This window comes from Cinclus cinclus, chromosome 3 (genome assembly GCF_963662255.1).
Source record: "Cinclus cinclus chromosome 3, bCinCin1.1, whole genome shotgun sequence".
Lineage (NCBI taxonomy): Eukaryota > Metazoa > Chordata > Aves > Passeriformes > Cinclidae > Cinclus > Cinclus cinclus.
Genome location: NC_085048.1, coordinates 38,759,007 through 38,903,185, shown reverse-complemented (window position 1 = coordinate 38,903,185; position 144,179 = coordinate 38,759,007). Strand labels below are relative to the sequence as shown.

Sequence of the window (144,179 nt, the reverse complement as noted above, 5' to 3'; positions counted from 1 at the left end):
ATAATTTTGGAGAAGTTGGAAGGGTAGGAAGAAGGGTTGAGGCACATGGTTAAGAATCATATGCATTCTCATGGAAGAAGGCCTTTAAGTAGGGAGGAAGAAAAAAGAGAAAAATTTATATATGGTGGCAACAGAAGGGAATCTCTTTATTTTATTGGCTGAATTTGTCAGTCACTTTCATGAAGGATGATAGGAAAGAAAGAACATTGCCTGCAGGTTAGGTAAGTGTAAATCCAAACCAGTATCTGAGCATGCAGATTCTGTGTGCACTGCACACACTTCATACTGAGAGTGATAAACAGAGCACAGAGAAGGGTGCTGCTGGAAACCATCAGGAAGCAAGGAGCACTGGAGCAACACGGGATCTAAAGCCTGCAGTCCTCTTCCTAGGTTAGATGCACAAAAGGGGATGTAGCTATTTGCATAGAGAGCTGGGATGGTGGGAGAACATATGTGAGATAATTTTTCTTTCATTTTTTGGGTTTATTAGGAACAAGCTATAGATTGAGTCCTTTGTCCTTTGCTATATACTGGGTGCTACTGCTTGAGAAACTGTGCAGGGTAGCACAGTCTTTTCAACTGAGTTAAGGATGCAGAACACTTTTACTCCTTCTCCCCTTGTCTGGTTCCTTCTGTTAAGGAAAATTTGGAATATAGCAGTAATTTCTGAAGCTTTAATTATTTACTGTGATAATTAGCACTTGTTTCTCTGGTTTTTGATTTTTTTTTTCCTCTTTAAAGCTTTTATGATGCACATTGTCATCTAAGCCTCTGCTGAACTTCATACATCAGAGTGTGAGGTTGTGTGGTATAAAGGATGTAAACTTCACCTGAGTGAGCAAATTGTTATATATATATTTAGGGCTAGTCAAGTAACTGCATGTATGTGCTCAGATGTCTATATTCAAATCAAAAGGCCATGTATCCTTTGCAGTCAGAAGAGAGAGATGAATGATTCACCTCTTCCTAGATGGACATCTGTATAATGATATGAAATATGTCCCAAACACTGTCTGAATTCAGAGAAGCTCTGACATCCACAACATCCTGTGGCAAGTGTTTTCATAATTAATTGGGAAATAATAATTTCCAAATGTGGGCTCCTCAGTTTGTAGAAGACATGGACATACTGAAGAGAGTAGAGTGAAGGGTTACAAAGATGATGAAGAGACTGGAGCATCCCTTCTGTGAGGAAAGGCTGAGAGAGGCAGGACTGTTCAGCCTGAAGCAGAGAAGGCTCAGGGGGATCTTAGCAATGTATATAAATACTTGAAGAGAGGATACAAAGAGGGCAGAGCCAGGATCTTTTCAGTGGTACCAGGTGATAGAGGCAGTGGGTAGAAACTGAAACAGGAGATTCCCCATGAGCATCAGAAGAAAATTTTTCCCTACTGTCGGCCTCTACTAGGCAGCCCTGCTTGAGCAGAGAGATTGGAGAGGTTGTAGAACATGATCTCCAGAGGCATTTTGTGATTTCTTTGACTTTTTCTATTCTTATGAGTGACAGCAATCATTCACTTTCCCTGTGTCACTAAAAACTTGGTAGACCTCTATGATATCTTTGTTCAGTTGCTTTTTAATAGAGATCAAGTGGTGCTCAGTGTTCAAGAACTGAACATAGTACTGAAGAGATGCCATAGATATGTATTGCAGCAGGTGGTGTATCTAAATATACAGTGTATATAGCTGCCTCCTGGTTTTCTGCTCTGTTCTTTTGCTAACAATTCTGAACACATGGCTGATGTTTTCCTAGAGCATACTATGAAAATTTGAAGATCTGTTTTTCTTCTGGGTGGTAAATATTGGTTTAGCATCTGTTACTGTGCAGATAACTTTTTTCAATACAGGCATATCTTTATCTCTAGTGCTGAATTTTATGGGGCGGACGGTTAGCTTTCCACTAACTCTCGAGAGAGCCCTCTGTACCTTTTTATAGTTGACCTTTGTTTTTATTAAATTGACCTGAAAAACAGTTCATGTTCATCATCAGCAAATGTATGGTTTTGTATTTCCCTCTTCTCCTCTATAGATTAAAGAGCTTAAACCCCAGTAAAATTTTATTTGTAGGATCATTCTGGTGACCTCTTTTCTCCATAAAACTAAATGCTCCTTTTTTTGTTTCCTGTGTGAAACAGATTATTGTCTCTAGGAGGGTTTTACATTTATCTGATGGCAGATTAGTTTCTTTTAGAGCCTTGGTGGAAATACCTATACAAAGTCAATCAGAAATGCAGAAGTTACCTTTGCTGACTTACTGCTTACACAGCTCTAAAAGATACTACCCTGGGGATCTAATTTTCTTGCTCCAAGATTTTAAGTCCAAAATTATTTGTTGAATTTATGTTCTTTTGCAGTCCCTGCAGAATGCTACAGCTTCCTTTCCTTCATGGTGTTCTCAGCTTGTTGAATCATAAACCTCAGTGGAACTTTGGGTGAGATTTTCTTGTTCATTGCTAAAATATTTCTTATTTATTCTGGAAAGTTCTGTTAACCTTTTTCCTGTTGGTTACATATTTTATTCAAAAAAATGTTAAGGTCTAGTAAAGGAAAAGTTTATATAGGTAAAAGAAAGAAGAGCTTTAGCTTGTAATTGATATTGAGGTCTTTCTCTAAAGGAGTTAGTGTAAAAATAAATTTTTAAGAGAAGGAATGGAGGGAAAGAAAAATCTATAATAAAGTTAATGGAATTGGTCATTTTTGCAAAATAATGATGTAGATGGCTTTATATGCTTTTGCTGAGCTGTGCAATCTTTGAAATATAATAGGACAAAATAGAAAATTATAACTTTCATTCAAGCAGTAAGACCTCTAGAAAGTGGAATTTTTATGACACTCTTGGGTTTGTGTGACAAGGTTTTGGCTACAGGGGTGGCTTTTTGTGAGAAGCTGCCAGAAGCTTCCTCTGACCAGTAGAGCCAATGTAAGTGGAAGGGAACCACACATGAGTGTTCAAGAAAAACTGCAGCCTGTGGGAGAGACTTCTGTTGGAGAAGTTCACAGAAGACTCCCGTGGGAGGAATTCACGCTGGAGAAGAGGAAGAGTTTGAGCCTTTCCCTTAATGAGGAAGGAGCAGCAGAAAAAATGTGTGGTGAACTGACTGCAACCCCTGTTCCCCATCCCTCTGCATTGCTGGTGGGGAGGAGATAGAGATAATTAGGCAGAACCTTAAACTAAGGAAGAAGAGAGGGGTGGGGTTGGAGGTGTTTTTAATATTGAGCTCTGTTTTCTCATTCCCCACTGTGATTTAATTGGTAATAATTTAGTCTAATTTCCCCAAGATGAGTTTTTGCCTGTCATAGTAACAGGTGAACGGTCTCTCCCTGTTCTTACTTCAACATACAAGCCTTTCGTAATACTCCTTCTCCCCTGGTCAGTTGAGGAGGGGTGTGAAAAGAGTGGCTCTTGTGGGCACATGGATCAGCCCACCATAAGAGTCAATTAAATTGGGATGTTTGTAATATATTTTTGTGATATTAAAGAACACAGGTTAATAATTTATCTGAAATAAAAATGCTGATGGTAGTCTGGCCCTGGAAATCATCTAGTGGTAGAGCTTTCAAATAGTCAGGGAATTAAAGGAGCAGGTCATAGGGCCTATGTTATTTGATGCATTCTTGACAGCAGCCTGAGCAGGCTTGCTTTCAGATTGCTACAAGTCCAGACTGGGGGCATAGATTAGGCTTTCTTGTCTTACAGTTAATTTCTTTGTTGGTGAAGTATTATCCAGCAAAGGGTGAACTTTTTGTCTTACACAAAGCCTGTGGTCCTTGTGTTCATAAAAAACATTTCTTCCCTCCTTTATTTTTGCCTGACATTGATACTAAACAGAACCTGCATTAATGCTGTGGGCAGGGATTGTTCTACCATAAGTTGTTTGTGTTAGTAGCACAAGCTTGTCATCATGTGCAGAGATGGAGGGGAGAGGTTGCCCTCTGAAGATGCCTTTATCCCTTTTCGAATGATGAGCATGAAAACAGCCAGAAGGGATTATTGCAGTCATCCAGAATGAATGAGGTGAAGCCCACTTTGTTTCTGGCTGTAGTGATTGTTTTTTGAAAAGGGCATAGAATCCTTCTGGTTTCCAGCTTGATCATATGCCAGTGTTCTCTGAGAGTGTTTAATTTAATAGCCCAAGATATAGCTCCTCCAAGGGAAGGAGCTAGCACTGAAGAGAGAGCTCTCAACTCTTTTGCATTTTATTTGTTAAGAATATATGCATACAAATATACGTAATGATACAATACTAGTAGTAATAGTGCAACAAGACAGTGTTTGTAAACTCTAAAAGGAAATGTTGCATTGTGTCAGTACCTATAGGGGGGCCTGCAGGAGGGCTGGAGAGGGACTTTCTACAAACTCAGGGCAGTGGTCTTAAGCTGAAGGATGAGACATACACACTAGATATTAGGAAGAAATTCTTTACTGTGAGACTTCTGATGCACTGGTACAGGTTTCCCACAGATGTTGTGGGTGTCCTATCCCTGGAAGTTTTCAAGGCTACATTGGATGGAGCTCTGAGCAGCTTGGTCTAGTGGAAAGTGTCACTGCTAGAGCAGGGGGGTTGGAACTAGAAGATCTTTACAGTCCCTTCCAGCCCAAACCATTCTATTACTATAACAAGGGAGAGAGTTCAGAAGGATGTCTAAGGATTAGATTTACAAGGAAAAAGAGAGTGCACGTGGTTAAATTATATGGGATACCAAGACAAATTCACAAAAACGTGCCCACATCAGTGGAAGCAGGAAAGCTTACTGCCCAGAAAAGAGTTATAGGGACCAAAGAAATGGTGGTTTCCTGCACCTTAGTCAGCCCTAATGAAACAAATCAAGAAATCATTTTATCTTGTGAATGAGTTATTTCATAGTAACAGGTTAGGATATTTAGAAATATTAAAGTTTTCACCTGAAGGCAATTTCAAAACAGAGTAATTAAATTAGTACAAAAATTACAAGATTTAAATAAAAAAATACTAGTTTGATTTATTCACTCTTAATCAGTAGAGTTTGTTTTCAAACGCAAGAGTTCTCAGCCTTGGTAAGGGTAGGTAAAAATGGCATGGTGAGTTGAGAGTATTGTACAGTATCAGAAGGACTATGGGAATATGACATATGAGAGAAAGGCCAAATATTACGAGACTCCCACATCTGGTGCTAAAGTAAATTGTGTCAACCTGAAGTGTAAACCTATATTAAGGATACTATTCTCATTAAGGAAAGCTGAGCAATCATTAGGTTCCCACTGGTTTCAGAGAGTTTTACTTCATGTATTTACATTTCTTTCTTCTTTTTCAGATGGAAATATTGACATGAACTTAAGAACTTTGATGCTTTCAAACCTTGAATTTTGATTGTTAAATGACCAGTTCAAAATACTGCCTGAACAAGATGAAATGCCTTGAAGACCTTTGGTTCTGCTTTCATTTTTCCTGAAGCAATGGTTTTCTCAGCAATGTTGACGCTGGCCCACTCTGGGACCTCAAATGCTACTTTCATTGTTTATGAAAATGCCTATACGAATTTTACCACCCCCCAGTTCTTGCTTCATAGTGGCACAACACAGCCATTGAGGTATAGTTCAGGTGCTGTGCTCACCACTCAGAGAAGTACTTTCCTGGTAAACACCACAGCTATCCTGCCATCACAAGAAGTTTTCAGGAGCTTGAGTTTGCCGCTCCAGATCATTCTTTCTGCTGCTATGATATTTATCCTGTTGGTTTCTTTCCTTGGAAACTTTGTTGTCTGCCTGATGGTCTACCAGAAGGCAGCTATGCGATCTGCAATTAATATCCTCTTAGCAAGCCTGGCTTTTGCAGACCTGCTGCTGGCAGTGCTGAACATGCCATTTGCTCTGGTAACAATCATTACCACTCAGTGGATTTTTGGGGATATATTTTGCAGAGTTTCTGCCATGTTCTTCTGGCTTTTTGTCATAGAGGGGGTAGCCATTCTTCTTATTATTAGTATCGACCGATTTCTTATCATAGTTCAGAGGCAAGATAAACTGAACCCCTACCGTGCAAAGATTCTTATTGTGATTTCCTGGGCAGCATCCTTTGTTGTTGCTTTTCCGTTATCAGTAGGGAATCCTAATCTGCAGATACCCTCGAGAGCACCTCAGTGTGTTTTTGGCTACTCTACAAGCCCAGGTTACCGAGCCTACGTGATAATTATCTTGCTAATTTCTTTTTTTATTCCATTCCTGGTAATGCTGTATTCTTTTATGGGCATACTCAACACCGTTCGCCACAACGCAGTTCGTATCCATAGCCACCCTGATAGCATATGTCTCAGCCAGGCCAGCAAACTTGGTCTCATGAGCTTACAGAGACCTTTTCAGATGAATATTGATATGAGCTTTAAAACTCGTGCCTTCACAACCATCTTGATTTTGTTCCTTGTCTTCATAGTCTGTTGGGCGCCATTCACCACTTACAGCCTTATTGCCACGTTCAACAGCCACTTCTACTACAAGCACAACTTTTTTGAGATAAGCACTTGGCTCCTTTGGCTCTGCTACCTCAAGTCTGCACTGAACCCACTGATTTACTACTGGAGGATTAAGAAGTTCCATGATGCATGCTTAGACTTGATGCCCAGATTCTTCAAGTTCTTGCCACAGCTCCCTGGCCATACAAGGCGGCGCATCCGGCCCAGTGCCATCTACGTGTGTGGGGAGCATCGGTCGGTAGTTTGAAACTGCAGTTCTTTGACAATGATAGTTGTTTGCTGGGGTCATTTGTCTTTAGGCTTTAGGTCGAATTTTGTTTTGTTTCATATGGCTTTTTCAGTGTGGCCATATCTTCTAACTTGATTAAATTTTCAGTACTCTGTGCAATTTTGGGAGGATTAGAGGGGGGGGAACATGATTGGCTATAGTTGGGTTTACTACCAGAATACAATGTAAACAGAACAACAAATGTTACCTCTAGGATTCCATGGAAATCCATTCTTTTAATGAAAACTATATTTAGGATCTTGTCAGGTTTATGCTTACTAGGCCTGCAGTTTTATCTAATGGTAGGGACTTTTTTTATGCTGCTAAGATATGGTGTATTTCATTAGTGTAATTTTTTTTAAAACTGTTGCTGCTGTCTCCCAATATATTAGAGCCAAAAAGTCCCATTAGATTATTTCTGTCTAATTTAACGATATTTCAGAAGTTTTCATGGTAACATTAAAAACCTTGTTTTTAATATTTTCATTAATATTTTTGTGCACTTTACAAAATTCATGATGTAGTTTGTTCATTTGAATATTTTGTTCTCTATTGAAGATATATTATTATTTCTTCTATTATCATTTGTTATATTGGTGAATTTCAGTGAAAGACCCATGTAAGCTCTAGGAAGGTGATTTATAATGGTATAGCTACATGTACAGTCATAGATTTTCTGGTTTTCTAACAATTGACCAAAATTACCTGCTCAGTTATCAGGAGAGTTAGAAGGAGAAAACAGAAGGAGAAAACAGAAAAGAAAAAGCAACAAAAATACCATGACCTGAGATTTAGGCTAACATGGTTTAGAAGAATAGTGTTCATGTTAAAATTGTTACAGAGTAAGGGTGACTGTAGTTGTTACTTGAGACTGTTACAAGTTATCCAAACCTGATTATATGCCTGAAAACCTATCTGAAATAGTGATTTTTGGGCCTGCAGTTTATACTGTGTTGGTGTAATGTTGTTTCTGCTTGGAGCTTATATAAGGCTAAGTGTGCTCTACACTGCTGACATAATGCTGTCAGGCCTTATATTAGGATAGGATTAGAAATTGTAGGGAAACCAGCGCACAGATAGTAAATGAACCACAGTTGAGGTTAGGATTTTGTCTACATAATAATTACAGCGAGAAAAAGTATCCTGGACTTGTTTTACAATGTAAGTATTGGATTAAAACCATAAACAGTCACAGAATCATAAAATGGCTTGGTTTGGAAGGAACCATAAATGCCATCATGCTTCAATCCCCCTGCCATCAGTAGAGACACCTTCCACTAGGCTACTCAGAGCCCCATTCAGCTTGGCCTTGAACTCTTCCAGGGATGGAACATCCACAGCTTCTTTGGGAAACCTGTTCCAGTGCTTCACCACCCTCACATGGAAGAATTTCTTCCTACATCTTTTATAATTTTACTCACTTTCAGCCATTACCCCTTACAGCAGTCAGCCAGCAGAGTTTGCTGGGGATGTAAGTTAAATTCCCCTTTTCCCTCTGATACTACTTCACATTGATTTTTTTCATCACCTCTTTGTCTCTGTAGTGGCTGCTGCCTCAAGGGTTTACTTGCTGTTCTTATCTATTAGACATCAGCTTCTCTCCCTAAAATGCCAAACTACCTTTTTGATTAATGTCAGACTGTGTTGGTATCCTCCTGGAAAGCAGAAAAAGATTTTTCCTTGATGATAGCAAACCAAGTTCAGGGGTTTTTTTGTTGCTGTTTTTTTTTTTTTTTTTTTGGTTGGTTGGTTGGGGTTTTTTTTGTTTGTTTGTTGTTTTTTTTTCTCATTCAGCAAAATATTTATTGTGAGGCAGATAGAATTAAGACTTAGGTTGGGGCTTTGGAGCCATGTCCCCAGTTCTCTGAGGCTGGGAAGAATGCCTGCAGAATCAGCTCTTTGGGGCTGTGACTGAGAACAGAGGGATTGATTTACAACAAAAAACAACCAGAGCTGGGGTTTTGGCTTCTCTTGTTTCCATCTGTTTTTCAGTTCCCCAAAGCATGGGAACCTCTCCGTTGCTCTTGTATCAGAGGAGCAAAAATAATAGCAATTTTATCTACTTCTGTGTATCCACACAATACACATGTGTATGAAGGAAATACCTTGTCCTATGTGGGTGTCCAGGGACTGCTTGCTTCCTGAGGGCGACAAAATGTTCACACCCCAGGTTTCTTTAAAAGATATTCAATAAAGAACTAATTTATCTCTGTTCTCATTGACAGCTATTGGTAAAATTGTTGTCAGTTTTTAAATTTTAGGAGTATAAAAGGAAAGACTTTGAATTCAGTAATTTAATTAAAAGAAAAACTACCAGCTGAGACTGGGTTGCTTGTAAAGGCACCTGGCAGTGGTGATGTTACTGATGTCCATGCTTTCCCTTCCTTGTCACTTTTACTGATGATGGTATAGATTTTACTGATCTAAAGGAGTTCCACTATAAAGCAGAGTGTTTTAGTGTGTCTTTGTAGTAAAGCTTTTATTTTTCACTTACAGTGACAGCACAAGTTTATGACCTGATTAGTATGGATTTTGTGTTCAAAGCTGTCATACCTGTTTATCTCTGAAAACAGCAAAATTGTGCTTAGAGTTAATGTAACAGAGTGTACATTGTCTAAATGGCAGGAACAGGTATTTTTGCTGTCTTCCAGCTCTATGATGCAAGAAATTTGAATGTTGTAAAACACAGTAATTCAAGAAGGAAAGAAGATGAGCAACACAAGAAAATTAGTGAAATTACATTTCTGAAGGAGGAGGGAAAAACATTCTGTGGGATTATCATGATCTCTGATGTGTAGTGGCTGTGAAGTATAAATTGCAAACATCGAAGACAGTTAATTTGTCTTGATAATTTAACATTTGTTTATAGTGACTGTAACAAGGTTTCTGGTCAAAGCTACATATACTGATCCTTGGAGAAAAGAAGCCCGTATTGTGTGGCCCAAATTCAGAGGTGATTTCTATAGTGATACAGTATTCATACTTACCAGGTTTTTTTGAGGTGATCAAAGCATATAGTGAACAAAAGGGATTCAAAAAAAGAAACAAGGTGGTGTAAAGGGTAATTATGTGTTTACAGAATCATTTGAGCTCTTGTGTCTATGTACTGTCTTGAGCAGTGCCTTGATAATTACAGCTGAAATCCTAGAACCAAGCTGAAGACCTCTGAACTGCTCAGTCTTGCTGTCTGTGATCCTGCCAAGAATCCTGCACAACCTCGCTGAGATTTGTAATGTTAAAACACATACATATTGGCTGAAGTGGGTCTCCTGAGGCAATTTAATGGTCTTGACCAAGACCAAGGATTTTAAAAACTCAGACTGATCCTTCTTGACTTTGCTGGGGAATTATAATTTTATTCCTCTTCAGAGATGATAGTCATTACTAATCTGTATTCCCTCATGTTCTATTTTCAAACATCTTTAGTATGGAGGATTTAAATGAATGTATTTTGAAGTATGTTGCAGTTTAATTCATTCAGTCAAAGCATGCTGCTTACCCAGTTCTCAATTGTACAAATCTAATGCTGAAATTATTTTGTACTCAAAATTGTGTATTTTTGACATTTCTTGTTACTTATGTAAAATTATTTCTGTATATAGGGAAGAAAATTGTTTTGCCTCTTATTGCTTTGTCACTATTTTTTTTCACTAGTATTATTAATGCTTTCATATTTTATTTTAAGCATATGCATAAATAACTAAGATTTCAGTGTTCTTTCTGAAGCCATTTGAGATTTTTAATTCTTAAATCATTCAACAACACCCTCCTTGAAAGAGATTTTAATTTATTTCAGTGTGAAAACTAAAAATTCAGAGCACAAGTTTGTTGTGGTAGGAATGGTGAGGAATATCTTAAGTCCTGTTTTCCAAGAGCCACTATTTTGCCACCACTCTGAACTGGTTTGATTTTTTTTTTTCTTTTTCTTTTTTTTTTTTTTTTTTCTTTTGCAGACTAGTAATTTTCTGATGTGGATAAATCTTGAATTACTGTTTTAAAACAAGCTGTTAAGTGGAATGGCATTGTCTTTTCTGTACATAATACACTCATGAAAATACCTGAAATAACAACAAAGAAAAAAAAAAAGAAAAAATAAACATTAACATTCTGCAGAAATGTAGCAAAATTCTTTAGAATTGACTCTCTTCTTTGCATGTGTGCTTGTTTCTTGTATTTAATGCCCACCTCCTTAGTTTCAAACACTTTTTTTATCTGTCTGTAAAATAACCAGGATTGCTTGATTTAGGTGGTTATGTTTAGGCCAAAATGTTTCTTGTATAAAGCATTTGCAGAATGCTCTTTTCTGAGACACTGGAGTAGAGACATGTCAAGATACCTAGAACAACTGGAATAGTATCCAGCAAGCAGAGAGAGAGCCTAGTAAGAAGGTAACTTTCCTAAACTGCTACCTGAACTGGGTGTCCTACCTTTTAGCTTGCACTAAATAATTAAGATCATCTTGCTGTGCAATAAATAAAGTTGGCAGTGGTATCACAGGGCATGATTCATATCAACACAAGCCAGTGACCTTTATGATTCAAGTGCTGCATGTTTCTATGTGATGGATTATTCCCCATAGAAGTAGAGTGAAAAAAGTGCAGCATCTCAGCTGTTTTGGGGAAAACTTTCAGCTTGGAAATGATTTAGCAGAAATGCTGCTAGAGTAATTTCTCTAAGTGATAAAGACATGTCCCCGAAGAGTGCCTGAGAGGGGATAGATATTTCTGGTTGCTTGAAAATGGCTGTGCTCAGCTGCTGCAGTGCCTCATTCTGAGACTCCATACTTGTGCAACAGACAGTTTTTCTTCCCTTATCCTCTCCTGGTGCCTGCCCAAAGCAGCTCATTCTGCACCATTTTGTTGCAGCAGGTACAGTGGTGGCAGGAGGAGGTGGAGGTCCCTGGGAAAACTGGAAGCTGCAAACCTCTCACCTTGTGCCACTCTTTCCTGTCTTGAGTTCAGGTTGGACCATCAATGACAGGCTGAGGACGTGTTTTACCACCTCTGGTTTTAACATTAGTGCCATCATAGAGGTGTTACAGAAGCACGTGTTTGCCTCTACTGCTAGTGCAGGATCCTTGTTTTTCCCCAGTAGTGTTATAAATTTTATTCTACCTCATCTTTCAGTGACTGAGCTTCATCCATCTTCAGCCAATTCATGACTAAGAATCCCTGAGCTGACCTTTGTCTCTAGGAGTGTTCTGGGCACACAACCTGCCAATGAGCTTCCAGCATAACAAAAGTTCCTACAGCTTGCTCTCAAAACAAAGTGGCATACATGGAGACACCCACAACTCTGCTCAAGATGTCAGTGGTAAAACAGCCATAAGTCAGTGGCTGCACTGTGTGGTGGAGGAAAATGTGAGTTATGATGGGACTTCTTAAGTGCCCCTTTATAGAGGCAGTGTTTTAAAAATTGATGTATGGTTATTTATGCACAGACTGTTGGGTTGTGTTGTTCTGCCTTATTGATAGTGAATGCAGCTTGATACCAAATCATTATAGTACTGCTGATAAGTAACACAATGTTCATAAATACCAAATTAGAACTTCTTCCTGGCTGATATTATTATCCTGTCTACATAACGTGCTTTGCCAGGGTGCGGGCACAGAACGTGGCAATAATGAGATATACTCCTTGTTTAATCAGAGCTCTGCCTTCAATATGTTAGTGCAGTCCAAACCTCTGTGGTTGACCTGAAATAAAATTAGGCCTTTTTGCTCTCATGAGTAGAAATTCCACTAACATTTCCCTGTCTTTTGAAAGAGAAGGTCTAGTGAAATGAATGACAGTTCCTCCACCTCCTAGAGTCAGTTAATCTGATCTCCAGAGAGGATGTAATCACAGCTGTAATACATTTAACAGTATATTCCTTTGATTTACTGGGCTTAGGCTCTGTGTCAAAGACAGAGGGAAGTTTTTGGTGGCTGAGGGTCTTGACTGAACACCCAGGATGGCAAGAGGGAGCCTCTGTAGCCTATATGAAAATCTCAGTGCTATAGTTTGAGCCCCACTGTTCTTTCAGGTGACAGTGCTGCCTTTTTCTGTAAAAGTAATTCCTTTCAAAGGAAGAGAGATGAAATGCCATCTCTTCCATCATCACTTGCTTTATTGACATTTTAACTGTGAGAATATTAATTCTGAATTTGTGTGCTGGTTTGAAAAGCAAAACCAGTGAGACTTCAAGTCAGCAATACAATTTTTAATAGGAAAGAGAAAAAAAGGAGGAAAACAAAATACATGCAATAATAAAAATAAAACCACTGACAGAGTCAGAATACAACCTGATACCCTGTCAGTCAGGGTGCTGGTGCAGTTTTCCTCTAAAGGGTCCAGCGATGATGTGGAAAAAAGCCTGGTTCTTCCTCTGGAATCCAGTGGGAAAAGGCTGCTTTCGGCGTTCTAAACCTCAGTTTTTATCTAGGTAGGAAAGGCTTGGCTCTTCCTCCTGGCTGGAGCATCTCCCAGTGGGATGATGTAATCTTATCAGTTTTACAGTAGGACTGAATGGCCTATTAACAGAAGATACTTCCCACAGAGATAGGGATGATCACCCTTATCAGATTGTAATAGAATATGTATCTTGTATTGTAAACCAGGACAATTTAGTTCCCTGGAACTGGGTTTCATTCCCTTCCTCACTGAAGGGGAATTGAAGCTGTCATTTATCAGCCTGTGTTCTGCATCTGATCTAGAGGAGATGAGCGGTACCATCAGCCCCTCCTGTGAACTCTTTCACACTTAACACTCCTTGGGCTGGAGAGAAAGGGTGAGTGTGGGAAGAAAGTGAGAGCATGTGCTCCTGCCACTGTTTGATGATGACATAGAGTTTCACGATTTGGCTGTCAGGAAACAGCAGTGGAAGCCAGTTTCTTTCCATCAGTTCAGTAACTACCCCAACCCAGGTGTCTCCCTTCTGCTGAGCATTTAATTAGTCTTTAAAAATGAAACAGCTATAACAGAGGCAAGGGAGGGTGCCCTTTCTGTTCCTAATTGAGATTAGGTAATAATCCACTGATTCAAGAGGTGAGGAGAGACTGTTGAAAGTTCCCTGGGATCGAGAACAACAAACCACATCTCCTTGCTAATATTTTCACTACTGAATTACTGGGTTAAGGGAGTGGTCTACCAAAACTTTCATTTATGGGCTTTCTGGTTTTTTTGCAGCCTAAGATGTTGCTTGAGCTCTGAAAACACCTATGGCTGAATCTTCTCTGTAGCATAGATAATGTAGATCCTGTTTTCTAAATTCTAGTTTGGGATGGACATGGCTTACTGCCATCAATGCTGCAGCACTTCTGGACATAAGCAGAAGTATATGATGAGATACATCTCTGATACTTTAGCTATCTATAGCATAGACAGCTCCACCAATCACTTGAGGCTCTTTTGCAGACAGTGGAGATAAGTGGATGCTTTCAATTTTTTTAGGAGCTACTCTGGAATGTTGCCTTCCAAAAGAAGTGAGAGAAACAGCATGAAAAAGCCCTAAACAATTTATTATTATTATTATTATTATTATTTCTGGTGATGACTCCACTGGCAAAAAGATTGGGCATTGTAGAACTTGATTCACTTCCTCTAGTGCTTCTTTGTAGATGTGATGCAAATTCATGCACTTCTAACCATAATGTGGATTTTCTCCTGAAAAATTAAATTTGGCTCAGTTTGGTCCAATTTTTCAGAAGGAATCAGAGCCCTTTGCTTCTATGTGAGAACACCTGCAATGATAGTTGCTGTTGTTAAACTAGAATGCATTGCCCTTCTGACTTTAATTACTTGGTCTTTGATTTCTCATGTTCCAGTGTAGACAAGATTTATAAAGTTACTTCTAAAATTACCCATGAGTTTTTTTTTTCACTTCTAGCATGAGTTTTTTAATTTCTGTTAATTATTCCATTTCTGTTGTGTCAAATTTAGAAATCCAGAAGGCATCACTGCATAGGCTGAGCTGCTTTCATATCTATTTTGTTATACTAGATAGAGGGAGCAATGGAAGATTTGTAAGACTAAATTTAACTAAGAACGAAGCCAAGAGATTCTCTTGAGAGGACCTGACTTGGCAGCCTATTAATTTGGACAAGTCAGAATCCTTGAAGACAGCCCTAACTGCCTGTTGGATTTCAGATTTTCTTCAGGTATTTGCAGGATTGCTCTTGCGTTTCCTGATGTGAAATGCAGGAGCAATCCTGTAAATGTTGGTGGGAGCTGAAGCTTTACATGTCCTGATCTCCAAGCACCAGCATCTCATGGACTCCTGTTCCCCTCGTTCTGTCCTCACAAAGTTTTGAGGCCTCTTGCACTGTGGTGTGCCTCCCAGGTAAGTGGGGAGAGGCACTCACATCTCACTTAGCCTCTGCAGCAGCACGTTCTGAACCATGCTGCTCGGGGATAAGTTCTTTTCCATGCATCTGTGTTTTAAAAGAGATGAGTTCTTTATCATTAGATCCCTGCCTTCCTTCACATGAACTGGAAATGTAGGATTTCAGGTAGGTGCTGTGGGAGATGGAAAGGAGGTGTGGAGGACTTCAGCAGGAAGGTGTCAGTCCTGTCAAGGATTTCTACTGAACAACTGCTTTTCTGTCACCTGGACGACCTGAGACAGCCTGCAGAGGTGGCTGACTTCTTCACTCTCAGGGCAGCAGGTTTATGTCCCTACCTCTGTTCCTCTCAATAGGAGTCCGCAGCAATTCTGGTACCCTTCTGGTCCTTAATACCTCATCTTTATTGCACAACGGGAGATTTTTTAAAACTAAATCAGCTTTGAGAAAAAAAAATTCTAAAAGTATTTTATAATGAGATAGTTTGAGAAGTGCTTTTGTAGCACAATAATTAATTAATGTAACATCTATTATACAGGAGGCCAGAGTACATGACTGTAGTAACTTTTTCTGGCTGTATTCTGTATAAGATCCTGATTCCACTTACATGAAACTTAGTTTTATTAGTGCCATTGTCAAGGTAAGCCTGACTATTGATAGAAAATATCTCAAACATAATTTAAAGAGGACAAAGAAGTGGCACTTTCAAGAGGATAATTCATCCTAGGTCAACATTGGTGGCACTTGATTCTGTAAAGTTTGCTTTTCTAATCAACTTTCTCAGAGGAATTCATTAACTGAAAACCTGTGACTAATGAAAGATGTTTTGTTCTTTTGAAGTCCAAGCTAATTTCCATGAAGGTTACTATTACTAAGCAACATATTCTGCAGAATGTCTCGTAGGGGGCTGAAACTGTAATATGTACAAAGATGTAAAGCAAAACATAGTGCAAAAAATGATGAAATACTATCCCCAGACACAGTGGCTGCAAATAGTACCATGACTAGGGCCCGTTTTGGAGTTTCCTTCCTTGAAAGCTGTTTTGTCACCAATGGGAAATTCCTGCAGGAGCAAGAGATCAGCATGAACCACATCACCGTCTGTAGTGAATGTAATGCAAGGTTCAGCCTCTACTCAAATGCAGAGATAAATCAGAACATGACCATGGGGGGAAAAAAGGGAAGTCTTAGTCCCAAATATATTTCAGCTTTCAGCATCCATAATTCTTCAGAGAAAAGCAATCACCTGTAATATACTTCAATGATATTAAAAGAAGAATGGTTATTCCAGCTGTGAGAGAAGATGGAAATTAAATACCAGGAGTGCTTTCTTGAGTCAAAAAAGATGGTGTCATCTTCTCTGCAGCTTTGTGTCAGAGTAGAAATACGTATTTGCACCTTGCTTAAGTAAAAAAGCACACCTGGATACTCAGTTTTTTGAGGAGAGTGATTTCATTCTGTCCTCTCAATTAGTCTTTATCCACCGGCTTAGCTAAATGCAAGGTAGAAATGATAAAGGGGGGAAAACTCCAAACCCCTCAGTTACTCCCAGTAATCTTTCAGATGTTTGGGTGGGCTCCTTTGGTCTTGTTCTTTTCTTTCTTGTGTTCAGTTTAGGTGATTCTGTAAGTGGTGGTGTTTTCTAGCATAGAATTTGTGTGAGGTGAATTTCAATACTTGTTCAATAGAATTCATAAGCTTTGCAGTATCATGCAACTTAACCCATGAATCATTGTGCATGTAGGATATGTACAATCTGGAAATAAGTAAAATACTGTCATTACTTGAGTTAAAAATATCTCCCCAAAAGTAAGAATGGAATATACAAAGCAGTTATTAGCAGAGAAATCCAAATATTTTCTCACTCTTCTGATCATTATATTCACAGTTTCTTTTGAAAATATATCTTCTGACATAATGAAAGAAATATTTGTTATTATCCAAAGTTTTATGAAGTGACCAGTGAGGCACAACAGACACTAATTTTTAGAGAAATGAAGTAAACATAACCTCTAGTTAGATGCTTCCTTGTCTCTGGAAGCACTGAGGGTCAGCAGGTATCTACACTTCCAAGCTATGTGAAGTAGGTTCTTTGGATATGTCTAGGAGCAGCTGTGTCCTCATCTGACTGTGATGGGAGTTGCTTAAGTCACACGAAAGCCCTGCAAGTGTCCAAGAATTTAATGCAACTCTTGCTTCTACAGAGTTATCTTATGCCCACTCTTTTCCTCAAGAACCCAGGACTTTAATAAAACACGTGTATTCATTGCACAAGAACTTAAATTCAGGTCTCTCTTCTTCCACAGGAAGCCCTTGCAGCCATCACACCTTGTAGCAATAACTGGTTTTGGGCTTAATGAGTATCTCAACACAGTTTAGTATTGTCCCAGGAAGACTTTGCAGCTCATGTTTGGCTGGGTGTTCTGAGAGATGCCTTACCTTATGAGAATGATGATACCACCATGAAGCACTATCTCAATAATAAAACAGGCAAATAAATTGAAAATAGAGTTGGACTGACCTGAAGCTGCAGATACGGGTTTATGTTCAACTTCAGGTCTATTCTCATTTCAGACCTGAAATGGCTCACACGTTTTCTAGAGCGTTCTATATCTTGTACATAACTTTTGCCTGATGGATTTTTTTCCAGATGACTGATTCTGAGTGTTAAGCCTTACCCAATGCAAAGGGATTGAGATTTTAGAAAGGGCAATCTGTTTCCCCATAACTTCTGTGAGAGTATATGAAAGATAATCAGGGACAAAATGCCTGGGAATCTCAACTCGTATCTCTCCCACCCTGATCTATGTAGAAATTTTGCAGCTCAGTTAAAGATCACCACTGTCTCTGCTTCTATTATGTGTGTCAAGTGACTGGATAGCTTTTAAAAATGAATGTTCAATTAGAAATAGGTTCTCTTCTTTAACTGTATCTTCATTTTATATTGGTGGCTGCAAATCATTTAATCAGGGGTTTGGAATAAATAAGTTGTGGGAAGTCTGATTAATTGGTAAGTATAGCTTTCAGTCTTACAGCAGTAAAGATTTTGCAGCATTACCACAGGTCAATTGCGTATCTGGAACAATACTTATATTTTATAAAAATGTTGAGAAAATTAATGGTTTTCAAAATTTTTCTACTAGCACTTCCAAAATTTCTATACTAGTGACATAGAACAGCTATTGTTTGTACTGGCTTCCGTACATTGTGTTATATCTAAAACTATAAGGAACAAAGAGAAATAGGTAGTTAACGTAGGGGAAAGTGCATAAGTGTACGTAATCTATAAACTGCCAAATCAGAATTCCTTTGTTTTGCTGCTGGTAATTATTCTCAAGAATAATTGGGCATGGAAAATTTTGGGTTATGTTTCTGCAGTAGGTCCTAGTTCTCTGAATTTAAGCAGATGCCAGTATAAAAGGTATGACCCTCTCCTGGACTAAGTAATTTTTTTGTACGAGTGTACTTAGAGCATGGTGCTAATAACACCAAGATTGTGGGCTCAATCCTCGTGTCAAATCAGCCATTCACTTAAGAGTTGGACTTGATGATCCTTGTGGATGCCTTTCAAATCAGAATATTCTGTTATCTATGACTGTGTGTATGTATACTACATACTGTTGTCCTCAATTTCATCACTGTCATTTATGTTTACTGACTTATCCACACTAAGCTCCACAAAATGAATCCTATAATTTAGAACTGGTCCTCAAAGATTGATATGGCTGCAGTGGAAAAGGGAAGGCTCTACTGCTACATATTTCTTACTGCATTTTGAATATGTAAAAATAATGAGATTACTATTGTCCTTTGTACTGGCCTTCTTCCCAATTGGAGTGGAAAATAACAAAGCTGTCATTCATGGTGAGGTAAAATGCATGTCTTGCCCAGCAGAGGTGGTACCATTTTCAAATGATTTGGTTTGCAAAACTTAAGTTATTTTGTGGTGGAAGGTAAAGAGCCTGAATCATAATATCATATCAATCACTATCACATAATATAATGATAGAGGCAGGGCACTTTGACCCTCTAGAGCCAATTTTCTGATTGAGGCCTGCCCTAGACAGAAGGACTAAATGCAAGCATGCTGAAAATATAAACCTGAGTAAATATTTCTGACATGGACATATAATGCTCTTGTAGAGAAAAAAACCCTGGTATTTGTAATGCATTGATGACCTATATTTCACTTTTCTTATCCAAACTTCATAAAAAATTCTTAGTGAACAAGTCTCAAGAAATCAAATTTTAACTTTTTTATCCAATGAACTTGTCTAGCCAGTGATATTTTAATTTAACTCATTTCCAGTTAGGGGTATTCAATCATAGGTTTCTATATGAAGTGCCTCAAGCAATAAGATGCCCTAGAGCTCAGAGTGCAATAGAAAACTTTGGCTTACAAGTGTGAAAAATAGTAAAATATGCATAGTAAAATCTGTGCTTTTATTGCTTCTCTGACCCTTTCATTCAATACTAATAATGCAACCATTCCTGACAAATGCAGGGGAAGTGCAATTATGGCTTAGGTAGTAATGTGTTTGAACTTCTGGAAAAATAAACTTTTTTCTAAATATGCCTATCAGAACATGCTGCTGCCCAGTTTTCTGCTGTTCCCTGATATTCCCCTGCATCAGAGGAATTAATTTTAACATGTTTGCCAGAAATTTGGATTATTGTCGTTCAAGGGAATATTAAAAATAACAAATACATGGCTTTTTAATGTCTCTGGTCTTTTGTTGCCACCAGGACTAGTATAACACAAGGACTGTGGTGGTCTCTCCATGCCAGTTCACCCCTGTCCCACAAAAAGAGCTGCATGTAGAATTAAACTTCTTCCTGCTGAAGAAATAATTCAAGACATACATTGCTATGAAATATCCTCATGTGAAACTAATACAGAGGATGTTTTGAGAATAAGGGCCTACTACTTCCAGTTTCTGCATATTACAGACTGAGATATTTTATTTAACAAAGCTCTAGCTCCAGTAGGGATTAGGAGCTGGGAAGCATCCACTATTGTTAAACCTGCAGGGAGTACTTTGAAACATTCATTTGACAAGGCAGTAATTGAACTTGGATTTTTTTTTTTCTTCAGTCAATGTAGGCTGGTAGGTTTTACAGACAGGCTGGGTGTTTCTTGAAGTTCTAGGTGCTGGTGTCTTGGACCAGCATGATTTTGTGCTGGTTTTTATGTCTTACAGTGAAATCCACATTGCTTTAAGAGGTCTGTATTTGAAAGTTAACAATAGGACTCATTATGGTTTCCTGAACTGTGTGTCTCCTTTCCATAATAGCTATGTGAGAAATAAAAGAGGCAGTAAAATGTTACTTTGTTACTGTATTTACCTGCTTGGTACATGTCTTTTAACGGCATTTGCTTTGAATTTTGTCAAGAATAAACTGTAATTATTTGCCATCTCTGAAAGGCAATGTAAGTCTAGGAGAGTGAGGCAAATTAGTGCTCTTTTTATTATTATTTTTTTTAATTTCTGGATTCTGGGAAATATCAGGTAGTTACTGTATTACAGATTCACTTTACCTAACTTTCAGCACTAAAAGATTAGGCTTCTAGTCTAAACTACTCCCATATGCTCTCTAGGCATCTTCAGGTGGTGAATCATCCCTTCTATCCAAGAAACTTATTTTAGGAGAATGAGTCATTATTCAGAAATGCCCACCTGCTTCCAGTGACTCTTAAGGAGGGTAAGCTTAAACTGGGGGGTTACCTTTACAACTCCAAAGTGTGATAAATGAAGTTAACAGCTTGCTTCTCTTCATCTGTGACTTACATGTTCATGTTTGCTTCAAAAAGAGAGAAGCACAGAATTACACTGTGATTATCCCATGGTACTTATTTAATGGTTTTATTTAATCAAGTCCTATGTGAGCAGGCAGGTGAGGTACCTGGTATGGCATTCCCTCTGTCTTTTGAATGTATACAATAGTCCCCTTTACTCAGAGGTATAAAGAGGCACTAGATTGCTTTCAAATTTTGACTGGCCGGTGTTGTCTCATTGTTTTTTCCTGCTTCTTTGTCAGCAGCAGAAGTAATGAGCACCTTGTTTTTCTCCTGTATGACGTTACTTAAAGGTTGCAAATGACCCCTCAAATTTTTAGGTCAGAGTTCTCAGACTCTTCAGTATGAGTCTTATGACAGGCCTTGCACTCACCTTCACATTTTTCAGGACTCAACATATTTTACTTTCTTACAGTAACTCAATCCAGTAACTCAGTGCAGTAACTAATTTTACCTGTAGCTAACTTACTGTATCTTTGCATCATTGCCTTAAGATTTTGACTTAAGAAAAAAAAAAAAAAGTCAAAGTTTCTGTTATGGCAGATATTTCAGCATTGTAATAATAATAAAGATGTTGCTACTGTCATATTCTGTATCTAATAACTGTATTGTTAGTGACATTTAGTTAGGTTGTTTTATACCACTCCCTGTTATGGTACAGTTATATGATATTGTTTTAAATATTAAAAAAGAAAATATCAAATACAGCACAGAGGAAAACTTGTCTAAAAGTTTTTCTCTTAGCGCCAAGCTGTGTCCAGCAACATTTCGCATCCATCCTCTCCAATGGTATTTTTGATATCTTCAGTAAATCAGTCTTTCAATTCCACCTGCAGAGAATTGTCCTCACAATGCAGGACCTAAATATAGCTACAACACAGCTTGTGATGTACTGTGGTACAAGAGTACTGTAATAGGTACTGTAATGTTCTCTGGGACTGTGGTGCACAGTCCAGGTTGCTTTAACCTAGTGCTGTCTTAAATAGGAATAAGAAAGACAGTCCAGTGTCATAGCAGACAATGTTATTCCCAGTAAGCATGTGGGGTAAGCAAGATGAGTTTCCAAGAACTCTTTCTAAACTTTAACAAGCTATCAACATGTTTGCAGACGCGTCAGAAGGGTTTCCTGCAAGGTCTGTTCAGGGCACTGAATAGTTCATCATCTGTTGATTAGAGATCAAAATGGAGTCTGTAACTAGGCAGGAACTTCTTCCTTGCTAGAGATGCTAAAGGCCTAACTGGTTTAAGCCCTTACAAGAACTGGTACATTTCTTTGAAAAGTGTGGGGGCAGCAAAAAGTCAATTTTTTGGAAACCTACTTGTGCACAATGAGGCAGTTTCTGATATGTCAACGTAGCTTTACTGTCTGAGCAAAGGTAAATGTGAAAATGGACAGAAGTATAGGTTATATTGTGGTTACCCTGATATATGGGAGAATCATAATCAAATAGAATAATCAGTGTTTCTGTGGACACAATCCTACTAATGAACACCAGCCATGGGAATGTGTAGACAAACCCATTTGCCAGGTATTACTGCATGACTCCCTCTAAAGCCAACCAAGTCATACAGCTGAATTCATACCTCCACTGCAGGAATGCAGTGAGATAAGTTTCTAAATTCCAGATGCTGCCATTTTAGCATCACTTATTACACTGTGTCATGGCATATATTTCCATTGGTCATAGTCTCATCAGGAAATGGTGACTATGCTTCTAATACTCAGGCTGAAGAGAGTTTAATAAATTTTTAATGAATTGGATTGGATATGTTTCATGATTTCAAAGCACATTTCTGAAGCTATCAAATAACTGGTTGTCCTTCCAAACATAACATCAATTAATTTTAATACTCATTTCATATACAGATTCTATAGCCAAGTAGAAAGTACAGCAGTGAACTTGAGATGCACTCATTTACTACAAACCAATAATTTTATTTTTTAACATTTAGAAATGCCAATGCCTTTGAGAGAGCTTGAAAGTAGCAGAGGTGAAACAAAACTCTAATTAGGATTATGGATTTGAACCCATATGAATAATTTAGATTGGAGGCATCAAAGACCAAGATTAGGAGGGCTTTTAGCAACCACTAGTTTTCTCAGAAACTGATAGTGAGTTCCAACTCATCTTATCAGAAAAATCCTAAAATGGAGTTTTCATAGGGTTTTTCCCAGAATTTGACATGGGCAACAGAATGAACTCATCTTGTTTCCACCATTTAATATGTTTCTACTAAGAAATATACTTACCATAGGTTTTGCTGGAGAGGCAGAATGATCACAGATTCTTTAGCTGCACTCTAAGGTCTCTCAACTTTATGTCACTCGTGATCTCCATTGAGAATGAGAGTGCAGAGTCTGATGTGAGATTTCGTATGGATGTAAAGCCATTCGAGACACCGTGGATTGATTTGAAGGCTATTGTAACCTTAACCTTCTGTAGCTTTGCTCCATGCAGGCTGAAACTGGATGTTTGAAGAACATTCAAAACTTCCTGTAATATCCCACAGATATCTTATTTTCTAATTAGAGAACCTGATATTGAAGAAAGAATGTTGTTCAGAGGTTTTTTCCCACTTACTCAATATCCTGTGGCATTATATGATGCTTTTCTGAAATATGATGCCTTAAAGCAGATTGCCCAGCTGTTAAACAATGGTCAGAGTGTTTACACTGATATGCTAAACAATGACTTATATACTATCATAGATAAGCATTATTTTTTCCAGAAGTATTAGGTAGGTCTCTAGGAAAATTTTTTTCAAAAGAAATATTAGGTAGGGCTCAAAGGAGATTTTCTAGTCTTTAGAGACATGCCAAACAGGAAAAAAAATGTATTCTATATTAAACCTGAATATATTACTGTCAAAGTGGTTATTACTGGTTTACCTCAGTGTACTTCTGAGTAGAAATTGGCACTATAGATTCTGTCTGGGTGGGTGCTAAAGATGAACAGATGGATGCTTTTGGGCACATTTTTTCTTAAGCAGTGAATGAAATGGTAATGACGTATTTAAGTATGTCAATTTCTGTAACAGAAAGTCTTAGAAGCAAAAAAAAAATTTGTTAAATCAGTGCATATTTCTTCCTAATTTATAGGATATTCTGGTCTGCCTCAGGATGACTGAACTTTTCTGCTTTACATGCTAGTCTGAATTTACTTTTTTTTAATATCCTCACCTAGGTTAGACTTGGAAAACAATAATTGTTCCTCTGCTTGAAAGCACAGGCAGTGCTTGGCATTATGCTGGAGTGATATATCTCCCTTAGATTGAACTGAATATTTTGGGTGAACACTGGATTGTCCAAACAAAATAAACAATCACATTGTTATGAAATTTGGTGGGGGAATTGTGTTGTTTTTGTTTGTTTAGTTGGTTGGTTGACTTTTCATATTTGTTGGGTTTTTTTAAACAGCAAGTGAGAGTGTAGGATTTCCCAATGCAGGAATAAGAAATGCAATTTTAATTTTAGATTTAATTTTAATGCAAAATTAATTTTGGAGTTGTATTTTAATAAAGCAAGTTAATGATAAAACTACAAATTTACAGTGTATACCTTTTCCTTAAAATTGAATTAATTATCAAGTATGGTTGCCATCAGTTTCTCAAGATGTCTTTTGATGTATTTTTACAGTAATATTCATGGAATAACCTTTAATGGTTGATGTCCTGGATTGCCAGTAAAAGCTCTGTGTGTAACTGTCAAAGTGTCAGATACATGATACAGATGATGCAAATTGTGCAAAAAATGGTGAGGTTACTAAACTGACTAACCTTTGCTTTTAATATTTTTATCTCCCATGTGTTTCAGTTCTTAAAGAGATTATTAGTTTTGTTGGAATTGGCAATGACAGAGGGTGACACCATCACCAAAATAGCACTGGTGAAAAATATCTCCTTATTTTAGATATCTGACTGTGTGTGGGTTTTTTCTTGAGGTCCATCTGCTAACACTGGCTCAGAAATCTTATTTAGATGCATCACAATGCCCTTCCATTCCATAAACTGCATAAATGCATTACTGAATCACAGTCTTAAATCTAAGTGGGTGGAAAGCGCATTTCATTACACTACAGCTTGAATTCTTCAATTTCCTTTCTCTGTCTTCTGGGAAGTCTGAGTGCTTTGCTATTCTAGCAGTGGAATTAGACATAAACCTTAAAAAACCTGCTTTCCTTGAAGGGAGCACTACAGGTTGCCTGGCTTTTGCTCTGTCTCCACTTGGTGTAGACACAGCCATTTATCTCCAGGTTGCTTCAGTTGCATGCAAAGCTTGGCAGAAGTAAATCCCATCTCGCTGTTTCATGGACTTGTCATGTCTCCCCAGCGCTGGTTTCTCTACCCACACTTCTCCCTCAGCTTGTCTGCATCACCTCTCCAATGTTACTTGTATCAGCTCTGCCTGCTCTTAATGGAAAGGGATCAAGGGTTGCAAAATTTGCTCTTCTCTGACTCACTGCTCAAGGGGCGGGCACCCATCTGCAATGGAAAAAAGCTATGCCTAAACCTGGGACATCTGTTCAAACTTTGAGCAGCCTGCCCTCATTATCTGGAGCTCTGTGTCTATCCCCTCAGGGCAAGGGAAAGAGCTGATCAGGGTTTCTGTAGAGGACCAAGAGTCACAAACCAGTTTCCTCTGGTGGATGGATGCCTCAGTTAAGCTAGCAGAAACATCAGGATCAGCTTGATTATGAGCACTAATATCCCTTGGCCAAACAAGATTCCCATCTTTGCAGATTCAGTGCCAGACCCATGACCTCTTCCTTCTAGTGGAGTAACACCAAAAAAGCCAGGCTATCAGTTTGTGATGTGGCAAGTGACACATACTACTCTGTCCTTTTTCCCTGGTTTCCTGTTGTAACAATAGGGACTCTCCATATTCTCTGTCTGGATAGAACGTTCATTTGGACACTTACCTGACATTTGATGGATTTTCCTAAGTGTTCTGGATTCCTGGATGGCCTGAATGTTACATTGACCACCACAGAACCAGCACGTATGGAGCCACCATCCCATGAGTGTCCATTGTCTGTATCAGCCAAGGGCAAAGTGAAGGCAAGCATCTTGTCCTTGCCTCCAGAATCAATAACGACTGTTATCACTGCCAGTGTTATCCTGGGGCAGAGCCAGCCTCTTCACTTCTTTGCTCCCTGGCTGCCACATATAGCCACAGAAATGTCCTTTCAGGACCTGCATAGTTTGGGCCACAGCAGAAGTCTGTCTGAGGAGAAGGTTGGTGGAAACAAGCACCTAAATATCTCTTGCTGTGGCCTTTATCAGTTTCAGGTCTGGTTAGGGGAGGGAGATTTGGTGGTGTCCAGAAGGGCTACAGTGACCAAAACTTGGCTCTATAGTTAAAATTTTACAGGGATCTTTAAAAAAACCCTTGACATAAGGGGTTATGACACACAATACATTGTGAGCTTGCAAGCCAGAAGGTCAACTGAATCCTGGGCTGCATCCACAGAAGCGTGGCCAGCAGCATGAGGGAGAAGATTCTCCCCCTCCCCTCTGCTCTCATGAGATCCCACCTGGAATACTGCGTACGGTTCTGGTGTCCTCAGTACAAGAAGGACATGGAACAGTTTGAGCAAGTCCAGAGGGGTCCACAAAGTTGCTAAGAGGACTGGAGCGCCTTCCCTACAAAGACAGGAGGAGAAAGTTGGAATTGTTCAGCCTGGAGGCGGTTGTTTGGAGACCTCATGGTAACCTTCCAGTATCTGAAGGGAAGCTTGAGAGGGCTTCTTCACAAGAAACTGAAGGAATAGGATAAGGAGTAATAGATACAAACTGAAAGAGAGGAAATTCAGGTTAGGTATTAGGAATAAAATTTTGAGGGTGGAACAGGTTGCCTGAGGAGGTTGTGGATGTTCCATACCTGGCAGTGTTCAAGGCCAGGTTGGATAAGACCTTGAACAACCTGTTCTAATGGGGGTTTGAACAAGGTGACCTTTAATGTCCCTTACAATCCTTAACATTTCATGATCTTGTAACTTAGAAAAGAAGATTTCCTGTGAGACTTCTCAAGTGGTTTCACTGGGACAGTAAGATACAGTGTCAAAACTCAGAATGGGAAATGTAATCCAGCCCTTTGAGATGGGAGCTATTGTTTTTTATACTAGTTAAATCTCCTTTGTCACTCTGTCCTAGTGTGCCCTACTTAAATTTATCCAAGATGTAACTTCATACTCCTTTCCACACACTTTGCGAGTACAAAAAAAAAAGTGTTCTTGATGGGTTTCTTCTTGGCAACTGGTATAGTACTGGAGAAGAAATGGCTCTTCCCAAGTAGCAGGGAGCTTAAACCAAGCATGTGGATAACTATGAAGCTTGCTGGAGCCAGGTCAAGCTCTTTGGGTGTTGAGGCCTCCCCTTAGGATCAAAATGACAGCCAGAACAGACCTTGAGTAACCTAGAGCTGTGCATGTGCTGTTTGGGCAGGTGGCTACTACCAGCCCATATGACACACCACATCTGACCTCTCCTCATTCTCTTTTCAGTGATGTCTTTTTTTTTTCTTTTTTCTGCATTTCTCTCTAGCATATCTCATTGCTTTGCAACATTTCTAAGTCTAATTTGAGTGCTTCTTCCTAAAAAAACCTCAAACAGTGAATATAATCTGACAGATCATGCAGGAGAGTTTCTGAAATAAAATGCTGTTGCTGACTAAGGCAGCCTAATACTTCCCAGTGCAAGTATTATTAACAATGTTTACCCCCCAAAAAAGAGTGCTTTTCCAGCTGCTCTTTCAGTCCATGCAGTTAACTTGTTTCATTAGAAACCAAAAGATCCCAGATCTTCCCAAAACCATTTAGAAACACTGAACCTTCATGACTGAAAATAAAAACTAACATTTCTTCTTCATGGAAGAAGTCAGATAGATAGATAGATACAGAGATGACCTGTCTAAAGTGTTAGGCAATTAAAGTTTGAAAGAAATTGGGAAAATCTCTTAAATATGTGCCTCAGTTCATCCAGCTTTCTCAGAGAAGCAGAAGACTGGTTGTGACAAAGGGCCACTGAAGTAGTTATATGAATTTCCCCATGGTGCTCCTGAAAGTCAGAGATGTGTGCCCGTGGCCTCCTTCAACTTATCTTCAGCCCTTTTTTTTCTGCTCCTTGTCTTCCGGCAAAATGAGAACAGGTGAAATTACTGTACAGGAAATCCAAAGATAAAATGAGAATTGCCTTCTGTTCTAAGTCTAATTCTGGCTGCTTCATCTTGATCCAATCAACAAATGATTGCCCCCTTTCTTGTTGTTCTTTTTTTTAAACTATTTTCCATCCAAAATTGCCTGGTAGAGTGGAGCCAGAGGTACATTTTTTCTGGGAAAGTTTCAACATAATTAGACAATGTCTTATTTTGCAGAGAAGGGCCTATAAAAAATGTAGGTGTTTAATTTTTTGAAATGCCTTGTGATTTATTCTATAAAAATCTTATCTCAAAACCAGCTTGACCGAGAAATGACAGCATATTGGAGACCCTTTGCAGTGTGGATTTTGGCAGTCCGGAGTGTCTCAGCAGGCTATAACAACATTGCCAAAAGTCCTGCAGAGAAAATTATTCTCTAGCAGAGCTGAGTTGCTTCCAAAAGTAAGCCAGGGGCTTAGTTGATTTGCCATTGTGAAGCGACTTCAATATGAATAATCTGCCTTGCTCCTCTCTCATGCCTTTCTGACTGTGCACTTGAATCAAAACTATTTCCTTTGTCTGGAAACCCGTGGCACCATCACCTCCCTTGTATGGCTGAGCAAGTGTCAAGAGGTAAGACTGCGATGATTTTTGGTAAAAGCAGGACAAATGTCACTAGAGAAAGGTTACAAAATTGGGCAGACAGTTTTTGTAATTCTGTTGCTTTGCTACATCAAAAGTGAAAAGAAGAAATCAAGATCCCATTTGACATCGCTGGGCTTCCAGAAGGAGGTTGAGCAAGTCAGTAGTAAAAAAATGGAGAATGTGACAAGACAACAGGTGGCTGTATGAGCAAGAATATACATTACTTTCTGTGCTCCTCCAAGTTTCTGTTTCACAGAAAGATCTAATCATTTTGGGTAAATAGAGCTGTAAGCTATAGATAGACAAAAAGGCTTAAGAAGGAAATAATTCAGCAGGCAGAGAAAACAAGCCTTCTCTTTTCAGTTTTTCTCCATCTGATGGTGTCCATTAAGAAACTAAAAAGGCAGCTGCTGGGGAGTCCTGATTTTCTGGCAATCCAAAGTGATTATTTGATTTGCTTTCTCACAGTTGCAGTGCTGAATCTGTGTTCCAGGAGGAGCTAGGTTTATTACTTCAAGGCTTTTTTCGCCTTCACAGCCATTGGTTTTATCCTTAGGCTTTAAGTTCCAAAATATGCTTTAATCGAATATAATCTAAATTTAAAAATTATCCAAATTTCAATAACTTTAAACTCTGATGGTGGAGGAGAATGATATAGCTTTTTTCAGTTTGTGCTATGTTTTGTACCTTTTAGTTGCAGAAATAATAACAGTGTTTGAAGGAGTCAGCAAGTGGCTTTATTAAGAAGAATGCCTTTCCTGGCAACGAACACGCTATGTACAGTTGTGTGTGATTCATTCGAACTCATCATGTGCCACATTTTTTTTTCTTATTATGTTCATTACAGGTTGCAACTGTTCTTTCTGTCAGAGAAATCCACGTATTTACTTTCCTGAGGCACTCATTTCTGTCGACCTGTAATGCTAAATTGAAATAGATCAAGCAGGTCTGACTGATGTTTATTTTCTCCGCTCATTTAATGAACTTTCTCTTCTCATTTCTTACTGTGTAATAGTTACAGCACAACCCCATCCCACACACCAAAGATACTTTTAAAGAGAACCACTTGGAAGAAAAATGTTGCCTTTCTCTCTAAACAACATCTTATCTCCTGTGTTCATACTTTTTAAAAGAGGATAAGCATACAGTGGCCTCATTTTTACTTACAATATGAGCAGACTTTGGCCTCTTTAGGGATCTGCTTGGTAGACTACAGGACAAAATCCTGGAAGAAGAAGGACCCAAGAAAGCTGGTAAAGTATAAGGGTCACCTCCTCCAAGTTCAGGATTGATGCATCCCAAAGATGCATCCCAAAGACAAGAACAAGGAGCTGGACAAACTCAAACGCTAAAAAGAAGCCCACAGAGGATGGAAGCAAGGAAAGGCATCTTGGGAGGAATATAGAGGAATTATCTGAGCAGACAGGGATCAGGTCAGGAAAGCTAAAACTGTAATAGAATTTATTCTGGCCAGAGACATCAAGGGCAACAAGAAAATCTTCTATAGGTATGTCAATGATAAAAGGAAGACTAGGGGAAATTTGAGCCCTCTCTGTAAGGAAAGAGGAGAACTGGTTACCTGGGACATAGAGAAGGCTGAGGTACTCAATATTTTTGTCTCAGTCTTCACCAACAAGTGCTTCAGCCACACCACCTGACTCACAGAAGGCAAAGTCAGGGACTGGGGGAATGAACTGCCTGTTGTAGGGGAAGATGAGATTTGAGATCATATAAGGAACCTGGAGGTGCCAAAGTCCATGGGACTGATGAGATGCACCTATCAGATCCTGAGGGAACTAGCAGATGAAGGGGATAATATGCCTTTATTGGGTGTGGGGGAAAATATAGTATCAAAGGATAATGAAGATACTGAGGTACTTAATGTTTTCTTTGCCTCAGTCTTTAACAGCAAGACCAGTTGTTCTCTGGGTATCCAGCCCCTCTGAGCTGGGAGACTGCAGCTTGAATCCTCTGTTCAGTTTTGGGCCACTCACTACAAGAAAGACATTGATGTGCTGGAGCATATCCAGAGAAATGCAACAAAGTTGGTAAAGTGTCTGGAAGCAAAAGTCTTTTGAGGAGCAGCTGAGGGGGAAAAGGAGGCTTAGGAGAGATGTTCTTGTTCAGGTAACAAGAGGAAACAGTCTCAGGTTGCTTCAGGGGAGGTGTAGATTTGATATTAGGTAAAATGTCTTCACAAAAGGGGGTTGTCAAGTACTGGAACAGGCTGCTCAGAGAAATGGTTGAGTCACCATCCCTGGAGATATGAAAAAGATGTGGCACTTAGGGATGTTTAGTGGTAGATGGCAGTGCTGGGTTAATGTTATATTCAATAATCTAACAGAGTTTTTCAAACCTAAAAAATTAGGTGATTCTATCAATGGATGGTTGAGAATCAAGGGATCAAGTATGTTTTTGTTTTCATGTTTGAAACAGGAAAATATTTAATATTCCACATCCCTGAGTTATAAAGTTCTGTGATATTTGACAATCATTTAAGAAATTCAGGATGAAAATACATGACATCTTTCAGTTATGAAAAATAAAACTGAGAAAAAATGATGGATGGCTCTTACGGCAAGATCTGGGATAAACGGAGAGACCAGGAGTAGAGACTAGCTCCTGGCAGTACTGACAGTAGCATCATTTTGACTCGCAATGCCTGAACAGGAGCCTTGGCATTGCATGGTGGGTTTTGTACATGTTCGCTCTTCACATGTGCAGTCTTCATCAGCTGAACTCAAATTGTGTGTTGAGATACTGATCTGGGACTTATAAAATCACAGGCAGCTGGCTTGAGATATCCATGTGAAGTGGCCAAAGTCTTCTCATGGGGGTCAGCCATTGCTGAATTTTGCTGTTCCCATGGCCAAGGACTTAATAAATTGTCACTGTCTGTGCAGTGAAGAATTTTTGCAGGAAGGAAAGTGCTTTTCTTAATGATGCCAGATATGCAGGTGATATGGCCAGGACCCTTGAGAACAGCCTGTACCTAAACCCAGCATTGAGAAGACCAAATTAGAAGCTTAATCACACAGCCTGCCAATTTAATCAGTGTAGAGAGACAGACGCCTCCAGAGAATGGTATAAATCTTAGTGCAAGCACATCCTAAAAATAGTTGTGAAGAATCACACCTGAGCCTGCTGTATGTAACAGTGGCTTTTCTGAACTGGACAAAAGGAAATGTAGCGAAGACTTTAAAACCATAAGAAATTAAAATGACAAAAAGTTACTGCATATGCTGGGAACAAAGTAATAGTATATTCATAACATCCTCCCCCCCCCATCTCTTAAATAAATCCACACATGCATACAATTTGGGGAATTTAAATTAGAAATGTAAATGGTAGGTGCAGAATCATATAATACATTCACATAGAATAAATTCAAACAAATAAATATGCAGACTAGAACAAAGGAATAATAATTTACTTTATTTTGAATTTAAGAAGTAATGAAGTATGACAGCTGTACTAAAAATGGGTGAACACCAGAGAATAACTACGATACCGATGGTAAATTTCTGTGTGAGGATTTATGTGTGTGTACAAATGTCCAATCCTTCCTTACTTCCTCAGAAGATAACAAAGCAATGAGGTAACTTTGAATACCAAACATACCTAGAGGAAGGTAGAATATAACTGTACATGTGGCTGCAGAACCTTCTAATCTTACAGGCATACTTCAGATACCTTATCCAGGTGAAGTGATTCTTTGTGAGTCATAGGCTTTTGAGTTTCAAGAGAAAGTTTGGATGGATTTTTCTTACATAAAGCCTTCAGAATTTAGCACGTTTTTCTTCTATTAAGTATACAAGAATATTTTTATGTGCAAGTAGTGGTGGTTGCAGACAAGTTAAGGCACTTAAAAGGGAATGACAACAAGGTGCAATAAGCCTCAGGAAATCAGTGGTTTCATGCACACAATTTTTGTGTTCTTGCAACCTTTCTGTTTCATTTCTAGTCCTGGATTTCTTTTGTGTTACACCAGTTAATAAGCTGTTCTCGATCCATTACCTCTATGCAGCCTTGAAAAGTAATGTTTTAAATTAGGATAGGGAAGGAGGGAAGGTATAAATGTCATCTGGTAGCACAAATCTGCTAATAAAGAGAACCTTTTCAACTGAAAGAAGAAAACTGCTTTGATATTTTAATTCTGAGTGAGGTGTCAAATCTCTGGCTGACAATAATACAGGAAGTTTCTTAGGGTTTATGTGGGCTTCACAGTATTCAGTGAGTTAAGACAGAGGAAGAAAAAGTGCCATGTCATTAATGATGCATCTGACACTTGTTTATGCATTCCTATGCATTTTGCATGCAGCAGAGCTCAATATTCATTAAATAGCTCTTCATCTTACAGTCACTATTTCATCAGAGGCAATTTGAATGACATATACATACACATATATTTTTATTGTACATAAGGAAATTATATAAACATGTAACTGACTTCTCTGACATGTTTTATAAATTCTTGAAAATTTGACACTTGAAGGAATTGAATAAAGCTGGCTGAAGCTGTTCTATTTATCCTGTGTGTTTGTGTTTTGCTCCTGAACTTCAGCAGGGTTGCAAATCTCTTGAAGTCCCAAGATAAGCAAGGAAACTTTAGGGAGTTAGAAAGAAAAGTACCACCATGTTTTCCTCCAAAATTAAGATTTTACATATTTTTCTTGTAATACTGGTCTTCAAAATTGAAAATTATAATAACTAGGAGCCAATGAATTGTACCTAGACTTTACTTCTACGTCAGGAAGATGAGGATGAGGCAGAACAAATACCATTGCCCTGGAAAAACACTTTCAGGGCTTATAAAATGAGCACAATCTAAAGTATTTAGTATGGGGAGAGCATAGTGGAGGAAATCCAGCTATAGTTTGGGGTTGTGGTGGGTCTGGCCAAGTCCAAGTAAAGCCTTGCCCATTGGTACACAGCCTGGAACCTTGCTTTGATTCAATATCCCTCCTGTTAAAGGTTCATCCTGTTGTCAAAGGCATTGGCTGTTGTAAGAACCTCATAAGAAGAGCCCACACAGTGGATTCCTTGGCCAGGCACCTGTGACCCCCAAGGACACAGGAAGGCTTTCCTCCAACACAAAAACGGAACAAGAAAAGGAGGGAGCAAAGGCGAGGCCAAGCTTTCATGATCCTGAATGTTGTTTCCTTTTCCTATTGGCAGTGTGTTGGGTGGAGTCATTTGTATCTTCTCTCAGTTGTGTCCTTTCAAGCAAATTCTCCTAATTTAGTCAGTATTTCCTTGTCAGGAATCTATTCCAAAGCTCTTAGGAAACTATTTCCTATCTTCATCATTTTCATCATCCTCTCCTCTGCCCCTGCCTGTTATCCTCAAGATGAAGTGACAAAAACTATATGCAGTGTTTAGGAGGAATTTAAGAGATTTTCTTCATTTTCTTCTCAATTATTTCTACAATAATTCCTCATCTTCTATTTCCAGAACGTTGCTTTGTTTGAGGAACATATCTCCAATGACTGATTTATTTCCCTAATTAGCAATAGTAACTTATTTAAGTTCATTATGGTATGTTTATAATTACAGCTACAGAGAAACCACTTCAGTCTGAATTTTTGTCAGCTCCTCTAACATTCTTGGGCATCACTACCAGACATGGTCTTCTTTACTGTTTAAACCAATCTTCTTTATATGGTTTAAGACATGGATTTAAATAGCTGATGTACATTATCTTTGGACAGATACATTTATTCTGTAGTAAGGTTATAAGACAGGATCAATAGAATACCAATACTCTCTTGGTACCCTGAGGTAATTTCACAGAAAAAGGAAAATTAATTTCCCAGTCCTCTTAAAAACAGTCTAGAGTATATTAATACACAGAACCAATGTCTAACCTGTCAGACTCTCATTTGCTAATGCAGAAAAAAAGGGACATAGTTGTAAGACAGGATCTTGCAATAAACCTCCATGTGAGCCAAGCTTAGATTTGTGTGCCAAATACAGATCCTGCAATTTAACAGCTCAACACATTAAAGGATATTTTAAGCTGCCTTGCTAACTGCCTAGATGTCTAGATGTAATTCACTGAATGTCTGGTGTCTATCTTTTATTTAGAGGGTTTCAGTCTGGATAAACATATCTCCGTGATCTATATAGACCTTACCTGGGATTTACATTGGCATTATACAGAGCTCTTATTTGTGTAGTGGTATCACCTTTAAAACAAGAACTGAGCATTGCTTTGAACATGGGCTTGTGTCTTGCCTTAGATTTTATGGTGATGTCCAAAATTTTTAAAGGGAAGTGAGGTCCAGGCTATGGAATCAAATGATGAAATTTTTACAGTGATGTCATGAGAAATGCTTGGAGGATTTCCTTGATGCAACCTCCTGTGGAATATTGGATTGTCATTATTGCAGGTGCATCAGTAAGCAGATACTAACGCTGCACTTCTGTTCCCCTCCAGATGGGAAGAAGAGCAGGGCATCAGTCTGGCACCTCAGGACAAATTTTACAGTCATTTATGTCGCAATAGGTGCAGACAGCCATCTGCCATGATGCTGAGGAGAAGTCAGGCACTTAACACCTTGACTTGAATATACAGACTTAGGCATATCTGGAAAGATCAGTAGGTGCCTATCTTCAAACCTTTAAAATCCAAGTTGGTTGTTTCACTCATATCTGTGCAACGTGAGAGTAACACTTCCCCACCTCAGAAGAGGGGCTTGAGAAACCTTTCTAGTCTTTAAACTGGATAGACAGTGGAGCATGGCATTGCAGTACAAGATCAGCTCTCAAATGTGTCTGACTAAAGCAAGTTTTTATCAATATCAATATTTTTTCCTTTACTAAGATCTGGGAGCAATCATTGATGCTTAAAGTGAAATTATGGATTTCATGAAGGTTTTTGCATAAAATATAACATTATCCTTTGTATTTTATGCAAATGTATCCACATCTCTTCTGGCAGCTAAGCACAATTCCCCTTATGAAAATCTTTTAACATAAAAATTGCACTATTCTTCTTCTCACTAGATGGAGGTCCAGTGCCATTTAAACCATAGCTCTGTTGATTATTCCTGCTCTTGGTGAGATTGAAATAATTGCCACTGTGATCTAGACAAAGTCTTACAGTGTAACTGTATTCTCAATAGAGCACACACATAAAGCACTGCATATTTATAAATACCTTATAGCACAGAATATCCTCTGGTAATAAAAAATTTAGAAAAAAAAAATGTAAAAAAATGCCATAAAGTTGTGAAGATCTAGATGCAGATGTTTAGATGCAACGAAGATTTTATAAAATCCCATTGTACTGAATTATTTCCTTTCGGCAAAAGCAGAACTATTTAATAGATCACATCTGCCTGGCTACTATATTAATCATGACAGTAAATTGCTGTAACTAAACTCTTTTAATTAGGGAAAGTAAGGGCTGCCATTTATTTTACTTTTCAATTATTTTACCAATCATTCTGTAGTGCCAGTGCATTTAACACTCATCAGTCCTGGTACTAGAACTAAAGGAAGCAAGATCTTTCTTGAGTGGTACTTACCAATTGCACAAATGACTCCCGTTTAACCTCCTCCAATCTTCTTTTCAAGCTTTGTCTTTCACTTCCCAGAAAGACTGTACAGACTTTCCAGAAAGTCTGTATGCCTTTTTTTAATCTTTAAACCTCTTTAATATAATGTTAGACTTATCTGAGAATAATTTCCAAGACAGAAAAGAAAAAATTAAAATAAAGAATCAAACAAGTAGGGATTGGGTTGGTGTTGTTATGACGTTGTTTCTCAGGCTTGCGTGCTGTAAGGTTGGATGGGTCAGCACTTTAGGTGATGGGAGAGAAAGCTCCAATTTCTTCCTTTCCTCCAGATGTTCTTTATGACAAGTCAAATTGTTTTGGCTCAAGTATACAGATCTTCCTTAGTTTTTCAGTGATAAAGCAAAGTCTTATAGAATTATTCATGTCTAGAGCCCTCAGTGTGGGCTTCCTGGTGAATGCTGAGTGAAACATGCCTACTTCATGCCCAAAACCTAAAAAAATTCACAAATCTGGAGTCCTTCAATACTTTTTCTAATGTTCCTGCCTATTCTGGACTTAATTTTTTTTCAAAGATGTCTTAATTTCATCTATGCAGAGATTTCTGGTTCTTGTGAATTCACCCATCTATGGTGGGAAAGAGATACTATAAATGTAGGCGCCAAGTGTCTGTGGAGATGGCATTGGTTACAAAGATGTCAATGTGGAGCAGACAGATACAGCACAGTAGGTTTGGAGGTGTGTATCTTCCTGGAGAGGCATCTGGAGTCAAGGTGGGGTACCCTAACACATTTAAATGCACACTGTCTGTTATGGACACCTTAATTGCTCAGCTTTGCAGAACAAAGAAATCAAGGACCTGATGAGGAATCATGTCTCTTCAGGCACCTGGCATCTGGAAATTTACTGCAACAGTGCTAAAAGATTTTTCAGCCATCCCCCTTGGTGGAGGTTACTTTAACAAGTATCTTACGTGTAAACTAGGACCCTCTGTGCTTCACAGAGATGAAAATAAAGAACTTGCAGTTTATGAGGTGCTGAGCTACCAAAGAAATATTGACTGAGCAAATATTGTCAGTAAAACAACCTAGGTAGGCAGCTCCACATTTCTATCCAAGACATTTCAACTCCACTGAGTCCTGTGGGGCTTGCAACAGACTCAGCACTCGCTGCAAGTCAGGGTTCAAGTTACGAGCTGTGAAAAACTTGTTCACTTTAGAAATTAATCAACAGCTCTTTTCTGCATTTGGGATGGGTAAAATACCAGTAATAATAAAACAGAGCATGAATGCTTCAACATATAACCCTTTTAGACCTGAATTCTTAAAAAAAACCCCATAAAATAATGACTTTTATATAATTTTCACATTGAACCCTTTGCCAAGTCCCTTTCCCCCATTATTTTGATGTTGTATAGTTTTAACCGGCTTTGAAAAATGCTGGAGTACTCAAAAATGTTTTCCTACTAGTCTAATGGAAACAAATATCAGGATAAAGGAGAAAATTATTACTCCTCTGAGGAAGGCACAGCTCAGTCATTGTATTCCTCTTTCATAGCAACCTCCTGGCTAATAAGGCATGCACGTAACAGGTTGGCCTATCCACATGGACCTTGCTCCAGATGAGTCATATTAACTGATATCTGTTTCCCAGAGCATGTGGATGAGCTGGGGTGAGAAGCAGAACAGGGGGAAGAGACACAATACAAATTGATATTTCCAGGCCTCTTGTGTATTTCTGTTCATGTAGCATCTTCTTTTGTTATTGCTTCAGCAATTACTCTCATAAATTTTCTCTCTCGCTGATTATATTGTACTTACTTATAAACAGTGAATGTTTTCAATGACACAAAATGTAAATTTGCTCTCAAAAATGCAGATGATTAAGAAACTACTTGATTATGAAGGCAGGCTCATAGTTTTTCTAAGTAATACCACAGTTATCCTTAATGCTGTATGAATTAGTTTTACCTGACATATACCACACGCGAGCCTTTAAAATAGAAAAAATTCTGAAGTCTTTTACAAATAGTCAAGATGTATTAGTTTTTATGACCCATTTCCAGTTATGAAGATTTTTTTCAAAATTTTGCTGAAGCCATTATGGTTTTTTCTAGATTTATACTGTACAAATTAATATGCATTATAGCATTATTTTTATTAAATAGTCATATCTTGCCAGCCATTAATTAAAAGTAATCAAAATTTATGCAAATCAAATCCTTTATTTTGTTTGATTCAGCTTAACAAATCAGTTACTCAAATATAAGAACTAGCAGATGGGGTAGGACATTATTAGGATTAATATTAAAAGGACCACATTAAACAAAAGTGAAAAAAAATCTGTGCAGTGGAGCAAATGCTGATTACTTCAAATATGAGAGTACAAGATAATTTATTTTAAAGATAACTTTTCAAAATCTCTTTAGAATATGCACCTAATCTGAAGTGTCTGAAAATTATTAAACCAATCCCAAAACTCAGATAAAATGCATGATAAAAAAGGGAGTTATTTCATCAAAGACCATCTGAGATACATGAAACATTCTCCATATATAGAGTTATTAGTAACAACCTTAAAAGGGTTTTTTTTGCATAAGAAGTTATTGCAGGGCACACATGTAGAACTTACATCACCATCTTCTACTGAGATCTGAAGGCCAACAGAAAAAGCTAAAGGATGTAACTTGTATTTCTGGAAAGCGAATTTATTTTCTTTCAGGCTTTTTTTTATGGCAAAGTTCAGCAGAGTGTTATGAAGCTAGAGGGAATTGCCAGAACAGTGAGTGGAATCCAGTCCTGAAACCCACACAGTAATAATGGAGAAGAGGGAGATGTTTTTCTTCAGATAGATAGTGCTGTATTTTTTTGTGTCATAATCTTTGTCACATGAAGGGGAAATATAGAGTCTGGTCCCTAGTCTCAGACACTTTTGGAATCCAGGTACTGGAGTACCCTTTAGCACACTCTTTGACCGACTATATTCTCTTCATTGAACAATGTACATTTAAATGGATAAAAAAATGAAAGAAGAAAAAAATATTGGGGCTTTAACATACAAAAATGGTCATGGTGTCAAGTAAAACTTCATATCCTGTGCTCCTTCAAACACCTACCAGCGAAATACTAAAGCTGGTAAACCAGAAAAAATTGGCATTCAGATCTCCCTCATGCCTCTTACAATGTGATGAGCATTACAGTAAGAAACTATGAAACACTTAATTAAAAAAAAAAAGAAGCTATATGAGTTTCATTGAAAGAATGTTTTCATTATACACTCTGTCATGCTGCTTCCTACTCTTCTTCAGTTCACTTTGGGCCAGAAAGGTTTAATTTTCTCTGTTGACACAGAAAGGGAGCTAGCCTGTCAATGAATGTGCAGGGTGAATCTCCAGGGAAGCAAATGCAATTATGCTGAGTAACACTGGTTTGCTTTATTTGTAATAAAAAGGAAGGTTTTTAATGCCAAAGGACTGTGTTACAGACTGTGTAAAGATTGAGCATGAATGATAAAAGAAGTAGAAAATACAGCTGAGTTATATTCTGAGCCTCTGTTTTTCCCCAGTTGCTATAGTAATGTTTAGCACCTTAGTTAGTTATTCCAGCACGCTATGTCCCTGGGAGATTTTTCAGTTCAGGAAGACTGAGAATGATGAGTCTGCCTTGGATCTGGAGATAGACTGCATTAGTTTTGAGGATTGGACACGCAACACCCAATGCTGGCACAGGTATTTGGCACACAAACATGGAGAGGAATCCCAGGATGCTTTTAATGAGACCTCCCAGCCTGGATATTGGATTGCTCTCAGCACTCCAAAGAGTGGTGGTTGTAAGGCTGATGGGTGACTCTGCTGAAGCTGCCACCCTAATAATAGCTGTTCATTTGTAAGCCCAGACAAACCAGCTCAAAGCCTCCTACAGCTCCAGGGAGGTTGCCTTGATACTTAGAGGACAACAAAAAACATAAGTACCAAAAGGTTGCATTTTGGTACCAAATCCAGTCTTTGGGACAGTTTGGTTCTGACGAGTGTAACTTCCAGAGGAATTAAAAGGGAGCAGCTCTTTGCAGCTGTTTGTCCTCTCCTTTTGTCTTTTCACAGTCAACTAAACCATCAGTGCTTCCATGCCTTTCTGGGAAGGATGGGAGAAATTGCATCAGTACTGTCACAATCCTCCATTTTCCTACCTGGTTTGTGGTGTGTATTTCTTTTTCCTTATTAACCATTTTTTGTTGTTGTTGTTGTTGATTCAGTGAGAACATCAGATATTTTACAAAAGATAAGACACATTTCAATTTCTCTATGCTATAGACAAGTGTCCTCCCAACTGGAATCAAACTACTGGAGACTTTGAAAGCTGACCACTAACAAAAGCTACAGTAGTAAACAAAAAGATTTAATTCTTCTTGTCGTTTTTTTACTGTTTTTAATCTCATAACTGAGATCTTACAATTTTGGACTCTCTGACATTGACCATACTTCATAGATTTATCTTTTTTAAAGTTCCTTGGCAAATTGACAGGCAGATCAGTGAGGAAAAAGGCATTTTGAAACCTCTGCTGTCACAGCTGGCTTCAGTTCACTCCTTTCCCCAAAAACTTTCATCTGCTTTTAAAATTACTTGTGGGTACACAAATCTGCCTGGAGTCTTTCTTGAAAGAAGCTGAAGTGTGGGGAAGTGGAACTCCATATTCAGACACAATTATTAAGCACTCAGTCAGTCCCAACATTGACCTTGAAGACAGATGCACCCTTATAAACCCGCTTCTGATCTCTTGTTGCACAGCCTGTTCAAAAGAGAAACCCATTCGACAACTGAATGCTTCACATATGTTGGATTCAGCTAACTCTGAAGATTCTTAACACCTCTTTGGAAGCTGGGTTCTACATGGCTTGGAGAGCATTGCACATAGACGCAGGAGGAACAAAAGGGATGGTTAGATATTAAAAGGTATAGAAAGCTTAAAAAGAGCTGGGAGCAATTCAGTTGAGGCTGGAGGAAGATGAAGGAGGAGGGACAGAGGACTTTGGTGGATAATCAGAGCTGTCAAGGCTTTAGGATACAAGTATACAGTGTAGTCTGCTGCATTTGGTATAATTCAGCTATATTGCTCTTCAATTTGTCTGAATGTTTTAGGAAGTCCATGCATTCAGTTCAACATTTGTTCAGGAGAACTGAATAAGATACAGAATATCTCATTTGACTGAAATGAGGTTTTATGTGCTATTTAGATGTCTCCTTAGAAAAGTGGTGACAGCAAAAGCCTCATTTTTTTGTCCCAAACTAATAGCATTCAGAAATTAGTTGTAATGATACTGTCCCCACTCCAGAATTAGAATCCAGTTAAGAAACTAGGAAACACTTAATCACAGGAACAAATGTTCTCATATAGAGAAGAACATGAATTATTTTTCATTTTACTTCAGGCATATTTCAAATATCTTTTTATTATGGCATTTTGTTGCATCTTTTATTAGGAACTTTATAATATAACTCCTTTATTAAATTAGGAGAAATGTCATTGTAGGTTAAAAGGTAAAATTCTTTGATTAAGTGGCTTTAAAATGGTCTTCATTAATTTTAGTATGAACGGAACATCAATTGCCTCTGTGAGTCTTGCCTGGAGCTTGGTTATTCTAGTCTTACACCTTTTTCTCCTTGATTGTATTAAACTTACTTCACAATTTTCAGAGAGTAGTCAACATATTTCAGTCATGATTATTTTCTTATTGTTACATTTTTCGGGTATTTTGGGGATTTGTTTAGTTGTTTCTCTGCATGCTGGAAAAAAATTACATGAGACTTCAAAGGGGGAAAACACAGACCTCAGATTTTAAGAGAAATATACTGTTTAAACAGGTTTTTTTCTCTAGTTAATCTTTCTTCTTGATGAGAATGCCAGATTTCTAGATACCAAATTGTGGGATGATTGTATTGGCTCTAGAAAAGGCCTTTTCCTCTGTATTAGCAATAAACTGTCAACTTTTAGCTAGAGCATGTTCTCTTGCCTACTCTAGAGCTTTTCTGATTTTTTTTTTCAAAATATCTCAGCTATTGGTTTAATGAGAGAGACACTGGACTTAACTGTCCTAATAAACACAGGATTAACCACAGGATACTTATTTTGGTGATGATATCATTGCCTTCCCTCTAGTGAGTTCTCAGGTCCAATGAGAACCCATTTTTCTTATCTACTTTTCCAGTATATTGTGGTTTTTTTGGCTAAGTATAGGTACTTCTTAGTGTTAGTTCCGTCATCCACCAGGCCTCAGATGTTTATTTCCCTGCAGTTTTACATGGGATACAGCAGTGGCTCCAGGCTGTGGTTTAAGCAGCAGGATCCAGCCAGATAATGGGAATTTTCTTTTGCTATAGCAAATACATGGGTTTGTTTACTCAATACCACATAAACTGCAACCAAGCAAAACTTAATTAGATGTTCTGCCAGGAAAAAACTATGAGAAGAGAGGAATGGAGAACAGATGTTTTTGTCATCTGCTTCAGTCCTCAGACCTACAAAGGTAAGAGAAGTGTGACTGGCTTATTTCTACCAAGAGAGTAAGTAGGTGAGCAAGCATGAGTCTCACTCATGTTATCTTATCTAGTAAAACAGGAAGGAAGACAAGCCTGCTTGCTGGTAAGCCAAACTGAAGCTCATGTGCTGGATCTAAATCCCTTGCAATGTTATTGTATCAACAGATTTCTTGCCAAGTATTTCTCCTATGTCTAGGGCATTTATTTTTAAAATAAAATGTCTTAACACAAATATATTTACTGAACAGGTTTTTATTATTTGGGTGTTGATATTGTTGTTGTTGCTGTTCATAGATGCCTAAGATGCATTGTATTTTGGGGTTCTCATTTTTTGCTACTTCTATTTTACATATTTTTACTATATTTAGATCTTGATGACTGTTTAAAAGAGCTGTTTATGTTTCAAACTTCCCTTTCCTCTTCTTCCCCAAAACTTACAATGGCAGCTGCTACTGTGACTTGTTTTTTTTTCCGTGGGTACCCGTTTTTACTGCCACCCTTCTCATTGTTACTGCCATGGACAGCTGTCATTTGGTTCTTAGTATGTTGTGCTGATCAGGTTTGTGATGTTGTGTGAGCCAGAGGACCACCAGCTGAGAGCCAGCTGGGCTTTGTCTCAAAGGCAATTTGTCACCTGTGAAATACTACAGCTTTCTGTCCCATCCTAATTTACCATTACCTAACACACAAGTATTCTTTGTCACCTAAAGGAAGAGGTTGTATGCTGAACTTGCTCCAGCCAGTTCCTTCACCACAATCAAAAGTGGATAGCTAAACTGGGGAGAAGAGCAGCTGAGGTCACTTGGTCTGTTCAGCCTGGAGAAGAGGAGACTGAGGGGAGACCTCACTGCAGTTTGCAAAATCCTCCTGTAGGAAAGAGGAGGGGCAGGCACTGATCTCTTCTCTGTGGTTACGAGTGACAGGACCTGAAGGAATGGCCTGAAGCTGTGTCAGGGGAGGCTTAGGTTGGATACAAAGAAAATCTTCACTCAGACAGGGTGGTTGGGCACTGGACCAGGCTCCCCAGGCAAGTGGTCACAGTACCAGCCTGTGAGAATTCAAGAATTCAATTTGGACAATGCTCTTGGGCACCTGCTCTGGTTCTCGTGTCCCTCCTGTGCAGGGCCAAGAGTTGGACTTCGATAATACCTGTGAGTTCCTTCTAACTCAGGATATTCTGTGATTCTATGATTCTATGATCTGCTTTTTTTTCCTTTTTGAATTTTTTCTGGCACTCTGAATTTTTTAAAAAATAATTTGTATTAATTTTTTATTACCAGAATTAGCATTAGTAAGTGCTGTTCAGCAATGAGAAAACGAGTGGTTAAAACTCCATAATTTCTGGTGCAGTAGTGTCGGTGCAGTACTGACATTCTGGGCTGGTGCAGATGATCAGCCTCTGAGGCTGGCATAGTTGCAAAGCAAATGTCTCATATTGACAGAGGCTACTACAGCTGAGATTATCTGGAGGATGGCAGCTGAGAACATTCAGTGTTACCGTGCTATAGTGGTCCAAAATTATTTACTTTATGGCTTGCCCCATTCTTCAGTCAATCCTATTGTACTTCTGTCCCATTTTGGTTGTCACAAGCAGCCTCTTGACTGAAGTTTAAGCCTTTGGTAATAAATTGATTTCTCCCATGTGTTTGTACAACTGACTCACTCTACAGTGAGGTTTTACATTATTCTGCAATGTGACAAATATGTTAATGTATACAGAACAATGTTTCTAATTCTGGCAGACATTTGCTGTGCTCACGTCAATGAAGACAATTTTTTTCATGCTGTGAAGTACTCTGATATGACTACAATGCTACAGCTCACTGAAATAGCTTTAAATTGACTTTTAGCCTACCGATCAGATTATCAAAACCCAAAGAGCTGCTCCCTTGGCTTTCCCTGTAGCAGTAATTTAAGAAGGCAAAATACCATTAAGTTCAATAAGACATGATTAACACTCAAACACACAGAAGTGAAAAGTCCATAAAAATGTGATCTTGCACTTAGTTATTATGTCTCACAGGTATTTAGGTAGTTTGGAGAAAATTATTTGTGAGGCAGAAACTGGTCATCTTTCAGCTTTCTGAAAAAATCTCTAGCTGATATTCTATTTTGCAGCCAAATACTGTATTCACATATAGTGGCGGTATAACTGTTGCTAAGATTTTCTGTTTATGGCTATATATGCTTATCATGCCAAGAATAATTTATACCCTTGTATCTTGCATATTTAACACAAAATCAAGTTGACAAAACTAACTAAAAAACCTCAAATCAAATTGTGTATCTATGTTGGTAGAATAGCCCTCAAGGAGACAGAATGTTCCCAGAAGATGCTAAAACAAACATGCAAACAGAACTCTAAAATAGGACCAAGGCAAGAGTTCAAGTGCTTTATTTTCTTTCTGAGACAGGCAGCTTAACTGTTTGCTCCAAAGATACAGATCAAATAAATCCAGAAAGTTACATTGCCTTGCTGAATCACTGTCTGGAAGGTTATTTTAAAGATGTTGGAACACAAGTTTGAGGTCCCATTCAGGGTAAGGTTTCCACTGTATGGATGAATGGCAAGGATAAGGATAAGGATAATCAGTAGAAATTAACTAGAAAATTTTAATAATGGGAGAAAGGAACATCCATGTTCATGAGCACCAAATGGCATTGCTTCAGCTTTATCAATCAATGGCGTTAAGGAAATTTTTATTGTAAAAGGATACAAATATGGTGTTAGATAATGTGGACTGGTTTAGCTTTGTAGCAGCAGCTCTTGAAAACATGGAACTCTACATTGTGCATTTTGAAGTATTTTGTAATGAGAGACTGTAGATTGTGTTCAGCACAGCAGCAGATTTCGTGGTTCTGTTTAGAAGTCAGAGATTTACAAGGAATTTTAACCTGTGAATTTCAACATATGTCTGTACTGAATGGCACCGGACAAGCTTCACCAACATCTGTGGGAGCAATACATGTCAAAAAATACAGGAATGTGATGCATCAGCCTGTGAGGGCTAATACCATCTGCCAAAGAGGGTCATCAGACAGCTGCTTCATGTTTACACTTGCTGTGTATGTGTGCCACATGCACAATGATTAATCTGGGTCAGAGTCAGGTTGTCTGGCAGCTAACTGAATGCAGCAGGGATGACAACACAGAAGCCATTTCCCAAAACCTGGGCCTTGCTCTCAGCTTGTTGAGGGCCATGTACTGCTCCTGCCTCTCTCAGTGCATTCTCATGAAAGAATTAGCCCCAAGCTGACCTAATTGAATGTCAGTGCTCGGAGGCTGCTGCCTCTGAGATGTGTCTGGAACGAACTACTGGAGGAAATGATTAATCCCGTCTGGAAGCAGAATGTTGTGTGACAGTCATTGGTTTGTCAAAGATTTCCTGTAGCAACTTGAGTCTGAGAAACAGCAGAGTACATAAAGAGAAGGTTCCGGAGAACACTGGTTAAAATTACGTTTTCTTCTATGCTTTCTCCATTAGGCTATTAATTCCATTATGTGGCATAGTAATTTCTTTCTTTATGTAGAGGGAAAGGATTGAAGGAATTTTCTCCATGCTGTTTCAAGTGCCTTCATACCTAGTGTCTATTTCAAGAAATAAGAATGGAATAGAGGCCCATTCATTCCAGATTAGCATCTGGACTCTGGTATCAGACTGGGAAGCCCAAAAACTGGTCACTGAGCTGTAGATGCAGCATCACGAGTGCTGAAAAGCGAGAACAAACATCAGACCCCATGACCTGCTAGCAGTACTCTTCCTAATGAAGGCCAAGATGTGTTTGGTCTCCCATTCTGCAAGCATATAGTAATGGCTTAAGTCCAGCTCCATGTCTGCCAGGCCCCCAGATCCTTTTCTACAAACCACAGTTTGGAGTCCAGCCTGCACTGGTGCAGGGGATTGTTCTGGTCTATTTTTCATTCCCATTGTTTGATTTTGTCAGGTTCCTGTTGGCCCATGTCCCCCAGCTCCTATGGGATCTCTGAATGGCCAGCCAGCCCTCTGGCATGTAAATTACTCCCTCCAACTGCATGTGGTCCAGAGCTTCCTGGGGTACTTTCTCTCTTTTTACTTGGGTCATTAACAAAGTCAAGCAATACAAGTTCTAGTAAGTGCCTCAAAATGTGTCTACATGGTTAAAAGAACTGTATTTTCACATGTTTCTTTACTCCCACTGTGCTTCTAAAGCTTTTGGTTTTATTTATCTTGCTTGTTGAGGTTTTTATGAAGGTGAGATTTCTGTTTCACCACAGAATAAAGAGCTGCAGTTACATGTCTATTTTCCCCTGCTTCCCAACTGCCCATGACTATAAATACATCAATCATTTTATTTAGCTTCTATTCTGTACCTTTAAAATGTGGTTAATGTTTCTAAAACACTGTGAAGTGCTGTGGTGAAAAGCTGCCAAATATCATTAAATAAAGATTTGTGCCTCTGGAATTTGAAAATAAAAGCCTAATGCTTCTGGAATTCAAAAATAAAAACCTAATGTTTCAGACATGAAAAAAAGAAAAATCTGAGTTAAATAATTTTAAGAGTATAACTCCAATTGTAAATGTATCAATGTCAGAAAAGCCTTCATCTTCTCTCTTATGATGGTCCTAATAAAGCATTTTCTCTCGTATCCTGGGTGTTAAACTGACCCATGAGCATTTAGTACTGATGATCTTCAGAAAACAGCTCCAGACCAGCTAGCCAGTATTGACAGACCTAATTTAGAAATTCTCTTGATCTTGAGTAGTTGTCATCACATGGCCACAAATCTGCAGCTTTTGAAGACAGTCTCCAACTGTATTTTTCATTTACAAGCAGAACACACAACTAGCTCTTAGGTGTACTGACAGCCTGTCAGTGAGATTTCATCCTTGAAGAAAGGTACTCCTAGACAGTATTAACAAGACCTTACTTCCAGGCAAAGCCAGAGATCCTAACTCAGGATATATTTATCTTCGATTTTGACACTAGAGATGGTGAATATTACTCACCGAGTATCAACGATACCTATGATTAATGATACTAATGATACCACTGGCTTGATTAGCAGTTGGTAGAGAAGTGAAAAATACTGTAGTTTTTCTCCTTCACACGGTGTCATGCAGTTAACCTGCCATGGCATTGTACTGACTAATTACAGATGCTCTTGGGGTGATGAACTTTCTCTGACAGGCTTTTTGCCAAGGAACCTGTAGCAATACTGACTGCGTTTTGCAAGGGATTACTTTCAACCAAATGTAGAAGTGGCAGAAGTATGTGACATTGAACTTCCTGTTTCTGAGGAAGTTGGGTGTGTTTTATGATGAACTTAAGAGCTTCTTGCAGTTGTCTGGGTTTAAATAATGGGCTCTATGAAGAGCCCTTTGTGAGAAGTAGCATAGATGACCTCACTGACACATGAATGACAGATTCCTGTGGAGGGGAAGAAAAGTACTGCACTGCAGGTGATGTTTAACCAATTCCGATAGACCATCCTTTCCACAGCTTTCTTTAGAAAGTTTTGCATTTGTAAAAGATAATGGCAAATGAGCTGCATTAGTGATTCTTCATGCTGAAAGTTGAGTTTCTGGTCATTCCAGAGGGCTGAGCATAAAAGGCACTTGCTCTGGTTCTTCATTAAACCTGTCAGAACTGCCACCTCTCTTTCATGACCTGACAGCTCAGGGTTTTGAGTTCACTGGAGAATGCACTCTGGAAGGTTTGTTCAGCACCAGTCTGATGTGCAGGACAGTGGGGAGCTGCTGTGTGAGCTTCATCTGAGCAGGTCAGGGTGGGTGTGCTTATCGCTGAGCCATCTCCTGTGGCTGGCACATGCTGTGAGACAGACTACAACTGTCACTGCAGTGGTAAATAATTTATCACAGACTCGTTTGAGCATAGTAGAGGATGGATTTCAAAGGTGGACTAAAAGTAGCTGTCCTACTAACTTTCATGCTTCTTTGGGTGCTGTGTAACAGCAGAGAAGCTGTTGAAGCTGCTTGTGTCCTGACAAGCCTTTCTTACGTACAGTGAGGTAATGCAGGCTTATTGCTATCTGATTGAGATCTTCCATATGGGAATGAAGAAACCAGCTCTCCTAAGTTGTGTGAGTGCAAAACCAACTTTTCTGCTGTTTTCCATATCACACAGAACTGAGTTTGTAACTGTGAGAGTATCCATAAGGTAGGGTAGCCAAACTGTCTTTAAAATATTGTCCTGTTTGTGCTGGACAGGACTAAAAAAAAATTGAAGAATTTGCTTTTCATAGATTCATTTGAACAAAGAAAACTCCCTTTTTTGTTTCTGAAGGCTATGGGACAAGTGAGAAATAAATATGCACACATATTTACTGTTTCTCCAGTTAACAAGATAAAGAAATATGTGTGGTAACACAAAATGTTTTCATCAAGTGAAAATAATCTCAGCTAGCATGGATTATAATAATAGGCCTTTACACAGACTCAACTATATGTGGCCTAAGTGGAGGAAATACTAAGTATGCCAAAAATACATAAATTATTTATAAGGAGAAATTAATTTAAAATTGTCACGGCACTTTATTAACAATGCAATATGATTTTATTGGGGTTTTAAGGTTTTTTTTTGTTTGTTTGTTTGGTTTTTTTTGCTAAATTTTTCTATTACTAAATTGCTACATAATTTTTAAATAAGAAAGTTCTGCTGTCAATACTAATTAATGCATTACTATTATTTTCCTATATTTCATTTGCATCCTTTCACTTTACTCTTACTATGCTTGTCACTCTTAGAATGTGTTCTGCATGTTTAATGTTTTATATTCAGAGGAATTACACATATGCTTTTGGTTCAGTACTTAAAATCATTATTCTCATAAATAAACCTGTAGCTAACTGCAACAGACCTATTTATTTTCTGTCTCATTCTGATAGCTATTGCTGCATTTATTTTTTCATTAATATATCCTCCTTTTGTTGCTTACACCACACCCTTGTATTTGTGAAGTTTCTATCCAGCTATTACTAGATCTATCCTCTTTAGTATCCATCAGGGACTTTAGCAAAGACAGTCTCTTTTATCCAGTCATTCAACAGAGTTTCATTCAACAAATCCTTTTTAACCCATCAGTTCATCACGGAACAGGCCAATTGAGAGTTATTCTTGAGAGTTTTCATTCTACAGAATTTTAAAATTCCCATATGGCCATGTAGAGCTAGAAGCACAAAGTACTTATGTTTGAAATGTTTCCAGGTTGCCTGAAAACCGTACGATTCTCCACCTCCAGAGTGCACATGAGAACTTGGTCTAAAAGGAGCTCTCAGTCCTTTTGTCACAGGTAGATCACGATAATCTTCTACCCCTTCCAAGGGACCCCCCACCCCCTGTCTTGCCATTGTCCCAGCTTCTGGAAGTCCAACAACATCTCTGCAAACCCTCTTCTCTCCTGCTGCTCAGGAGACAGTTTCCATCAGGACCAGTATTTGAAATCACGGCGTTATTGATCGTATCTATGAGTGAGCTAAATTTCTTGCTTCCCTATTTTACTGTTCTGAAAAAATAAATTGCTCAGAGTATTTTGGCAAGTAGTACTGGATAACCATGGCTGGGTACCACCATGCGGAAACAACTTCTGTGCTCTTTTTGGAGAGCATTTTTCAGCTAAATCCATACTGGGATATCCATAGTGCAGCCTTGAGAGAAAAGAAGCTAAAAATGCCCTCACCCAAATGTATCAATGTCTGCAGAAGCAGTCTTTCCTCTGGAAAACTAAGTCCAAACTAATCCATGTCTGATTCTTGGGGCTGGTAGATACAGTCACATGGAGAATTACCATCTGCTGCAGCTGGAATTGGATACTACAGATTTCCCAGCTGAGCAACATGATTATGTATAGTAGAGGTCTTGTTGCACTGTGTATGGTAGAATGTTTAATTGATCTATGTAATAGGAAATTTTCTTCAGCAAGAAATGTGGTGGTTGTCTTGATTCCAGAGAGCACAAATAACCAGTGCTCAGGACACGACAGTTTTTTCAAGAAGTTCAAATTCTTAATTGGACAAAGAGAGCTTTCCACATTCGTGGCGGCCATGCTCTCCGGGACTCAGCTCCGTTTCCTGTGTGGCTCCATGCTGAATGCTATTTCAATGACACACCTGGGAGCTCAACTTAGAGGCTGAGCTCATCAGATTGGTCACCAGCAGCCTGCTGTGTCAGTGCTTGAGATGGATCATGCCTCACAGGTGTCTAGCTACATTACTTCAAGATAGCAACTGAAACAGGTACCCAACCTCAAAACAGTTACAAGTGACTGTCACTGAGCACATAGTAACTGGACCACCTATTTGCCTTGGAAAATGGGCAGATGCAGCTCCTTAATTCAGAAGAACTGCAATTAGGACAAGTGCATTTTTTGGCAGGAAGTATCTCCATGAAATAAAGTTTTCTTTTATGTTGTAGATGAGGCTCCTGAGCCAAAATCAAGTGAAGTGATGCAGCCCACAGGAGCCCAGGCTAGGACTCTTGAAGCACATCGGCGCCACGCCAGGTGAGGGAAACTGCCCCAGAGCAGGATTTTCTAGGGGCAGAACCTGTAGAGCTAGTTGCTCTTCAGTGTGGTCCACGTCTAGGATTGGGCAAAGGAGATGAGGGAGGCTCTCAGCTTCTGAGGTTCCAAAAAGTTTACTAGGGCTAGAGAGGTCAGGGGTCAAGATCTCTGAGCACCGCTGTGCTCGGGATTGAATACGGGGACAGATCAGGAGGTGGGTACAAACAATTGACCATTGAGGGATCCTTAGGGGAGGAGTGGAGGGCAGGGGCTGACAGGGTTACAACCAATGACGGAAACAGGGAGGAGAAAGGGGCACATGGACCAATGGGGCCTCAAGCAACAGGGGATTTCCAGAGGGGTGGGACAACCTGGGATTGGCCCAGGTAGGATTGACAAGGAAGGGACTGGAATAAGGGGTGAGGAATGCCAAGCAAGGTAGTTTCAGGGGCTCATACAACTTGGGGATAAACCAACTGGGGGAAACGTAGGGGTACACAGGAATAAATCATTATAACAATAAACTGAATAAAATAAACATGCCACACAACAGTGAAGCACCTGAACTCTTCAAAGAAAAGGTTCAGGCTCCTTTAGTATAGGGAAAACTTAGCATTTTTTATATGTTTTTTTGTTTGTTTGTTTGGTTGGTTTGGTTTTTTGTTGTTGTTGTTTTATTGTTGGTTTGGGGTTTTTTTTGTTTGTTGGGGGTTTTTTTGTTCGTTTGTTTAGGGTCTTTTTGTGAAAGGTAAGATGGTTTTGACTGAAATCTTCTGAGGATGAAAAGTGAAAAGCAAAAATGTGAAGAAGCAAGCAGGATCTGGCCTGAGAATGTCTGGCACAGGGCTCAGTGCAAAGCATTTAACTTTGACAGTGTTTTATGGGCAAACGGAAACATACCCTGAATCAAAGATCTTGGTAACCAATAATAGAAATTGCCCCCCACATTCAACCAGTGGGTTGAGAGTTTTTACTTTCCAGTGGGTTGAGAGTTAAGATTACAATAAGAATACTTTAAAAAGAATCAAGCTAACGGGAAATAAGATGGCTACTGTGAGAAATTCTTCATTTTAGTAGCCTTTTACGGTCATCTGCATTCATAGCCATAAATTTCTACTCCGATTGCTGTCCTTCCAATGAAAATGTTTGACTAAGAGCTTGATTTGCTTTTTTTATAAGTAAAGATCTTGTTCTCAAGAAATAAGTAGTATTTTTTTTTTCTTTGGGGAAAAAAACAACAAAAAATGTAACTCAGCAGAACTGTTTGCATTGCTTTACACCATATTTTTATTTTTTTTAATCCAGGCAAGTTGAGCTTGGATGGAAGAGATTTTATTTATTCATTTGATACTTAGTCTATCAAAAGCTATTCCAAGATCCAATGTGAAAATAGAGATTCTAAATGAGGACTTTCATGCAGTAAGAATGTGAATATACCTACCTGAAGTATATCTTTGCTATGAAAGTACTCTCAAAATGAGCAATGACACTTAAATGTGAGCAGTAAGCTAAAACTGGTGGGACTTTTGTTAGCTCCAGATGGGCCTATCCTCTACTGAATAAGTCACCCATGAGATTCCTGAGGTTGAATCATTGTGCCAGACTTAGATTCCTTTGCAGTGTCTGTTCTGATCACAAGTGGAAATTATGAGAATGCCCTTGAGGACAGTTAGAATGTGAGGTGCTGGGTGTGAGCTAAGAAATGACTTGAAAGAGAGCTGAGATACTGGAGTAAAACATCTAAACCCCCAAAAACTTGCTCAGTTGTTTCCTGCTTTTGCTAGGTAATCTCCTGCCCGACAGTTCCTGAAACATCTGAGGCCATGCTCCTTTGCTTGCTCTATAACTGATCTTTTCGTGCCTTTGTATCTGTGCCCAGGCTACAGAAAGGAGCTGAGTGGTGTTTTTTGCTTGTTTTAATGTGATTTGTTCTCAAATCCTCACACACACTATGCATGAAAGGGACTCATGTCTCCTGTTTTTCAGGGATGTGGTGGTAGTGCATCTTCTTGTATTCAATAACTAAGAATTCAGTTGGTGCCATGAAAAATTTGCAGTGAATCAGATGAGTGCCTACAGTTTTGAATGTCTTACTGGAGAGAACAGTAAAAGCTGTACAACAGAGGCTCAAGTTCATAAAACCAGATATTGAATTGTATTCAATACAGAGATAAGGTTTATTAGCTAGGATATCATGTTGTGCAATGGTGCTTCTGACATGGAGTTAGTTTTCACTGAGAAAATCTAGGTTCTTGTGGGCATTGTGCAGGCCTGTGTGACTGTCTGGCCTCATCTTCAAGAAGCTCCAGCAAGGATTTGGGTGAAAAATGCAGATGAAAGCCTACAGAAATATTTAAGTGGATGCTATCGCACAAATGTTCTTGCTAAGAGAAGCCTAATGATCCAGGTCAAGGCTGATATCTCTAGATCCTCCTCTGCAGCTGTGTATTGTCATTTGGATAATATACCTGTGTTATGTTATATATAACTGTGTTATGTCCGAGTGCAAGCATGTCTGTCCTCCAAACCACTTATCTCTTGTATTGAACTACTCGTACCTGGAACTTTTATCTCTTGCGTTGCACTAGTCGTACCTGGTGCTTGTCATCATGATAATGGTACTTTTGAGTACGATGAACTGAAACTTTGTGGTTATAGTAGTCTATAACCCTGTTAAGTATTTTGTACTTTGATTTAAATTGCCAAGTTTCCCATGACTCAATCCATTCAAGCTTTGGCAGTTCCAGGGTGAACAAGCATGCATGCACATACACACATTTTTTTTGAGATATTATTAACAAGAATGTAGAGGATTTATTGCAGTTTCCCTGCTTGATTGGTAAACAAGTTTGTTCTGGCTATACATCTGGATCCCATCCAGCTTCTTTTGTTTACAGAAATGATGTCTCAGTTTCCACTTAGGCAGTAATTTAACATTACTTTCCTTCATGTATTGTTATCTGTCACTGTATAAAAATCACTTTTTAATTCCTAAAATACAATACACTGCTTTACACCCATTCTGTGGAATCAAGTGAGATCCATAAAACCTTGGAGCAGGTGCTGAAATTGCTGGTCAGTTCATTGAGGTTGAACATGTACATACCCACAGACACCCCCCATCAGCCTTTCTTGTGACAGGCCTGGCCCAGGAAATGTTCAAAACCACAAGTTTAGAATTCCTTGCAAAACATTACCATCCCCTTCATAAAGTTCCTCTGGTAACACTGAGCCCCTGTCAACATGAAGGAAACCTGGTACCTGCCCACTGGTAGAGTACAAGAATCAGCTGAACCTGCATGTGCTGAGACACTGCAGAGAAACTGAGGTGTGACATCCACTTCACTGACATGGCCAGGCTATGTCCTAGCTCTTCCCCAGTCTAGGCTCGCAGATTTTCTCTCTGGAGAACTAGGGCACAAGGATAGAGAATGAAAAATGTCTGGGTTTCATCACAGACATAAGCCATGATTCTGGAGTGCGTGCCTTTGTTTGGGAAATGCAGAAGTGGTCCTGGGTTACAGCACTACTGCTCTGTGTTGCCCGCTACAAAATCTATCAAAAACTTGCCTGGATTTTAAAACAAATTTTCCAGGAAAAGGCTGATACCTTGCTCTCATAATATGACCTTGCCTCAGACTAAAATATGTGACATTCAGAAATATGAGTAGAGAAAGGTCACAAGGTAACAATACCTCAGGATGTGTCTCTGTATTTTAAGCACCTTTGTCTCAGGGAGTTCTCTGACAATTAGGCAATGCTTGAGGAGCTGAAACTTTAGCCTGAAATATTGAGAGAGGTAATAGGGCACCTATTCACTCTTAGTTAGTCCCAAAGGGCAGCCTCCCTCCTGGTCCCCTGGGATGAGTACAGCAGTGATGTGACCAGGGCATTAGAGACATCAGTTCACCTCGGCAATTTAGCTTTATTGTAACAAAAACAATGTGATTATCTTAGAGCTGGGCTGTTATATATATACAGGGAAGAACTAGATATATTTTAAAATTAAACATTACAATGTTAAAGAAAAACATATGACTTTTAAAAATTCCCCTAAAAATAAATCTCAAATTTTCCATCCTCCAAAGTTTATTAAAGAAAATTGAATTGTTCTGGGGTCTGTATCCTAGTCATCCTACAATAAATCCAATGTTAACAACACAGACTGAAGCTGATCATCAGGCTGATTTTTTCTGATTGTTTTTCTATACAATCACGTTCTTTATCAGGCATCACTTAAAAACTGCCCACATGGCTTTTTCCCCTTTTGTTCTGGAAAGAGGCTCTCCTGGAGCATCACTGCTCAGCAGCAGACATCACCTTCTAATTTCCAGTGCTGAGGAGTTCAGTTGCCTCTATTCTTGACCCAAATGTAGTTTCTTCACTTATAGTAACCACCTATCCCCTTCATGATTTGCAGTCCTCCACAGAGACACACTATACCTCCTGCTGCCCTTCTCTGCACCTATTTGAGTTGGTTTCATCTACAAAAAGTATTTAAACTGTGCAGAGTTCCCTTGGGTTTGTGTGATCAGTTTTGGTAGCAAGGGGCTCCAGGAGGGCCTTCTGTGAGAAGCTGGCAGAACTTCCTCTGTGTCTGGCAGAGCCAGTGCTAGATGGCTGCAGGCTGGACCCACTGCTGGCCATAGCTGCACCCATCAGGGATGGTGGTAGAGCCTCTGGGATAACAGGCTGGAAAATGGTGGGGAGGGGAGGAAGGAGAATGGCTGTCGAAACAGCAGCCAAAGAGAAGAGCAAGAGCATGTGAGAGAAACAGGTCTGCAGACCCCAAGTTCAGTGAAGATGGAGGGCGAGGAGGTGCCCCAGGTGCCAGAGCAGATTCCCCTGCAACACATGGAGGTCCAGAGTGGAACTGTTACCTGCTTTCTGCCTCTGGAGAATCCCATGCTGGAGACATGGTGCCTTGAAGGAGACTGTGACCCTGTGGGAAACCTGTGCTTGGAGCAGGGTCCTGGCAGGACTTGTAGACCTGTGGAGAGAGGAGCCCACCCTGGAAAAGGTTTTCTGGCAGGACTTGTGACTCCATGGGGGAACCACTGGATCAGCCTATTCCTGAAGGGATTCACTCCATGTAAGGGATCCCACACAAGAGCAGTGTTTGAAGAACTACAACTCTCAAATTGGAGCAGTTCATGGAGGACTGTTCTCCTGTGGGAGGGATCCCATGCTGGAGCAGGGAAAGAGTGTGAGGAATTCTCCCACTGTGGAAGAAGGAACAACAGAGACAACATGTGATGAACTGATCGCAGCCCCCATTTTCGGTCCTCCTGCATCACTGTGGGGGAAGCAGGTAGAGAATTCAGGAGTAAAGTTAAGCCTGAAGGAAAGGCGGGGTGGGGAAAAGGTGTTTTTAAGATGTTGTTTTATTTCTCATTATTCACTCTGATTTGATTGGTAATAAATTATTTCTCCCCATGTCAAGGCTGTTTTCATGTCACAGTAATTGCTGAGACATGTGTCTGCTCCTTATGTACACCCATGAACCCTGAGTGGTGTTTCTTCTCCCCTGTCCAGCTGCAGAGGGGAGTGATAGAGGGGCTTTTGTGGGCACCTGATATCTAGCCAGGGTCAGCCCACCACCAGGGTATCACTGTACTTATATTCAGGCATTGGTAGCTGGTGACAGAGACTAGGAAATAGCAATTTGCTCTCTAATATAACTTTTATTCAGACTATTTATAGCAATGACATTTATTTCTTACTATTATTCTGAAGTGAAAATGCTCAGTTTCAGATTTGACTGTACTGTATTTACTGCAGAAGAAATAAATAATTCAGTTGGTATTTCTAAAAATATAATTAGTTGATGAGTCAGAACAGAATTTCATTTTCATAAATGTTAAGGCTGGAAGACTGGGATTATCATGATCAGTGTGTCTGACCTGTGACTCTGTCATGTCTTTGGAGGCTGCCTGGTAATTCCTGCTTCAGTTTGTAATTAAGATGTATGGTTCTTCAGAGGAGACTGAATAAAGGGCCCAAACTACATTCTTTAGATGTGCTGAATGTTATTTCACACAGACAAACAAAAGGCACACTCCACAGACAAGACTGAATATGGTGATTCATAATTTTAATTAAAAAATTTAAGACCATTAACATTTACTAATTTCTGATAGCCCAGTGCAAATTTTTACAGCATCATACATAACTGTCTACCACTATGTCTGTGTCTTTGTGTATGTATATATATATATTTATATATTTATACATATGAAGCAGTGAAATATATTTCTATTTATGGGAATCTAAGCCTTACCAACAACCTATGTCAACCGTGGGAGATGTGTAAATAAAAAAGGAAGCAGCTGGGATAAAATGAAAAACATAAACTAATAAAACTCAAGACTGCAATAAAAGCTGCCATGAAAGAAGAAAATGAAAACCAAAAATTAACACCACATAGAGCAAAAGTTCAATATTTTATTGACAGACTGCTATGTACTCATTGGTCAGTCATTATCCATATTGATTTTATGCCACTGCACTTCGGCCCTGGTTTAGCCATGCACACATACTCCTTTTTTATTTTTTCCCACTTTTCTACCTAAAGTAATGGCTGTCTTCAATATGAATAAAGGCCACTCAAGTCAGCCAAATAACTCTATGCACTCAAGGTCAGAGTCTAAAGAAGAATGACTTAAAGGTGTAGGAAATGAGGACTCAAGCTCTGCTGGACAGCGCAGAACCAGCCATTCCTAACATCACTGCTCCATCCACAGTGGCCCAGTGCAGGAACCAGGCCACTGCAACACACACCATGGAAGAAGGAAGAAGATAGATGTTTTTAACTCAGCTCTAGATGACCTTTAATGGTAGACAATTGAGTGCTGGAGCTCAGCAAGCAGATATAAAGGCTGGCTACGCAGAAACTAAGGCCCTGTACTGCAAGCAAGAGCTGCCTGGCTGGCAGTGACAATTACTAATTCTTGACATCCTGTTAAAAAACACATGTGGCTAATGGTAAAATGAATCAGGAATTGGTTCTGGAGCATTTATAGCCTGCTGTCCACATACAGGAATTTACAAGCAGAGGAATGAACTGTGAAACAAAGACCAAGCGGTTAAGGTCCTTAACAGGGCTTCAAATGCTGGCAAAGCAGTTTTGAATGAAGGGAAGTACAACATTAAAGGGACCAGTATGAGTTGGCTCTTGTGTCAACTAATAAGAAAAACATATTTTAGGCCTGTATTTGGGCAATCCTTACCTCTTGCAGTAGCTGAAAATATGGATTATTTATGTTCTAGAGCAGCCATGCCTAAAAAATTAAGCACAGTGGCCCAATTCTGGGAAATTACCTGTGCTGTAGTGTGCTGGGTGACTTCTTTGAGTAGTAATCCCAGTAAGAGAAGGAAAGTGACCTTTTTTTCCATTGAACTGGCCCTTGGAATGGGCCTCTCTGACTTTGTGGTCCTCAATGTGAAAGCATCTCCTACTCACAATTTCTGCCTGCTTTGTCAGCATCTTTTTTGCATAGTTTGGAAGAGTATAATATTTACGAGGTGTTCTCTTCAATGTTATGATCCAATAGAAAAAATACTTGTGCCCAGGTTTCCATGCCAAGATCTGCATCTGTGAATCAGTGCTAATACCTCATCATTATTCATATGCCAAACAGACTTTCCACAATCCTTCTTGGTTCAGAGGTGATAAAAGATAAATTTTTAAGCTGCTAACAGTAGAGTGCAGTGTGTTACAAGGAAAGCATACTGGAGTTAGGCTTAAAATACATACAAATATTTTCTGCATCATTTTATTAACCAGTATGGGATGGTTGTTTAATTTTTGTTTATAAGCAGTTGAGAACCACGACAGAGTTAAACTGCTGTTGGAAAGTTACTTGAATGACTAAATAACTGTAATAACTTTCATCTGGTTTTCTTACAGCAGACCAATGAACTACATTGTTACAGAGTGAGAATAATGCAGATGTACAGCTTTCCACAGAACTATGAAGCAGAGCCACATTTGTGGCAAAGGATGTCATCCTGCTGAGTGAGGAATTCCTGGCCCACCAGGGAGACAGAGCATTTTGTGCAGGTAAAGCATTCCCCGTGCCACTGATGCTGCTCAAATGATATGTATTTGGCACCTCCAAGAGCTGAAAGAGAGTAGGAAAAAAATGAAGATCTGAATCCAGTATTTCTGGACATGGTTCAGTAGTGCAACAGATGACTTTCTGACGTGTGATCAGCTTGTCATTCATATAGTGAATGGGAAAATGAAAAAAAATTCTAAGTGTGAAATATTCTTTAGCAGATGAATTTAAAAATAACTTAGCAATTTTAACAGTGGGAAACATTTCAAGCAAAGCCACAAGTCACTTGCATATCCCAGTATGAGATCTGAACTCAATGGGTTTATCAGAATGTCCATTCAGGTTTGCTGATCTCTCCAACAAACTCTCATGAAATTTATTTGTAATGTGCTGAAACATATACTTTCTATAGAACTCTGAATGAATTTTAATAACTAAGTTTCTTCAAGATGGATTGTTTTTTTGAATCCCCAGATAATGGGGATAAATCCCAGATAAATCCTAGCAGAATTATCTGAAATAAAATCTTGAGGACTGGGGGAATTTGAATAGTTTTGATTTTGTTGTTGTTGTTGTTGTTTAGATTTTTGGGTTTTTTTTTAATCATGCATATGTAATTGGGTATTCCTTGAGTTCTTTGTCCAATGACATACGCAGCAAACACCTGTAAGAATCAGGCACTACTTTTGACAGTTGACTCCACACACAATAGCATTAAAATACAGAACACCAGCAAATGCTTTCAGAAAACTTCAGCTATCATAGACCAGTGACATACATGTCTAATTATAAATCATATGTAAGTATACAAGGATGCATGAAATAGAGCCCTGCATTTTGGCAAGTTTTCTAATTTGACAGATGTGCCTTACCAGCAGGCAGTTAATCTGTGTTCAGTTTGATCACATTTGCATTTAAAAACAAAACTGAAGAAATCACAGAGGTGCTTGTTTGTACTGTCCTGGGAAGAGCAAAAAAAAAAGCACCTTTTAAAATGTTCTTAAGGAGGAATTTTACAACAGGAAACACTACATCAAACAACTCCTTTGGGCACAATAAACAACTCCTCATCAGTTAGGGAACATGTGTGATCGGTATGTCCTAGCAAGATACAGGACATGTGACACAGAGAGAATCTCTCTGATAGTTAACTCTTTCCGTCTTTCATTATGATGGGAGTATTTTTAGTGTTTTTTTTCTAAAGTGAAAGTCTTCTTTGAGAGGAGGCTGATGATTCATTTCTATCTGGTCCCCTCTAGAAGATGAGACTCACCTGTAATAGGTTTCTTGCAAGCAGCACACTTCTTGGCACAAAATTTGCTGAAACAGTCTACACAGTATGGGTACTCATCTTTGGAAATAAATCTTTGGCCAGACAGCTGAGTTTTACACATAGCACATACAAAGCATTCTTTGTGCCAAGGCTGGTCATCGTAGGTCACTCCTCCAGAAGTTATAACCTAATGTATTAACAAACAAGGACAGAGCAAAGAAAAAGTGTGAATCATGAAGGATTGTCCAATCCTTCATTAGTACTTCCACTTGTTTTCTCTCTTCCAATATGCACAAGAGAAGTGGGTGGTCACATCAACATTTTTTTCATCTGGATTATCCATTTAACAAATCTGCAATTGAACTCCACGTGCTGCTGGTTTTTTATTCTCAATTTTCTACTGCAGTATAACCTGTAATTTGTAATAAATATGTTATGTTTAAATGAAATTCTTGTATTATACTGTACATAAGCATTTAGAATCAGGCATTCTCTCAGAAGAGAAATTCTCAGTGATAGGCAGTGGGTGAGAGAACTGATGCTAAGATAATTGTTACTCTCCAGCCAGTATTTTTCTGTCTCTCAATTACAACAGTATTTTAAATAAGAAGAAAGACAGTAAAGAAACAGAAGTAAAACAGAAAGGAGATCTACACAGTCAGAAGAAGAAAAAGAAAAAATCTTGTTAATCTGTATCACCAACATCTCTTTGCCATCAATACACTCACAGCTCTGCACTAGTTATTTCTGAAAAGGGAAATTTCCAGTTGTTCTGCACCTCCCATGAGTGTGGTAAAGAGCTGGTTTCACAGAATCTGTGGGAGACTGTACAGAGAAATTTCTATAAAGATGAGCTCTAAGATAGTGTTTCTACTATCAAGTCACATGCATGACAGGGAATGAATGAATGAATGAATGAATGAATGAATGAATGAATACTGTTGGAACAGGAGGAGAAAATGTTGAAGAAACTTAAGTAAAAATAGTGGTATTACTGAATTTCCCTGGGGAATGCAGTTTCAGGAAAATAAAGAATAATATTGGATCATGTCAAGCATTAACAAGATTTAAATAGTTTCTGATCCCTTTAACATTCCAGTTTTGGGCTACTTTGTGGTTACATTTCCTTTTCCATTAAAATCTAAAAATTGCTGACAAAAATTGAAGATTCAGTTTGGCAATTTAATCACTTGGGGCTCAATTCTCATGTATGGGAGTTCATGCAAGTTTCAGAAGTAAAAAGGTTTTAGCTGTTATGTAGGGGGACTATTTACATTCCTAGAATTTTTAAGAAGCAAATCGTGATTACTTCATGTAGGAGGTGCTAACATCAACACCTGTAATAAACATCGAGCGTAATTACTATAATCGCCATGTGTTAATTTCATGTGAATTAAAGGACAGATGTAGAGACATGAGAATATATAAAATACTTTCTAAAGTTTCACTACTGAAGAAAAAAGTAGACAGCGTATTTTCCTGAAATTAAAAGCTTTTTTTAGAGGTAGAGGTTTACAGGTAATCGTTACATAACTACAGGAAATTATAAGTTATTTGATGAAGTGAAAAAAAAAATGCATCCAGAGTTATGCAGGTACTAAAGAATAAGTAAAATTCTGCCATAAAAAGCGGCTTAAAACATTTCCCTAGAGAAAAGTATCACACTAGAATAGTATGATGCTTTGAGTATTTTCTTCAACAAGAGGCAATCTTAAAACATGAGAACTCGAGGGAGGAAAGAACTGATTTATCTGTACCTAGGGAAAAAAAGAAATCAAATCAAGCTTTCTGGTACCCGCAAGGGTATCATCATGTATTGCATCAGTGGGACTCCTGACTAGTGTTATCACAATTAAATGTTACTTGATCTGCTAATTGCCTGATACATTTCAAGAAAAAATAGCCAAGATTGTGGATGATTTGCTCAGTTCAGGTGGCTAATTATGCATATGAATACATCTGAAAAATAGTGGAAAGATAGGCATGTTTACTAAGGCAAAATCAGAGATTTTCAGGAGAGAGGGTTCTATATACATTTAACATTTGCTAAAAATCACAATCAATAACTAAAGAAGCATTTTTTTGGCAAATAAGTTTTTTTCAGATATAATCAGTCTTAGGTTAACACGAGTGGACAGCAGACACTGTTGCAGTTGGCTTTCAGTGTCCAATGTCAATGAGAAGACTCTGATCTTACTCTTAGTTCACCACACATTTCACATTATCCAGCTCTTTCTCCCATGAGCAATATTGTCTCATTAGGGCATTTTTTGCACGGTGTGTTTAATTACCTTTTTGCAAGCATAACAACGATGAGCAAATTGCTTCTCAAAACAGGGCACACAGTAATTCTCATTGTCTTTGGTGATTAATGGTTTTGTTCCCAATGGTTGCCGGCAATACTGGCAAATGAAACAGGATTCATGCCAGGAGCATCCCTTAAATTCCATTTTACGTGAACCTGAAAAATACCAAAGTAAATGATCCTTTCAGATATAGCCTTGTAAATTTAAAATGTTGGGAATGCTCTTGTTTTGAACCTTCTATCTCAGCACTGGATTACTCAAGAAAGCTGTTACCTTCAATTTAACAGAGCTTCTAAGAATGCACTTGAAATTTCGAGAACACATTCAGTGCCATATAATCATCTGGCACAAGATGCACTGAATTGCCTAAACAGTGATTTTTAGAGTCTGTTCTTATATTAATCTTTTGGGGTTTCTTCTTTGTGATTATGCTTGAATTGCTCAGTTTCTCTGTAACCAGCCAACTCAGTGATAATGTTCAGGTATGAAGCACTTTTATAAATTAGAGATTAATTTGTCAGATGTTTAGTACATTTATTATTGTCCTGTCTTTTGTCTTTCTTCAGCTAAGGCTCCTTCACCTGTAAATGCATTGTTTATCTTAATCAGCTTAAATTGGCAACTTTCTAAAAGCAAATAGTTTTCTGTGATATCGCACATTATACTGCCTTCTACTATAGCTCACCATTTCTGTCTTAGACCAACAATTCTTTTTAACTGGATGCTTTTGATACAGCACAAAGACAGAAAGTTGCTCAGCTATATGTTTGTCAGAGGAGTATCAGAGCTTTTATCTCTGTGTGCAGGTGTCCCATCTTGATGTAGAAATATAAGTCTAAGTTATGCAAATATGTCTGGGAGCAATCTTTCCAGTGGATCTCCATCCATACCTTCCTACCTGTAGGAAGCATTAGACTGTACAGAGAGGTGCAAGGTACTTTACCATCCTACCCACATGAAGAAGAGGATTGATGCTATAACTGATTGATCAATCCCACTGTACCTGTTTCCCAAACTGTGGGGCCACTCTGGAGAGACTACTGATTGTAATTAGACACAAAAGGTTTGCAGCTCTTCACCCACGTGATCAGAAGTCTAATTTCACTGTGTTTCACAACTAGATCTTTTCAACACAGAGCTAGCAAGCTGAGGAGAAGGAAGTTAATGATATAGAGACTGGCTGACACTCCCATGCCACTGTTGCGCTGTTTCTCACACCTTCAGGCACTTGATGCAAGGATTTAGACTCTGTGACAAAACAAGCAGCATGGATATACACCAGAAGATAATGCAAACCTGAGTGTATTCTGACACTTTTTTTGATCACATCTAGTGAGGTGTGCCTATTTGACAACATTTTTGTAAACTATATACAATTTAAGCAGTTTCTAATCCTTAAAAAGAACACAACTATATTGTTATAATATTTTTTCCACTGATGCAGATTTTACTTGTAATGAAAAGGAAACAAACTGTAAAAATACAAACTAGTGTTACAGGTTGAAGACAACATGAGTAATCTAATATCAATAGTAGGACTGTAATTTTGCACATCCTGGATTTTACTGTTCAGCATTAAGAAATGCTGAAAAATAAAATTCCAACATCACTGCTAAATTTACTGATGCTCTCTGTTCCAAAAGTTAGGTACACACTTTCCTAAGCAAGCAGCTTCCTTTTGCAACAAATGGTGCTGTGGCTTCTCTCAGATGGCTGTGAAGAGGCAGCGTTTGGGGGAATCACTCTGCTGCATTATCTTTACTGATGTGGTAGCAATGAAAAGTCTAGAGTGAGTCCTGAACAGACACAATCAAAAGCTGAGGAGCAGTTTAGTGGAAAGTGCAGAATTTTCAAGACTGCTAATGGCAGGAAGTAAGACTATCGTAAACATGGACAATATTGTAAAATGGACCTGTATTTATTTTAGTAAAAATGCTGCTAATAATTTGAAGGCAAATTGTCATGTTTTGACAATTTAAACAAAAAATGGTTTTAAGTGAAAGCACTAGTGTAAAGAACACAAGCACAGAGTCTTTTCAATGTGGAAAACATGCAGATGACTTGTGTAATCTGGCACTCCTGCTCACAATATCTCTGTCTACCTATGCTCACAGCAGGATATGCTTCCTAAGAACTGCAAGAGAATCAAGGACATCACATGAACACATTTTACCCTGCACTGAACTCTTAATATTTTTATAAGGATTCATAAGACCTTTCAGCAGCAAATCAGAAGTCTCTGTTTCTCTTCTCCCCACATCTGGGAGAGTGCTACACACAAAGGAGGAATAGTCACCTCAAAGCTATTCTGAATGTCAAGGACCTTGTAGCTGGGCTATTCCAGGAGGTGGTTATTATTAAAAATGTGGTTCCATTTCCTAGCAAAGGGCCCCTGTTATCTTACCAGGCATAATGGTCTTCTGGCAGTGGAAACACTTGGACGAGTACTCATCAGAGTAGCACTCGGTACACAGCAAGACCTCGTCCTTGGCAGCAAATGGTTTCTCCACAAGTGAGCGACTGCACTTGGCACACCTGAAGCATCCCTCATGCCAGTGGCGGCCTTTGTAGGCCAGATCCTTGGAGAAAGTAAGTTCATGTTAATCCAAACATTTATTTACAGTGTTCTTATCCTTCAGTTCCCTCCAGAACTAAAACGAAAAGCGAAGAGCAACCAGAAGTGTGCTCAGGAAAGGAGTAGGTACTCAATGTCACACTGTTGTGTGGATCTCTTGCAGAGGCCATTACAAGCTGCTTTGGGAGAATGTCCTTCCCTTTGTAACACAGAGCTATGTTTTTATTGTAAGAATCACGTTATATATTACAGTTGTCTTTCAAAGGGAAACAAGTCACCAACATTTTTAATGTGCACAGACCACTGGAGAGGAAGCCCATATTCTATAGAATTTGAAGTGAACCTTATGTATTTTCAATGTTATTACTTCTTCCAGCTGACATGACATAATGCTAAGTTATGCCAGAAAACAATCAATTAAAATCTCATAGAGAGCAAAATGATTATTAGTAAGATTTTTTAAAAATCATTGCTTTTGTTTACATCTGATATAAATCCCCCTGAAAACTTGTCAGAAAAGATGTTTTTTTAAGACTCAGTGGGCTTAAGGGATGAAAGAGCTAAGAGTATATGTACGACATCCTGACTACAAACTAAAAGAAAGACCAAACAGCAGATTTAATTTTTCCGCAGTTAGAAAAGAAAGGGAAAAATGCACCTCCAAAAACCCTCCCAGCTTAAAACCCTCCCAGGGCTCTTTTATAAGTAAAAAACATAAAAGGGCACAAATCCAATCTCATTCTCCTTTATCATGTCCCTGCCTTTTAAAGAACTAAAAGAAAGAAAGAACTTGGCAAAACAAATGCTTTTTGATAGGCTTCATTTCACCTTAAAATTCAAAGTCAGGTATGCATGCTCTAAATTGAAGTATGGGGTACTAGAAACCCTGTCAAAGACCACAGAGGAATTTGAATTATTAATTAACATTGTAAAAAATTGAGAGGTGAAAGGAAAGACAAGGTCAGAAACACTAATACACTATATGTGGGATGATCAAGGTAAGCATGGAATTAAGCAGAAATTAAAAAATACTTAATTTCCAAAAGTGAGAGAATATGCAAATTATAAACTTGTTGTTTTTTCAGCTTGGTATCTGCTTGTCAACACCTACAGAAAAAGTAATTTATTCAGTGCTCAAAATATTTTTTCAATGAACATCCCTCAGAAATTCCAAGGTATCAATCAACCTGATACACTGAATTACACCACCCACCCTATCACCCCTCCAGCACTGTGCAGCCTCTGCAGCCAGGGAGTGATTGAAGGTGAAGGATGGAGCCTAGCTGAAGCCCACACATACACCACAGCCTTGCTCTATGCTTGGGGTATATGCATGAGCAGATTTCCTCATCTTTGATCCCAGAGCTTTCCTATTCAGGGAAAATAGCACTGTTTCACTCTGCTGTGTGCGGATGTATGCTATGCTTAGGTCTCTTCAGCCATACAGGGATATGCAAAGGGGTGGGTATAAAATCTGCCATTAAAGAAATTGGATTTGTGTATAATTTAACAAGGAATAAAAAGTGCTGACAAGATCTTTACCTTGGAGTTGCACTCAATGGGTTGCTTGCACTCTTCACAGGGGTTGGCATACAGGCTGTCATAACACGGAACACAGTAAGCATTTTCTTCTCTTAGTGCATATTTCCTGCCACGGAGAGACTGCAGGCAAAAATGACAGTCTGTGTGACTGCTGGTCATCCTGCTGGGGCCCTCCACCTGATCTGCAAAAGATGGAAAAATCGTGTAATTCAGTGCATGACCATTTGCTTGCTCAAATACTAAGTAAGTCTGCATTACCTGTGGAAGCTAGCCAGGTGTTTCCTGGTCATTTGCAGTGCCCTGGATTTCTTAATGCTGGGTTGTTCTACAATAAAATGGTGGCCTTTAACAACATATACTGTGAATTGTATTACCTACATCATGGGGAGCAAGAGGGCTGCTTTAGCTTCTTCTAGCACTTCTAACACTGTTTCAGGTCAGACACCTGAAAATGAAGCCATCTTCACATTCTCTATGTCAAACTACTGTCATTATGAGCATTATGTACTGGATTCTGAGATATGCTTCATCCAGAAATCAGGTAATGGAGATAGAAGCAATAATTCAGAAATTAAACCAACTGCGGAGTTAAAAGCCCAAAGAGAAGAGGCACTTTGTAGTGTGTTCCTGACTTTCCCTTGATACTCCTGTCTTTCTGCTCATTCCTTTTTTCTCAAAATACCCCAACATCTACCTGACCCAAGAGAAGGAAGACAAGGGACTCCAGGACATATGACTGTTTTTTGCATTATCCCAATTGTGCTGCTGGTATTTGGTGTCAGCATTGTAAAGTCACACAAATACCCGTGGAGAGCAGAAGAGAAAAGAAAAAGAAAAAGAAAAAGAAAAAGAAAAAGAAAAAGAAAAAGAAAAAGAAAAAGAAAAAGAAAAAGAAAAAGAAAAAGAAAAAGAAAAAGAAAAAGAAAAAGAAAAAGAAAAAGAAACTAAATCATAAGTCAAACAAAACCAGAACTCAAAGAAAGTTTCCCTTGTTGTTATTGGAAAAGATTGTTTTTTCTTACATATTTCTTTATTGCTGGATTCCATGTTGGCAGTACCAAAATAATGTGAGAGTTTACATTTCTGTGCCAGACAAGTGCAGGAAATACCACAAATCTATTGAGAGTCAGTTGTATGAATTTCCCATCCTTCAGTTTTTCAGGGATAAGAGGCTTGTACAAGCATCCAAACCTCAGCTGCTTATACATCTGCAGTAGTGAATGTTTTAAAGATTGTAGAAATGAAGACTTATTTCAGTCTTATTGCTGGTTGGATCATCATCACTTTCCTAAAATTGGGTCTTAATTCTTGGAAATGAAGCAAGAAGAAATCAGAAAGTTCACAGTGAAGCAACCCCAAAAACATCTGCTGGGCTTGTTGGATCACACTCTTCATTAAACTCAAAGGGTGTAGCTGCAGCCAGCACCAGCAATCATGAATTTTAGAGGAGTTGAAAACAACTGGGGAATGCCTTCTAAAATATTTACATGTCAGTGACTTTGGGCAGCTGAAATTTTTGCACTTTGAATAACAGGGCAAATCAGTTTCTCTTAACCAGACACAGAGCCTGAGAACAAGGAAGAACATACGGAAGACAAGATTCAAGGGAGTTCTTATGCATGACAAAGCCTACATCTAGTCCACTTAGAGTTACACCCTCATACTTTGTTTTTATACACTCAGTGACTGTCTTATACCCATGGTTCAGTTTTGAAAAGGTGTAAAATCTTTTTCTGGGTTTCTGCTTTGGTAAGCTCTAAACCAAAATGGTTCTTTGAGCTGTGAGGAAAAAACAATTACCGCAGGTTTCCACCAGCACAAATGCATAAGATCAGGCATCTGTTAATCTCTTCTGGGAGGTGTAGTAATAAAACAGTGGAAAGGGGGCAGGGACAGAGGCTATCATACTTATTTCAGAGCAAAAGTAATGACTTGATTGGAAAACTTGTTGCTCCAGTAAATTGGAAATCTTTAGAGTTTAATTGATATACAGCATTTCTTACTGCTCTTAATATTTGCATCAGCCAAGACAGGGTGTAGTAAGGAAATAAAATAATCTGGAACTCAGATCAGTGGGAAACATGCTTTCTTAAAAATATTTCTTATGTGTTTTATGTGATATCCTTGGAAAAATATTATAACAGGGCTTCCATTTCCTCAAGATCAAACAGAGATTTGAATATGTAACAAACAAACCCATTTATGTGAGAAAATTACATCCATCAGCTTGTACATTTACAGAACATGACATATAAAAGCCAGGCAAGAGCTTTTAATGCGCAATCACAGTCATGACCAAAGTCAAGGTTAAGTTTTGCACATTTTGCTCTGTGTTGGGCAAGAAGTATAAACTGGTGTCTAAGGACACAGTCAAGGAGTGTTTGTGGTTAACTGTGCTCCATAGTCAGGGTCACAGGACAGGCTTGAAACTGGGTTTCAGAGGATTTTCATTTCTTCTTTTAGTGGGAATTAAAGTTATGAACTGCCTTGGAGGATAACCCTGAGTAACCTTTCTGATCCCCTCCTCATTGGATCAGTACTCCTGCTTCCTGACAGAGTTTCATCTCAGCCTAAAAGTGGCAACAGCAAAATCCAAACAGGGCATTCATATATATATATGTGTATATATATATACACACACACATATATATATACACATATATATATGTAAATATAAGATTAAAGAAAAAATATCCCAAAAATAACATTGCACAAAGCTCACCAATAAATATCTTCCCATATCTGTAGAAACATCTCTGTTTTTTCATTCTAATGAATGTCAATCAGTTTTTTAAGTTATCAAAAACTCTGTGCACCTCTTTAAAAAGCAGTTCTCTTGAATTTTGCTTTTCTCCCCCAGGAAGGCAGTCTATTCCAGGAAGCCCAGGTTGTGTGCACAAACAAGGCCCACTACTGTAATACTTCAGAACTACTGAATTTGCAATGTAATTATCCTCCTAAACCCCTATATGGATATGGAAGGAAAGGGCTATTAATCTTGTTTTACAGATGAGAGTTGTTGCTTGAGGACTTTTTTAAAGTACCCCCAAGAACAGAGTCTTTTCCTTTGGTAAAAACCTCAAGTTGCCCAAGACTTTTCTTCAGAAAGTCTTCAGAGTTTGAGCATGAATCATCACAAAAGACCATGTTTGAGAATGAAGCAGCAATGGTAGGCAAAAGAACAAAGATTTTTGCAAAACTTCTGGCAAAGCTATGGGTAACCTTTGAGAACTACTTTTACCATCAGAAAATGCAACGAAAAACGTGAATCTCATCTCTCCCAGCACCACTTGTCCTTGCTCCAATAAATAAGTAATGGTAACAGTGCCATGCAGTTAAGTAGAATGTTTTTCTTGTGCTTTGATCCTAATCTCGAGAGAAATATGTTTACTTTAAGTTTGCTGGAAGCTAGACTTTGTGTTTTGAAGGTCAGTTTAGAAATCTCTGGAGAGCTGATGTTATTCACTCTCATGGAATGAAACGCTGACTCCAGCATTCCAGCTGCTAACTTGAGTCCTAGGCACAGGGAAAGACTGCCATGTTGCCATTCCTTGGGAAAAGTTGATTTTACTATTTAAATTGGAGCATTTTATATTGGAAGCTAAATACTGTTGATTTTTATGTACCTGGTAGGCAGGGATATGTGATAACATTTTTAGTGTTATGAATATTCCAGAGAGGTCCAGAGAGTTCCAGAGAGATGTTGCCAAGGATGTGAGGATATTGTAACTGGAGTCCCTGGGGTCAGATTTGAGAATGCAGCAGTTTCATGGACTGAATGATAAAAGAGATGAAAATTAAAAAAACAGATCTGGCTAGTCAGCCTGCTGTTAAAACACATTAAGATAGAATTTAGCTACAACAGATTAGGACAGGGACTTTCTGGAGAGTCAAATGATTTCCTCCAAAATGCAGAGCTCTAGAAGACTTCCAGTGAAGAAAGCTGTAAGAAAATGGTTGCAAAGTGGTGAATCCTGATAAATATGGAATCATCAGGAAAATAATGTTTTTTCCTCACTGGAGCTAAAAAGCAGAGCCAGAAGGTTAATATTCCTCTCAGTCATCTATGTTTTCCATAAATGTATGTTAATCTCCCTCACGCCATACAAGGATAAAAATCCCAGAAACATTCATACTACTCAGAAGGGAACATACAGGTAAAAATACTCTATCTTTCACTTCATGGCAATTCTAATGGACTATTTCCCAATCCAAATATACTTGCCACTAAACTTCATCATCTTTTTCTTTAAGAATATACCATTATTGGAATAAGGCTCTTTTTTAGAGAGTCATAAAGAAAGGAAAAAAAAAAGGGGGGGGAAAGTCCTTTAAACAGCACTGAAGGATAAGTAAAACAATTTGATCTCTTATGAGGAGGACACCCTTGCAAGCTGCCCTAGGCACTTGTTTATTTTCAGGTAAGTGCATGTTTTTATCTTCTAACATGATTTGCCTTATTTGCATTAATTTGCTGACTTCATTTTCCATATTTCTATTTTTGTCCCATGCATTTACATACATTTAGGTTTCTGTAATATTTGCTTTTCTAAAAATAGCTAGAGAAGCAATAGGAACTAGGGGCATATATTACAGATCAACTCAAACCAAGAACCTACAGGAAAGAAGACACAGATATTAACTCTGAAGTATCTTATCTCTGTGGCACAGGACAGTAATACAGCATCAGGTCCTGGAAGCATCTGAGTTAGTGCAGAGCTCTTGCTGATGAAATTCTCCTTTAACCAGCCAGAACAGATGCCAAATGGGATGCAGCTGTAATAATCCAACTCTCCTACTTCATGATCCACAGGTGACACTGTTTTGGTGGCGTGTCAAGGTAAAGCAGATATTTTAGAGGTGGGTCTGGTGTTTTCTACTGAATTGTTCTGTGTTTACACACCCCATGACTATAAGCAAAAAGGGCAAGAGCTGTGGCTTAACTAGGGAATCAAGCATCTCAGGAATTTTGTAATTTTTTCCTTAATTGGTATTGCTGTCTGCTTTGTTTACACCATACAAAATCAAACAGTGTAGTAATCTAAATTCTTCTCTTTTTTTTTTTCTGAAATAATTCTTACCCACATTTTTTACAGGTTTTCACATAGTCTGGTAGAGCCAGAGTTTTCTCCTGTGTCATTATGGAGCTCATTGCTTTCTGACTACCATCAAATACATGGAATAAAATGAAGTGATGAAATAATTCAGCTGTGCACTATTGTAACTTTCAATGTAAAATCCAGTCAGTATTCTTAGTTGTACTTCCCATGTTGAACAATAAAACAGGTTTGAGGATCGCATCTGTTACAAAGGGCTCATCTGATAAAGAACACTTAAATTAACTGGTGAGTTAGATGGGACAGAGTGGCACCCACAGCAAACTGGCAGATGACACCCAGTGAGAGGAGAGGCTGATACCACCATATGGATGTGCTGTTATCCAGAAGAACCTCCCCGTAACTGGAGAAGTTGGATGACAGGAGGCTCATGAGGTTCAGCAGGGGGAATCACAAGGTGATTCTGTGATGGACTACAGAAAATTTATCACTGTTGAATGGCAAAAGAGAGAGGGTAAAAGTCTCCACACACTCTCAGTATTCTCTTATGGGCATTAGAACAGGAGTAGGGCCATTCTCATAACAACAAAACAGGTCTCTTGTAGATGCCTGTTTTTTCCAGGTACCCTTTCTTGCCTTGATACCTACAATCCATGATTAGGGAATCATGAATAATACTTCAAAACTGTTTAAATAAACATGAAGTGGAAGTTATAAATGAAGATGTTTACTGGAGTCCTGATCTGACACTTCCACCAGTGAGTTCATCCCTACTGTGCAAATCATTGACTCATAGAATTTTAAGGGTTGGAAGGGACCTTAAGGATCATCTGGTTCCAACTCCAATGCCATGGGCAGGGGCACCTCCCACTAGACCACGTTGCTCAATGCCCCATCCAGTCTGACAGTGAAAACTTCCAGGCGTGGGGCACCCATGATTTCTCTGTGCAACCTGTTCCAGGGCCTCACCACCCTCCGAGTTAAGAATTTCTTCCTAATGTCTATAATTAATTTCCTGTCTTTCAGTTTGTACCCATTACTCCTTGTCCTATCACTACAGTGCCTGATGAAGAGTCCCTCTCCAGCTTCCCACAAGGCCCCCTTTGGATACTGTTAGGGAGCAGCATCAGAGGTGCACTTTGGAAGGATCTCTGCAAGAACAGCATCTGCACAAAATGCCTGCACAGCTGGGCAGAAGTGCCCCGAGGGAACAGCAGCATCTCAGCCATACACTGGCACCACTGGGCAGAGATACACACCTCCCTGGAAGTGACACATGCCTGCCTTTGGGACTGAAAGCTTTCCTGGGAAAAAGAGCAGTAAAAAGAAATGATACCTGTGATACAAGGGTGAGTGAAGTGCCCAGCAGTCACCAAACAGTCTTGCCACCAACAAAAGTAAAAGAATTTCAATAGGGAATGCTGATTCTGATCATAATCTTTAAGGTCTTAATGAAAAAAAAATGTAATTTCTTGTATTTGCAAATGTTTTAGCTGTAGAGACCAGATTTCCCTACCCTTACATTTTATTTCAGGAATAGCAATGTGGATGAAGTTTACTGTATTGTGTGAGGAGGGGTGCATCACATGAATTACAATCCTTTTAAAAAACCCCAAAAACTACAACTGACTATACAGCACAACTTTTTCTAAAGGGGTTATTTAAAAGCCTGTGACCTACTTAGAACTGCTTTAAGAAATAAAATGAGTAAAAATATAAAGATCAGCAGCAGAAGCATTGTTAGCAACAAGCTAAAATTGGAAAGGATTTTCATTACACTGTTTAAAAAAAAGAAATACTTGCTTCCCCCAACCCCAAAAGTAAATCCCCCAAGTGATAATCAAGCATCTGCTGCAGTGGCTTTTCCTCTTATATGCAGCTGTGTTATGCCAACCTGACCTAATTTTCTGAGGAAAAATATAAACCAAGACACAGCGCTCTTTTATTAAAAGGATGACACTTTATCAAAAATGAACGAAATCTAAGCTTTTCTAGTCTCAGCCTTCTTAAGAGATTGTGATGAGTTAGATGGCATTACAGCTTAGGACAACCAAAGGCTACTATCAGTAGTTCTGGTATTTAAGATCCCTACTTCAATTATCATTGTTCCCAGGTATTTTGATTTGTAGGTCAAATATTCCATAGGACAATTTTGCTGCTTGCAGTGCTCCATCAGGCTTGGCTGCCACCTTCTTATCAAGTTCATCTATGAAAATAGGAATGATGTGGCTCTGCAGACAAGCCCTAGGCTGCTTATTGCACCAACAGGAATCATTATTTGTAAAGCCACTGCTGTACAGTTGAAGAAATGCTGGCCACTGCAAATGTAGCACCGCAAATACTTCCCATTATTATAGGTGAGATATTTGGGGTCACCACTGCCGTGTCACTCTCCAATTCCAAGAGGCAGCATCAAGTAATAATAGAATGGTTTGGGTTGAAAGGGACCTTAAAGATTGCCTGTTTCCAACCCTCCTGCCATGGGCAGGGAGTCCTCCCAGTAGGCCAGGTTGCTCAGATCCCTATCCAGCCTGGCCTTAAACACTGTCAGGGGTGGAACACCCACAACTTCTCTGGGCAACAAGGAGAGGAGTAAGCAGAAACATTGGAGAGAGCTAGAAACAGCCTGATCTCTACCTATGGACTCTGGATTTTTGATGACCACACAGTAGGTATGGGCATGATATTTATCATTAATGATGCTCTGCAGTTGCACTGTTTTTGGAATACAGAGATAAAATAATAACAGCAGAAGCATACTAAAATACATATGCATATATTGCATCTGCTAGGTAGACAGACCATAAAGCATCTAATCTGGTAAAGAAAATCTGAAAGAAGTGTCACTCTTTGTATTCTGCCATTTTTACAGTAATGAACTGGTTACATGATATTACTGAGACAGATGGTGAGAAAGTTTTCTAGGAGAGCTCACAACAAACAACCAACATGAAAATATGCTGTGGGTATTCTTCAACAGACTTATTTGCCTTCTTTTTGCTTCCCTCTAAGTGTTACATGACCATCTGTTATGTCTGCTCTTAAAACAGATCACTTAGAACACTGCAAATTAATGTAGCTGAATAATTTTTCTCAACTCATGGATGCCAGATTAGGTGATTTAATACTTTCTGGATGAGGGTTTAATTCTGCAGTTTAGGGTTGGTGTGCTCTTATCTTTTGGGCAGTGCTATTCACAGTTCAGTTACGAAGTCTCAGCACCTGCACCAAGGTTTCAGTTACAAAATAGTGCAATTCAGCTGGGCGTGCATATCACCAATGATGTGGAATTATTAGCAGGGTGGCTTTTTGCTTTTATTTCTTACCCTGGGTGCTTTAAACACAAAGCAGACAGGAAAACCTTATTAGTTTATCTATGTAGGTGCACCAAGGACAGCCTGCTGGCTTTTTGGGACAGGGAAAAAAAAGATTAAATATTCAGATATACATATTCTTTGACAACATATCCTATATTCACGGTTGATAGTTATCCAGCACATTTCATTCTAGCACAAAGGATATATGGACTCATAATGTAAATACAGTTTTAGAAGTGGTCTCTCAAAATAAATTTTGAAGGCAGTGAACCTTTTTAGGAGAACCCTTTTAGGAGTGGAGCTGGTAGAAAAAAAGAGCAGGGAGTGGAGGTCTTTGACTTTTTGTTTGTCCTCTACCAGGGAGGAAAAAAAACAGGGTCACTAGGACAAATATAGAAAAAAATGCTGGTGGTTTTCCATTTTTTTTGCTCTTTAAATATGTGACTTTGTGCATCATCCATTAAGAAGGCAAAAAATGTTAAAGACCTCTGAAGTTTTGAGCAGCTGAGTAGATAATGTGCTGTCAAACAAGATAGGGGATAACATGGCATTAATTCAATTTTAACTTGAACCCTCACATCCTGTGGCAACAACAACAACCAGTCGTTACAGAGATTCAGCCCTGGGTTCCTGCCAGTGACATTTGCCATCTACTTGAAGCCTTTGTGACTCTTACATTACCTGGTCTGCCTTCTTGGGAGATAAAATCTGCAGAACAATTATGTGACTGGGTATTTTAACATTTCCCTTAAGGTCTCTGCACCACACATTAAATATTTTCTTTCTATTTAAAGTAGTCTAAAAGTGGCTATGATTTAAAATTAGTAGACCATGGTATTCTTTCTTTATTATGATATGAGGTTACCGACCCTTCAGTAACTGCCCTGCTGGGATTTTTGTCATGTCCTGATATATGAAAAAGTCCTCGTTGCTGTTGTTGTTTTCTTTTTGACACCATGAATTTATTTATATGATTATAAATATATGCTATCGAAAAATTGTTTCCAGTCTTATCTGATTGAAGGAAAATTAAGGCTAAAGTTTATCTGAACACCCAAAACAGTCTACATTTGCTTCAGACAAATAAAACCCATCACTAAATCTTAGAATGCTGGAGGAAATTTGGTAAGAATGAAGAAATTCCTTTCTAACATTAAGGAGCATTTTAAGAACATGCAATTTAACTCAAGGATGTTGTGGAGCAGTGAGCCCACTGATACCAGTAGAGTCTGGTTGATGTGGACTTATTCTCGTGATGATCTAAAGAATGTAGCAACAACCATCTTTGCAAAATTCAAATGGATTTGACTGGTTTTGGTAGAGGATGGTTCTCAGAGACCATAATTCTAACCAGCTGTGGTGAAAAATTTGGTCTGAGGAGGGGGAGAGTGGAACACAATGCCAGAAACTGCACCAAGGAACAAACACAATCCAAAACATTTTTGCTAATTTATGTAAAATTTATTAAAAGTTTTCAGTAAAAAGTCTAAACAAGTGATCAAACAAATTAAGAATTATGCTACTGTATTTTGATAAAAAAACAACAAACCCAAACTGTTTGAGCTTTTAATTTGAAGTATTTCTCAATGCTCTTCAATTTTCAAGCACCAAACTAAACAAAGATTGCCATTTAGAAGACCAGCATGAAATAATTTTTACTCCAAACATTTCTTCCCATGCACATTAGATTTTTGAATTCTAATTATGCTGCAGTTTTGCATGTTTTAGTACATAAATGAATAGTGATGTGGCTGAATTTGAAACTTGAAGAGCTCACTTGAGAAAGAGTGAGCTCGATAAGCATGTTTAAGCCTAATGTTATGGGCTGTTGTGGGCTTCTGATAAACAGAATTAAAACCTAAACCTCTGAAGTATTTTACAGCCTTCCTTTCAAAGGTTTCATAATGCTTTCCTAACACTAACAAAGTAATCCTAAAACACTTTGTGGGTTACTTGTCTACAGAAAAGGTTACTACTTGTCAAAGCAAAGCAATTGTCTCCCTCAAGGTCAGAAAGCAAACCTGCGGGAGTGGGAACAAAAGAAGCCATCCACTACACCTTTGCCATTAGATGGGTCTGCTCATCAGGCTGTATCCATGGCACTGGCCCAGGATAGTTAAAAGCAGAGTACAAAGATTTCCAACTGGTCAACTCCCAGTGCTAGAGGTAGAAAACACTTCCAAATTTAGCCAAAGTAATAAAGTGTTCCAGTTGTGCACTTTGCAATTGTCCTTTATGACTCTGAGGTCATGATGAATATTCTTGTGCAAAATGTTCTGTCAACAACTACACCATCCCCTGGCACATGGCCATTCTTTCTATTAATTCTGCTATCTGTGCACAAGGACACATTACAGGAAGATTAATATTTTTCTGACTGAAAAAGCCTCTTAAGTGGGAGGCCAGCTAGGACAGCCTGTTCAGATCCATTACCCACACTATGCTGAGATGTGCAGGAATTAACTAGTCCTTTTACATGGACCTTGAACAAATTCAAAGGCAACCATAGCTGGGACAAAAAGTAGCATACTAGCATGAATGAAGTAGAATCAAAGAAAACTCTTAAATCTAAGAAAGGGGAACAGGTAGGGATGATAGCTGATGTACTACATAGCAACAGACAATGGGGATATTCACAAAAAACTAGCTTAAACCTGTGGAAGCTAATGAGCAAGGCACTTTTTTTTAGCTAAAGAACAGATATAAATTCCTCTCCAGGGTGATGTCTAGCAGAAATTAAACTTAGTCATCATTATGAAGGAACTAAGGCAGTGTAGCTTCCCTTTGAAAGTCTTGTCCTTCACTTTATCTCTGCTACAGAATTTATGTCATGGGGTTTTTTATTAACTTGTTTTCTTGGAGTCATGTTTGCATATTTCCACAAAAATGTCCTTACTTGATCCTCCTTAAGCTCACAGCCTCCTTTCTCATAAGAGCTACATGCCCCTTTCCCAGAAGAATGAATTCAGCTGCAGCAGCCCACGTGGAGCATCAGCAGCATTTCACCATGCCAGCTTCCAAACTTAGGGCTCTAGAGATTTTAATAGAACAGTTGAACTGGAAATGATTAATTTATGAGCATCATTTACCCTAACTTGGCAGGGAAGTGTGGAAAAAAACTCAGCTCGCATTTACTCTCCAGGCGATCTAAAAGCCTTGATGGCACCTGGAGCTTGAGTCGGCAGGAGGGCTGCTCCTTCCAACAGGTTTGGAATTTCATCCTCTGATTTTGGGCTTGATGTTTAGAACCATGCTGGTTAAAATATTTCTTTCTGTCTGCCCATGGTTAGGCAATATTAAAAATTTTTAACTGCTATTTTGAGAAATAAAACTCTGGTAGGGAAAATAAATGAAGAAACTGGCATTATCAGTACAGAGCCGATGGAACATACGTCTTACCATGTTAACCAAAAAATACATGCTTTATAAATTATGACTGCAGGCAAATAATTTGGAAACACCATCCATCAGAATCTCTTTCAAGCTGCCTTTGTATTAATTTTTCTCTAACCCTGCAAGTTAGTTAGTATCATCTTAATGTTCTACCAATTAAACACTCTTGAGTCAAAGTAACTTTCCCGATCCTGCAGTAAAATTATATGGAATGACCATCAGTAATCTGTTAGAATGTTAATATATCAAATCCACTTAAGTTTTTTTCTGTTACTGTACAAACAACTACTTGTTGCATAAAGAAAAGAAAAATATTAACACAAACAAAAGCAAAATAGCAAAATTTGCAAAAACAAATAGCTATGAAAGCTTGCTAGGAGATAAAAATGTAATCAGAAACAGAAAACTCATTTTTTGTTGGATGGTTCTTTGGAGTAAACAAAACTCATCCTCATCTCTTTACAAAGGAAATCCCAAACAGTCTTTCCACAAATCAGTGGGTAAGCCAATTAATACAATGAAAAGAATTAACAAAAAATTAATTTTAATTATTTTTAAGTGTGGTATATCTTTAGGTACACAAAATTAAAAACATAATATGTATGTGGAAGTCTGCATCTTATTTATTCAGCAGTTTTGTGTGGAAAAACTTCCTGCATACTTGCTCAAAATATTAAACTAAGTACCTTCTATACTAATATGTTTAGAGATTATCACATAAAGGAATAATGGAAAAAACCTCAATACTCACATTTAGTTTTAAGCTGCTTCTCTTGGTAACTTGCACAGCAAAATAAAGGAAGAAATAATTACCCGTCTTCACAGAAACAAGTATTCATCAAGTCCAAAAGAAACAGAGCATTTTGCCAGAGCTATTTGAGGGTCCCATCAGAATTTGCCTGGATGGGGGAAGGCTGAGGGTCAGTTTGTTTCCCTTAGACCTCATGACATGCAAATATCTGGCTGCCTCACCACTGAATCAAATCATTCTTTGACATACTATGTTTACAAATTGCAAATACATACCATGTAGGAGGTTCTTAAAGGAACATATTTCTGAGAGTTCTCAAAAGGAAAAAGGCATTTCTATTAAAATACAAAACTGTTCAGGGCAAGGGAAAAAAAGAAAATAAGATGGAACATTATTCATCCCCAGATACACTCTGGTTCATGCATAATTAATCCAAAAGGCCTCGTGTGGGTTTGTAAATCAGAAAAGAAAAAGAAAAGTTGAAATTACTAAAGTCTGATTGTTGTGTACAGGAAATGGGGGGGGGCAGGAAAAAAAACCTCCTCCATTCGCTGAAAGACGCTTAGCAACACAGCAGAAGTTCTGACACATCTTAAGCATTTTCTGGGCTGTTACAATTTGCTGCTTTCCAGCAGGTGGGAATATGTTCACACAGGATTACCATCAGTGTGGCATCAATGGATTCCTCTAGGCTCTCTCTCAGTATTCTCCAGTTATGGCTTTTGAGACACAGCCACCTCTTTTGCTTTCTGCTTGGACCCAACAGGGGCCAGCAGACAGGCTCCTGCATGCACAGAGCATTCAGAGGTCCTTGTACTTTGCATACAACTCTATGCAGACCCTTAATCAAATGCAGCTGAAAGTAAGGACATTGAGTCCATTTAAAAAAGCAGGCTGAAGTTAGGCAGAGTGAAGAAAGGATGGCTGCTTGTGGTATGAACCACAGCTGACCTCAAGGCAGATTTTTCCACAACCAAGAGCCAGTAGATCTGAATCACTTGGTCTATAACGTCAAGTGGGTGGGAGGTGTTCAGTATTAGAAATAGAAGAAAGAAGGAAATGTTTGAATAGTTTAAATATGTATTACGTTATCTGAGTACTTTGGTAAAATTACCAAATCTGGACATGTTCTGGAGTTTATCTGTGTCTAGTAGATAGTGTCTCACAGCTAAGACTGATCCTCTGACCACTATTGCCAAGACCCAATGATCTCTTCTTGTGGTCTTGTTAAACCTTTCCAGACAGGTAGTCTTCACTTAAACAAGATTGATCTCTTTCCACCTATTTTAAATTGTGCTATAAGCTTTATTTATACCAAGCACCTTTCGTTTCAAGCCTGTGATTTTAGCAGATTGAGGAGAGAGAGGATGAGTTAGGTGTGAATTTGAGTCTAGAATGAGAATAGTAAATAGCTTTTGTCTTTCCTTCCAGGAAGATAAACATCTGATAGTATAGATTTTAACCAAGTACCTTTTCAAGCTCATACATCAGATCCAGATAGAAGTATTTCCCAAGCAGATCTGTTGAGAGAGCTGATGATACTTAGAAATACTAATACAATATGTTCTTGCTGTCAGGGACTAGAAGTTCAGATGTCCTACAGCTCATCACTTTCCTTTATTCTTCAAAGACTACCCTCAAATTTGCCTGAGTTGTAGAGATAATAACTGCATTAATAAAAGACAGGAGCAGAGAAACATCTAAAACAGAATCAGGGTTTTTCCCAACAGGTACACATTAAATACAAATGAGGAGGTCAGCAAAATCCTGTTGTTTCTTCAGACTATCAGTTAGATGATGTCTCTTGCAGTTCCCACAAAACTTTCTGAACTTCCTGAAATACAAACCAGCTTATTTTATCTGTCTCCCAGCACAACCTGTCTTGACCTACCTTCCTCTTCATTTGAGGCTTTGGGAAATTCATCAAGCAAATGGTGGTTCTCTTTAAACTACTCAAGTTACTAGTTCCAATTTAGAATATTCATTTTTTAAAGAACAAAAGCTCAAAAAGATAGCATTCCTTAACAATTCCTAAAGAAAGACCTTGTTTTCCTGACAAAGTATCTTTGGCATTTACTGACTATGTTCTGTTATTTGGGCTAGCAGAGAGTATCTACAAAGAAGTACAATTGTTCAGAAAGTTTGAGCAGCATGGATTTGGAGGCCCAGAAAGCACTCAAAGGAGAAATATTACATATCTTGTTCCTCTCTAAGCACCCACTTTTGGCCTCTGCTGGAGACACAATACAGGGCTACAGTGACCTTCAGTCTGACCCACCAGTCACTCTTCTGTCATCTGCAAGGGCACTAAACTTCCTCTTAAACAAGAAACCCCAATCTACCCAGATTTGTAGAAATTTCCATTTTCTTGGCCTGCTGTTACTTATTAGGAAAAACATTCAATGAGCAGCCACTGCTTGAGTAGCCTTACTCATGAGTCTACGGAGAACAGAACTACTGTGGTTTGAGCTGAACAAGCTCTCGGATTCATGCAGACAACAAAACCCAGTGACATTATTTAGAAACCTGTGCCAATTCTTTTTAAGAAACTGTGAAATGAGAGTTGAAAATTCTAAAAGAGCAACAATTTGACAATTGCCAGCAGATCTGCAAGTAACCAACTACAAGTCACCTTTTGCCACTTAAAAAGAAGGAAAGGCAAGGCTGTTGCTGAGGTAGGTATTGCTCTACCTATGGCTATTGCATCCACTCCAAGAGTAGCCAGCAAACAAGGTTGTGAGAACATTTGTCAAGTGGTTGTGTATAGACACATACATGCATCTATACGTATCAGTTTATGAGATTAAAAAAGAATAATGGTGTTTAGACAGCATAAGTGAAGGTGAGAGGCTGACACTAACATTTGACACCAGAGTGAAAGTGTTAATTTGTGTACTTTGTAGTGTCTTTCATTTTTCTAGATATTCCAAAGGGCATTTTTGTTTTGTGGACTGCACCTCTGATCTGTAAGACGAGATTACTCTTCCTCACACATACATTCCTCCTAGGGAGAGGAAAAAAAACTTTTGAATTAGCAAAATTATTTTTTTTTCTCTCTTTCAGAAGATATACTTCTGTATCATAAACTAAGGACTGAATTTCCAAATTAAGAAAAAATGCCTGGGACAGTTTTCCAAGGTAAACTTAAAATTCAGTCTCCTTGAATTCTGCTAGTAGCCAGAAGATACTGCTGAACTGTAGTGCTTCCATTGTATCTATTTCAAAGAATCTATTTTCTTAATCCTTCTTAGAACACAGGCTGGAATATAGAAAGTTGAACAGATGATAAAGTAAATTTTGTAGTGAGTTCATTATTATACCAGCATGAAACTCTACCAAACAAAAATACACGGACACTCAGTGCATATTACCTATTGCTGTTCGAAAGCTGCAAGTTGCAAGATGATCAAACACTGGTGAAGTCAACAGAATGCTCTTCAAATACTTCATCATTTAATGTTATTAAAATAATTTCTTATTTGCATACAGAATTTCATATGGCATATTATTTACAAAAGAGCTCAATGTAATATAAAATTGTTTACATTCATTATAGGAACTTATTAATTATTCTGGCTAAATAACACAAAATCAAACATATTCCCTGCATACAAACGATTTCTCAAACAAAGCTCAACAACCTGAATATTTTCCATCTTTTATTCCTCACTGTCTTACACTCAGCTGTTCTTGCCAAGGAAAGAGATACAACCTTTGCTTCTGCCTTAAAATTCCAAACTGTTCTTACCTTATGGCTGATAGAAGATCAGCATTGGCATGAACATTGTTAAACATTACTGCCTTTTAAATGTGTAAAGTTCTATTGTTTACATCACCAAAATTACCTTAACATTTGTTACACTGTTACTGGAGTTCCATGCCTTCAATTTTCAATTGTTGCAATTTCAGGCTTTGATATGTTTATGATCAAGCTCACAGAGTATGTGAATTGTTGGAAAACAGAAAAATTTGAATGGAGCAAAACTTGCACAAAATTTACCCTCTTTGAGCATCAATTTTGGCAAGGATGGGTGAATGACATTTTTAGTGAAAAGACTGTTTTTCATCTCTTATTACTCAACCTTGGTGTTATGCAAATTCCCTGAAATTACATATGTGAAATCAATGGGCATTACTGAAGTAATAGAACTTAAGATATTTCCAGTTTGAAAATTATCCTCTCGTAAAAATAAATGAGAAGTATATTTGCCATACAAGAATTATGGCATTAATAGTGATAGAACTCAATTTTTCACATTTTTGCATTTTCCTAAAGACATAAAGTACTGTTCATGTAAAAATAAGGCTGGCAAAAAACTTGAGGGAAGCAGTATTTCTGTCTATGAAGTCTATGTAGAAAGATAATGAACGAAATTATTTTCAAGAAAGGATAAACAGAACACCATAAATTCTCTCAAGAACTGGCAGAATGCAAAAAATGCTTCTATCTGCTACAGGAACTGGACTAAGCACTCAACAAGTCTGCTGAATGAACACCTGGCATGTACAATATGGCAAGTGCAACAGGATTTATCTGCTCCCAAAATGCCAATGCAAAAGTGTCACCTCCTCTGCATTACAACTTTTAAATGAACAGCTATTTCAGACGTTAGCAGAATACATCAGTAGTATGAGTGTGCTGATGTTCACGAACTTCCAGTAAATTCTGAAATTCCCATCAGCAGTGGGTCAGTTCCCTTAAGTTTATCAATATCCACTTGTACTCAAAATGTTTTTACTGTTGCAGACCAGCGAACAGAAATTGAAAACATCCACTAATGACACCAGCCTAAAGATGGCCTTTGCTGGTGTGCTATAAGGTATCAGAGTATGTTTCAAAACCAGTATTTGAAATTAAGATAGACAGGCATATAGACAGTTATATGCAATCCTTATCTCACTACACATCCAAATTAGAGAAGTAGAACTACTATCCTGTGTGTGTATGGAACAAAATAAACTGTTATTTGAAGAGTAATTTCTTGAGGTCTCACATGAGGATGCCAATTAAAACCCACTGGTTTTGTACCCAAAGCATCCACAACTGTTTCTGCCACATCTACATTAACGTGTGTTAAAAGTACACTGTAGAAGTAACAAAATTCCACTTGCCACCATCACCCAGCAACTGTGCCCCCGGCTGTGATCTGCAAACTACTAGAGGCCAAATTTTAAGTCTGTCAGGCATTTTGTTGTCCCTTTTTTTTTCAGCATAAAAGAAAATACAGTCTGACCCTATCATGGAGGTGGATGCATTGAGTAACAGTTTTATTCCTCTGTTACAGAAAATTTCCTAGGTCTGAGAACAAGATCTTTGATAGAGGTAGTGATTTCCTGGAGCTCTTTTCGAATGCTTTGTGCTCCTTCCTCCTCTTCCATGTTATCTTTTGTGTCACTGTCTCCATGTTCAGTTTTCTTAGTCTGGGTGGTCAATTGTTTCACCACTAATCCATGGTACTTGACTATCAGTGAATGCTGATCCTGAGGGCAAAAAATGACAACAAACCCAGGGGACGTCAATGTTACAGAGAAGGTAGACAGAGCTATAATTAAAGATGGAGTTCTTAAAAAAGCATTCTCCTATTCTTGGGCAAAGAGAGTTAGTGATACAGAAATACATTTCTAATGAAGTATTTGACAACCTAAATTCCAAGAGACATTCAAAGAGGCAGAAACCTGAAAGTGCATCCATGCTGCAAAAACAGGACAATTATCCACTGACTGCATTAAAGCAATGCAGTTAGTAAAAATCACCAGTTTTGGCAGTTACAGAATCTCAATATATTTCCTCTTGAAAAGGTACATCTTTCTTTAAAACTGGATTAGAAAAGTTTAAAAAGCAACCATGCTCCAGCTCAGAGGAAAGACTTAAAAATGTTCAGTTGTAAGAATCATAACAACCCTCAAGACAGAGCTGTCTCTATGGTTAAGTCAAAAGATAATAAAATATTAATTTTTACATTTTATTAAAAAAATTGATGACAGACAGATCCCTGAAAAGATAGGTTTGCAGTGCAGTACAGATCAGAGGAATTGTATATTCTGTACATAAAATAATGTTTAGAAATGAAACCCAAAGGTGTCAGATTTACGCAGCAAAAATAGTGTAAGGTATAACTTTCATGTTCTGTCATACAATTTCCCCTTAAAAAGCTAGAAAAGAATACCTCTGGAATCTTGCCACTTAGGAAATTAATGATCTGTGGTACTGATCTTCCTGGTGCATGAAGCATGCAGTGAGTTGAAAACTGAAATAACAATACTGATGTCAGGTGCAGAACAAGAGCTGGATCTTCTGTGACTTTGAGCTGTTCGATCAGAGCTTGTCTATGTTGAAACAAGACTTGCCTAAGGAACAAGAATATATTAAACAAAAATATGATTCTATGATGCTATCATATAGTAGTTGATCACAGATGCTAAAACTTATTTAACATCAATTAATTTTAATTTTCTCCTCTGTTTATTTATGTGGAATTCCAAAACATTAATTAAAAAAATAACCCAAAAAACTATCACTGGCATAGCTCAGATTTTGAAGGACCCCTAGAGAATTGCTACACTATATTGCAGAAAGTAGTGAGCCAACAAAATGACCTAAATGTGAATTCTCCTCTTCTTCTCCCATGGATTTAGAACTGCTTGACTTTCTATTTTTCAGTTAAGCAGTTTGGAAACTCTTACACATTGAGTATGACTGCTCCCATACTAACCATCCAGCATTTGTGCAGCAATATAGCCACATTCCATAGGATAAATAAAATCAAGGTACCTTTCCTTCTTTTTGTCTCCTTTTTTCACCATAATACCACAAATATCCACTGCAGAATCAAGGCACGAAAGAAAATCTTCTATACTCTATTAAAAATAATAGAAACATTTAATCTGTGTCTGCAGATTGTAAAAAACTTTAACTACTGTGCACAATTATTCACACAAAAGATGACAGTGAATACACTTGAAATAAACTATAAAAGAAAGAGAAAGTAACATGTATTTAGAAGAAACTGCCTTTGTTCATCCTACAAACAACAGTTCATACACTTAAATACTAACCCAAACTGTACTTCATTAGTCTTGGAAATAAAAATGAATACATGTTCTACAATTACTTACAGACATATTTTCTATTAAGAAACATCTCAATATGGCCTTTTGCATAAAATAATTAATAAATAACTCTCCTTGTGCCTACACTGCCATAATCTGAATGTTTGGGGTATTTTTTTAAAATACCCATAATTACTAGTTAAGAAATACATGGGTGAAAAAGCAAGAACTCTGGGAACAAAATACAAGAAACATCAACCACTTAACAGTGGGGATTCTTGCTCACTTTTCACTCTTCTCACCTGCCCATGAAAGGTACACTGGATTCTGTATGGCAGCAAGGAGCCAAAGGTGGCTATCAGTACCAAAATGTAAGATCACCTTTTCATCTCTGAAAATTCACAGATATGAAAATACACTTTCTCTCACTACTGTACACATATACAAAAGAATATTTTTTCTTCATCCTTCACAACAGCAGAGGTTATGTACTATATGTGTCAGCTATTTTTTAGCATTGTATCAGCGAAACAGAAAATCTGAACTTGATTAACTTTTACCTTGCCATTCAGAGAAGTATGCAGTTTAGTTAAAGGACTTTTGGTATCTTCTGGCAGTTTACCTAAAATCTTGATTCTGCCCTGTATGGGAGAAGAATGGAAATAATTTGTAATATTAATCATCTTTTCAGATGTAAGCATATTTTAAGTGAAGCAATTACTTACAGAACAAACATCACTGATCTACTTGAGACTTTTAGAAAGGAACTTTTATTTCTGTACCTCACTTGTGATTGTAGAGTAATTTTCTGTTGTCATCATTGACTCAGATGCCAAGAAGTTAAAAACCAGATTTGTAATGTCTGTACACAGAGTCTTCAACAGGTGTTTGGCAAGAGTATCATCTGTTAAAATAAATTATTAAAGTAACTTACTATAGTTATCTGATTCCTATGATGTTATCAGAGTACCTTCCTAAATGTAGATAGACTCTATCAACCGTGAGTAGTGTGAGAAAGTTATCTGGACACATGAAGATAACATCCCACATTTGTTCTGACAAGATTCTTAAGGAACATCATTCAGTGAAAAATGTGAGTTTTCAGGTCTGTAAGAACATTTTAATGCACTGCTAGTGTTTCAAAGATGTATCTGTAAAAGCGGTAAACGAGTCCCTGTACAATCTTCCTGAACCACTGCTATTGATCAAGTCAAGAGTATACAAAGAAAAATTCTGCAGGACAAGCAGTTAAACAGAAGAACAGTCATATGACTTTAAGACTGAAATAGTGGATTTTTGAAAAAAAAAAAAAGGCGAGAGAATACGTGTCCAAGAACAAAGGCTAAGGGGAAATAATTCCATATATTATTCCAAAATACAGTAATATCAGGTTGTTTTGCTGCTGTTTCCTTCTGCTAGAAGATTTCCACAGGAAAAATTCTAGGAGAAAGCTGAATACAGCAGAAAATCTTGGAAATGTCTACAGTATTTTTCTAATGCTAACTCTTCTGTCACACCTTACAGACGAACCCCCTGCAAAACGAATATGACCAAACCTATGAGGTTTAAACAGCAGTTTCTTAGAATCAGGTGGTACTCAATTTTTTCACTAGTGGCACAGCTGACAGAATAAAGTGAGAATACTAATATTTTCATTTTTTTTCACCTAGACAGGGAAAAACTGGAAGGAATGCAAACACTTGGGAAAGAAAGACAAGAACACAGTTATCCTGACATAAGATATTATAGAATATGGATATCAAATAAAGGGAATGTATTTCAATTACTGTGCAAAGCAAAGCACTTCAGCATAAAGGCAGTGTTAGGCATACTAAACACATCTCTAGTTTTTTCTTTTTAAATTTTCCTTTTTAAACTCTTGCTCCTGTCTGACCTATCATGTAGATTCTGAAACAAGTTTAACATTCTTGAAGGAGCATATTAATTATTCAAAGAATATATTTTGTACCTGTGAAATGTTTTGCTCCCTTTTCAAATAACCGAATGTTGTTGTACAAGTTTGAGAATTCCTCCTGCAAGTCCTTCATAGCCTGTCTTCTGTTGGCTCCAGAGGAAGATGTTGAAGATGTAAAAACGGAACGCACAACTTCCTGGTAAGTTTTTGTCAAGGGTCTTAAAACAAGAAAGAAGAAATGAGAAAACACTGAGTAAAGTGTGAAACTGTACAAGGTTTTCCCAAATATATCAGCAATAGAGAAAATTACCTCATTATATAGTAAATCACGGGGACGTGAACACTACAGAATTGTGAGATAAACAAAAAGCAAATTATGAAAATCAGAAAAAAATACAGAAGGAAATTAAAATATACTTAATGGCAGATATTCTAATGTTAAATGTATGTTATGTAAATGTATGCCAAGATTTTAACTCTTAACAACTCATCAATGGGAACAAGGTGAAAGATAAAAGGATTACCAGAAGCAATCCTATTCACAAACTTTCAGGGGTCTCTGGACAAATTTCTAAAGATGAAGCTACTATGGCACTCCAAGTTTATTCAAGCTTGGCTATTACAATCTTATGTTCCTTTTGCTCTGAACATATATATTCACATCCTCTCAGGTATGGAACATCTTTTAAAAGAAGTTATTAATCTCTGTATAGCTCAGTTTGCTGACGTAACTTACTATCTACACAGTTCACATGGGTACCACAGATGCCAGGAAACATGAACATATACCAAAGGCTGTCCAGAAGATGGGACTGGTGAAACACTAGCATGGATCAGTCTAAGGGGGTGGAAATACACCCATGAAGCTGAAAATGAGTTTGCAGGTCCATGTACTGCTAAGCAGAAGCACATTACTGTGTCAGCACAGCTTTCTAATACGTAAGACATGTGTAACATGGAGCTATACAGAAAAAGAGTATTGTGGTTCACATCTACCAACAAAGCACTCTTTTCTAAGCAAGAAAACACACTGAAATGCAGATTCATCTGAACTGAACCACTAATTTTTTAGTTCCAAATGAATTATTGAAATTACCTTCTTAGATGTTCAGCAATTTCTGTAATAAGTTCTTCAGGGCAATCCTGCATGCGGGTCTTTAAAACATCCTCAATTTCCTCTTGTGACATGAAAGGAAACTCCAGCTTCTTATTCCTCCCTGTAGTGGTCATAAACAGCACTCATTGAGAAAGCATTCCATTTAGTATTGCTGCAATTACTCTGTGGCATGAGACACTGGGAAAGCCCCAAGTCCAAACACCACAGAAAAAATGCATTATTAACAATGGAAAAAAGGGATGATTGCATATAACAGTTGAATTTTACATATATGAAAAACTGAAAAAATTTCTCTTTTGATCACTTAGAAGTTTCTGTAATAGACAAGTGAAGTAGTGTATGAGCATATGCATTTTCGGTGACATTTTTTCAATTTTCTTGGCCCATTTGTTTAGAAAACATAATGTCACCAAGACCAAATAAAATTTAAAGTGCCAAAAGTGAATAGAGTGTTCCTACTTGAAGGATTTCACAATGTTGTTGTTTTTATTTTTTTAAACTCCATTTAGTAAGGTACGCATTTGTGTAACACAGTATCCTACACTTGAGGTTACAGTATAAAGTCTGAAACATGATAAATTAAACCAGATGAGGTGTTCCAGTAATAAAAGAAACTTATACGCATACAATTTAGTGCATCTGTATTTCAGTTTTGCACAAAACATGAACTTTTCCTGGGTGCTGTAGAATTTTTACATATAAGAATGAGATCAGAATGATGACAAAGAACCAGAAACCAGGATGTGTTCCAAATGCACCTTAAAACAGCTTACTGTACACATAAGCATGGAGATCCATGATGTTGCTTGTTGTGTCACAGTAGTAACAAAAATATAAGGCTTATAAACAAATAAAAAGGGAGGATAAAACAGGTTTTAAGGATCTTATTTACGTTTGAATGGTTTCATCTGAGTTTACTTTGAGATTGTGCTTCAAGCTATTTATTATAATACAGCAATACAAGCAGCAGTAAGGGCAAAACAGAAAGCCTACACCAAAAACCAAAAGTGCCTGAGCATTGTTTTACTCAGAAACTGAGTAGTCCTGAAAAATAATTCCATTTTATATGAATTACAGTACTCTGTGAGAGCAGTATCAAACAAAATTACTACACTGTATTTCACACTTCAAATACCATATTTAAAAGTATTTTTCAGTCAGTATTGAGTCTGGACACTACATATAAAATGGAAGCACACATTTCTGGTTCTTCATCTAACAAAGAACGTGCTTGCTTCATTTGCAACCACTGCTTGCTCTAAATCTAACAATGTTGGCTTTTACTTAGCAAGCTGTTCGTGCTCCTTCTTGTAATAATGAAGGTAGAGAAACAGTCACCAATAAGGAGCGATATTAAAACTATAAAAACAAAAGTCTTGACTGTGTATTTTATTCCTATGAAGAACAAGCCTATTTGATTGCTATGATTTGTTAATTTAGGCCATTCATTTATCATACACTATGCAGCAGGCTGTTACAAAATCAAGTGTAACATCCACCCCAAAATGTACAGCATTTCCTACATAAAATAATAAATATAAAATGCTATTATTTCCTTGACTTAAATTTATTTTTAAAGACTAAATTATACCCTTCAGTGAACATGTCATGTCTGTTTCACTTAAATAGCAACATCAGATCCATTGATACAATTTTAACTACATAGTATTCTCATCTTCTTGACATGTTACCTGACCTTACCTAGACAATAGGGGAAAAACAGAAGTAGAAAAAAAAGCAAGTAGTAAAACCATGTTGAATAGATAGTGCCTAAAATAAAATTACAAACCTGCAGCAGTCCCTTGCGACTCTTCATCGCTATCAGCATCCTTTCTTCCTTTCTTCTTGGTTTTCTTAATCTTTATCTCTCTGGCATTCCCACCACCTCCTCCTCTCACGCTTCCACTGCCCTCTGGTGGGGAATTACTTGCTTAGTACACAGCAAAGTTGTAGCACTTAAAAAGTTTACAATACCATGGTAATTCATCTCTGTCACTTGTTAATGCTGGATTGAAAACCACAACCTCATTCTAAACACAACCTAGAACACATATTTCAGAATTTTAGGGCCGTAACTTTCATTCTTAAGAAAAAAAAGCAACTGAGGCAAAGCTTTGTTTAATCTAATGTCATTAATAAACACAAATACACCAGTATCAAATGCATATAATAATAAAAAGAAGAGTAATGTCTTTCTTCAGCTAGAAACAGATGAGATACCAAAGTCCATAATGCAGTTGTGGATTTTCTGTCAGCTGAAAATGGCATCTTAGTAAGCATTTAGCATTTTTATTCAATGATGCTAAATAACTGAGTTTGTAAAGAATATTTTCATAAATGTAACTCTATTAATTTTCAGAGAAAGAGTCCAACACTATAAGCATTTATCCAAAATATTCTTGGATGCCCACATTCAACTAACTAGAGCACCTAATCTTTTTTGACTTTTCCTAGATGACTATAGAGCAATAGGATGTTCCAGTTCTGACAAACATAACAAATTACTTTGTTCAGAAGTCCTGCAATCAATGTATGCAACTGCAGACAGAGTCTCAATTTGCTATACAGTCTCTCTCCACAAGGCAAGCTCTTCTGCTCTTTGTTCCCTTTCTCACAGCCTCTTCTGTTATTTTTTTCACTTGGAAGAAATTTAAACATATATATGTGCCATACATATATACACCATGCCTTGAGAAAGTATGTGTTCTTTTCTTTCCATTTAAATATGGTCCAAGGTTTCAAATAACTAGTATTGTTTAAGAAAAGGAAACAGAAAGATAAGATGCTACTACTTAAAAAGCTAACTGCATCTGTTATCTGCCATAGATGGATTTTTAAGCATCACTTTGCAGGAACAGCCAAAAAAATCAGTGCTTTTCACAAGCTTATTTGAAATATAACTGCATTACAGCAATTATATTACATAAAACTGTTATGTTGGGGTGTTTTTAGGTAATGCACATAACAGTCCATAATAAAACATTTCAGGGTAGTGCTTGCTGAGGGTGCAGCATGTTACCTGTGGGTATGAATTTGTCTAGACACGCAGTACAGGCTCAGTGGAGTCTCACTCCTCAGAGGTCTGGAAACCGAAGTCATTCTCTTATGACAGTTCAATTAAAGTTTCCAGCTCCTCTACCTTTGCTATGGCCTAGAAAAATCTGCCATCTCTTGTGGCAAGAATAAGTTTAATTTCTTTCCATTTCAACTCAGGGCTAGTCATGCTTTTTTTCTTAAGAGTAGAATGTTCTATTTTGCAGTTAAGTATATTCAATCCAGCCAGAGTCATCACTGCTCGAATTTTCTTACTTTCAGTAGCACAGTAACACTCTGCAAGTGAGCTCAACATAGATGGCTCAGCTGTGTTGTAACAGCAAAAGACCTGGAAAAAAAGTTACTGGAATTCAGAGACTTCACACTGAATACTATTTTAAAAATCAGCAAGATTTCAAAGGGTTACTCACACATTTTTATTCTTCCTTCAACTGAAATCTACTCCAAACAGTCACCACACAAATGGAGTAAAGTTTGGGATTAATTTAATCCAGAATACACCTCGAAGTAAACTGTCTTAATCTCTAAGTAACTGTTATATGTGCAAACAACAAACAATTCTATGGCATTATTTTCTCAGAAAAGATGACAAGTATTCTTCAAAAACTCCCCTGCCAAAAAACTCATTCTCAATTTAGACAAAGATATTTTGGAATTAACATCTCAAAACTAATAATAAGAAACATTAATTTTCATGGATCCCTGAAAAATGGAGACTAAAATTGTACCTATTTAGTGTAATAAAATATGGCACAGAGGTCCTTCACCTAATACTGGTTTTATTCAGTCTTATGTGACCATACTGTATAAAATAATAAATAAACACAGAATTCCTTGCTTCTAAAACCAGTTACTTTGTGTCAAATTAACTCAAGAGACCGTTATAATACTTCCTCTGCATTTCCAAGTCTGAAATTAGTTCTCATGGGAATAGCTGAGATGTATCCACATCCACAGTATAATGGTAAACAGTTGGATTATTTCTTAAATATCATAAGCAGTGGACTGGAAGCATTTAATGGACTACAAAATATACTAACTTTGTATTTGAGTATCCAAAGATAAAAGAAGTGGTTTTTCTTGTTTTTTTTTTCTTTTTCCTTAAGCTGAATATTGCTATTTTACCTGTTGCTTTCTTTCTTCTTTCATCCTTTTTGTCTTTTTTATTAGCATATGAGTTCTCTAAACAAGAAGCTTGTTTTAAATCTTCTTCAGTGATTAAATTAACAGGGTTGTTTTTAATTTCCTAAAATGAAGAACATGCATATCATAGCAAAAAGATACACACAGCAATGGAAGAAACATTTAAGCCATTTGACCATTTTCAAGTACACTAATCAAACATCATGTTTTCCAAGTGCAACACATGAGACTGGGCTTCCTGAGTAAACCAGAATATAAATTACACACTTTAAATATAGAAACCTGGGGTTCATTTGTTTTGCTTCTTCTCTACTTCGTATTTCAGATAAGATGTACAGAAATCCTAACAGTGACTAGAAAGTCCCATGAGCTCTACTCCAACACTCAGTGTGCACTGCATCTTGACCAATAAAATACCTACTGTACCTTTTCTGCTCTCTGTTGCATCAGATCAGAAAAGAGGTCAGCACAGCTGCTTAGAAATTTCTCACTGACTGCAATGGTGTCACTGAAGATTAAACCTGAAGAGCTTTTGTTTAAAGATCTCATCACTTGCTGAAGCAAAATCCCCACATCTTCTACTGACAATGAGCTGGGCAGAAGAGTCTAGGGTAAAGAAAATTAAAATACAATAGCCTTGCAAGTGGATAAACAGAATAGACACAGGTCATTTGACATCGGCTAACTATTTAGAAAGCATTGCACTTTTCAAATTAAACTAATAATTTAAGAGAACACACTATTTTAAATCTTCTAGCATGGCAAATCTACGTTGCTCTAGTAATATGAGTTACCTCTGGGCAAATACATGCCAACTTCTTCAAGATGAAGCTCAACAGCTACAGAGCAACAGCAAACACAGAAGAACAGCAGGACTTATGATCAACAAACGTAGTGCTATAAGGTTTAAAATAAGGACTGAGCCAGGACAAAGTGACTAGGATTCCTCTGCTCACCAGAAGTGTTGTAAGTATTTAGTTGAGACATTTTTTCAAACAACAAACAAACAAACAAAACAAACAAAACCCCCCAAACCCCAATAGAAATATATTGCTCTCTAGCAGAGTACTTTCACGCTAGTTTTGAAATGTAAGTTAGTCTTGCGTATCTATAAACTGAATGCCAGTATATCCTTCCCCTGTTTTTGTTCAGATCAAATCAAAGGCAAATAATGTCCTTTTACTTGTCATTTTAATTAAACTTAATTTTCTTCTCTGACAACATAGAATTTCATTATACTTATGTGTAGTTGCAATAAAGTATCATTTGACACAACAACAAGACAAAAGACATAAATCCAACAAAAACAACTGAAAGGATTGCTTACTGCTACATCTATCCAGTTTCCAGAGCTGATGGCTTCCTCCACAGAGGCTTCAACTTGATCCACAATTTCTTGACCAACACAAGCTGCTCTCAGAAATAAGAGCTGTGCGGACTTGTATCTTTTTTTAATGTAGCCTGCTGGGTCAGGGATGCCAAGTCTATACAATGCATCAAATTCTAAAAAAATAGTTAGATATCTGTTAAAATTTAGTTTCTTCATATGCATGCCAGATCTTATGGGATGACTTTATTTTGAAAGCAGAAAAAATGACACATATTTTTTATACCAGTAAATGCAGCCTTAAGACAATGCTTACTCAAAACTTAGTTCATTAGAGGCTACATCTAAATGTTGGTAATAGAAGTATGCAGATTAAATTATGGATGTGACTTAGTGATCTGAGTTTAGAAAAAAAAATTTTGGGGATTCTTATACCATTAAGTTTGTATTTGCAGTCATATCTTTTTTCAAGTATTCTAATATAGCAGGAACAGTATTTACAATACATACAGTGTCCAAGTGTTTTATTTTCAACTATTTAGCAGTTTCTACTTAAGATGTGGGGAAAACACTCAAAGACTGACAGACCATCAGTCAAGCACTATTACAGAAATGCTTAATACTATCATTGTAAGTTATTGTGAACTTTTTCAATCTGTAAGAACAACTACTACTTAAGGCCTCACATTTTGGGACCAATAGGGGACATTCCTCTCTTTATTCAGATCCATGCTTTCCCACAGCTTGTGGTGTTTCAAAACACTATCACCCAGCATCACTCAGCTTGAGGTTACACAGAATTGTCTGGATTCAAATCAGGATACTAGTGCTACTCACTCCAGTTCTACAAATATTATTTTGGAAAAATATTCTTCCTGAGCACTGGATGTTTGGTTGTAACCTGGACACCTGGCCTGAAACTCCAGCCACAATGATCTGAAAAGTCTACAAAGAGCAAGCTAATCAATGTCTTCAGAGCAGTAATAAGAACAGCATTTGTAATTGTGAGAAACAGTTACTGTTTAGCAGTATGGTCCCCTCAGCTGAAATACACTTTGTTGTGATAAAGTAACACATATCATTATGATCAAGATGGTCTCTTAGCAAAGGAATATCAGCCACTGCATTGATTTCCACTCCTCCTTGTGGAGAGAGGCTTCACTCTTAAGCACTTGCTATATTAAGGTAAGACCAATTACCTACACTAGTTTTAAAAAGCTATTTTATCTGTAAGAATATAGATTAATTACCTAAGTAACCATTCTGCTTGAAAAAGGAATCCACCCATTTGTTCTGTGTTCTGGAATAGATGTCTGGAACAAACACAGCCTTATCCTGTCTCCCACCAACCACGGTGCCTTTCAGACGACCAGCGTTAACAAGTTCTTCTAGCAAAGCTACAAGAGGAAAATAAATGAAGAGATGTTTCCTAAGTTAGTATATCCATTAATCAAAAGATAGAAATTATTTTCCCTGGTTTGTTTCCTCTTTCTTTCCACCAATTAGTTTGTGCTTGCTCTAGTGAAACACTGCCGAGCTCTATCAATTATTTTAAACACTTACGAGAATTTCTTCACAAAAGCTCTGGAAATCAGACGATGTTTCTAAAGAGTGAACCACAATGGCAGGATCAAAATGTTTTTCACTGAACATACACCTGGGCAGTTTTAGCTTTTAATTTAAAAAATGCAGACATAGAAAAATCCTTCTCTGGCCAGAAGAGTAAAATATACTAGCATTTTATTAATAACTTCTCTTTGAATTCACTGCTTGCATGTTAACCAAAATGGAAAAAAAAGATCTGAACACAGAAAATGACATGAAAAGTCATTACTTAAACTGCATAACACAGTTGCCAAGTTGTTAGTAAAAACCACTTGAGAATACAAAAATACTTCTGACAAATACTGGTACCAAAGTACTAAGTACTTTATGATGCTGAATAAGGTTTTTAAAATCCATTTAAGTTGCACAGGAATATCTAATTTGCCCCATATGTTCTGCTCCTGCCTTTTTGCAATACAAGAGATATATTTTTAAAAAATCAGTGATATCAACTGCTAACTCTGCTTATTTCCAGAGCTTTGCCAGATGGTTCAATACTCAGTTTAAGTTAATTTCTATTTCTTTGAAGGACAAGCTTTACTCTGGAACAAAACATTAAATGGCATCATATGGCAAAGCTTCATCATTAAAGAAAAGCAGCATTCAACACTACAACATGCTTAGTACAGCACACAGAGGTTCAGCTCACTTATGCAGGAAAGTTTACCTGAGATCCCAGCTCCAGAAGAAACAGTGTAAATCATAATAGCTTTTGTCAGATATGCCCATAGTGTAGATGAGCTTCTATAAGCTAGCAGCTATTGAACACAACTGCCACTAGCAAAGATGAAAAATACTTACACTGAAAAATGCAGCAGAAAGAGAAACTGATTTAAAGTATATAGCTTTATGTAATTTAAGACAGGAGCCAGAAATCTTGTTCTGCCATGGTTCAGTTACATCAAATAAAACGGAAGTCGTAAGACCAATTCAGGAAATAAAATTAGCTTTTTATACTTCCTAATATTTTAGTTGCCCTAGAAAATAGTCAATGTGCCTATTCCACTTAAGCAATTGTCAGAAAATACAGCTTGGTTCTCCGTTTGCAATTTCAACTTCTTTTTGTTCAATGTTTTTAAGAAAAATAATTAGACTTTCCTAGAGATCCACAAAATTGGTTGAAAAATCTATTAATGAACCAGTCTTTAGGGAAAGAAGATGTCAGAAGAAAAGAAGTGAAATGAAGATATCTATTAAATTAAATTCTGTATTTTATCAAGTGCCAGCTTTAAAACTCCAGGGAAGAGGAGGTGCTCTCAGAGATTTCACAGACCATTGCTACAATTATGTCCAGACAATATTTTGTTCTAAAACAACAGCATCCCTGTAGAACTACCATAAATTCACATTTATTTTTAAAGGTGACCAAGTAGTTTGTAGTGTGCTATTAGGCCTCTATCAAAGTCTGACAAAGATGGTAAGTGGCCCTCTATGTCAGTCCTACAACAGTAACATAATGCTCAGAAATGTATAACATCTGTGATTTCATTAAGCTTTGTAATTAGTGTTTTAACCTGAAGCGATTCTAATTTCTAAAACTACTTTTTATTTTAAGTTTATGAGTGCTTTAGATGAATAGGAGCACAACTATGTGAAAGAACCAAAGAAAAATATTTATCCTTTCTAAACCCAACTATTGATTAAATAATTAGCTGTTTTGTAAATGATACAAATATTACACTGAACTTACATTTTTATTGTGGAAGAGACAGAAAACTGACAGACCACTTTTAAACACACTGCTAACAGCGACAGATATAAAAAGCTAAAAAGTAACATCATTAAAAGATATTTTTCAAGTTTTCAACATTTGTGAAATTGAAATGGTATCTCAGCAAATGGACACAATAAAATCTTACAGGGAATAAAAAGATAAAAAGCCTTTGAAACTTAGAAACTGCCAAGGCAATGAAAAACAGTAGGAAAAACTAAAGAAAAAGATGAACAAACTCACTAAAAAAAACCAACATGGAAGTACTAGATGTATTGTGATGAACACTGGTGTCAGGAAAACACCAGATCTCCAATTCACATTAACACTGTACATCATCAAAGCATGTATATACTTGATGTACTTGAAGGACTTATCTGAAATAGACTGTAACCAAAATACTGAAATTTGCTGGGTATTGAGACATTATTATAATGCAATTTCACAGATTTTCCCTTTAATATATGAAAACCTGGATGGCACATAAATGAAAAAAAATGTGAAATTTTTAAATTGATTATGTGAAAGTAGAGTGTTTATATGATTTTATTTACGTGTTAGGGATTTTAATTTTTAATGAATAAGCTTGTGTCAGAGAACAACAGGATAAGCAGAGAGATACTACAGTGGAGCTGAAGTGAGCAATGCCCTGAGGCCAAAAAGACCCAATCAAGAGAAGCATTAAGGTTCATGTGAAGAGACAGAAAATCATTAAAGGATTTTAAAAGACCAGCAGCACTTGGTCAGCCAGCATACAAGACTAATGGTGCTTGAAGCAGCATTTTTGAGAGATAGAAGAGGGCACACAAAGCGACAAACAAGTAGAGCCTAAAGATTTCAGCAGCTCAATAGGCAATCTTTACGCATTTCTATTTAGAAAAGGAACTGTGGAAAATAAAAGCAAACAGTTTAAGGATATGTTTTATCTCTCAGCATATAAAGTCATTTAACTAAGAGTATAACAAAAGCTTAGCCTCCATTATCACAAAAAAGTCAGTAAATAAAATCCTGAGCAATTAATGCCATTTGGCTACATAAAATCTGCCCCCATTCGTGTGCTTCACTGATAAAACTGCCAGTAGCTAAGGGCTAATAATGAAAGAAATTAATAAATAAGTACTTCTCGTATCATTCTGCCCCAAGAGGCATCTTGTCAACGAGTGTTTTCATTGCTTTGGATACAGAGAACATCCCTTCAGTTATGGAGATAGCACAAAGGGTTTAATACTTTCTATATTAAAGAGAAACACTTTAGATTTCAGAATTAAGGCTATATACTAAAAAGCTTATTTGAAAGCACACTTTTAATAATGAAGCATGGATTTCCTAACAAACACACAAAATATTCAGAATGAAACTCACAGTAAAGTAAATGTTCTTGAAATCCGTATCGATTGATCAAGCTACTTACAGGTGTAGGCCTTGGGGAAAAAAGAAAAACAAAACAACATAAATTAATGACATGAAACTGATGTGGAGAATCCAGAACTAAGAGAGGTTACTACAGATGGCAGAACTACATAGTATCTTAGCCTCAAGGTATTACACTGATGTTTGAAATCACTTACAAGGTTTTAATTCTGAATTACTGTGAAGTGGTAACACAAAAACTATGATAATTATTATAAGGAAACTTCTGCTTTGTTAAGTTTTCCTCTTCCTACAAAGTGACACAAAAATTTATTGATTTAATGAGAAAGACTTCTCTATAATCACATGTAGTGACCACATCTAGATGTAACCAAGGAGTGGTGGAGTGCCAAGAAGACAGATATTCTACAAAGTAACGGAAGAACTATAGATTAACATTTTCTTCAGCTAGACAAAAATATGTTGTATAGTGTATATTGTTATACTTCCCTTCTCTTCCAGAAGAGAGTCCCCATTTCTAACAAGTGAGTCTAACATAACTGAGAATTCGTCCCAGGAACTGAACTACACTTAGGGGAATCTATCCATAGCTCGTGTTTTTCTTTTCTTTTTCAATCACAAGTGAATCTGGCCCATAAAGACCTATGGCAAAAATATTTTACTATGTGGTTGCAGGCATTGCAATTTACCGCGTGATCGCAGTGAAGAGCCCACGAATGCGTGCTCGATGGCGGGACACAAAGGCTTCTGTAAAAATCACCCCACGGTTTTCCTGGTCTAGTTGTCCATGAATAATTCTGCCCAAACGCCTGGATAATGCCTGTAAATAGCAGAATTAACCTTTTCATTGCATGCCTTCTTCCATCAGATATATGGGTATCTAGTGACAGAAAACTTTGAAGAAAACAGAAGTATGGTTTGCAGATGCACCATGAAAACTAAGATTTAACCTTAGCATTAATTTTGTACAAAACAGTGACTTAAAGCCATGAATATTGCAAAGATAAAGAAAGAAGGTGGTCACACCCAATTCTGCATTTGCCAGGTTGGTGTCTTTCATCACCTGTATCAGGAAGTCTCCTGGAAGGTCGTATGCCTTGCAGAGCTCTGATACTGTCACCTGGCCAGTTTCCTGTAGTTTATCATTTATTTCTTCTGCTAATTGATCCAGATAACTCCTTTCATAAAAACAAGAAAAAGAAAAGACAACACATTAAGTGTGACATTCAAAGTCAACCTCAAGATCACATACTGCATAACTGACCTCTTTTAATATAGCTCTTTCTGTTACATCTTTGCAAAAACAAACTAAGAGTTATTTTAAATGAATAAAGGAGAACAGTGTAAGTGAAAATGTGTGTTTTTTTAAAAAAGTCTGCTAAGCAGGTAACTAGTAATAAGATGGGCCATTTATCTACTTGTATGAAGAGGAAAACATTATGTCAGTGAAAACTGGAAAAAAGCTTTAGTAAGCAAGACAGGTCTTAACTATTTCAAGAGAGCCACGAACTACATATTCTTTGACAAGAACAGATCCTGGAGCTCAATCAATAAAAAGAACAACCCTGTAAGACAATTACTTCAGTGGCTGCTAGTGTGCTGGAAGCCATGCTCAAACTAACTCAAGCATCTTGGGCTCGTGAGACAGAACAAGAGGTAGAAGGTTTGTCAATAGCTGAGGCAGACAGCAAAGCCAGAGAGCAAATGAAATCTGGCTGCTGTACACAAAGACACTGGGTAAGAAATGAAGCCTCTTAAATGCAGGACACTGAACACAGACACTCATTAGGGCCTTTACACCGTAAATTCACTGAATTGCTTTGCTGACATAGGCCTCACCTGCCTAAAGCAGCACTGATCACCACCAAGCAGCTCTAAGATCAGCCAAGAAAAATGTATTTCACTTCAGAAGTAACAAAGGTTGGACATTATTTTTAGTCTGCATTTAAAAAAAGTATGGTATGAATTATACATATTGCTCCTGAAGGTACTCACTCATTTATAAGCTGTCCCAGTACAAGCTGAATACCTTTTTCAGATTTAACAATGTCATTAGCTCTGTTTTCAATGTGCAGAAGGTCCACATTTATTACCTAAAAAAAAAATACCTCTTATCAGAACTTTAAATTGAAAATCATTCTCAAACATCGAGATATTAGTTACACATTCCTGTACCTTGAGAAAAGCTGCTTTTATTTTTTTATACTATTGCATACAAACACACTTAATCTGTGTTTTGGAATAAAGCAGCAAGGCTTTAGGGAAAAAAACCCCTCTCACTCCAACTGTTACAAGGTTAAAAGAAACCTATATAATAAAAAAAAAATACGAGAAAGCAGCACGACAAAACAGGAAACCGGCTTTCAAGAAAGGTTTTCTGTTTCCAAATCATTTTGCTCAAGCCTGAAGGGAAAATTAACCACAGAGGAAGACTACTGCATGATAAAGATTAGTGGAGGCAAGAGAATAATGAACGAAGAGGGAAGATTCAAAGAGGCATGCAAAGTTAATTCTGCATGCTCCTGCAGCTTTAAATTTAAATGGGAAACATTATTTCTTTTCTGTCTGCCCTCCTTAGTTTACAAAAAAAGAGTTCATAAACAAAAACTGTGTATATCAGTAGTGATTTCAGAAGTCGTAGATTATCACTAAGCAGAGAAGTTTCAGTAAAGCAAGAAATGGACAGATTAAATAATCGGCAGTACCCTGACATGAGCTCTTCATAAAATTTGTTCTGTTTAAAAAAAATAACTTAGCTGTAGCATAACTAATGAACTCCAAATTCACGCTATACATGGCAAAGAAAATAAAGAAGTATAAAGATTCTATTGTTAAAGTTACCTGTTGTAAGTCGACAATGTTAACTCGACCTTCAAGGAAAGTTAAAACACACTTTTAGTACATAAAACATATTTGAACAGATTTAGAATATAGTATAGCTCACTGTGCACACAATGTTTAATTACTTTTTCTGTAGACCAATTAAACTAGCCCATGAGTACCCAGAGACTGTTAAAACTTTCTACCCCTGCATGATGCTACTAACAAAAAACCCAGCAAATTTTAATTCAGTCCAAGCTGTCCCACTGGTATGATACACAATGGCAAACCACAAACCTGTGGCAATAGTGAGAAAATGGCTAATCTGTATGGACATAATAAGATAATTTTTCTAAACTTATGATGCTGTGTTCATTTTTTTTAAACATATGTACTTAAGTGTAACTCTAAGTACAATACACTGCCTGCTCATTAAAGCCATCAACAAAATGGTTTCCTCATATATCTAAGTCACATCTCCCAATACAGGTGGCTCTTCACATTGGTAAAATAAAAGACCTGTCAATGACAACTTACAAATATTATTATTACTAATGCTGTGAAAGGAGAATGACTTTGAAATTCCAAGACAAGGCCAAGACAAGGCCAAGCATCTCGGCAAGGTACTAAACTATAATCAAAATGCCAAATTTCCTTCAAAAGGATTTTTATACAACTTGTGTGTCAGAAATTCCACATGGGTGAAAATAAGCCAAATAACATACTTTGGTATGCTTACCAGAAAGCTTGACACAGATCTGAAGCAAGAGCAAAAGAGCAGTAGGTGAATTAATGTGTAGATGAAGCAAACTGACTTTTTCTGAAAGATTAAGGATACTGAAGACCTTCAAATTCTTTGTGTAGCCTTCAAAATTAACTTCCAAATCCAAAGGAAGAAGGAAAACGCCACACTTACCACCACAAACATGAAGCTCATCGCGGATCTCCTTACTAATCTGTGCTGGAGTGACATATTCCTTGCCATCAAGCGTGTGCACGACTTCCAGCTGCTTTTCTGCAATCAGCTTTGTGACAATTTCAATACAATTCCGTTCCGACAATCTGTCAAAACCAGAAGGAGTCAGCAGTGATCCTAAGGAAGCACCTCCTAAAAAAAAATTACCTTCAAAATGACGTTTCAAACATACTAAATACAGGAAGTACAACGAAGATTGCTTGCAGTTCTTTGCGAATATACTTTTTCAGACAAAGAAATTAATATCTGTATCCTCCTTATCACCCACCAAATTATCCATATGGCTTCACTTAGGCGAGTCATCTCTCCAAAACTTTTACTCTCCTCCTGAACAGCTATCAGCCCTGTCAGCTGTCAGAACGCACCTGCTGGGGAATTTAGGAACGCTTGTAATTAATTATAGAATACCTGCCCGTGACACTTCTGTGCGCTTTTATCTTACTTTCGCGCGTTTCGGATTCATTTTCCTTTAACAAAAACAAGTTGTGGAAAACGATCTCGACTGGTCAAGCAGACAGAAGGGACAAACCGAGCGCCGCAGCCGCGACGATTTTGAGCAACTCGGACTTAGCCGTGACTACACACTCAGCGGCTCCCGCGGGCCTGCCCGTGCTCGGGGGTCCCTGAAGGGCCCGCGGTGCTCCCACCAGCGACACAGGGAGCGGCGGCGGGGCCGCGCCCCGAGGGTGCCCGGACCGGGGGCCGCGGCCGAAGCGGCACGGCAGGCGGTGCCGGCGCCGCCCTGCTCACCTGTGGGCTACCTCGGCGAACTGCGCCCGCTGGAAATCGGCCGCCAGCCGCCGGATCTCCTCCCAGGCCGCCGCCATCGCGGCGCGACACGTCAGCCCCGGCCGGGCAGCGAACGGGGCCGGCCTCCGCTGGCAGCGCCGCCCCGCGGCACGGAGGGGACCCTGCGCGGGCTTGGCCGTCAAAAACAAACGGAGTAAAAGCTAGCTACGAGAAAGAGAGCAGAAAGCGGCTTGCGCACGCTCGGGGCTTGGCTCTAGCAGCTGGATTACGGCGGGGCGGGCACGGGAGCGGCTCTCCTTTGCTGCCCGCGGCTGCTCCGGCTGTGGCAGCTGGGCCTGGGCTGTGAGCCCAGCTTCCAGCGTGAACGGCGCTAGTGCCGCCGCTACTTTCGGTGGTTTCCCACTGCCGAAACCTGAAACGAAGTTTAGACCACGAGTTGGGTATGAGGGCAATAGTGTCGCCACTTAACGGGGCGCTTTACGCAGGGAGGGGCAAGCTGAATTTGTTTAGCTGTCAGATCAGAGGTGAGCTGCGCAGACTTAAAGGCCTTTTCGGCGCCCATCTGGAGCCGGCTGCAGGGCCCGTGGCGATGGCAGAAGGCGCTGCGCTGGGAGCGCTGCGGCCCCGGGCCGAGCGGAGGGAGCCTCGGCCGCCGGTGCTCGGCACATCCCGGGCGGGACAGCGGCAGGACGCTGGGAGCTGCCCCGCGCCGGGAACGGGGTCCGTGCTGCTGAGGGCCTGCCCCTGTCCTTCCAGATTTCTTGCTGCTTCCTGCATAGCCGCTGTTTTCACTGACCCTGACAGCCACTCTTGAGACTCTGCCTTCGAAAAGTCACAGGAAAACGTCTCTGGCAGGGTTGGGATCGTGCTGAGTGCAGCTTAAATAGCGTGAACAAAAACTGCAACTGGCATAGTAAGCTGTAACAGCATTTATAGTGGGATGAGTACGTGGCTTCAGTTTTACAGGTCGTTCTCTCTGAGATAAAAATATAGGCGCAGGATTCGTTTAGGCATCCGAGGTTTGCTGTTGAGGTTTGGTCTTGCAGCCTTTTCAGGCAGCGAGACAGGCTCCTCAAACAACAGCTCTTCCTAAAAAAATAGGTCTGAACCAAGCTCACTAATTACAGCTGTGTTCCTCTGCAGGCAAAGAAAACAGCAAGGGAGATTGCCTAGCCAGGTCCTTGATTTAGGTGTATTTCTCTGAATTAATAATATAGTGCAAGAATAGGGAAAGAAATGCGATAGCAATTTTGGGGCAGTTTTTTTGAAGGTTCCATAGAAATAGGCTACCCTAGGGGGACGTCAGGAAAAAGGAAAAAGGACTAGGGACTTAAAACTGTATTCCTCCTACCTAATCTTAAATGGATTTGAAATCCTTTATTTATATGTATACTCTACCAGGCAGTAGAGAATCCTTTTCAGCTAAAATTTGAAACACTGGACTGGCCAAACTGGGTGTCATAGTTAAGATCCCAAAGTGATGTATAATGGCTGGGACTTCACTTATCTGTGTATGAGTTCAAGCCACAGTTCCCAGACTTTTGGGAATAGTCATCTGTAAATAGAGCTGGGTTATTGTTTGTTGTAGTTTTAAAAATTTTAATTAAGGTTAGAGTTATGTTCACCAGCATGCAAAGAAGGAGCAGATGAATCATAAATACCCAACAGTTCTAAGCATTTGATATTTCCAAATTGCAGGTCCTGAGTCCGCAATCAAAGAAATTTTATAAGGACCCTTTTCTTTTGAGATGTATGTACACATGGACAACAGATGCATTAATATTTTCTATACCTAATTGCTATTCAAATAGCAATACAGATTTTTTTTTTCTGTAGAAATCAATTTTCTTTAGACAGCTTATAAGTTAAATCTTGTTTTAAAAATAGAGTAGCTGATTCATTTTACTGTACTTAAGGTTACTTTACTAATCTCTTGCAGTTAACTGAGCTCTAATGTTATTAGCATCTGTTTTATGTATGGGTATGATGCTGAAAAATGAAGTTGATACCATTTATTTTTCTGCAGTTCTTCTGAGTTCACTGCTTGCAGAGCTATCACAGAAGCAGAAATGTTTTTGTTTCATTGTTGTGGGTATATAAAATAAATGTGGAGGTTTTTGTAGCTATAATGATGGCAAAAGTTTAAATAAACTTTTACATAATTGTTATAATATGGACTGATGTCTATATTCCATTTACAAAAAAAAAAATGTCTTATTAAATGCATGCATATTATTGCATCGCTTCACTCTAGGAATATCAATTACCCTGCCTTAATTGGGGACAATAAAAGCAAATGATGAGGTTGTTACTCCTGTCATTATGAATCAATACTGTCTATAGGACATAAAGTACATTATGAAGATTTGTAGTCCAGTATTCATATAATAGTACAATAGTAATACAGTGGGTAGGGTTTTTTTTACTGCGTAAGATATTTTATAGGAGTATCTGGAAAATACATAGAATGAGTAATGGAAAATAGAAAAGAACAAGTTTCTAAGAGGTGTGGTTTAACTCAAAACTTTTTGCTTGGCATAAAAAGTGAATTGGAGGAATTCTGATATGCACAGTAAATTTTCCCTCAGAAAGAGCAGTGTCACACCTCGTAATGGAATCTTACCTAATACTTACAGGGGAATTGGATTGTGTGCAGTTCATGTTTTTTGCTACAGGGAATTTATTAAGAACAAGACAGTAAATAGCAGTGTAACCACCATTTTGATGAAAAATTAGAAATTATGCAGTTAGAAATAAATAATTGTGTAATAGGATGTCTGAAAATGGTTTGTAAACTGAACAAAATGGTGTATAAATTAGAATTTTTTTAATGGTGCCTTCCTTCTGCATATGCCATGATATTATCTTCATAACTTGCTTGACATCTTTTCCTACCAAATAGGTGAGTTTGTGAATTTGAATGGTTTAGCTGTCATACTTTGCTCGTTAATGTGATCACTTTGATTTTAGCAATCAAAAATGTTACTTCTCATCACATTTGTTTTTTATTGTGCTGCTATATAAAATATTAGTAACAATTTTGATGTGGTGGCTCATAAGGATTATTCTGCTGAAGGACAGGTGCCTAATGACCCCTTCCTTTACCAGCGAGAGCTGGCAGGATAAAACACAAGCTTTTTTTAAATGGTAACTGTCTATTGGACTTTTGTTAGAAGATGGGTTTTCACCCTGGCTGTTTGTGTCATGTGTAGCTTTGGCTTTTTTCATTTTCATAGTGCCTTTTGAATGCACAGTTATAAATAGCATAATGTTTTGCTTTTCACTGCACTTTTTTCTCTTTTCCTGCCATTTGCACCGTGGCTATGCTAATGGGAGGGTGCTCAGCTCAACCTCAGGCAGCCTTTTCTGCATAATTGGTTCAGTTAGGAAACAACACACTTTCAATTAATTAGTATTACCACCTACCTAACAGTAGGTAGGGGAAATTTAGTATTTGTTTGGTTCTTCCTTGCAGTGAATAGTCATATCAATAATAAAATCTTCCCTGAGCACAATATTTCTAGACATACAGGGTATTAAACAGCACATGTATGTTGAAAATCTCACAAGTAAGAGTACTAAATGCATCAGTAGCTGCTTGATTCATACACTTTATTAATGTGGTTCAGACAATACTCATAAAAGTATATTCATATAAGTACCATGGGTTTTGTTTTACTATTTTAAGTAGCTCTTTCTGTTAATATATGTATAGAGCTAACAAATTTTTCTGAGCTTTGAAGTACTGAGTTCAGTTTATATCCTTGTTTGGAAAGGTAGTTCTCTCTGCTTGGATTAGAAGACCAAATGTACTGAAGTGTTCAAATGAGCAAATTCCCACATTGTGTTTGACAAAACTGCCTTTGATCTTTTCTGAGGAATGGTTAAACATAATATGCAGAATTTAGAGTAACCATTTGTTTGACCTGATCTGTGAACATAATTCAAGGGAAGAGACATGTATTCCTGCAGTTTTCAGCCATATGCCCAGTTAAAAATTAAATGTTTTAGAACAAATTGAAAAATACAAAAGCCACTGTAAATACCCACATTTTGTCATTCAGCTGAATATTTTGATTAATGCTAAATAGAGGATCAATTTGTCAGTAATAGCATAGCATGTCATAGTGAGACACTGCAAACATGAACTATATCTTCCTCTGATATACTGAGCTATCATGGAAAAAAGCACTGAAGTAGTATATGAAATTTTCATTCATAGTGTGCTAGAAGCCCTTGCAAAATATTGCAAGCAATACAAAATATATGTTGATGCCTAAATAAACAAGCATTTTTACTATAAAAGACAACAGAGAAAATTTTAAGGAGTTTGTCAATAGAAGGTCTCGAAATCCAATGGCAAGCAGATACTTAAGTAGCAGTTAAAACGAGAGAATTAGAATAAAAGCCCTTAAAAATAGAAGGGAAGTACAGATTTTTTGTTAATATGATTTAAAAATGCAGCATGGACAAATATGCAAAAAAAAAGAAAAGAAAACAAAACATTTTTTTATCCACAGAGTGCTTTTTTCCCCAGTGGTATACTTTCAAATACCTTTATGTGACACTTCCTTTGTATGAGGATTGTTATAGTTGAGCTGTCACTAATCTCATCCTAAAGCAGGGAGCTGATAATTTACATATTCTTGACAGGCACTGAAACATCAGCAGAGGTGCCAGATCAGTGTGGGTTCAGGTACTAAAGGTACTGGAAATGGGAGAGAACTTCATAAAAGCATAGAATTCTGTATTTCACACAGGAGCGGGAATTTTAATGGAGAGGAATAAACCAGGTTTCAAGCCTACCTGTCCCTGTCATGTCTTGACCTCTGAAATTGCCCCTTTGAACCATGTGGTTTCCATCACTTCACAAGAGAGAAGGCTTTTGACTGCAGTTTCTCTTGCTCTCCCGTCCTCCTTGGGATATTTTCAACCCTGAATGAGAATAGAAACTTCAGATCACTGCTTAGCCTTCACTCATATCACTTCACCACATGTGGAGGAGACCACATGTTCCTCATTTCAAAGTACAAGTACTAACTGTGTTCTTCCCTCATGCTCTCTTCCATCTGGAAAGCTGTTTTGGAATCAGTCTATCTAGATGATTTAATCTAATTTCCAGATTGTTTTAATGAGCATTAGTGTTTGTGTCACCATAGCACTTTAGTTGAATTAGTCCACAGAATAAGTGTGGCCTAAACATGTGTAATATTTGTGAGAAGAATTGCTGTGATGCAAGGATGCTTGGGGTCAGATATTTCTGATAAAGATGGGAGTGTTAATGCCCTGATGAAAGACAATGCTTATCACAATCATGTACAATTATAACTGTCCAAGTTAAAAAGAAAAAAAAAAAAAAAAGTGTAAGATACGTAGGTACATACATGACAAGGGAATGGAGGTCTGTTTTACAAAAGAGGATCTGTCTTTGCTTTTAAAAGCCTGAAATATGCTTGAACCTTTGATCAGAAGGTAAAAAACCTGATCTATAGGGAAAAGCTATAATTAAGATAGTGACAAAATTTGGTTCAACAGAACAATGAGGTTCTGTAACCACTTCAAGATGTGAGGTATGAGGCAAACAACTCAAGTGGTTTTCAGCTGGAATTTTCTAAGGGAGTTGCATCAAATATCCAGGGTGTGGATCACTCTAGATGTGTCCTGTGTGGTAAACCCAGGTTGCAATCCCCCAAATGCTTCTGTTTGTGTTCTTTCATACTGCTTGCTAATCCATTTCCTGACAGCTCTTACCAAAAGTTGTTTACATTTGTAAGTGAAATAAACAATCTTAGGCTTTGGCTTTTGTTTTGTGAACTGAACAATAAAATTACTTGCAAAAGTTAATTTTGACATCTTTCTAGAAAACTAATTAGGCAGACGCAAAGAAATAGAATTATTTTTCAGAGAAAAAACGGGTGTGTGTTTCAAAGAGTGAGTTTTAATTTTTTTTCTGTTTGTTTCAATAGAGCAGCACCAAATCTATGAAATTATAGGCATGCTCAAGCAGAACAACTCAAGATATTAATTCATTCAGTTCTATGTTTTTGGTTTTTTTTTTTGAGGGTGTGTTTGTGTTGCACACACTGCAGATAGATCTTTTAGATGGATCTTTATGAAATGCCAATGCATGCTGAGAAGCAAATACATCCTTGCACTAGAAACAACATAGCTTTAAAAAAATAAAAGTAAATTCAAACCTTCTTCTAAATTTACATCTGCAAATATTAGGTTTGAGGGGAAAAAAATCTTCCTGTGCACCTGTGAAAATTGAATACAATAATCTTCCTACATGCTCCAATGATAACCACTAAAACTAAGGAGTCAGATATTTAGGGGAAAAAATATACCTTAGATTTTGTCATTCTGCACAATGAATTTATTATTGCATTGGTTCTTTCAGGACCAATGTAAAAGTTAAATCACAGAAAATTAGTTGGTGGAGATTTTCCTCTTCTGTTTTTTCCACATGGCACATTGTCTCAATATTTTGGATAAGTAATTTACTCTATCCCTACAGAAGTCACCATCTTTTAATGTCAATCTAATGAAAGGGCACAGAGAAACTGCTGCTGGTGATTAATAGGGGATTTAGATGCCAAAAAAGAAAAAGGGGGAAAAACCTATAGAATCATGAATTCATCTTACTTACCCCTTCACTGTGTAGTGGGAGATGATGTCAAGATTAGTAGATTGTACAATTGAGATACAATCTACAGTTTAGAAAAACAATCTGTTTAACTCTGTTTCTGAGATTGGATATTTAAATTTAATTTCAAATAGTGAAGAAGCTTTTATATCAGTTTGCCACCTATGAACTTTTCATAGAATTTTTTTTCTTGCAGAAGTTAACAGATTGCCGGTGCGCAGGGAGCACTTTACACATAAAGATGTGTCATCTGGTCTTCATCTGCTATGTCTTGTCTTGTTATTAGACTGTGGGTTCCTAGGGCAGAAATTTCCCCTTTTGGTGGCTATATATGTATATTCGTATATATTTCACATGATGAAATGGGGCTCGGTTTGTGAAGAGTACCTAAACAGCTGTGACAGTACAAAGTAGCAAAGTAATGTTCCTTAGTTTTTATGATGGATTTTAGAAATTTTAGTTGTTAGATTGTTATTTAAGGAAGACCCAGCAATTACATTGATATGTGTTTGAGACTCTGTGCATAACATTGGCTCCATACCACAAGTACAAATTTTAGTCCGAGTAGTAGCAGAATAGTATTTTTGATTAATGCCCTCAACTGAAAGTCACTGAGTATTTTTTTTTTATCTCTTCTAACAAACTCCTAGTTAGTTAACTTTAAGTATTAGATACGAAATCTTGCTTGGGATCCAGTCAGAGATTAACATTTCTCACGTGTGAGAAATTATTATATATATCATTATATATATCATCAGAAATTTTTATATATATTTATCATATATATGATAAATATAACAAAAGGCCTGAAGGAGTCCTTTGCTTTTCTGAACGTCACATGGAAGACTTTTAAACATTTCAAATGGTATAAGGTTCTTATGCTTAGTCAACTAAAATAAGCATCTAGTCAATATAGTCAGTGGAGCTTCAGAGGAAGCTTCAAGTGACCAACTATGAGAGGTGGTTTTACAGATATTGAGTGCTGTTTGAGATACTAAAGAGCTACCCTGCTGGCCTCTAGCCACTACCAGAAGAACACTGGTCTTGCCCAAGTTTTGTGTCATGTTTGGGAGTCATGAGTTTTGAGTAGCTTATGACATCAGAAATACTACTAGGTATCTACTGATGGGCAATGAAGTCAAGCTGTCAGTGTCTGCTCATAAAGATCATGCTTTCTAGGCACTTTGGATTATGCTGGTTAGATCTTTATTAGTTGTCAAGAGACCCTAAGTAAGCAGCATGATTGTAGGCACCTACCTTTGGGAAGGATTCAGCTGCATGTATGTAGATCTCTAGCGTCGTTTAGGTTTTGTGGCATGTTTCTTCTGCTCTCTCACTGCCCCAGTAGAAATATGTGTCTTCTTCAAGGATTGGTCATGTTTACTAACCCTATGCAGGTGTTTTGAATAGCTGAAAGCATTCTATATGCATTGGATGTCTATACTTACTCTCCAGCTTTCTTAATCTCATGTGAAATCCCAGCCCTTATCTTCAGCTTACACACAGAAGAAAAGTACTTCCTATGTTAGCCCCAAAATACTGTGATCAGAAGTGGGATTTCTAGTTCCTGCAGAGCCAAAAAGACTGGAGGGGCAGGGGGTGGACGGAAAGGCTAACACCAGTTAATTGACCATGAGAATTTAACAACTTCAGTCTGAGGTATTCATGAGCCAACTGCCTCACTATTTCTGTAGCACCTCTATGCTCTTTGTTTTGTGACATTCTTATTCCCTTTCTTATGACATATACTTTCAGTATCAGTACTTTTGGCATTTGCTGAATAAGAAAACTGGACAGTTACCACGTCTAATAGTGTGTATACGGAATTCCAAGCATGATGATACTAAAATGAATAATACTTTTTAAATAGTAAAACCAGAAATAACTTGGGGCCTTTAAAGGCTGAGTTTCTGCTTTGTTTAGTTTTTTTCTAACTACTGTAGCATTGTCAACAGCTCCTCACATGGAAATTTCAGTTTGTGCATTTCATACAGCATATTTGAAGTCTCTTAGCAGAATTCTGAAAAGTCATGGACCCTTTTACTGAAGGCTCATATATACAGTGTAGTGCTTTGTCATGTCTAGAGGTATTAGTAACTGCTCACTATATAGTGACAGTGTTTGAAGCTCTGAAATACTTGCACTCAGAATCTGCCTGTCATGAAACCTAGCTTTTCTAGGTGTTTCTGGACATATATTCCCAAGGAAAATGCCTATGTAGATACCTGATAACAGAATTCAGATAATAGATGTTTTATGCAACCTTTATCCTTTTTGACTTATAATCCTGGAATTTGTATAAGTTTAAACAGAGTTTTGAGTCAGTGAAATGAATTAAGTGCATGGAGTGATTCATCTTGTCTAAAACACCAGGTTTAGGGTGAGATAAATTATCCACTGGAGGTGCCTCATTCATTTTCTTTCTACATATAGGGCTTAAAGTTACTCGTTTTGAAGTAGTCAACTTCGAGTTGATTGAAGTTGATGATGTTAATCTTCCCTTTTGGAATTGGAATGTGGAATTCTGTGAATGTGCTAATAAGATCTTGAGCTTCTCATCAAATCTGCACTGACACCGAACACTCAGATTTAGCTTACAGATGGTAGATGTTTCTACTGGTCTTTTGGTGTTGCCTCCAAAACAATATCACAGGAAATTGTTCAAGTTTGTCTGTTACTCAGCTATGAGAATCCATAACAAAGCTGCTTAGAATAGCTTAACTGCATTTTGGACAATGAAAATATGTGATGCATTTAATTATTCAGCATTCACTGAGACTGTCACCCCAGGTAAAATTTACAAATAAATGTCTGCTTAATTGCTGACCAATGTCTAGTTAGGGTTTTACTTGTGTTTGCTGTGAGGTTGGCATGAGCAAAATGAGCATGTGGCAGTAATGGTGTTACACACAGCCATGTGAGCTGTGACCGTGAGTTTTGTGGGGGGCATGTTTAATTTTACAAGAAGGAACCTGCTGGGGAAAAGGCATTTTCCCCCAGGAGTTGGAGATGCCTGCACCTGGCTTCTGTTTGCTTTTTAACTGGCATTTCAGGAGAGCAGTGACCTGGAGTGCTGCAGGCAGGAGCCTCAAACAGAGACCTGGCACTTCTTTGACAATGTCCCTTATGTTCAGCAGAACCCAAACTTAACTGCAAAATTATGAGTTTTACTTTTCTATCTATATCTTAAAATTAATTTTTTATTCAAGGAATAATTTTTGAGTTAATTTGCCTTCTTGCTTTGCAGCTTTTTTGGTTCACTCCTTACGTGTTCTCAGAAGCTATGGAGATTCTATCAAGATGGTCTATCAAGAATAGAAATCTAAAGTCATGGAATTAAAGTCTGAGTAATATGTAGGTTTTCATGGCAGTTCTTAAAGGAATGTTTCCCATGGGAGGGACCACACCCTGGAGCAGGGAAGGAGTATGAGGAATTCCCCCTGGAGGAGAAAGGAGTATCAGAGACAACCTGTGATGAACTGACCAGAGTCCCATCTCCTCTCCCACCTAGCTGCTGGAGGGGAGGAGAAAGAGAATTTGGGATTAAAGTCAAGCCCAGGAAAAAGGGGTGCATAGGTGGAAGGTTTTAAGATTTGTCTTTATTTCTCAGTATCCTGCTCTGATTTGTTTGGTAATAAATTAAACTAATTGCCCCAAGTCAAGCCTGTCTTGCCCATGTGGTAACTTCTGAGTGATCTCTCCTTGTCCTTCTCTTGACCTATGAGCCTTTTGTTAAAGTTCCCTGTCCAGCTGCAGAGCAGGGTGGCAGAGTGGCTCAGTGGGCACCCAGCATCCACCCAGGGTTAATGCATCGTAATATGGAGGAAAAATCATCTTGTGGGAATGGAGTTTTAAAAAATGGAGAAAAAAGTGAAGTGGATTTCACAGAAACTTAATTGCATAGTCAGAATCCAATATTTTTATCCAAGTGCTGTATAATGAACAAGAATCTATTTCCAGTCTCAGAAATCAGCAACCTTTCATCCTCTCCTTGCAAAAAAAAAATTATTCTAATGAAATGAGGGATCTAGACCTTTCTTAAGGCAGTCATTCTAGTTCCACGTAGTAAAAAGCCTCATGGCATGAAGTGCAAATTATGCAATATGTGTGCCAATGGATTGAACATGCTTTATAGACCTCTGATTATTCTGCAATGGGCTCTGAGGTATGTAGGTTTCATGACAAAAATGCAGCTTGCAGGTAGCTGAGGCAATAACTTTAAAAGGACTGGAAAGCAGAGTGCACAGAAATCAAAATAATGTTTATAACCATTGAGTCGATAACATCTAGGATGATTTACAAATAAGTTCTACTACTTTACTCTTTGCTTTTGCGCAGAAGAAATCTGTAAAATAAATGCCAGTGAATTTGAGTAGCTGAGCTTAACACTGATGGTACAGCTTTTCATTCCCAAACATTTCAGAAACTCAAGGATTTGTCTTTTAGAAAATGAATTCAGAGTAGTGAAGACTGCTCAAAAATAGAGAAAAATTGACAAATAACTTATACATTTATAAATTAATTCTGACATCAAAAGAATTACTCTTAAAAGTGTTTCTTTTCTGCATGAAGTAACATCTGCAAATGGGAGTCAAGGCTTGGATTTTCACATTCCACGAATCTGAATTGCATTGCTTATTTATATAAAATGAAAGATACCTGAGGTAGTAAACCTATTCCCTTCTGGGATTTTGTTTCCTATTTTTGTTTTTATTATGTTCTCCATGGGTAACCAGCTGCCTTAGAATGACTCCAGAGGTGAGTAGAACAAATGCCAAATCAAATGGACTGACATTGTACAAGAGGAATAGAAAGGGAAATCTGAGACCACAGATGCTGAACAAAATTATATATGAATACAATGGAAAGATTCACATCCCCAGAGAACAGATCTTTTAAAATGCAAGACCTGTCATAGAAGTTCCTTTGAATCTAAATTCAGAATTTGTAATTCTTGCAAGTGTCTTTTGTCCATGCTTCCCAGTGGGACTGAATTGTTATGGATCCTGCAGTCTACTGTTAGCCAAGAGATGCTCTGCATGCAAGTGCTATTTGTTCTGTTTGTACTGCATTGTCAGCAGTAGTAAAGCTGCAAGTGTTAAAGAGGCACAGCTGGCCTAGAGCAGAAAGTTGGTCATCCTTTTTTTATATACTTTAGTTCTTGACAGAGGGCTTACTGGGAATTTTTTACTGATCATCTCAGTTCTCCGTATGGCAAGCCCAGAAGGCACTAACATTGTTCTCCTGTTCGTCAGCTCTCAGTTGAATAAAAAATCGGAACAGTATGAATATAAGGAAAGAATAAATGTGCTGAAATATTGGAATCTTTGCGAGCAGCTGATATGTCAGGTAAAGAACAATTAAAATGCTTTAAAATTAGGGCACACTAAGAAAACCAGTACTTTATGGAGTTAGGTTGTGTGTGAACATGTGTACACATTAAGCATAGTCTTACAGGTGTCAGCTTATTGGGGACTAATGGTTCAGTAAACCCAGAGTAGTATTTGCCTCTGCTTTTCCAGCTATTTGGGCAGGTAAGTCCTTCCTTTGAGGGTAGGGTGAAGGAGTGTATGTCCTCACTACATAATGAATTGTCTTTCCAAAGAAAACACAGTAATGTTTTCATTGTGTGCCTGTAATCCTGCTGGGATTGCCTTCCTATTCTTTGAAAAATGCTCTCTGCCTCAGTCTATTAGCTGAAAGTCAGATGTCTTTCAGCTTCATTGAATCAAGGGTAGGTTGCAAAGGCTGACTGCTGAAAAACCCCAGCCGTGCATCCAGCAAATGTCCCACAGTGGCTGCTGGTTTAGTAGATTTCAGCTGCTGGTGAAAAATAGGAGAACACCAGTGCCTTTTAACCACCCAGGGAATTATAGATCAAAACTGTTATCTAGAACAGCACTAAAAAGTGATGTGCTGAAATAAATATGAGCTGTATGAGGTTCCAATGAACTTCATTATAATGCCACATGGAATACAGCAGCTCTGGCATTGCTCAGTGGAAGCAGACAAGTGTTACTGAGAACACAGACCTGATACTCTTTTCTCTGATCCTGTAAGATGAAGGGAAATTAATATTTCTTCCAATATGCAGTCTTGGAAATGCTCTCTGTTTTCTCTAAACAAGCAAGCAAAAAACCCAAACCCCTAAAGACCTCCCAGAACCCTCACCTAAAACTAAGTGGAATGTATTCCACTTTAAAGCATCAAAACTTGTCTGTGTTGTGAATAATTTATCACTGCTCATGAGTGCTGGCATTTAATTCTCCCAGGCAGCTACCTTTTGGATTATACATGTTGATCCTATACCTTTCTGAATTCCACCATATTTGAACTTCCCTGTTTATTAGTTTTAACTCTGGAGAAAAGGACTGTTATAAATGGTATTACAATACAAATAAAAACTTAGGAAATATGGGTTTGTGGGGGTGAGGAGAAAATGAAGAGTGAATATGGGCTCCACTGACTCTCATTTTTCCCTGATGGTATAGCAGTGCTAAGTCATACGGCTTAGCTGAAATTGAACAGAAGAATCACACAGGCCATTTCAGGCATCTTTTTTCAATCTGCTGGTTGCTTGATTTGGCCTGAACTCATTGGCCACCCTACATATCAGATACTCAGTCTTGCTCCTGATCTGTGAGTTTCTGACATCCTTCTCCTGGAGGTTTTCTGTGGGTGACCATCAGGAAGTTGAGAGGTCTAGAGATGGGTTAGAAAGTTGGGCAGAATGGAGGATCTGCAGGTCAGGTTTCAGTTTCAGAGAGAAGGGGAATACCTTCTGAAGGAAATCTTTTCAGTGATATTGTCTGGTCTAATTACCCTATATTTAATTAAGACTTTTTTTTGCTTATGGCCTTTGGCAATTGTGTTTAATGTACCTCCAGCATCACATGCTTTGTGATCCTGAAAAATGGCATAAAGGTGGGTGCTTTTCAGAAACATACCTATAACTTGAAAATTTATTTCATCTATGGACTGATTTCTAGGATAACTTAAACCTCAGGTCACTGCTACTGGTCAGCAATCTGTCTTCCCATTCTATCACATGCTGAAGTAATCAGATATGGCTGTAGGATATTATGAGCTCCTTTCTGACACAGTTAATGGTAGTTCCTCGAGTCTGTTGTGAGGCTTTGGAATTGTTACCTGCGTTTCTCACTTTCTCATGTTCTTTCCTCACTTGGTTTTCCATTTCTTTATCTATATTCTAAACTTCTACATGTTTTTCACAATTTTTTGCTGTACATTTCAAAAAATGAAATTAAATTCCATCAAATAAAGGATTAATAAGAAACTAGGTGATCAGTCCAGGCTAAGCAACTGCATTTTTCGTGCTGTTCTTGTAGAAAGGAAGTTTTTTCTTAGTAGTGCTCTAAATTCCATGGATTGGTAATAGCTATCCGGAATACTGGAACTAAGAGGCATCAGATCTTCACTATGCTAAAGGATATAAATAAAATAGTAACTAGTGAATAGAAATGTGTGAGTGGAACGAATGGGCAGAATTTGTCATATTTCCTTTTAAATTCATCTAGTCTGGAAGACAGTTTTCTTTCCCTTGCAGAAGAGAAAGTTGGCCTGAATATTATGGCAGATGCAACAAAATTGCCAATACACTGCCCCATTTGGCAAAATTATAAGTAGTGCATTGCCTGTGAGTCATTTCCATACTGTTTGTGCCAGTGCACAGCAGTGTATGCAAACGGGGTTTCCAGTACAATGCAAACTGATGCAGACTGGTTCTGTGGGTTGGAATAAAATCTGAGCATGTGCAATCCACTGACAGATCATAACACTAACAGGCCAGATGTCTATCTAATAATAGACATCACAAACCACCATAATGGTGGAGATAAGGAGAAAAGGTAACTCTACCCAGTAAGGAAAGATGGGACAAAATTTAAAAGAGCATGTAGTGACAGGACGAGGGGGAATGACTTCAAATTGCAAGAGAGTGAGTTTAGATTAGATATTGGGAAAAAAATTCTTTGCTGAGAAGGTGGTGAGGCACTGGAACAGGTTGCCTATGTAAGTTGTGAATGCCCCATCCCTGAAGGTGTTCAAGGCCAAGTTGGTTGGGGTTCTGAGCAGCCTGGCCTTGTTGAAGGTGTCCCTGCCCATGGCAGGGAGGTTGTAACTAAATGATCTTCAAGGTCCCCTTCCAACCCAAACCATTCTATGATTCTGTGATTCTGTGGGATATTGTGTGGGGCTGAATAGATTTCCTGATGGCATGCTTGTAAAACACATTAGAACCTACTCTCTTGCCTATCCTAAGTGATTATTTTTTGTTTCAATAACAATGCCCTTAGAGGGAGCCTGGGAGAATAAGCTGCTCTTTCTTGTTTTCACTTTTGCCATTCAGCGTAATTATTTTTTCACAGGAGGATATGGACACTTAAACCATAGTTAACAAACGGTATTTTGTTAAACCAACATCCTATTCAGAATCAGTTCCACACCTATTTTCACTGCTATCTTGAGTTCCTGCTTTCTGAGGAGGTGAGTCTATTCAAGTCCAGGGCACAGATCCAAGTGAAGTCCAGCACTGTTAACTCTTTCTAGTATTATTTTAGCCCATGCTAGGTAATAGCTTTTCAGACTTCCAGGACATAGTCAGCAGAGCAGGCCATGCAGCATTTCCATTTTGAATGAGGTCATCCTGTTTGGTGGAAAGAAAATGCAGGTGTATGGTTGTAAGTTGCACTTCATTACATGTCTCTGTGACAGTAGTTTCTACTGCCGGCAGCAGAGATATGGATCCACTCATTAGGAGAGAACTGACCACAAACCATGTTGTAAACCCTTAATTTTACACACAGGGGCCAAACCAGTCTTAGCTCCAGTGCTTCCTGGAGAAGAGAGGATCCTAGTGTGCATGGCTCTGCCGGAGGACTCTTTCAGATGCAGCATGACAAAGCAGGTGTTACTCACCTATTGATCAGTAGGTGTTGGGTTTTGACTCTTTCAGCTGTCACCAGCTGGGAGGATCATGGGGCTCACTGTCTTCTCAAGCCTGTTCTGCACCATGCAGCACAGACACAAGGTGAGGCAGTGCTGGTTTAGTTCAGTCAAGCTGTACCCCTAGCAACATGGAGACAATTGACTTAACCCTTCTGTGTCAGCAATCAAATACAGTAAAGTTCTATTCACTGTCCTTCACTAGCAGGGAGAAGAATTGCAGATCAGCCTGTTACTGGGAACATGACCATGTTCAGACCTCACTGACACTAGAAGGCATCTATTTGACAACAGGCCAGCAAAGAGAAAGGAAAGAAACATCACCAGAACATGACAAAGGAGCAGAGCTAGAGTGTGAAGAAGCACTAACAATCTTGTGGAGGGAAAAAAATAGAAGAGACTTTTCCATCATAGTCCTATTTCTTGCCCCCCTTCTACTTGCTAAAGTATGCATGAAAAAGTGTTGCTTTGTAATGATTGTTACTTACTTCTAATTGAAATCTATAATCCTGATACAAATGCATCCAGACACATTTAATGAAACCATATCCTGCTGAGCAAATTGAGGTTCGTAGCTCATTTCTAAACAAATAACACACAGTGTGAGAGTTCAGGCATGGAATTAGGCATCTTGTAGCAAATGCTGCCAGGTCCTTCAGGTTAGCTGAGAAACTGGGTTGCTGCTACTTGCAATTTCTAAAGCATAGCAGGATAGCTCATTTTCCAGGCTGCCTTGGATTTCCAGTTAGGCTGCCTCATGGGGATATTTTGTCTTCTGCAATATTCTACTGATGGAAAGAAAGAAACACTTAAATATGCTTTCTCTATGACTTTTTGAACACTGGCAGGCTTTTTCATCAACATTGACAGCTAGGCTGCTCAACTAAAACATCTCTTACTCTGCTGGCCATTACATTTCAGACCTGGAAATTGAACTGGAAATAAATTTATTTTTTTAAGAATTCTGATAAATGGACAGAATAGCAGCTCCAGCTTTCTTTCCCATGCTAAGTTCCACCATTCCACCTTTCAGTGTAAGATCCAACTTTGAGCATCACAGAAGAAAGACACTTAAAAATTTCAAGGTCTAAAATTGCCTTCTGCTTGCTTGGCTACTCTTTCACCTTTTCCTGCTACATACTCCCCCAGAAACCAACACCTCCACCTCCACACAAATGGAATATTCCTACCTGAAAGTTACTCTATAATCCTTGTTTTCACAGTATCATAAAGCCAGACTCTAGGTGGCAGCATCTGTGAATGAATATTAGATGTTTTTCTAAACTGCTGATTTCAAACATTGATAATCATTTTAGAATAATCTTCTTTAAAGCACTTTTTTTCCTTCCTGCTCTTAATTTTCATCCTACAAATCTTTGTAATGTACTTAAAGTACAGGTGTTGAAAAAAATCATATCAGTGTGTTAACAGAGCTTCCATGATAGTTCAGTGCTTTACTGTTGCTTGAGCCACAGATGAAGAGCAACACAGGGTGCTGAGCCATTACAGTCTGAAACAAAAATGACAATGTTTGGGTAGAAAATATGCATTCTTGCTGGTGCCATAGAAGGTAAAGTGTGCCTCTGTGTCTTGGCTCTTCATCAGCTGCTTATGCTGTAACAGTTGATGCCTTGTCAGGGTTATAAAAGCCCAGGCTGGGGGCACAGCTCTTTAAGTATCTTTCACCACAAAAAATAATATTCAAGCTGAGTAAAACAATGTGTAGAGGGACAGCATTTATTATAACAAGTGGATGTTAGAATAGTGGATGTTAGAATTATACTGCAGTCTAATGATGATCTGAGATACACAAAGCAACAAGCAACCAAGCTAGGGTCAGAGATGAGCACAAACATACCTACAGCGTAAGTCAGGCAAGGAGCTTAACTGCATCTCCTGAACCCATGGGCATGGATGGAGGTCAAAGCAATTAAAACTTATTGATGTGCTGAGGACCATGGCATCTAACTCAGACTCTTAGACTAGTAAAACTTTAAATGGAATAAAAATACATTCTTAGCTTCATTTATATGTTATGTTCCCATTTTCCCACAAAAGGAGTTTGAATATAACAGCATCTCTTTTAATCCAGCAGCTACAGCTCTAATTATAGCCCCATTGCCATAGGGAAAGTACATGGACAAGCCTGTGCCCTGATACAGAATGAGCTTGACTACTCTCACTACCTGGGCAAATCTCTTTTCCGCTGTTTCCAGTGATACTTTGTATAGATTAAATCATTTTTTTACATCATTTGTACAGATACTGCCTGAGGCCAGAACAATTGGATCCCCCAGTGCAATGAGCACAGTCCCAAAATAGTTTTATTTTGTAACGATCTGGTGTTACAATACCACACAGCACTATTGTTATTCAGGGAAAATAAAAAAACAAAGATTACCAGGTCACCAGTCCAAGCCCTTACCTATGTTTGTAAATGCACATACAGACATGTAGTTAAAACAGAGGTTTAAATTTACTTTCTATATGTTCCAGAATGGGCACTGAGAAGGGGGTGAGCTTGATATGTAAGCGAAATCAATTAATCTTTGTTTGCCCTCAGCTAACACTCCTGCTCACCTGTCTCCAAATCTATGTAAATAGAAAGTTGCTCTCTATAACTTACAAAAGATGACAAATAACAGCTGGTGAAATTCTTATTTATCCTTAAAAATTTCATTTGTCTCAGGAGGTAGCTATACTTCTCATTAATATCAAACAAGACAATGTCTTGAAAATAACTGTGCAGATACTTTTTTCCAGCTGTTAACATGTGCTTAGAATTTTGATTGTGATATTCTTGCTTCTATGATTAGCACGTGGCTGGGTATGCATACATTTAGAGTAGAATCCTCAGAATTCCTCTGCAGTCAGAACAACAGAATATACCAGAATTATTTTTGCTTTTGTATTTCCTTTATATATGTTCACAGTGCTGCAGACTACTGTTGTATAGCTACACAGTTCCTAACTCCAGTACTTTTCCTCCCCTGATAGGCAGAATGACCAAATACATCCTCCAGAGGCTCCAAGCCTTTTGGAGTCCAAGATTATATTCTTTGGGAAGCAAGGATGAGCTACTGTCTCCAGATATTTTCTTATAAGCCAAGTACAGCTACTACCAAGGAGGACAGGGGTTGTGTCCAGAAAAGGGTTAAGCCAGGAGAAAGAATTCCCTCATCACCTGTGCTTCTATTAGTGTATACTTGTCAATTAGCTAAACTTATTGAACTGTATTCACCCTGCGTGGGCTGGGCATTTTTCCGTATCTGCCCCTGGAGGTCTTGATAAAAGACCAGCCTTCACATTACCTTCTATACTGTTGTCTTGATAGTGTATTATTTTATTCCTAAGTCTTTAAGGCATCACCACTTATCTACTCTTACCTCAGTCTTATGCTCTAGACAAGAATAAAACAATCTCAAGAACTTTTCAATATCATGTAGCTGAATGCTGCTCTTTCATGTTTTCTTTGTCTGTAATAATTTCATTGTAATAATTAGTGATATGACCAGCGATACTGTGCAGTTCTGTAGGTTTCATTTTATACATGGGGCACAGAGCACGTACATTATGCTTTCCTTTGAATATATACAGTGCTGAATATAAGGATGTTAAGAGCTTTTTATATGCAAATATTTCAATAATAATGAAAATAGGTTAAATGGGGAGACTCAAGAAAATAGTGTCATTCAAAACAGCAGTAATTTGATATACAAGCTCCTGTACTTTACTCAAAATATGACTATGAAGTTCTAAAGATTGTAATGCAGAATGTGAAAGAGGATTTTGAGTAATGCCAGATGCAGAAGGCAAAACAGTGCTCTGAATTCTGACTTGATTAATAGATGCTCTGCTCACAAAGCAGAAGCAACATAGGTATAAACTGGGTCAGCTTCATGGAAAGTAGTCTCAAGAAGCAAACCAAATATGAGCCGTCACTGCTATACTGTTAGGATTATTCCCATAACCACTGATGCCATAACCATTGTTGTTTATGTGAGAACCTTTCAGAAAGACTCCTTGCTTCACTTACACTGATTTGCTCATATCTAGACAGGAAGGTGTGGTAGGTCTCAATCAGGTCCTGGTATGGATGCATTAATCTTTATGGTCATATTTAGATGCTGGTCTCTCTTGCTCTTAGTGAACTAAACAGAATCTGAACTCCCTCAAGTTATGAAAATTAAATTCTGGTTCTTATTGCAGAGAGCCTAAGGCATAAGCATCTCCCTGAGAAAAAAGGGGTTTATTACAAAAATCTCCTAAACAGGCATGTTCAGGCTAGCATTGTTCAGTCATCCACAGTTTGTTTATGGAAGATTATCCATGCAGCCAGAAGCAACAGAAAAGTTATGTTTATGTTCTCTCAAATATAAGATATGTAGTGTGTGCGAGGTTTGCAATGATAAAGCTGTTGGTTTGGTGCTTTGCTTTAGCATATAGCAAACATAAACACATAGATACTGTGATGCTGAGTGTAAATGAAATTAAACAACTAAAAAAATATGTAGAATAATTGTATAAGGTTTGTTTGTTTCCTCAAAAAATCACTGAAAACCAATTCAGTTCATTCTAACCACTACTCATGGTTCTAAGGCTTTTCAGTTGTTATACATCTTGACAGAAAACTCTTGAGCAGATCTATGTGTGAACATGCATGTATTGCAACAGATACTCAAGAAAACAGTCTCATACAAAACAAGAACATGTAGGTTTTTCATTGCTAAAAGAATACTAACAAAATAAGGGTATTTGTTTCTGTATGTTGGAAAATGGCTGGGGGGGGGGGGGGGGGAAGGGCATTCCTTTTTGAAGGACCTTGTTACTTTGTCCTTCACAATTTTTGCACTTAGCCTAAGTGAATATATTCCTACTCTGCAAGTCTGTGGTTAGCATGAGGAATCCTTACTCATGGTACCATACACAGCACATGAATCTACCATTAGACTATTTGTTATTGAGGGTGAGTAAAAATGGGACCATCTTACATGTTCAAACAAATATGTTTCTTTCAACAAAAACCCAATGCAAAGGGAACCTCAGAGAAAAAGCATGCCAGCCCAGTCATGACAAAAATTTCCTTATGGGAGAATTTCAGGGTTCTTTTGCTATCCATTACCAGCCTCCTTGCCAGCAGAGCTCTGAAATTTCTTTCTTGAAGCTCTAGCCTTAGGCAATAACTGTAGTTTGATCTAGGACAGGGCTAATATTTCAACCAAAACTAATCAGTATTCCTAAAAAAACCCCAATATTAAAAAAAAAATTACATGTAAGTTCTTTACTTAACTGTAAAAGATATATCCAAAGTGTCATTTGATGATTTCTCTTTCTCACAACAGCAACCAAAGCTCTCTCACCTAATTCTACATGTCATGTGATTGTCACAAAAGACCCGATATATACTTTATCTATACTGAAAACTGGCCAAAAGAATACATTTTTTTTTTGAACTCACAATTGCCTGTGACAGTCCCTTTCTAAAATTAGTCTCCCTGAAGTTCTGAGCTAATTCTCCTCAACAAACCTAACATTAACAGAGTGCCTTAAGCCTAGCCTGGGCACAAGAGAGGAATCCCTCTCCATTCAGAAAAACAGTTAGATAAATATGATGCAATCATCCAGTTTTAATATAAATTCTTACTTTACAGTGGACGATACATTGCAGCCTGACTATAACTTCATTTCAGATTTCTCTTTGTCTCTAAACCTTCTCTGGCACTAACATTAATGCTTGACTGATGCATAAACCAAAAACAGTGTTCCATGCAAAGATTCAGTGTTCTTCCAAGGAGAATATTAGAGTCTGCCCATGGGTTTCTTTATCAGCTGCTGTCCAGATGGGATCAAACTTAGCTGTGGACTTTCAGTCAAAAATAACCTTAACCCAAACCCTGAAATGAACCTCAGAAAAAAAATGCCAGTGCAGATGAAAAATTCCTAAGGAAACAATTATTTTTGCACCACTCACTTCCTTTTACAACTCTAATGATTGAGAGAAAAAGCCTAGAGCTACAGCTTGAGTGGTGCAGAAGAAGGGCTGTCTGATAAAAAAAATAAACCCAAAACCAAAACAAAAAACCAAAAAACCCCCAAAAACCAAAAACCCAAACAAACAAAACCCCCCTGCCACAACAACAAAAAACAAACAAAAAAACCCCCTCCCCCCAAAAAAACACCAAAAAAACCCCAACCCTGTAGGCTTGATCTCCCCCTGGAGTAAAACATTTTCTGCATAAAAAGAAGAAGGAAAGTGCCTAGACTTATTTTATATTTCAGATTATATTTAGGAATAAAATTGCAATAAACTGTGGGATAGCTGTGTTTAGGACACTGAAAGATCTAAGATAAGGAACAGCTGAGACTTGAATTTTCCTCTCAGGAATCTGGAGCCTCTGATAGAAGCAGGAACTGGGACTGGAGCAGTCACGTTATCATTTGGGATCCAGTTGAAGGAAAGCCTCAGAAAGGCTGCCCCAAGAAAAATACAGACTGAAGAAAGAAAGCTACACCTCTCTGGACAGCTGCTTTGCAATGCTACCCCACTTCAGCTGTAGGTGTCTTTCCTGACCCTAACTCTCTTTCTTTGCTGAGCCTTCTCCTTGGCTATACCCTAGCTCAACAGCCAGTGCCCCAGCAGGGATGAGCACATTTGGAGGGAACAATTCTTGTGACAGCCTTGTTTTTCAGCCCCTTTGCAGCCTCTAAGCACTGCTGTAGATTTTATCCCTTTCCCAACCCTTAATACTGGTCCTGGCCTTAGCTGAGCCTTTGTTTGAGACCCAGTGTCCTGGCCCAGATGAACATGTTCTCAAGGAACAATTATTTTTACAGCTTTTCCCTCACTTTCTCAGCCTGTTTGCAGCAGCAGTCCAGTGGGAGGTCTTTGTTTTCTCTTTTGCTTATTCTAGGAGAATCATAATCCAAATCCTAGGCACATCCATATTCCTGCACAAGACCAAGCTGAGGAATTTTTCAGGGAATTTACTAATTCTTCTACCATATTTCATTTCATATTTCTTTCTCCATCTTTGTCACTCTTACTTCCATTTTAAATGTTACTTCTGTTGCACTATGACAATATTGTATGTTGTTACCAAAATTGACTGATAAAGGAGCATTTGAGGGAGAAGCATAGGTTTCTGCTTAGGTTTGGCATGTTTGCTCTTCAGACAAAACTGTCTTTGAATTCCACAATGGGCTGCATTCTGTAAAGAACCCAATAATTCATATGGGAGTTTTGGGAGCCCTTGACAGCTTCAGCCAGCTCCTTAAATCAGCTGTTTTTGAGGCCATCAGGTTGCAGCACTTGGTTATAAGGACCATCTTTGAGTTAAGTGATACTGCTTCTTGAATGATATTAACACTACTTGCTGCATTGATATATGGGTAGAGAAGTATGCAAGATATTTTTTCTTTCAATAAAAATGAAGTTCTTGCTAGTTTTATCATCTGTTTATGAGTATATTTCTATTGCTGTTAATAGCACTATTCATTTAATTCTCAGCAAGTTACATGCACATCCATAGGAAAATCAAGTCTCGTAGGGCTGTCAATACAGAACCAATTGAAGTATTCATGAATTTGAATTTATGATATTTTCAATTTGACTTGAGGGGAGGAGCTTTTGATGGAGTAAATAACCACACAAATATTTTTTTCTCTTCTGAATTGCATAGAAATAATGGTATACAAATCTGTCATCTCTGGGTAGGCCCTTATTGATAGTATTTGAAATTTTTTTTTTTGCTACATAATGAACTAGAGTATCATATTTTATTTAAATGGCTTCACTACTTTCAGGCTTATAAGAGAATTGTGGGTTGGACCGTGTCTGTTGGCAGTGATAGATGGCATATTTGAAGAAATTTTCCTTTTAACCATTAGCTAAAGTCATTGGCAGGAATAAAATTCTGTTAAGACTTTGCTGAAGGGAAGGTATTGTTTCGTTTATGGTTTATCTTCTTTTGTTCAAAACTCAAGTGAATATCAGTAATTAAAATAAAGAATATTTCACCTTTTCCTGCAGCTCTTCCTTATCTTTTCCCTATCTCTTCAAATTCCTTCAAAATGCATTCTTGCTGTCTGCAAGTGCAATGTTCTGCTGCCATAGTTATAAGGAAGCCAGCATTTCAGCGACTATGAGGTGACTTATTAATCAGTTGTCATTTCACTCATGCCTGTGCTTGCATGACTTATTCAGAGGCCTGCCTATTTTCATGCATGTTATTCCCCCCAGGTGGTATAAGTTTCCTGGAAGAGGTGATTATTTTGAGCAAGAAGGTGATTTTTTCTGAATTATGTAGATTTTTGCAAGAACTATACACTCTTCAATTTCTCACCTATGATGAGACAGTGTTTATTTTTCTTTATGGACAGGTGCAGGAAAATATGGAAAAGTATTTTAATGATTAGCTGGAGAAATCTCCCTCAAGGAATACAAGAGACTTTTGTTACTGGAAATTGGGAATGCTGTGTATTTTTCCTTGATGTTACATCTTGAAATCATCTTAGCCAATGGTTCTCCACTGAAAATAAAGTCTAACAGCAGAAGACACATATATCTGTGCCTTTTATTGGCTCAAAGATTATTTATAAGATGAATTGCGCCCTTGAGAAACAGACAATCTGAAGCTTTCATCAAGAGAATGTTTGCTGTAATACTTTCAGTATTAGTTGTGATTTCATCAGAAAATAGATATAATTCAGAAAAAAATTGCTGCGTATTGAGTCATTGTTCAGGGAAGCAAATTATAACTGTATGTTGTTTTCTGTTGTAAAATGTTTCAACATTGTAATGGAAGTTCTGCATCATCATGGTACATTCATTCACTTGATATCAAAGATTTACACTGTGAATTTCACGCAGTGCCTGGAGATGAAAACTTAGGCTGCTTTTGATTAGCAGTTGTCTCACTCAGGAAAAATTGCTTATTTATTTAAACTTTTTGGAGAATATTAGTTAAATGCTTTTTACACACATTGCTATTACAGTTTTTAGTAAATTGGCAAAAGAGGATTCAGCCTTCTCTATGTTTGACTTTGATCCTCAATGTTTCCTAAAGATCAGTACAACTTCATACATTTGAATTATTTATATTCTGTCTTTCTGATAATACAGTTACTAATTATCAAAATTGATGTAAATTATTAATTTCTATAAGAATATGAAAACTATAATTGCACTAATTATGTTCCTATAGCAGTGTATACTGCACTATTAATTTCTCATGGTCTGAAATATTAATTAAATCATATTTGTAGAGGTTCATATATGTGACTCAATTTCTTAAAAAATTTCAGAAGATAGATCACAGAACCACAGAATATTCTGAGCTGAAAAGGACCCATTAATATCATCAAAGTCCAATTGCTGGCCCTGCACAGAACCCTCCCCAAAAGTCACACCATGTGCCTGAGAGCATTGTCCAAACACTTGAACTCTGTCAGGTTTGGTGCTGTGACCATTTCCTGGGGACCCTGTTCCAGTGCCAGCCAACCTCTGGGTGAAAAACCTTTTCCTGATGTCCAACTTAAACCTGCCCTGACTCAGCTCCAGGACATTCCCTTGGGTCCTGTCACTGGTGACCAGTGAAAAAGAGATCAGTGCCTGCTCCTCCTTTTCCCCTCATGAGGAAGTTGTAGACTGCCATGAGGTCTCCCTTCAGTCTTCACTTCTCCTGGCTGAACAGACCAAGTGACCTCAGCTGCTCCTCAAGTGACTTCTCCTCAAGGCCCTTCACAAGGCCCTCTGTAGCCCCAGTATAACTGGCTTTGCAGCCATAGCACATTGCCAAACCCCATCTCATTCACTTTTAGATTTTGCCCTTGGGACTTCTATATTGTTACTCTTACCTACTCTTCTCCACCAGACTGAGTATTTCTGTATCTGTTTTTAATTGTCTTTCCGCAGCTATATTATGTTGATTTTAATTTTTTTTAATTTATTTTTTATTTTTTTGGGGAAGAAGAAACTGATCTTGCTCCTTTTGGTTTTGGCACAGATTTCCAGTATTTCCAGATCTCTTTGTGTCATATCATCTAACACGTTGCTTTTTGCAGCTTCATTCAACAGGACTGTTTCCAAATGACTGTCTTGTTCTCTCTGGCTAATCAGTCATCCCTGAAGAGCTGACTGGAACCAGCACTAACTGATGCCCAAAGCCAGTCAGCAGGCCACTGCCTTGTACTCCTGCTTAGCACTTGTTTAGTTAACCCACATAATAACCAGTTCCAATGATTCCTCAAAGCAATCTTTTTACCCATATTCAATCTTCATTTTTAGTCTATGACCACAAGTGATGATGAAATTGCTGGTACTAAAATATATTTTGTGTCCAGAATATCCATAGTATGTTTCTAGGTGTTAATGGATGATTAAAATATAAATGAGGAAGAAATATTCTGATTTGCATAATAAAATGCATGACTGCTTGCTGATTTTTGCATAGCTGTGAATGGTAATGGTTTTTATTTATTAATGAAAAAAAAAATATTTTTTTCCTGACATTTAAGTGAGACAAAGCTTGAATCCCAAATTATTCTTATGCTCTTCAGCGGAAATACATACAATGTAAAGAACTTAATAAAGAGAAGAGAAATGTGGAAGATTCGTTTGATTGAATAATTGATTTTTAAATCTGATTCATATTAATGATGTAATTTTAAATGGCTACATAGCAAGAGGTGAATAAAATCAAGTGAGATTTGAAGTAATAAAAGGTGTCTGTCCTGTGAAGTCAAATTTTATTTAATCTGTTAGTGTACCAACTATTTAATGATTGTATTCTGCACCTTTGGGGTTATTAATTTTATCCTAAAGCCATGCAGGCTGGTTTTCATCTATAAGTGCTTCAAATCTGAAACATGTCACTTGGACCTAGCATTCTCCTGCACTGGAATGAAAAGCCACAAAATGTCCCATTATGATACATAATAATGTGAAAATATCAGATGCTATTAATTTGTTTTGTTTTGTTTTGTTTCCTTCTTGTCTTCAGAGCTATGGTTTAGGTTCTGACCTGCTGCAAGGCTGTGTGATGCCTTGTCATGCAGACAGTGATTGTAGTGATGGGTTCCAATTGCATTGAACTAGACTGCCTTTATTCACTTTTTGTTATTATCTGCCTGTGGAGTGTATTCATTAACTGTGCACTGGAAACATCCTGAATGACATAAACATCTTCTGCTGTTTGATTTGTGCCCATGTATGTGTGTATGTGTAGAATGCTGGAATAGCAGGTGGTCAAATGTGAAGTTCACCTCAGAGAAACAATGTGCTGTCAGAAACATCAGTTTCTACAAAACCTTTTAATTGCAAAGAAACCATCAAAACATCCATAGCAACCACTGTCAGGGTGGCTGACCAAGTGAAAAAGTCTGCTGTGAGCTCTGTTACTATGGATATATATGAAATTCACGCAGGAGTTTCTAGTAAGTTTAATGTCTTTTAAATTGCAGACCTTTGCTATGTGCTTAGAGCCAAAGTGAAGAGACAGATCTCTGCTTGCTGCATCTGTCTCCTCCTTCATCAGTTGCACAAAGACAACAAAAAATACTGAAAAGGGAGAGGAGAATTCTCAATTAGGACATGTTATGGAAATATGGAAGGGAATATGAAAATAATCAAGGGCATGTAACAGGCAGAAACAGCATGAAGTAAAAAAATAGATAGCTGTATGGCATTGCTGGGGGATTGAGACGTGTCCCCAGGTGGAATAAAAGTGTATCCTTCTCACCTATGTGGTACCACACCTTAGAATACTTCAGTTCTTACTGTGTATGCAGGAGCAAACTGGTCTGCTTTTGATGGCAGGTGGCTTATGAGCACTGGAGAATCTGTCCTTTGAGAACTGAATTTACTAACAATTCCTCCTACCACCTGCTGCCTGCTGCAAATAACCTTACATGTGTCTCTCAACTCTGCAGGTTGTGGAGAATCTCACAATTTTTTTAAGGTACGCAGGCTTTTCTTTGTTATGAGGTGGCTGGAATATAGTGGATGTATTACTGATTTATATTTTCTCATCTCTGAGTTCAATGTGTGAAACACTAATGCATTAACAATATTTATGGATGCTATAAAGAAGATTAATTCACTTGTAATGACCACTGATGAGCTGTTTTTCCTTATTGGTTCATTTTTTTCATAAGAAGATTTAAGTACCTAGCACTTTATATTTCATGGAGAAAATACAAGGATTTTATTCCCTTCTTACATTTTCCAGTGTTGGCATGGAAGAAAGCTGATGGCATCCTGTGCTGCAGGAGGCTGAAGATTGCCATCAGGTCAAGGGAGATGATCCTTCCCTTTGCTGTGCACTGGTGAGGCTATATCTGTAGTACGTGTCCAGTTCTGGCCTTGCCCCTAGAAGGGAGACATGGGCAGGCTGGAGAGTCTGGTGATGGGCTACAAAGATGATTGGGTGTTACAAGAATTAAGGAATTTCCACTAGGTGTGACAAGTTTTGCAGATCCTGTTGATTTAGGTAATGTTACCACAACTATTCATTTATCCTGTGTCCTCTCATTAATTTAAACTCTTTTGGTTTACTTTCTTCCATTTCAGCAACTAAGGATTTAAAAGTAAAAAATACTGACAACAGGTCACTGGCTTTCTATCAAAAGCAAAATTGATCATCCACTGTGTACAGCTGATAGAAGTAGCACTCCTCTATGAAGATTTGCCCGTTATTTCTCTTCCTTAGCAAATCCTGCCCAGAACATTACACTAGTCAGTAACCAGAATAGCTTTATGATCATTCATGTGCTGAAAGCTTTACAAAGCCAAAAGGATGCCCAAGTGTAAAGGTAGCTCACAATAAGGACACGCATAGTGGCCAAAATGAAAGACCAGCTGCCTGGAGTCCTGTTGCTGCTATCCAGTAAAGTATAACAATACGGAAGAGAGCCAACTATCTATGGCTCCTTGCCAATCTGCCCTGAGAAGCTTGAAAAGTCATATAATTTGGTGAAGGTTACTAGCATATGTAAAGCTAACTCTGCAGGGTGCTACCTATTGTGTTTAAATAAAATGTCCTCTCAATTCAGACAGAAAGAAGACACTCCTTGAGACTTCAGGTTTGCAAGCGTAGCGATGTGGGTTCTGACAACCCAAATTCCACTTCAGGATCATTGTACAGTGGCTAATATCCACACATCTCTGAGGATCTACCAGTGAGGAACACAAAATATTGGGCAGGAGAATTTCAGTGTAATTTACACCACTAGAATCTGTGCTGGTGAAAAAGTTCTAAAGCTTACCATCGGCTTTCAGGAATCATAAAAAGACATAAAACCAAAAGTAAACAAAGTAGAAAATCAGTCATTGACAAAGTACATGATAAAATCATATTAACTCAGAATAAATACTTGCTGCACTTGCTAGAAGATCATTTCTCTTGGGGAGAAAATATCAGACAAAAAGTTTACTTCTGAGGGAAAGAAGAAAGATAGTAACATCCTCAGTAATCTTTGTTTGTGATTTGTGGGTTGCTGGAGGCAAAACACAATATTTTCAAGGAAAGACACATGATTGTGACAATTTTATGATAAAAAATGGAGCAAAGCGAAACAGAACAAACAGTAAATCTGATTTTATTCCAAAAACTTGAATCTCAGGCTCTATTTCTGTCACCAGTGCTAATAATTTGGTGGTCCTTGTTGAAGAAAGGTCACTGTTGTGGTTTCACTTAAAGAGCAAAAGATATCATTGAGCAAACCTAAGGAGAACAGAGATGGAAGGAAAGGAGGGTTTTTTTGCCTTTCCCTCATTGTCTTGATCTTCAGTCAAGGAAGTGTGTAAAGCTCAGATGTGGAAAAGAAACTTAGTATTTTTAAACTTCTGGACACAAAAGTGTTTCCAGCCACTAGCTGGAAAATGGAAGCACAGAGAAGGACCCTCAGTGGCTTATTACACCTGAGGAGCTGTTGTGCTGGATTACTATTTTCAAACTTCAGTGAACTGCTTAGAGACTGTATTGCTGTCTCACAGCTGTACAGCCAAATGAAGAGCATCAACCTGAGAAAGGGTACCGACGTGATGAAGCTGTAATTTGCACATATGATTGCCTGTTCCATTCAATGGAACATCACTTACCAAATGGGAATTCCATGTTCCTCCTAACTGTGAGTACCATTTAATGAACTCAAATGAGATCTTACCTGTGAAAAAACCAACACCGTTCCTGGTTAATTCTTCATATTTTACCTTTTTTCATTTCTCACAGGTGGTACTGTGGTTTTATGCTATTAATAATTTGTGTTTACCATTTATTTTCTTCAGGTATCTGAGATACACTTTGTTTTGTCAGCTTGAGATGGAGACTGAGAAAGTACTAAAGATACTTTTCACTTATTTGTAGTGCCCTGCAGTGCTTTTCACTTATTAGTTAATGCTATGAATAGTAAAGGTTCAAAGTGTTGATGGTTTCAGTCATATGAGTTTCAAACACTCATAAAATAGTTAATTACATTATATATAAAACCTCATTAGTGTATGGTGTAATTATAATTCATTGTATTCTTATATTTCTACTATTTTTGAAATTTAGTTACTTTATGAATCAGTTCATGTTACCTGTGTCCCAAGTACAGAAATAGCAAGAGAAATTGTAGATCCACTAAATGATGCCAAGAGACTGATTTGTAGTAGATCCTTATATAATAAATATATAAGTTTTTTGGAGATTCACACTTCCAAATGAGTTTTTAACATTTCCAGAAAGTTTCAATGACTTTTTTTCCCCTCTCAGCTGCTATTCATCTGCTGCTACAGAAAAGAAGTAATGCACTGAGAATATAAAGGGAATTACTAAATTATTGGTGCATAAGGAGAGCTACAGTTACTGAACACTGGCAATGCTGCTGCTTGCTTGTTTACCCTCTAGTAAACTTTGCAATAATTACAAATTCTGGAAAGGCATTAGAGGAAGAAACCATACATCTTGCAAAAGCAAGCTGTTGGAAAGGGGACTGAGAAGACAACATGTGCCTGGAATGCTGGCTACGGTTGTAGAATTTATCTAAGTCTTAATAAAGAGGCAGTGGGCCGTAAGAAAAAAGAATTTTCTTATATATTACTTAACAGGTGATGCAAGAAAAACAGTAGCAATATCCAATTGTCTGATGTTCATGCTTAGGAAGACACTGATAAATGGCTGGACGCTAAAATCCAGAGGAAAAAAAAATCAAACATCTTCATGCTGAACCATAGATACAAATATCTTTGTGTAAAAGCAATGGAAGAAAGAATTGCGTGTGTATGTAGAGTTCCCTCTGATAAAGATTTTTAAAAATTGAGATAATGCCTTTTAAATATTTTGATGACACAAAAAAAGAAAGCAAGTGGAACAACATCACTAGAAATGCTGTATGAACACAGGAGAGAGCAATTTGATGAGTTCTGAGACAAACTTGAGATCAAAAAATATTCAAAAATGTGCACAGTTAAGAATTTGTATATTCCTATACGATATCAGAGAAAGAAATCCCTAATCAAAGGCTGAATCTCTTGTGGACTATGTGAATCCAGTTTGCTAGGGAGATTTATGAGAGAAACATCATTACCTCTATAGAGATATCTCCTGTTGAATTTCAGTGAGAACACTGTAATAAAACAGCCATCAGTTTGGAACAAGTGTATCAAGCTAAAGGAAGACAAGATATAGGACAAAGATTGAATAATGGAGAAAATAACCCTCATAGGCTAGCATGCTGGAAAGAACATCAAAAATTCAGGAAGAAAAAGCACTGTGCTTTGGGCTATTGCACAGATGGAAGAGGGAAACAAATCCAAGTCAAATCCTAAACCGCAGGTAGCCCAAGGATAAGAAATTCTCTATGTACATTAAATGAAAATGTGGAGTTATATAATGAACAGAAGTGCATGTCTAGCAGATCTATACATTCTCAATACACAGGCTTTGCTGTCAGCAATTCTTCTGACATATTTAAGACCAGTTCAGTGATCAGTTAGGTTCTTGCTGGACAGTTCCTCAAGCTGCAATAGCCTCTCAGTGATAATGATAAGTGGAAATATTAGCTTTAAAAATGTGATGAGGTAGTGTTGATATTTATTAAGCCTTACTCTCTAGACAAATAGTGATACCAATAATAATCTCATGCAATGAAAAAAAAAAAAAATACTAGATTTAGGGAAAACTTTTTTATACAATTTTCCTTATAATAGAAATTTGCTCCAAAAATTTGGATGTCAGCTAACTTAAAATATGTTGAAGCTATTTTTTCAGAGTTAAAAATAAAAGAATAATTAATAATCAAACATTTTATGCTTGCCATGGAAAGAAATACTGGGATCACATGATACATTAATGTTTCAGTGCTAATACAGACTTCAGGATTCTGGTCTTCTATCATAATCTTTCACACAGTTGCTGATGACTACCATTTAACTGAAAACTCATAATGTGTTTAGCCTTCCACTCCTACAAAGAAATGTTCTTAAAGCATCTAAACTAGGCTAAACTTCCTGTATGGTTAAGGCAGAGCAGTGGGTGATTTAGAGATCTCTCAGAAGAGAAATCTTGATGACCACAGTTTAGGCACAGAATTATGCTAGACAATAACTTCTGACGGCCTTCAGAAACACCCACGGTTTTCCATTCAGTGGTTATTGTGCTAGAGCATGGAAACAGAATCACGAGTTATCTAAAACTGAGGTCCAAGTGACAGGCTTCAATTTGCTTGCCTAAACTGCAGACTAGTTCTCTAGTTTCATGGAAACAGCTGGAAGATGTAGGAAAAGTAGCTTGCATGTGTAAAACCTGAAGAAAAGTCACCTCTAGGAGAACATCCATTGGAGCCACCAGCCAATCCAGATGGGAAGGGGCTTGAATTTCTAGCTGGAGTTAGCTTTTTTTTATATTTTTTTATTATTATTTTTTTAATTCTCATAGAATTCTATGATGTAGCTTAAAAGTTCAAATATGAGATTGTTACCAAAAATCAGTAAAATTCCTTAACACCAGTTTAACATTAAGAAGCAGGCATTCTTTATTTATCTGGATGCATGAGGGGATATATTCTTCAAACTATGATGCATGCTGAGTACAGTAAAAGCTTCTATTTTTATACTATATTTTACATACATATGCCTTAGTTTTCCTGCAATAAACATACATTTGATGATAATTTCCCCAGAATTTTCAACATTTATTAGCTCCCCTTTATGCATGCGTTCTTCTGTCCTGGGGGTTCTCTTTCATGGTCCCTGGTGGTCAGTGACCCCAAAGTTGAACTTGGCTGCTTGGGGAACTGGTGAAAATTTGGCATAACTGAGCTGGTTACTTTCCATTCTCCTTCTTGATTAATGTTTAACATGATCCTACAGCAAAAGCATTGTGTGGTTCCATAGGCCAGTGGTTTTTGAAGAATAAGCATTGTGTTAACCCTGCAGGTGTGCAAACAGTTCTTCATCTGGCAAGGAGAACACAGAAGTTCTAACACAATGTTACTAAGAAAAAGTAGAAAATTGTTGGGCTGAAACATTATTTCTCTTGAAGCTATTAAATCATCACTTGGAGACAGTGAGGGAAGATGAATTCACTTTTACCCCTCTATTTACATAATTACAAATGTACAACTTTTTTCCAATTTGAATGACTCAATTTTTCTGTTCAGTTTGAGAGTTTTTAGTAATTATTATTATTATTCAGAAGCACACATACAGCCTGAAGAGTCATCTGCAGTCTGAACAGGGCCTGCATCCATCCTCAACTGAAGCAGTTAACTCAGTGGGAATCCTAAGCCCTGTTCACAGCTTCTGTGGCCACAGAATAGTCCCTCTTTCTGTTTTACATGTATTGTGCTTCATACATATCTCAGTGTAATGTATCCTGCCTGAATGGACTCCGTTTACTGAGCAATTTACCAACCATGATGGTGTTTCATCACCATTCTTTAGGCTTCCACTCATCTTTGTATCAGTTGATACAATTTTATCAGCAGTAGGTTTATGTTATTTCCATATCACTGAAGAAGATACTGATTAGTGTCAGCTGTATTGTCATATCCCACCAAATTTCCATAGAAAATAGTCATAGGCCGGGATTTTTAAAGATCTTTCTCACTGAATTATACCAATATGTTGGAATTAAAAGTCCTTCATATATTGTACTGATTTTGATAAGTATTACGGAGACGTTTCTTAGATTCAGGAATGCATAATGAAAACTAAAGATGACGATTGCATTCCAGAGTATTGATACATTCACCTCTTAGGAACTGGGAGAGTCTAAGTGCAGATTTCTCTCATTTATTCAGGCTAAAAATTGGATTTCAACAGACATTACCCATATCCCAAATGTAATCTCTTAATGTAATGCAATGTAGTAATGTAATTCTTAAAATTGTTTCAATACCTGTTTCTTGTTTTATGTGTAGACTTAAATATTCTCTGAGTGAGAAGGACAATATGCTCTGTCATGAGATGCTAGAATTTTGTTTTTGCCACAAAATGCTGATGCATTTTGTATTGCGTTGCATTTGCCATGGACAGGAAAGCCTTTCCTAGTCTGTTTTGGTAGAAGTGCTAAGCAATGTTCTCCACTGACAGAGGATGTTATTAGTTGGGTGATTAATTCATTTCTCATAAATAGAGCTGATTTTTAAATTGGTGTTTCAGATGTCAATACTTAGCTATTCAATTATACTTGTCCAGTTATCTTCATCAATCAAACCTATAATTTCCACAAAAGTGAAATCTTATTTGTTTGACAAGACATATTGTCATTCTAGCCACACCAAGGGACATTAAATATACTCTTGTAATTTAATTCTCTCTTACCTGCATCTTGTTCCAACCTTTTCATAACAGCAAAGGCAAGGGACATTATTAAGAAATGATGAGCTACTTTTTTACATCAAATAGGAAATGTGATGCAATAAAGGGTGAAATTGCTTTGAACAGAATGCTGTGGAAGGAAAGAGATATGATTCTTTCATGGTCTCATCCACATTTTTAAAAAGACCCCCAAACAAACAAAACCCCACAACAAGCCAGGAAAAGATCCTGTAAAGTATATTCATTTTTGGGAAAGAAATTTGGTGCTCAAAAAGAAACTGCATAGGAAATGTATCAAAGAGCATAAAAAGACCTCCCATCTTCAATTTTCATATTGGACTGATTAGAAGATTATCCTTTGTTGTTAAGTGGTGATAAAGCATAAAGAAGCACCTCAGTGACCCTTGGTTCTCAACATGCCCTCAATTTTATTATGCTTTGATATGTAATAGTTCTTTGCTGATGTGATTTTTTGTAGCTCACATAAATGGATTGCTCAGATGAATTAGCTGCTTTCAGTCAGTTTGTAATCTACCCTGAGATAGATGACTCCAGTTACAGAGTTATCAAACATCGGAATACTTCAGTGACATTGCCTGCCATCTGACTTTTTAAAATAGTCCAGCTATTAATGTCTGTCCTGCCTTTCTGAGGCAGTGCCTTGTGTAAGGTCTCTACGCAACCAAAGAATCAAAGGGAAAAAGTTCTGTAATTCTTTAGAACTATCTCACATTTGACTGCATTAGTCTAAAATCATCAACTTGCACCATACCAGGAGATGGACAAAAAGATTTTATTTCTTTTAGCTAGAGGAGGCTGACTTCTACACAACATACTTTATAAAACCATATTTTTATGTTGATGATTTAAATTTTAAAAAAATCTGTTAGGAATGCCTAAACACTAATTTTTCTCACATTTGGAATAGTAGCTTCAGTGCAGCATTAAGCTAAGTCTCCTTCTGTCAGTGAAATTTCATAACATCTGTCCATTAGGTGGTTAGAGTCCTGCCTCCAGGCATTCTGTAATCTATGTTGCCCAGATGGATTATAACTCCCATGGTGCCTTAGAGCAGCCTTTTGATTGAAACCTGTGAAGAATCACAAGTGTCAGTGCACTGTGAAAGATGAAGTCCTGACACTGAGCACTGCTTATGAAGTAGATTATGAACTGGTGATGGTACAGCTCCTGTGAGACCATGTGGGATGACAGATAATCCAATTTAATGTCAAACTAACTCATAACACAATATTTAGCTGTTTGTGAATCAGGGATTTTAGGAACTTTTTGATGAGAAAAAATCCTCAATATTTTGACATTGATTTGGAACAAGAAATTGCTTTGCAAAATGATTAGAAATTCAAACTTTTCTTGTATTATTTTTGCAGTATAATGAGATACTCCACAAGCTACAAAACCCTACTGAAAAGGCAACCTGAGTCACAGACTACCTTAGATCATCTGATCCCTGCTTTCTCCATCATCCCACTAAATGTTTTTTTAACATTGCCTTCCTACTACTACCTAAGGGATGAATATAGTAGACATTAAGACTCATGTCTTCCTTCTTTTCCTTCTTCCTTTTACAAAAAAGTCTTTGGTCAGTGAAAGTAACACAACCATAATTGAAACATTTTTAAGGGGAACTACCAGTCTAGGTGGAGAATATAGTTGTTTTTTTTTTTTACCCTATCTCAAAGACAAGATAGTCCAAACTTCATCCAAAACTACTGCATCCCTCTTACTTCCTAACTAATAACTCAGTGGGAAGCTAGGCTTCTGTGGTAATTCCCAATTCAAATGATAAATGAGCTACTGCTTACAGAAAAAAAATAATACAACATAATCACAGAGAAAGGGTCCAAAAAAGTCTAAAGAGCCTTGCTGCAAGATAATGACTGTCAAACAGTGATAACTCATGCTGTCAACAAATAACTTTAACATCTCCTGTTTAATGAATAGTAACTTGAGCTGCAGTGTGACATTCTAGGGATTAAGAAGCTTAACACTTGCACAGTCGACAGTTCTACTTTTGTAAGCAGACTGCAGTTTGCAGTTTTGACTTCTGTATCAGTACTTAAGCTAAAAGGACAAAGGTTTCTAACAATGGTAGCTGTCTATGGTTTGGCATAAGAAAGGGGAAAAACCCATTCCTTTAAAATGAACCTGCCATTCAGGCTTCACTCAAACATTTCAAGTATTAAATAAAGAAGTTGTATTTTCATAGGGAAATGGGAGCATTTGGATTTTCCCCTAATTTTATTGTAAAAAAAGTAGAAATGAGGCAATTCCATCATCTAGCATATGTAAAGCTTCATGGTTCCTGAGAGTATTATATATTTTTAGATATTTCTATTCAGATTCCACACAGAAAATGCTTAGTTGTCAGCTGCTTTTGGCTTCCCCCGCAAAAAACCCACATAATCTCTGTGGCCAATTTTAACTAAATTTGACAGGCAGATAAAGATGTGAAACATATACCCTATAGATGTTGTGAAATACAAAGATACAAAGAAAGTGATCAGAATAGTTCTCCAATAAAGGAAAGGGAAAAGTCTCAGATGAACTTTATTAAAGACACCAAAGGATCTGCATGGGACAAATATGTAGGAATGAAATGCAGAAAAATCCTTTATCAGAATTCATATTTTCAGAATATGTTGGGTCATCCAAGGATAGGCCATAGACCCATGGGAGACCACGAGGCTCATATCTTCCCTTTCTGGCTTCGGGGTTGTCATGACATGGAAAGACACGGGAACGTTTAATTCAGGCCTCTGGGACAACACTTAGGAATTTTCTGTACGGTTTTCTTAGTTGGTTTTGCAACTCTCCAAGGCCAAGGAGTGAGGCAGGAAGCGCTGTGTCCTGGTCAGTGGCTGGGTATTACTGGGGGAAGGAACAAGGGAAGGAGCTGGGGATCTGCATGGCAAAAGCACCACTCTGCAAGTGGTCCCCGTAGTTACAACTTTTTCCATGCCAATCATTTAAAAAAGCTGATTAAATGTGATACTTTTCACACCAAGTGCCTGAGAGGATGACACTTGCTCAGCAGCTGCTGTCTCAGGCACTGAGAGTTCAGCTTCTGAGGCTCATCGTAAAAGCATCAAGCTATTTTATCCCATCTAAAGTGTCCTATCTATTATCTTTTCACACTACACATTTCTGTGGCTGTGGGTATATCTCTCCTGAATGAAGCACCACAGATGGAAACAAAGTTGAAATTAAAGCTCCCTTGGAAAAAAAAAAAAAAGGAAAAAAGGGCAGTTGGAGAGCATATTCTTACTTTGGAAAAAAAAAAAAAAAAAGCAGCAAAAAAACCCAAACCAACCACCACATGAATCCCTGGGTATCATGTTCTGTCAGTTTTCTGTCTGTGTCTTCCCATATGGAAAGCAAGTTGAGTTAGGCTTCCCTGTGTGGTATTTTAAGTAAAGCATTTGGGACTCCATCTAGCAAGAAGTTTGTTTTAGTGGTGATTGAGAGCATTCACCATCTTAGTGAATCAGATCTCTGGTTCTGCTACCACCTTTTACTCTGAGAAAATTCAGTGTGTAGTAGAGAAATGTAGTAAAATTGTTTAATGTTCTGGTTTTTTAGGCCTGTTCAAATGGAAGCCTTGGAAGTTGAAAAAGAATCGAATTTTTAAATTAAATTTGCACCTATTCTCACATTTTAACCTGGGTAAATAAACTGGGATTTTGTACCACTTTTTTTTTTCACTTCAAGTTTACATTAATAAAGCAATAGAGGTCAGATTGGACAGGCAATATTTGAGCTGTTTCTACTGATTTCTGTGTTTTCTGTAAGAGGTGAGATGTCCTAAAATAAAACATATATTTATTTAACAGTATGAAAATACCTGCACATGGTCAGACAGCATCTGCCCTCTCAAGTACATAATATTCTGAGGTACATAAAGTAGCCTTATAAATGATTGTGCGTTAAATTATTTTACATTCTAATCCTTTGATAGGATATGTAAAGTCCTTCAGCTGGGGAGGAATATCTCCATGCCCCAATGTATGCTGGCAGCTGACCACATGGAGATCAGCTTTGCATGGAAGGGATAAGGATCCTGGTGCATAACAGCTTGAACATTACTCAGGAATGTGTCCTTGTACCAAGGAGGGTCAACAGCCTCTGCACTGCCAGCAGGAGGCAGGAAGAAATCCTTCCCCTCTACTTAGTGAAACACATCTGGAGTGCTGTGCCCAGGTGTGCCTCCACAGTGCAAGAGACAGGCAGGAGAGAGTCCAGAAAAAGGTAACAAAATGATGGAGATTGCAAGGTCTTTACAATGGTCAGCTCTGAGGAAGGGGTGTATCTGAGCAATGTGTGTAAATACCTGATGGGACAGTGTTAGAAGGTAAAGCCAGACTCTTCTCAGTGGTACTCAGAGGCACTGGGGCACAAAGCGAAACATGGGTGGTTCTATGGAAATGCAAGGAAAATGTCCTTTACATCATGTCTGGGTGCGACTGGCAATCAAAGCGTACAACTCCTTCATCCAGACCTTGTGACTGTGAAGACAGAGCACAAAGGAGATATTAGTTATTGCAGGGGCTTCTTAGAGAAAGATCTCCGTTGTACAGGAAAAGAATGAGACACCCTTGGAAAAAAAAATCTGTGATGGAAATCAATTATTCTATGACCATGATCAATGGACATGAGCACTGCTTACCATAATTGCCTGGGTACCTAATATTGCCCTGACATGTTGGACATCCTTCTCTGTTGCATTCAGCTGTATTTGAACATGTTCGCAGGAAGTGTCTCCACCAGAATTTAAACTGGCTATAGCGGGGATATCAGGGTCCCATCTTCTGACTGCAGTCGTGTAGTTCCCATGCTTGCCTCTGGTGCTACTGGTGCTTGGGAAGCTGTAAAAGTTGGGGAGACAACAGGCTGGGGAATCAGGGGTGCTGCAACTTCCTGATTTAAATCATCTAGAACTGCGCTTGAATACAGTGCCCTAACCCTTTAAAGTCGTGTTCAGTTGTCTGTCAGGCTGAACAATAAAATTTGACAGCAATAAAGACTGAGCAGGCAGGAAAGCTGACACATGATGTAAAGCCAGTCACAGTCCTTCTTATAAGCTGTCATTGCATGTGGGTATGAGGAATGAACAAAATCTTGTTTTCCTTCAGCTGCCTCGGACCTCTCTCTGCCTTTCTGCTGAGGCTTTTCCCATCCCTGTTTCTCTCACAGCACCTGTATACTTCATAGCTAAGCCACGCTTGCTTATATATAAAAATAAATTGTAATGCAATGCAATATAAAATTTTATTTCTAATCGCTAAGATAAATTATTCACAAATATGGTGGTATTTTTGCATTGTTTGATTAGTGCAAAGAGGAACTATTAACTCTCAAAATAAGTAATCAGTGAACTCACATGTATATGCTCCAGCCACTTTTTTATATTGTAACTTCTGTATCTTCATAAAATGAAATCTCACTTTCTCTTGAGAAGGATGAACTTGAA

General features: G+C 38.0%; 3 protein-coding genes across 5 annotated transcripts; 1 reads left to right on the top strand and 2 right to left on the bottom strand.

Annotated features, from left to right (window-relative positions):
- The first annotated feature begins 5,376 nt into the window (after positions 1 to 5,376).
- On the top strand, positions 5,377 to 6,694 carry GPR63 (G protein-coupled receptor 63). The gene has a single exon (XM_062488682.1). The coding sequence runs from the start codon at positions 5,435 to 5,437 to the stop codon at positions 6,692 to 6,694; it is 1,260 nt and encodes a 419-aa protein (XP_062344666.1). The 5' UTR covers positions 5,377 to 5,434.
- A 52,443-nt stretch (positions 6,695 to 59,137) lies between these two features.
- On the bottom strand, positions 59,138 to 79,518 carry FHL5 (four and a half LIM domains 5). Of its 2 annotated transcripts, none has more exons than XM_062488679.1 (6): positions 79,429 to 79,518; positions 66,923 to 67,093; positions 65,210 to 65,384; positions 62,791 to 62,960; positions 60,500 to 60,686; positions 59,138 to 59,289 (listed from the first exon to the last, which is right to left on the bottom strand). In XM_062488679.1, the coding sequence occupies exons 2-6, from the start codon at positions 67,079 to 67,081 to the stop codon at positions 59,138 to 59,140; spliced, it is 843 nt and encodes a 280-aa protein (XP_062344663.1). In that variant the 5' UTR covers positions 67,082 to 67,093; positions 79,429 to 79,518. The 2 variants fall into 2 exon arrangements, with proteins under 2 accessions (XP_062344663.1, XP_062344665.1); XM_062488681.1 differs by having other exon boundaries at positions 79,441 to 79,518.
- Positions 79,519 to 82,871: 3,353 nt separating this feature from the next.
- UFL1 (UFM1 specific ligase 1) lies at positions 82,872 to 104,363 on the bottom strand. Of its 2 annotated transcripts, XM_062489892.1 has the most exons (19): positions 104,280 to 104,363; positions 103,470 to 103,615; positions 102,575 to 102,603; positions 101,729 to 101,826; positions 100,797 to 100,911; positions 100,423 to 100,553; positions 99,725 to 99,783; positions 96,297 to 96,443; positions 95,047 to 95,222; positions 94,146 to 94,325; positions 93,702 to 93,822; positions 91,312 to 91,434; positions 89,502 to 89,622; positions 88,460 to 88,623; positions 87,273 to 87,394; positions 87,051 to 87,131; positions 86,213 to 86,298; positions 85,608 to 85,788; positions 82,872 to 84,921 (listed from the first exon to the last, which is right to left on the bottom strand). In XM_062489892.1, exons 1-19 carry the CDS (start codon positions 104,354 to 104,356, stop codon positions 84,709 to 84,711), a joined length of 2,370 nt encoding a protein of 789 aa, XP_062345876.1. In that variant the 5' UTR covers positions 104,357 to 104,363; the 3' UTR covers positions 82,872 to 84,708. The 2 variants fall into 2 exon arrangements, with proteins under 2 accessions (XP_062345876.1, XP_062345877.1); XM_062489893.1 differs by lacking the exon at positions 87,051 to 87,131 and having other exon boundaries at positions 86,213 to 86,261; positions 87,278 to 87,394.
- Positions 104,364 to 144,179: the final 39,816 nt, after the last annotated feature.

Coding starts and splice junctions, on each gene's coding strand:
- GPR63 (XM_062488682.1), top strand. CDS start 5,435: ATGGTTTTCTCAGCAATGTTGACGCTGGCCCACTCTGGGACCTCAAAT.
- FHL5 (XM_062488679.1), bottom strand. CDS start 67,081: ATGACCAGCAGTCACACAGACTGTCATTTTTGCCTGCAGTCTCTCCGT. Junction 62,961..65,209: donor CCAGAAGACCATTATGCCTG/GTAAGATAACAG, acceptor GGTATTTTTCAG/GTTCACGTAAAATGGAATTT. Junction 60,687..62,790: donor GTTGTTATGCTTGCAAAAAG/GTAATTAAACAC, acceptor TTAATACATTAG/GTTATAACTTCTGGAGGAGT.
- UFL1 (XM_062489892.1), bottom strand. CDS start 104,356: ATGGCGGCGGCCTGGGAGGAGATCCGGCGGCTGGCGGCCGATTTCCAG. Junction 89,623..91,311: donor GTCGCAAGGGACTGCTGCAG/GTTTGTAATTTT, acceptor TGACCACTACAG/GGAGGAATAAGAAGCTGGAG. Junction 87,395..88,459: donor GGGAGCAAAACATTTCACAG/GTACAAAATATA, acceptor TTATTTTAACAG/ATGATACTCTTGCCAAACAC.